Source organism: Myotis daubentonii, chromosome 4 (genome assembly GCF_963259705.1).
Source record: "Myotis daubentonii chromosome 4, mMyoDau2.1, whole genome shotgun sequence".
NCBI lineage: Eukaryota > Metazoa > Chordata > Mammalia > Chiroptera > Vespertilionidae > Myotis > Myotis daubentonii.
Window position 1 is genome coordinate 83,219,219 of NC_081843.1, and position 144,179 is coordinate 83,363,397.

At 39.2% G+C, this 144,179-nt stretch overlaps 1 protein-coding gene and 1 non-coding gene across 7 annotated transcripts; one reads left to right on the forward strand and one right to left on the reverse strand.

Moving 5' to 3' along the window:
* Window positions 1-232: 232 nt before the first annotated feature.
* Window positions 233-92,197, reverse strand: RNF180 (ring finger protein 180). 6 transcript variants are annotated; one of them, XM_059694544.1, is made up of 7 exons: window positions 92,135-92,197; window positions 73,506-73,640; window positions 65,112-65,198; window positions 62,493-63,452; window positions 19,690-19,915; window positions 15,034-15,162; window positions 233-1,235 (listed from the first exon to the last, which is right to left on the reverse strand). In XM_059694544.1, exons 2-7 carry the CDS (start codon window positions 73,638-73,640, stop codon window positions 1,036-1,038), a joined length of 1,737 nt encoding a protein of 578 aa, XP_059550527.1. In that variant the 5' UTR covers window positions 92,135-92,197; the 3' UTR covers window positions 233-1,035. The 6 variants fall into 6 exon arrangements, 5 of the variants coding, with proteins under 5 accessions (XP_059550527.1, XP_059550526.1, XP_059550525.1 ...); XM_059694543.1 differs by lacking the exon at window positions 92,135-92,197 and adding an exon at window positions 91,643-91,834; XM_059694542.1 differs by lacking the exon at window positions 92,135-92,197 and adding an exon at window positions 91,218-91,431.
* On the forward strand, window positions 10,194-10,391 carry LOC132234025 (U2 spliceosomal RNA). Its single transcript, XR_009452851.1, has one exon. It is a non-coding gene; the product is annotated as a U2 spliceosomal RNA (small nuclear RNA).
* Window positions 92,198-144,179: the final 51,982 nt, after the last annotated feature.

The window sequence follows — 144,179 nt, forward strand, 5'->3', positions numbered from 1 at the left end:
CGATAAATAAGCCCACTTCTCTGTGCTCCAGGTTTCACACTCTTAAAATTGGGATACTTGTGCCACTACCTTCCCACATGGGGACAGTAAAGATCTCCTATTTGTTTTTAATAAGGGAAAAACTAATTCCAAGGGTTACTGTAATAGGAAATAAAAATAAATTTCAGGTTTTCTTCTATAAATCTATTTCCACAATTCTTTATTCCAGACATTAAATCACATAACAATAAAATGTAAAAAACACTGTTTATTGCACATTTACTATATATTAGACAACCTTATAGTAAATGAACCATTAAGTTGATTATATTTTGGACATGCATTGCTGTTTTAGACTATTGAAAATCAGTCAAAAATTTTTTTAAATTTCTTGGGGTGAGTAATCTTGTAATTCAAAAAGTGTTAATATATATATCTCCAAGTTTCTATTGGTGTGAATTAGTCTCTTTTAATATTTACTATTCTCTTCTTATAATAATTTAAAATGTTGCACTAAAGCTACTCTTCAGTCTGTAAAAAAGGTATAGTCAGCTTTCTCAGTAATAGAAAGGGACTTTATTTGGGATGACTGGAAACCAAAACGGAATATACCCTGTTAGATTTAGTTCCAGAGACTATGGTTTATTTTCAATGCATATAATATTCCTGGGAATAAGTGGTGAATGACTAAATATTTTTTCTGATATCTATCCACATTATCATTTCATTTTGTATTTTTACTAGTTATAAGTGGAGGAAAACCTCAGTCTTTACAATGAAGATAAGTATAAAAGGGACACTGTAAAATCAGAGCCCACAAATCCTAAATGAAGAACTATTACATTCATAGTTCATTGTTGCTAAGAGCTAGACAGATAAAAGTTTAGTTTGTTACATGAAAAACATTAATAAGTTACTTATTCTCAGACTTTCTATAAACACTCACATTTTATATAATACAACATTATAAAATTTCAAAGCACACTTAAAAAATGTTTAAGTAATTATTGTCTACATCATCTGTGATTGTTCAATTGTGGTAAGATGTGAAAATTCCTAAAACGGAAAGAAAAAATAGCAAAGAAAGCAGAAAACGATGAATCCAATGATCCAATTCACTGAATAAATATAGATGATCACCATATCCATGTCAAACCACCAACCACGGCTATCATCCTCAAAATGCAGGTAATCCATTCTGTGTGCACCATGTGGGAACTGCCTTCTTGTAACTGGAGCTGCACGTCTGTGGAAACCTAGAAGATGTATGGACATGTTAAAGTTCATTAAATTCAGGTATGTGATCGGAAAGGATGCTGCATTATGAACACAGGTACCATGAACTGAGCATACTGAAATTTCACTGAGTGGTTTTCCTATCCCTGACAGTTTTTTTAGTGGTAAGTAACTATGAGAAGTCTCTTATAGTTAAGGGTTTTAAGGGTAGGGACAATAAATTCTGAGCAAAGCTAAATTAGCTAATTAATTAAATAAAATTAGGAAAGCTAAAATAAAATGAACTTTAATTTTTTATGAATTTCTAATTATATATCTACTTATATGATGTGCCCTGACCAGGAATCAAGCCTGCAAACCTTTTTGGTGTATGGGATGATGCTTCAACCAACTGAACCACCTGCCTGGGCAATAAGTAGATATTTTAATATATCATTCCAAGAATAGATTTCTATTGGAGTTAATGGAGGAGCTTCTTTACTAGGAATTCACTTTTACACAGATTTAACTACATCCTACTATCGGTGACAAACTGATAATAATTAGTTTGGTATTGTCATGGTTTAAAGAGTATTCACTATTATTAGTACATTTTAACTATGCTACTTTAAAGTAAATTACACAATAAAGACACATAATTCATACTTTTCTGGCTACATAATAGTGCAGTGAAAATCAAACTCTTCAAGCAATCAGGAAATTTGGATTCTTATGCCAATATTATCCATACTCATCTGGTCAAGTCAAAATGGTGTCTCTGTATCTAATGAGCTGTTCATACGGCTTCCCCCATTTAATCTGTTAATGTGATGAATTCAAATAGGATTTTTTTAAAAAATGTTGAACACATTTTAAAAGATCTATTAAAGTTATGAATACAGTGATAGATTTTCCAACATTTTATCATTTGAGATGCCTGATCTAGGACAGTCTCAGATAATATGCTAATCATTTATTCCTTCATACCTAGGATAAACTCCATGTGCTTGTGATACTGGTTTTTATGCACCAGTGAATTCAGTTTTCTATATTTTTATGACATCTTTATGCCTATTTCTGTAAGGAAGATTAGTCTATAATTTTTTATGCTATTTTTGCCTGGTTTGTATATCATGATTTTATTGGCTTCATAAAACATGTTGGCAGTGAGGTGACAATTCTCCATGCATATCTCCTTATCTTGCAAGCAGAGATACTGACTGCCTTTGTTCTGTATTGTTTTTGAGAATTATTTCTATAATAAATAGTCTTGGGAGATAGTATATCCCTCTGTGAAGGTTTGGTTTATAGCTTTAGAACAGCACAGTTTAAGTGCCTGGTAGAAAATATTTGAGTTTTGTAAGCTTAGCGCTCTCCATGGTAATGCACTCTAACACATGTGTAGACAGAATCTGGCCCTATTGGTAAGACTCTATAAGAGGAGGGGTGCACATCACAAATGCTGCTGCTCTGGCTACTGCTGTGAGTAATAAACCATCCTGTCTCTGACCCAGAAGTCTCGTCTCGGGTCTTCTGCAAGCATCCATGCAACTGGAAGAATTAAAGAACCAGCCTTCCAGAATCTCAAACAAGTACCCCTGCCTCTCCATAAATTTTACTTTGTAAAAATAATTTATTTCACAATTTCTCTCATATCTGAGAGAAAACAAGGCTATGATTTATTTTCCCCAGAGAATATGGTCCAAATTTATATCTGCTATCAAAATCCATAAAATAACCTACATTATTTTGATTTTTTCAAAGACAGACTATCAACAGCTATCTTGAGATATTCATTTTTGCAATTTTAGCAACTTGCACAGAGCTTATAGTGGGTATTCAATATGTGTTTGTTGAAAGGGTACCTGTATATAAAAGGATGTACTTAAGGGAATAATTATCATATTATCTGAGACTGTCAGAAATCAAGCCTCTCGCGTGCATTTTCAGTAGGAACTGAATATTATAAAAATATTTGAGATACTATATGTAATTTAGAGCCCTGACATCAGTATTGAAAAGGAGGTACGTCCTATCCTTCATGCAATGGGACCAAGGTTGAAATACGGTGTTACACTGCTCTGTATTCTTCAATTACATAAGCATTTTGGTGCCAAAAGTTGATTGATATAAGTAGGCCTTAGCAGAGGTGGAGTGATATTTTTGTAATCCCAGGTAAGTATAGAGTTACTTTGTTAATATGCTTGAAAACAATGCAAAATGGATTTTAAATTTCATCTTTATCTCCTGTAACTTTAGGATTGCAGAGTCAAATATATATAAATTCTACAGAATTAAATTTTATATTGACTAAGTTAAATATGTTGCAGATTATTTATAATTCTATAACACTTAATTTTTAATATAGTTTATAAAATTATCAGGCTAAATTATAAAAATTTTAAATGTTTTGTTTCTGTAACCAGGCAGAAAAATCATTATTAAAAAACGTTTTTATTGTAGTAAAATATATATAACAGAATTTACCATTTTAACCATTTTCAGTATACAATTCAGCGGCATTAATTACATTTACAAAGTTGTGCCACAATCATTACTATTTCAAAAATTTTTTTTTCATTACCACAAAGAGAAACTCTCTAGCCATTAAGGGATAATGGCCCAATTCTCTACTCTCTCTAGTCTCTGGTAACCTCTAATCTACTCTCCGTTTCTATGAATTTGACTATTCTAGATATCTCATATAAGTGGGTCATACAATACTCATCCTTTTGTGTCTGGCTTATTTCACTTAATGTTTTCAAGAGTCACTGATATTGCTGCACGTATCAGAACTTCATTCCTTTTTATGGTTGAGTATATTCCATTGTATATATGTACCACATTTGTTTATCCATTACTTTGTTACAGATATTTGGATTGTTTCCATCTTTTGGCTGTGGTGAGTAATGCTGCAAAGAACACTGGCATACAAGTATTTGCCTGAGTCCCAGTTTTCCATTCTTTTGGGCATATCCTCATGAGTATAGCTGTTGATCATATGGTGATTTTATGTTTAGCTTTTTGAGGAAACTACAAACTTTTTTAATAGTGGGATGCATCATTTTACATCCTAACCAGAAATGACAAGGCTTCCATTTATCCATCAATGGACACTTCGGTTGTTTCTAATGCTGCAATGAACATGAAAACACAGATATCTCTTCAAGATAATTTTTGTTCCTTCAGCTACATATGCCCAGAAGTAGAATTGCTTTGGGAACCTCCTTACTGTTCCCCCTAGTGCAGTGATGGCGAACATTTTGAGCTCGGCGTGTCAGCATTTTGAAAAACCCTAACTTAACTCTGGTGCCGTGTCTCATATAGAAATTTTTTGATATTTGCAACCATAGTAAAACAAAGACTTATATTTTTGATATTTATTTTATATGTTTAAATGCCATTTAACAAAGAAAAATCAGCCAAAAAATGAGTTCGTGCGTCACCTCTGACACGCATGTCATAGGTTCGCCGTCACTGCCCTCGTGGGTGTACCAGTTTACATTCCCACCAAAAGTATACACAGGCTTCCTTTTTTCCGCATCCTCACCAGCATTTGTTATCTCTGTATTTTCAGAAAATTTGTTGTTAGTGTATAGAAACACTATGATTTTTGCATGTTCATTTTGTATCTTCCAACTTTGCTATATTGATTAGTTCAAAATTGTTTTTGGTTGATTCTTTAGGATTTTCTACATTAAAAAAAACATGCTTCCGTAAATAGAGACAATTTTACTTTTTCCTTTCCCATTCTGATGCCTTTTATTTTTTTCTCAGACCTCACTCTGGTTAGGACTTCCAATATATGTTGAGTAAGAGTGGCAAGTGATAATGCAATATAGAATTGTTCACAAAACAGTAGTACCTAAAATTTCTCAACAAAACTTGAATTACTACAATACAATTTTAGAGAAGTTAAAACATGAACGTAGAATACAACTTTGCTAATAAAAGCCACTTCATTGCCAGCATCGTTGTGAAGTTTGTTTGAAATATCCTAAACTGTTTTGGTTAATTATAACACAAGTCTGATACTGCTGGTGCAAGTAAATATTTTCATATTATCCTATTAATTTAGTGAGCCGATACTCTAATAACTGTTGGAATTTGTGGTCATACCTCTCACTTAATATTCACCTGTCTTAAGCAATAATAAATAAGTCTACTTCATGTACACTGTAAAAATGAAAGATGCGGGCAAGCTTTGGTATGTAAATTACAGCAGTAGCTCCACCAGTTGCCAAAAAAGACCTGGAACTTTCAAGCATATCCTTAGATTGTGAGTGTACTTGTCATGTCCCCAAGGGAGAGAAGTTGGGACTTCCTCTTCCTGGAACTTCTCTTCCTCTCTCAATACTTCCTTGATAACCCTCATTTAACAGACGATGGATTTAGTGCTTTAGATCGACTATTAAAGTGCTAAACACTTTGTGGTCTCCCAAATCCCATGACATTTTTCTTGGAGAGGTGGTGTTCTCAGCATATTGGCTAAACTCTAATTTGTGCAGATTTCTAATATTTGCACTGCAGTTTCAATTACACTTGTATTTGCTATCTAAACCAAATGGATAACTGCTATGCACTATTAAACCATCACTGTACATTTCAGTGTAACATAAACACCATTCATCTCCTTTACTTATAACACTGTATTCTATCTGATTCATTCATTCTTTGTAGTAATTAAGATAGGTTACTGCCTGGAGTCAGAGAACAAAGAAGAGACCTGTACCTTTACATCCAGAGTCCACACTTCTGTTACTTAGTCAAGTCCCAGCCACTTCTCAATGTATCCTGGTACTTTGCCTGCATAGTGGAATCTCCTGCGGAGCTTTACATCCTGCTCGTATTTGGAGCTCATCTCCTGAGGTTCTGATTTGAGAGGCCTGGGATATGACCAGGGCCTTTGGGATTCATTCGAGGTCATAAATGTGAAACAACAGAAACTAATACCCAGAACAGTTTGGCTTCCCAAACCAAACCAAAACAAAACCTTAGCTCTTCCCTCATGAAAAAAAAATTATCTGTGAACAAAATTGTTCATTTCAGAGGAGGTTTAATGCACTTTCTGCTACAATGCAGCACACCAAGTCTAGGGTACATTTACCAGGTGGACCAGTTAATAATGCAGATTTTGTCATCAAAGAAAACACGATAATTTCAAGAGAAACATCAAAAGTGCTTTATTCAAAGTAATGTCCATTGCTAGCTACACATTTCCTCCATCTTTCAGGTAATTTGTGGATTCCGTCCCAATAGAACTTTTCTTGTTTTGAGGCAAACCATTCAGAGACCCAATTTCCCACGTCTTCGTACGTTTGAAGTGCTGCTCAGAAAGTGCGTGTGCCATCAATCAGAACAAGTGGTAATCTGAAGGAGCAAGGTCTGGTGAATACGGCGGGTGGGTTAATACTTCCCCAGGCAAGATCTTTTAACATGTCTTTAACTGGTTTTGAAGTGTGTGATGGGGCGTTATCATGAAGCAAAATTACTTTGCCATGTCTTCTGGAACATTCTGGTCATTTCATGATCACAGTGTGGTTCAAATTGATTATTTGTTGTCGGTAGTGATCAGTATTCATGGTTTCACCTGGTTTTAGAAGCTCATAATACACCGCACCTTTCTGATCCCACCAAACGCAGAGCATTGTCTTCTTTCTGAAGCGATTTGGCCTTGCAGTCGATGTTGATGGTTGACCTAGATCAACCCATGACTTTGTGCGTTGGGGATTTTCAAAATAAATCCACTTTTCATCACTAGTCACAATTGGATGCAAAAAAGACTTTCTGTCGTGCCATTGAAGCAACATTTTACTGATGACTTCAGTTTTCCATTTGTCTTTCGTTCAGTTGATGTGGCACCCATTTTTCTTCCTTTAAAGTCTTTCCCATTGCTTGTAAACTATCGGAAATTGTTTGCTGAGCAACATTTAATCTTTCTGCAAGTTGTTTTGAGTTTGTCACTCATCTTCATCCAATAATGCTTGTAATTGTTGGTCTTCAAACTTTTTCAGTTGACCTGGACGCTCTTTGTCTTTCACATCAAAATCATCACTTTTAAAGCGTTTAAACCAGCATTCACAAGTATCTTGAGATGGAGCGTGTTCACCATAAGCTTCCCAAAGCATATGATAACTTTTTCTTCAAAATAAAGTAATGAATTAAAACTTCCCACAAATGCTTTTTGGGCACGAAATACGACATTTTTAAGCATAAAAATATCTATGATATTAACACCTTAAGCAAATTTGACACGAAGTTTTGAAGCTTGCTGACAATACAACAAAAGAGCATACATATCAAATTGCATATATATCAACATATGTGTAACTCCACTTTTGAAAAAAATTTGCATTATTAACTGGTACAACTAGTAAAAATCTCACTGACTTACCTCAAACTTTCTGGGAAGACAGATTTCTGGGTTATATTCAATTTCCTTCTGGTTGAGCATGTACTGTTTTGTTTTCTTTTGCATGTGGATATTCCTTCATTTATACTGGGCATGTTTAAACTTGCAGAATCAATCTAACACCTTCAGGCAAATTAATGATGAAATAAAAACAATTCCCTAGGCTTTTGCAAGAAATGGATGGATTTGTCCTAAATATATATATCAGACGCCAGCATTTTAACACGCATGTTTTAGTGCATGGAATATTAAATCATGACCCTCCCCCCATTTCTGTGACTTGAGTCTATTTAGAAAAGAATTCAACAGCATGGAAGTTTTCTTTTTCATGTTTGTTTGTTTTTGGCAAAAAGATCTTAGTAAAATCTGCTAGCTTGTTTGCTTTATATATAATATTTTAATATTATAGGTATATTTATCTTTATATACTTATGTCATTTTTCTTTAGGGAACCAACTAACATGGCTGGAAATACATCAACTTGATACTGGTTACTGAGATGCAATTCCTGGAAATGTTAGACACTTCAGGGGAAAGAACTAAGATTCACAGAGCCATCAGTGCAATTAGTACCTGAGAAGAGATGTAAAGGGCTAGCTCACATTTACCTAGAGTATTTCCATTACTTTTCACATTACCCATTTTATGTAGAAATACATAAATATGTATTTTAAGAAGAAAAAATTTAAAACACATCTGCATACTCATCAATATGAGACACTACTTGGTAGGGTGAGAAGGAATGAGTCCATGTGAGGTGAGCGAGCTCAATAGCTGAATGAATTCAGGAAGAGTTTATATGAGCTTCTTTGGCTAGAAAATCTAAAACAATGTCAAAATGTTTTGTTTTTGTGAAAAGAACACTAATTTTGTAGAGACAAAGGCATCTATGGAGATGTCTATTCTTTCCTATATGCACTACTTCCTTCTACAAACCTTAGAGTACTAAGCTGAACAGAAGCTCTCTTAGGGACACAATTAACATGGCATGGTATGTGGAGTAGTGTGGTATAACTATGAAAATCACAATCCCAGTTTTCAAATATGATCCCAATTTTATATCATTTTTAAAGAAGATGATTCAATCAATATCCAATTAAATATAGTTAATTTCTTATGAAAAATAATTAGAAATAAAGAATAACAAAAATACTACATGTAATGTATAAAATCACTGAGGAAAATATATGGTTTTAAATAATTTTTTAAAAAGTAAAGAGATAAAAATTAATCTAGAATGCCACTTTAATAGGGTATAAAAAGGACAGAATAAATCCAAAGAGAATAGCAGAAAGGATTTAATGAAGAGCAGAAGTTATGAAATAGGAGAAAAAGATACAATTCAGTTAATTTAAAAAATTGGTTATTTAAAAATAATATTGACAAGTATCTAGCAAGATCAGGTAAAAAACAGGGCACGAGTAAATAAAACTACAAAGAGAATATAATTATAAATAAGAGGAGAGGTTAAAATATACATTATAAAAAATTTTAACAAATTTTAAAACAAAAAAATAAATATGAACAAATTCCTAACAAAAAGATAAATTATATAAACTGACTCAAGATGTTGACAAAGCAGAATATGAAAAAAGAGACAATCTTACTAATAAATACAGATGTAAAAGTCTAAAAAATGATTACATTGAGTTTATTCCAGAAATACAACAGCACTGTAACATTAGAAAACTGATTATAACCATGAAATGCTAAAACTATTTCAAAAAATTAAAAAAATTCATTCAACAAAAACTATTACCAAACTGGGAATAAATGGAGCTTTCTTAAAACCTCCAAAACACCAGCAATAGTTCTACTAAATGATAAGTAAAAGCATTCCTTTTCAAGACAGGGATGCTGCCATCACTGTTTTTATGGAAAAATCAAACAAAAGTCCTAGCTTAGAAAGTATAGCAAGAAAAAAGAGGAAAAAGTATGCATATTAGATCGAAATATACTAAAATTGTCTTTATTTACAGATATGATTGTCTTCGTTGAAAGCCCCTTAAACCTTATAGATAACATCACTAATCATCATGCATATCAAAACCACAATTACATACCACCTAACACCAGTCAGAATGGTTATCATAATATGAACAAATAAAATGTGTTGGTGAGGATGTGGAGAAATAGAATCCCTTATGCATTATTGGTCTGACTGAAAACTGGTGTGGCCACTATGGAAAACAGTATGGAGAGTCCTCAAAAAACTAAAGATAGATATAAGATATGACCCAACAATTCCACTTCTGGGCATTTATCAAAAGAAAATGAGAACACTAATTTGAAAAGATATATGCACTTCTATGTTCATTGCAGCATTATTTACAACACCCAAGATATGGAAGCAACCCAGGTGAACATCCATAGATGAAGGGTTAAAGAAGATCAAGAAAGCAGTTACAAAAGAGGCATCCAAAAAGCTGACATGCATTTAAAGGGATTTCAAATTATTAGAGATCAGAAAAAAATGCAAAATAAAATAGTAATGATGTTCTTAATTCCCATTTTCTGCCAAATTTGTCATTTTCCATAGTTCTAATTTTTTCCTGACCTTCACACACTGTTAATTATACTGGTTATAATCGCTTCTCGGCCTTTTGGCTAAGATCAAGTGTAGTATCTGTTCTTATCAGTTTAATTATACTGGTTATTTGGGAGAACTCTTGGCACTATGTAGTGAAATTAATTATATTCATACTAGAGGCCCAGTGCACAAAAATTCGTGCACTCAGGGGGTCCCTCAGCCTGGCCTGTGCCCTCTCACAGTCCGGGACCCCTCGGGGCATGTCCACCTGCCGCCTTAGGCCCACTCCCCAGGGGATCAGGCCTAAGCTGGTATCCTTCTGGCAGCCCAGGAGCCCTTGGGGGATGTCCGACTGACGGCTTAGGCTCCTGGAGGGAGCGGGCCTAAGCCATCAGTCGGACATCTTTAGTGCTGCTGAGGAGGCGGGAGAGGCTTCTGCCACCACCACAGAGCTTGCAGCCCTTAGCCTGGCTTGTGGCTGAGCAGAGCTCCCCCTGTGGGAGCTCACTCACCACCAGGGGGCAGCTCCTGTATTGAGCATCTGGCCCCTCGTGGTCAATACATGTCATAGTGAACGGTATTTCCCGATCGTTCCACTGTTAGGGTCAATTTGCATATTATCCTTTTATTATATAGGATTCTATGACCCAGACATTCTGCTCCTAAGTCTATACACCAAATAAATATTCACACGGTCCACACTACAGTATCATCAGTGTTATTTTAGTGGCAGGGAGTTGGAGGTATTTTGGATTCCAGTCAGTGAATAGAGAGGAAAAATGAGGTAGATACACACCTCAGGAGAGCATTAATTAGAACCCACAGATTAGAGGTACACATAGCCACCTGGATGGATCTAAAAGTCTAGTGCTAAGTGAAAAAGATAAGAAACAGGTTGGGAATCAAACCTTTTAAATCTCCCTTTCATACAAAACCAAAAAGAAAAAAAGAATTTTAAAATATAATAAAATAAAACAATAAAAAGGGAAGAAAATTAAAAACACAAACTTTCACAGCATGACAATTTAATTTGCAAACACAATATAACTATACACTATAATACCAGTGTGGCTCTGTTCTTTAAAAAGGATACAAAGGCAGGCTCAAGCAAAAACAAACCAAACCTCCCATTTCCATAAATTAAAAATATATGCACAAAAACCAATAGTACACATTATATAAGAATACAAACAGACGATAAATAAACCCAACCTCATGGAAAGTAGGACTGGGGGCAGTCTAGTGAGGATGGTATGCCGTAAGTGAAGAAGCAGGACAGGCACAACTCTCCCCCGTACCCAATGTTCAGAAAACGAGGAGAACAACAACACAGCAAGTACATGGGAATATCTCTAACCTAAAAATGTGTATGACATTTGTAAAGAAAATTGTAAGATTTTACTATAAGATGTAAAGATTTAGAGGATCTCAATAAAAGGAGAAAAACCAGTGAGTGGATAGGGAAAGCTATTACTAAAAGGTGTCCATTTTCCCCGCAGTTGACTAATACATTGAATAGATCCTCCCTCACTCAAGCCAACATAGTTTTTCATTGAACCTGACAAGCTGGTTTTAAAACCCAAAAAGAAAAAAGCCAAGGCTCTCTTACAGAAAAACAAGTTTTTAAAAGGTGATGTCAGGACATAAAACTTTAGCAATTAAGACAAAAGGGTATCTCAGAAATAGACCCACACAATGGAAATTTAAAATATGACATATTAGCATTGAGGATCAGTAGGGAAATAAATTTTTTTCAATAAATAGTTAGAAAAAAATTAAACAGAAAAATCCCCCAAGCAGTTGGATCCCCACTTACAACACAGCAGCTCCCCTTCCCCTAATCCCACAAAACACCACCACAAATCAATTCCAAAGACCTTTAAATCTATTTAAGAAACACTTAGGAAATGGATAAAGAATATTTTAAGGAAATAATACACACCAGAAAGATGATGAAGAACTATAATTCATTGGAAGATATCATAAAGTGAAAAGACCACAGCTGCCATTCTTATAATTAACAGAAAAAGGAGTCACCAAAAATATTTTAAAAACTCTCAATAATCAACAAGAAAAACACAATAGGAAAATGGACAAAATTCAGAAATGAATATCACAGCTGAAGAAACTCAATTGCCCAATATACATATAAAAGTATGTTCAATTCCTATTAATAATTAGAGAAATTAAAATGCTGATGAGATCTCATTTTATACCTATCAGACCATCAAAAGCTAAAGGACTGAAAATATCAAATGTGGTAGACAAAGCTGGTGATAAATCAATAGAGTCATTTAGGAAAATGGTTTGGTTTAGGTAATTAAGTTAAAGATTTTTTTTTATGACCCAGCAGTTTTCTACTGGAATATATTCTGAGGAACTCTTATGCTCCAGGAGACAAGAGACAATGTTTAGAGCAGCACTGTTTTTAACAACAAAAACCTGGACAGCTCAGCTGCTCATCAGCAGGAAGAATGGATGCCTAGGAAATGGCGCCATAGCCACAGGAGGAACAACGGTATAGCAGTAAACATAAGTGAATGTGGTTACACTTCCTGAAATGGATGAATCCAAGAAACATAATGCTGAGTGACAACGCGTATGTAGAAGAATATATGCATTAACATTGCAAATGTTCAAAAACAACCAAAATTAAATGAAGTTAAGTATACACATGTATACTTATATAAAGAAATGATAGACACAAAATTCAGGGAACAGAAAGCAAACAAAGAAATACAGAAGGGGCACAGGAACCCTGGTAACTGAGGAGTCCAGTGTGCGATTAAAATCCTGTGTGTGGCAATTACAGAGGCTTTACCTGGCAGGCCTCGCAGGGAGAGGGGCCCTCCCACACCAGTCTTGGTGTACGGCCAGGCCAGGGCTTATCGTCTCTGAAGGAGTTGCAGTCAAGGTCTCAGGCCCCCTTGCCAGTGATGCGTTCACATACTGACATCCTATCCCAGCGCCTCATTCCTACCCAGGTCTTTCACGTGAAGCCGTGGCAGAGGGCTTCTCCAGGCACCTCTGCTGAACTCTCTTTGCGAGAAGGGGGAAACCTTCAAGACATTTTTTCTGACTCTTAGTACCCAGTACTTTTCCACTCCTAGCCCTTCTCATTTGCTACCCCCTCCCCCCCACTAAAAATATCCCCTAAAAACAACAACAAAAAGCCCTTACAAACCTCAAGGTCCATTAAACTGCCGGTGCCTTTTGATCAGAACTCCCTCAGCAGTGAGATGATCCCCACCTCTGTGCTGACCCACCTGACCCTGGACCAGGGTGTGGTTCCAGGGGGAAAATGGAACGGAGGGAGGGGGTTTTTGGGAGGGGGATTTGGCATTTCCTTCGGGTTTAGACTCTTGCTTATAGCATTGCACCAAGTGGTTAAAGGCTTAACTCTTTCAGTTTTGACTGAGCCTGACAGCTGGGCTCTCCCTGAGCCCCTAACAGTAACCTATTGCTTAAGTTAGGTTGTGTAATAAAGCTACTTTGAACTCCTCCATAAAAACTTGAGCTCTGTGTGGAGGACAAATAAGATGAAACCACAAAGAAGTAACTGTTTAAATTATAGCATCAGCACCCACGAATACAAAAAATGAAGGAGATTATGGGGTGATCACAAAGTGCTTCATTCTTTTTAAAATTTGGGTGTATCGTAGAAGGTAGGATACAAAGGAATATTTTAAAACACATAATTCATATTATAAATTCTCTCCTCTTCAGAATAAAATCCCTTAAGTAAGACTGATTTTCTTAGATTTGATTTCATATTTGGGGCAAAATGTGATACATTTTAAATATTTTTACCCCAATTCTTTGGATAATGAGTTTCTACAGATACTAACCACTTTAAAATATATGTGCTTATATAATGGCCTTAAACTACTTTCTTCATTCAAACCACTGTATAAAGTTATATTTGATCCTTAAACTACTTTCTTCAAACCTTAGGGAGTTTGTAAATCAGTTAATTTTTTTACCTCAAGCATGCAGGCTCTGTTTCTTTCTCCTTTTGGTTGATGTCCTTGCTGTGCTATCATCCATCTTCTTTACAAAAGTCCCTCCTGTTCCCTGAAGATCACAGTTCCCCATATCCCACATCTAACCCTTCCCTCCCAGACCCCGTAATATCATCAAGGGCAAGTACTAAAACTGCACAATGGATCATTCTCTGACATACCATGGTTTTATAAAAGGTGAAATTATATTTTAAACTCATATTGTATGATCATTTGTTACTGTATAAACAGTAAGAAATTCTCAAAGGTGGAAAAGGTATTATAGATTGCCTTGCCTGTATTTTGATAATTCCTTCTATGTAGTGCAATTTGTTATAATTTAGGAAGTGCTTTCACATTAGCTCATTTGATCCTTATAACAACTCCATTAATTAGACAGGGCCGATATAATTATTCCCATCTAACAGATCAGAAGACAGAAACAAAAGAAGAGGTTTCGATGATATCCCTGAGGTCAAACAGCTAGTTAGACCTGAACACAGAAGCTGGTCTTCCTAGTCCACTAGACGCCTCTGAGACAAGGCTCTGCCACGAACTACTTGTCCTCATCTTGTGAGACAATTGCAAAATACTAAACCTAAGTAGACAAATCTCTTACTTTTGAGACGCATTTCATTACCTACCCAATTAAACATTACTGACCACAAGGCAAAGTAAATTTAATGAGTTTCTCCCAATTATTGCTTGTATTGCATAGTCTCCATTTTCTTCATGTGTACACATGTAGCTTTCAGCAAAATCCTTACTTAAAATTGATCAATTCAGAAATATGTTTCTGGTAACACTGTTAAGGCAGGAAGGAAACAGCTTTAAAAAGAAAGCTTGTACAAAGCTAGCAGACCTTTATTTTTTTTTTTTTTAATTAGTTTCCTTACCTCCAAAAAGATGGAATGCTTTCTTTCTGCAGCTCGGTAGGGGCCACTTAGCAGAGCTGGATTTCTGAAAGCTTTGTTTTATTTTCAAATATTCTTTAGTGAAGAAAGTTTTTGTGGCATTGTTCAGTTCTAGAATAAAGCAAAAGCAAACTATTTTAAGACATTAATTTGAGTAAAATGGCAAGAACACAAAAAATAATTTTTGTAATATTTTGGTAATATAGTGAGATCTCTTTAAGACAGTGAAGATGAAACTAGAGTCAATTTTCTTTGTAAGTCAAGCCAAATGAAATTCTCCCAAATTCATATTTGAGGCAACTTTGATTATGTCAACATAGGACATGCATCTACTGTGAAGCTTATACGTCAGATACTCTGCCGGACGTGGAGGATGCAACGGTGGATAAGACATATCTCCTGCCCTCAAGAAGACTGCAGACTAAAAGATGGAAATAGAAGGCACATTAAAAAAAAGGGGGGGGGGAATAATAGTGTGTTAGGGATGTAGCAACAGAATAGCTAGAGTAAAATCATGGGAGGCTCAGGAGTGATCATGGTTGGTTGAATCCGCAGATGCAAAACCTGAGGATACCAAGTAGGTGATGACCTTAAAAAATCCTCAGAGCAAATGCAGTATCAGCTTTTCTAATATATCCTCTAGGAGAAATCACATGAAAAATTCCCTTTAAAGTGCCAGAAAAATCTTTGCTCACCTTTAGGAAATGCTATGTTTCTTTTCATGAATCATGAGAATCATTTAATTGTGTACATAGTTTTAATTTTCCCTAGGCAGCCAGATTATTTAAAACCAGGTAGTTCATATCTAATTGTAGTTATAATGTAGGGCCATATGGCTTATTTATCAGCCCATCCATTCTCACCTGGTCTTTATATTCTATTTCAATTAATACATCCCCTTGTGCTGCTACTTCATTAATTATATCTTTAAAGCACCTCAAATTCTTTTGAGGTAGGGTATAAATAATTAAGTAGGAATAGTCCCTTTATTACTGACAGCTTCTATATTATAGTACACAACCAAATACTTATTCCAGTGGAATATGTATTCTCAATATGATTTATGTTAGAAAAAAACTGACTTTGAAAACAAAGGAAATTATATCTTTGTTGTTTTGATAAATGAATCAAAAGAACACTTGAACCATCATTGCTTTAAGATGTTAGGGAAAGCAATTTTAAAATAATTATCAGTGTTAAATTAGATCATGAAAGGCAGGGACAACATCTGTCTAAATCGCTGTGTACATGGTCTAAATGCTTCTTATTGAAACAGGCTTCTAGTAAATGCTTTCTCATACAAATAGCCAGAGATAATATTGAGAAAGGATGTCATTGGTACCTCCACTTTTTTCACTCCAAAGACCCCAAGGGATCTGGTATTAGAAAGAACCGCTTTCCCCACATCAATATAAGCCAGAAATGAGGAGCCTCCAGTGAGCTCCTGCCCTCTCATGGAACTGCTTTCTTCACTGTTTCCATCCTTTACTTGTTCTTCCCAAGGAAAGAAAGAGTAATCTGCCCATTCTGCACAGCAAAAGAAACAATCAACAAAACAACAAGAAAGCCCACTGCATGGGAGAACATATTTGCCAATGTTATCTCCGATAAGGGTTTAATCTCCAAAGTTTATAGGGAATTCAGACATCTTAACAAAAGCAAGATAAACAGTCCAATCAAAAAAATGGGCAAAGGAACTAAACAGACACTTTTCGAAAATGGACATACAAAAGGCCAAGAGAATATGAAAACATGCTCAAAGTCACTAATCTGAGAGATGCAAATCAAAACAGTAATGAGGTACCATCTCACACCTGTCAGAATGGCTATCATTAACAAATGACAAGTGCTGGCGAGGATGTGGAGAAAAAGTAACCCTCATGCATTGCTGGTGGGAATGCAGACTGGTGCAGCCACTGTGGAAGACAGTATGGAGTTTCCTCAAAAAATTAAAAATGGAACTCTCCTTTGACCCAGTGATCCCACTTCTAGGAATATATCACAAGGAATCAGAAACACCAATCAGAAAGGATATATTCACCCCTATGTTCATAGCAGCACAATTTACAATAGCTAAGATTTGGAAACAGCCTAAATGCCCATTAGCAGGTGAGTGGATTAAAAAACAGTAGTACATCTACACAAAGGAATACTATGCTGCTGTAAAAAAGAACTTACCATTTGCAATAGCATGGATGGACATGGAGAGCATTATGTTAAGCGAAATAAGCCAGTTAGAGAAAGATAAATATCACATGATCTCACTCATTTGTGGAATATAATCAACAGCATAAACTGATGAACAAAAATAGATTCAGAGACAGAGAAGCATTGAACAGACCATCAAACCTTAGAGGGAAGATAGGGGAGGCTGGGGGGCTGGTGGGGGGTTGTAAGAGATCAACCAGTGAACTCATATGCACAACCCAAGGACACAGACAATGGGTGTTGAAGGCTTGGGAGCGGGGGAGAAGGCAATGGGGGAAAATGGAGACATATGTAATACTTGAAACAACAAAGAATGAGAGAGAGAGAGAGAGAAAGAGAAAGAGAAATAGATTTGCGTAGTGAGACTGATGACAGCTTAATGTCCCAATCACATTTCTCTACTGGGTAAAGTCACTATGCTTGACATGCCCTTTTGTCTCCTTTCATCCCCAGGTCTGCCCAAGCTCAGTTCAGGGATTTTGTGCTCCAGTCTACATGCACTGGGCAGACCAAAGAGGTGAAGCTTTATTTTCTCTTCATGATTTGATTACTAAGCCTAAAACCAGGTTTGCTAGTTGTCATGCAGCTGGCTGGGTTAGGCCACTCAAAGCTTATCTTCGAAATCTGATTCCCCCTTGCAGGTGAGTCCTTGGATTTTCTTTTCAGGGAGAAAAATGTACCATGTGTTTTCTCCAATTTACTGTACTTACTGTGATCCCCATCAAATCCTCTGTGGTTGAGGCAAGAATGTGGAGATAGACATTCTTTCCTTTAACATTTAGCACACTGCAGTGCAGCACTCAGTAAATATTAGCTCTGCTCACCTCTATCATTCTTCCCTCTTTTCTTGGCAGTTCTCTATGATCCACATTCATTAGCTTTTTCTCTCTTCATTAGTAAGTTTTATTTTATATTATTTATTTATTTATTATTGTTTAAAGTATTACAAATAGTAGTACATATGTCTCCTTTCTCCCCACTGACCTCCCCCTGGCCTCCCCGGCACATGCCCCCACCCCCTTAGTGTCTGTGTCCATTAGTTATGCTTATATGCATGCATCAAATTCTTTGGTTGATCTCTTACCTGCCCCCCCCCACCCTCCCCTGCCTTCCCACTGAAGTTTGACAATCTGTTTAATACTTCTTTGTCTCTGTATCTAAAGTGTGTTTTAAATACTGTTTTATATTCCATCTTTGTATGATAATAAAATAAACAAATCCTTGCTCCAATTTTACTTTCTTCTCATTTAAGAAGAAAGACCTTAAGAACAATAAGAAGGTTGAGATGATCTGGAGTGTGGGGGAAGGCATAATAATTTTTCTCGGACATTTACAGGTATATCCTCTGATACTCCAGAGATAATAACAAGGGCCAAAGAATGAGTAATAGTGGAAGGCAGATATGAGGAATAAACAATCAATAGGGCTGCTTCAAGTTTCGATGGAATATCCTTGACACTGGAGAAGTCCACGTAAAGACTAAAAAATAGCTACTTAGTATGATCTAGAAAAGACCTCAGCATAGAGTAAGGGATTAAAAAGATGAGAAACTATTCTTACCTATGATCCTATGATTCTAACAGAGTTCTATGAGTTGGGCAAACACTGTTTTATAAACTGGAGGGAGAGGAACAAATTATGTTACACTGTATATGATTTTCAATAATTTTCTCATGCTCTATAATAAAAGAATATGCAAATCAACTGAATGACCGAACAGCAGAACGACCATCCAGATGACCTTCCAGATGACTACGCTATGACACCCACTGGCGCCAGGCCTGCCAAGGCGGGTGCAGTGTGATTGGTTGGGGGGCCCCCCAACGCCCCATGATCGCACCACAGAGGGAGGCCCAGGCCACCCGGCCAGTGGCCAAAGAGGGAGGCCCAGGGCACCTGGCTGGTGGTGCTGCGGCGGGTGGGCGGGCCCCCCTCTACAGGGCGATCGATCTGGGGGCCCCACGATCAATCGCTCCACAGAGGGAGGCCCAGGCCACCAGCTAGCGATGCTGTGGTGGGTGTGTGGGGACAGCCAGCAATCATCCCGCAGAGGGAGGCCCGGGACAGCCAAGCGATTACACCCCACACCTATCGCCTGCAGAGGGAGGCGACCGGTGGTGGGGGCGGGGGGGTGGGGGGAGAGCTGCACAGATGGCAAGCAGTGGCAGTAGTGGGGGCAGGGCCAACTGCTGGCAGCAGGGGGAAGGAAAGCCTCGATAGGCCCTGATCGCTGGCCAGGCCTAGGGACCCTACCTGAGGGGTCCCTGATTGTGAGAGGGGTAGGCCGGGCTGAGGGACAACTCCCCCCCCCCCCCGCCCCCCCCCCCACACAAATTTTGTGCACCGGGCCTCTAGTAGTTTATAAAATACATTAAGCTCTGGAACAAAGAGAATACAGAGGCAATCATGTTAATGAAAGGGAACAGTTACCTGTCTGGAAAAAGACTCTGGAAATAATTGTCCGACATAGTGGGCAGGGAGTGCTTGCAGGATTGTCTTTGGCAAGAGTCCGTAAGCAGGGCTCACAGAAGATGTGGTGGCAAGGGTAACACATGTATGGGTTGAAATAAACATCCAGACACACTGCACAGATGTAGCTTTCCTTTTCTTCTACATATTCATTTTCATCATCTGTATTCATGTCATTAGTCAAAGTCTGCAAAACATAAGCAAAACCAATTTTTCTTAGTTCAGCATGAGATTAGTTTCCTTGAAAAAAGAGAGACTGACTTTATATTTTGTTAAAAATGAATGAAAATATTTATAAAAGCATATAACATTTGTTTCTGTGACATTCAAACTGACAGAAATACTACCTTGTAAAGAAGAAACTGAAAACACACGAAAAAACTCAAAATCTCCATTATTCTTTTTATAGAATGCTAAATGCTAACATATACCTAAGCACATTAAGCACACCTGTATCTCTAAGTAATCAGCACTAATTAGTAAGTGTTAGGTATACCAGACCCAGGATTAAAGATTCTCCATTTGTCCTACCCCCACCACCATATGAAATTTTATGGATGCAGTATAGAGAAGTGGTTCAGAATTTGGGCTGTAAAGTCAAACAGACCTGTGGCTTAAATAAGTTATTGTGACCTTAACCTTATTCAATCACTCTGATTCTCAATTTCCTGCTAAGTATAATGATTGTCTTAGTCTGTGTGGGCTGCTGCTCCTGTCAGACAAGGTTCTGTTATTTAGAGCTAAACTCACAATAACCATCTCCACTTGCCTGCTAACTCCCTACTTTTCACAAGCAACCATCCCTGAGACAACAGTGGTTAAGACCTTTCATACCTTATCTTGGCTCACACAAAATATAAAAGCACATGTGCACATAAACACGCTGCTACTTTTTCACTTATCAACATATCATGAATACCTGTATCAGTAGATATTGATCTATCTTTTCCTCTTATTTTTAACCTAGGTACACACGTATTTTACATAAATAAAATTATCTCATCTCATCTTTTCATGTTTCAGCTTCTCTCCCCCTCCCTCCCCACCCCCCCACCTCTCTCTCTCTCTCTCTCTCTCTCTCTCTCTCTCTCTCTCTCTCTCCTTGCTTGCCTTCCCCCTTCCTGTCTTTGTGGACTTGCTCCTCCTCTCAGTCTCCTGATTCCTCTCTGACGCCTGATCACTCTCCTTCTATTACTCTGCCCCCTGTAAAAGTGTTCCACCCCTCTGTTAGGCCCCTACTATTCTTCTGATACCTTCCACAATACTTCTACATCAAGCACGCTTGTTCTACATATGTCCTCCTCTATTACATTTATATGACCCTTGTGGGCATGGATTATGCTTTATTTACTTTTTCTTAACTCCTGGACCTGGAGGGAAGAATAGAAATTGGAATGAAGGGTGAGAGTGGAAAGGAAATTTGAGTTAAGAGGAAAGTATGGGGAAACCATGGAGAGTGAGGATGAGGCACCTGTCAGTCTGACTACACAGGGTTTTTCCAATAAGGAATAGGGAATATTCCTTGGAGAGATAAGGTGGGTCAGTTGCTATTGATCAGGACTGGGCAAGTGATAGACTATGGGCCAAAGACAGGCTGCTGCCTGTTTCTGTAAGTAAAACTTCACTGGAACACAGCCATGCTCCTTTGCCTCTGTACTGTGGATGGCTGCTTTGTGCTACCTGGCAGAACTAAGCAGTGGTGAGAGACTATGATCGGCAAAGCCTACAGTAGAGGCCATTCCTTGCTAGCCTGGGAAGTTTCATTATGTTCCTGAACACAGCACTGCTAATTCCCCCTCAATCAATAAATATTTATTGAGTGAGTTAATAAGCATTATTTCAGGCTTTCTTAGTCTGCTCAGGTTGCAATAACAAAATACCACAGACGGGGTAGCTTAAACAGCAAACATTTATTTTTGTCTTCAAGCTGGGAATCCAAGATCAGGGTGTCAAATACGGTGAGTTCTGAGGAAGGCTCCCTTCCCGGCTTGCAGATGCCACCTTCTCTCTTTGCGCTCACACGGCCTTTCCTCTGTGCATGCAGAGAGATCTTTCTTCCTTTTCTTACAAGGCCAACAATCCTATGTGACCACCCCCTCCACCCCTATGATATGACCACGTTTAATCTTTATTATCTCCTAAAATCCCTATCTTGTTGGGGGTTAGAGCTTCAACAGATGAATTTTGAGAGGACACAACTCAGTACATAGCACCGATACACAAGGCACTAGGAATACTGCAGTGAACGTATCAAGCTAGTAAGGCCTAAGAACTAGTTCTTTAAAAAGAACTACACATATATATATATATGAAAAACCTATATATATATAGAAGAAAAATCTCTCTCTATATAATATGCTAACTGTCCCTCTGACTGTTTGACAAGTCGCTATGATGCTCACTGACCACCAGGGGGCAGATGCTCCAACCGGTAGGTTAGCTTGCTGCTGGGGTCTGGCCGATCAGGACTGGGTGAGACAGGCCAGACATGCCCTGGAGCCCTCCCAGGATCCCTCCCTGGCCCCGATCCTGCACTGGTGGGGTCCCTCGGTCTGGCCTGCGCCCTCTCACAATCCGGGACTCCTTGGGAGATGTGGGAGAGCTCGTTTTAGCCTGATCCCCACAGGCCAGGCGAGTGCACAGGGCCTCTAGTATATTTATAAGAATGTGAGTCTTAAGTGGCAGAAAGAGGCTGTAATTAAGGAATGGGGTACCAAGGACCTGAACCAGAGTGGTTGCCTTGAAAATTTAAGATATTTTGAAACCAAAATCAGCAACAGCTAATTTTCATTTTGGTTAAGGAGGAGGCACTGGTTTTATGATGAAAAATTTGATTTTTGCCCTCTTAAGTCTTAAAATAATCATATCCTTTGAGTTCACATTTTTATTCTTATTTGCATTTCGCAACTTCTTTTGAAGTTTTTAAAAAAGAAGTCAAAGATCCGTGTTTCTGGGCTCCAGGCAGGTGAGAAGTCCCATTGGGCTATGAGCTACCATGGAGAGTGAACACGTCTATAATAAAAGCCATTTTTCAGCCTCCAGTGCCAATCCTTACAGCTGTCAATCAGTTCCAGATCCACTAAATGCAGCTGCTCAAAACCACAGCCTGTCACTCATTACTAGAGAGTAAAGAGTTCTTTCAGTCTTCTTTCTTCTTTACTAAAGCTCTTGGGCCTCTTTTCCTGCCGTATTACTTACTTCTTTATTTTCTGTGTATCTTTGTAGCAAAAAAAGCTCCTCCATTTATATATTAACCAGTGTGTTTTCTGTTCAAGGACCTTGTTATCCATGACCCTTCTTCTCCACTCAGGCAGAAATAGATAATGTTTGATTGCCTCAAGGAATGGATGGCATAACAGTATGTAAATAACAAAGAAATTATTAAATTTTTGGCATTTGATTTTCAAAAGCCAGGATTCTGAGTATAAATGATAGAAAAGAAGTTTTTTTTTTCCCTGCTTCTGCTTTCCCCATCTCCTATGCTCAACATATACTAGATAAAGATTCTTTGGGATTTGGGCAGAAATCTGGAGGATCTCTGAGAGAACACTATGCAACATATTCACCTAAATCGGAGAATAATGGACAGGATAAGAAATTCCATCAGATTTTGGGTTTTGATAGGAAGCCCACAACCTCCAATCTCTAGAATATAGTCTAAGGAGGAAGCAAGGTCTCAGAATTCTCCCATGCTTAGCACAGAAGGAGCAGCAAAAGATAGCACTGACTTAGCACTGAGTGGACAGTTAAAGTACTGTCAATCAATCACTCAATACAAGAAAGAAAGTGAAGTAACCATGCAGACAGCTTAGTAGGTGTCAACCACGCCAAATATTCATTACACCTTTCATTATGCTGACCTAGAAACTGAGGACACATACCTAGGGGGAAAGGAGAGGAAAAAGTTGTGTATTGATTAAGATTTAGTTTCTAGTCTCCAACAGAAAGAGGGCTCAAAAAAATTAAATTTACTCATTTATTCATTCATTCAGCAAATATCCATTACATATTTGTTAAGTACAAATAACATTTAGTTAAAAATACTGAAAATTACATTTCTTGAATACCTGACTTTGTGGACTATGATTCATTCCTAGAACAAATTCTTCCCTCCCTCATCTTTTCATTATATCTTTTAACCTCTTCACATAAACTGATGGTCTGATCAATGTTTCTCTGTCTCTGGATCTGTCTTTGTTCATCAGTTTATGTTGTTCATTATATTCCATAAAAGAGTGAGATCGTGTGATATTTATCTTTCTCTGACTGGCTTATTTCACTTAGCATAATGCTCTCCAGTTCCATCCATGCTGTTGCAAATGATAAGAACTCCTTCTATATTTGATATAAAGTCCATGCTAGTTATGGAAAAAATTTAGCTATTAAAGTTATCAGAAAATAGCAGTAATTAAGGAATGGCACATGAAAGCTACTCTAAATATACAGACATAAATGTTACAGAATTCTTTTCATTTATGATTCTTAAAAAATGTAAATTTTTATGTCATTGTGTCATAAGAATCTGTATTTCTAGTATCAGAATATGACTTCAAATTTGTACAAATGCATATTCCAAATTTGATAGTTTTGCATTTCTAATATATACTAGCTTCTGTAATTAGCTAGTTACTAATAATAGGAAAGGAGCAAAGAGAAAGCCAGATATTATGGATGTCATTTGGGCAGCTTCACCAGGAAGCTGCAACGTTGCACTCCCAGGGAACCACCAGCCCATTCCCTGCAGACCACTGGGGAAAGGGGTCCAACAAAGGGAAATAGATGCATGCACAGTAAAACTGGTACAACATAGGGAGGAAGATGCCTTCAGTCAAAACCTGGAAACAGAGATCATTGCCCAAGGTAGGCAGGGTCACTGCAAACCTGCAAAAATTTGGGAATAGATAATCCCCTAACTAAAGGAATTTGCTTTTCTGCATTTGCCTGTGTTTCCTCTATAGCCATGTGGCCCTGCTGACCCCACACAAAACTGACTGATGGACTGCAGCAAGGAACACAAGCTAAGCTAGCCTGATCTGGACTAGACGGCTCCAACATGGAGAGGAAACTCTGGAAACTGTCTCTGATTCTAGCTCTGCTGAAGCAGAAGCTACACTTCTTCCTTGGCAGGACAAGGGGAAGTGGGACCTTGGAAACGGGGGTGTAATTCAACAGAAATAAAGCTTTCTACAACACCTCATCCACTCGTGTGAGTCTCTGAAAATTCATTTTCTTGGGATATTGTAAGAAGACCACCCCTACAAGCAACTGGTAGAGATGAGGATCTCTCCCCATGGATAACACTTCCATGTCGGTCATCAAAAATACATTTTAGGAAACAATTGGAAGAGTTTTCTATATTCCCCAAAAAACACTTTTGGTCAATATGGGAAAACAGGCTAATGCAATAAGCCTCACTCAAGTGCTAATTAAAAAAATAAAGCTACATAAAGTGTTCAAAAACCTGGCGGAAGGAAAAAATGGTGGCTGAATAGGTAGACATGTACTGAGCCTTATCCCAGAGCAGATAAACGGGGCACCTAAATTGAGTAACATCCATCTGGAATTGGCGAAGTAGACACAGCTGGTGAGACCATTCACAGCCGGGAGGGGCACAGCACACCAGGAGAATGGTAGAATCGGGGATCTGGGCGGGAGAGAGAGACGTGTGTGACCACCGGGACAAGGTCAGAAGGAAGCTGCATGGCACCAAGTCCGCGTCCCTTGGAGACAGGCATAACATCCGACTATGGAAGAGAGGTCCACAGGGTTGCTGGCAGCAGAGGGTTCTAGATCTAAGTCCACAGCTGAAAGAGGCTGAGCCCAGAAAGGAGGCCTGAAGAGTTGCCCGAGCCATGCGATGCAGGGGGGGCGGGCAGGGAGAAACAGTTGTTTTGCCGCTGTTTTGTCTTTGTCTTTATTTTTTTATTTATTTTTATTTTTTTAAAATATATTTTATTGATTTTTTACAGAGAGGAAGGGAGAGGGATAGAGAGTTAGAAACATCGATGAGAGAGAAACATCGATCAGCCGCCTCCTGCACACCCCCTACTGGGGATGTGCCCGCAACCTAGGTACATGCCCTTGACCGGAATCGAACCTGGGACCTTTCAGTCCGCAGGCCGACGCTCTATCCACTGAGCCAAACCGGTTTCGGCTATCTTTGTCTTTATTCGATAAAACCAGTTCATAAGACCTTTCAAATACAAGTACTCACTGTGGTGGAGGTGTGGGTTTGTGGAGTCATGGGAGAGGCTGTGGAGGAGAGTGGATGGGGGAGAGGTGACTGGGAGCCCAGCACTGAGACATCTAAGCAGCTCTTTTACTCCTGAAGAGCCAGCCCCTCCCAGCAGCCTCAAGACAGCCAATACAGCCAGACCCAGACTACAACCTGAGCTGTACAAAGGAAAGACTTGAATAGCCCTAAAGAGCCCTCAGGGACTGAGTTGAAAAGGGGGGCTCAGTCCCCGGAAAAGGAAAGCAATACAGCACCTAAAGCCCTGTTGGAAACAGAAGCTTGAGAGATTAACACTGACAGCAGGCAGATTGGTCCCGCCTGCTTGCATACAAACAGAGGAGCTGTGGATCACTTGGAACTTCAACAAGGTGCTAACTACCTTACAGGAAACAGAAGTGGCAGACAGAACAGAAGAGTGGGGTCTTAAACTAGCCCCCATGGGGCATTAAAACTCAGCTGAAGTGAATGACACTTCACTTCTTTATCTTTTGTTTTAAAAAATAAAATATTTTATTATTTTATCTTATTTTTTCCACCCTTTTCTTCCTCACTTCTTCTTCCATCATATTTTCCACTTTCCTGTCCCCACTTCAGTTTTTCTCTTTCCTTTCTTTTTACCCCTGGTTAAAAACTGATCTTCTTTATCTGATTTACTGATGTATTATTATTATTGTAGTCTCTGTTGGCTTATTCATATATCTAACTTCCTCTCCCCTGTTCCAATTCCATGAATCCTTCTCCTTTCTCTTTCTCTAATAGTCATTTTTAAAAAAATGTATGCTTGCTTTTCCTCTCCTCTCATGCTCTCTTCTTCTCCTAATTGTTTAATTAGTTTCACTCAATAAACTCAAGCCTACCTGCTCTCTCCTCTATTCTCCTTTTCCAAAAATGAATGAATAAATTAAAAAATATACATATATTTTTGTTTTATCTTTTTTTAAAAATATATATTTTATTGATTATTTACAGAGAGGAAAGGAGAGGGATAGAGAGCTAGAAACATCGATGAGAGAGAAACATCAACCAGCTGCCTCCTGCACACCCCCCACTTGGGATGTGCCCGCAACCAAGGTACATGCCCTTGACCGGAATCGAACCTGGGACCCGTCAGTCCCCAGGCCGACGCTCTATCCACTGACCCAAACCTGTTAGGGCTGTTTTATCTTTTTATTATTTATTTTGTAATTAATTTATTTTATTTTTTCCTTTTCTTCTTATCCACTCATTCTCTTTCTACCTCCTCTATACTGAACCGTGGTCCTTCCCCTATTCATTCAATTCCTTAACCTTACTTTCTGTATATAAGCTCTGCCTCTACTGATTCTGTCCTCCCTCCCATCCCTGTTTTGTGGGTGTATGTTGTTTGCATTTTTTGGTTTATCTGTTTGTTTTGTGGTGTTTTCTTATTTTTATTTTCTCTCATACCTTTTATTTTCTCTCCTTGATATCATCTTTGCTCTCTTTTCTCTCTCCTAATTCCCTTTTCTCTGGTGGTCACTTTTATTGGGGTTATTGGTGTCATGAGTACATTCGGGTTTTGTTCCTTTTGTGTTGTGTCTTGTCAAGTTGTATTTTGTGCTGTTTGGTCAAGGTGGTAGAAAGTGAGCCACATAACCAGACACCATGAGAGGAGACTCTATCCACGAACTGGACAGCAACACTCAAGACCCAATTATACCAAAAGAACCCTAATATCCCAAGTAGGGGGCATCCTTAGAATACCCAGCCCAGAAGACCTGAGAGATTGCACTACTGGGTCACACAAAACATGAACTATATAAGACAAACTCAAAAAATCGGGGTGGCATAGCAGTATGATCTAATACATAGAAACAATCACAAAGGAACAGCAAAAATGGGGAAACAAAGAAACAACCCCCATATGAAAGAAAAGGAGGAAGCACCAGAAAAGGAAATAAATGAAATGGAGGCAAGCAATTTATCAGAGAAAGAGCACTGGTTACAAGGATGCTGAAAAGGATGGAAGACAAATTCAACAACATGTAAGAATCAACAGGAAATAAAGAAGGATCAATAATAGGGGTACCAGTAGGAGAGGAAGCTGAGCAAGGAACAGAAAACCTGTTTGAAGAAATAATGACAGAACACTTCCCTGATTTGGGGAAGAAAAAACGCACACAAGTACAAGAAGCACACAGAGTTCCAAACAAGATGAACCCAAAAAGGCCCACACCAAGACAGATGATAATTAAATTGGCAAACATCAATGACAAAGTAAGAATCTCAAAGGCTGTCAGAGAGAGACATAAAGTTACCTATAAGGGATCTAATTAGACTAACAACTGATTTCTCAATAGAAACACATCAGGCCAGAAGGGAATGGAATGAAATATACAGAGCAAAGCAAGGACTGAATCCAAGAATACTATACCCAGCAAGGTTATCATTCAAAACTGAAGGTGAAATAAGGAGCTTCACAGACAAAAAAAAAAGGCTAAGGGAGTTCATTACCACCAATCCAGCAATGCAAGAAATGCTAAAGGGACTGGTGTAAAAGAAGAAATAGAAAGGGAAGAAGGAACACAGGAATAAAGAATAAAAATGACAACAAATAGTACCTATCAATAACAACCTTAAATATAAATGGGTTAAATGCTCTAATCAAAAGACATAGGGTAGCTGAATGGATAAGAAAACATGACCCATATACTTGCTGTCTACAAGAGACCCACCTCAAAACAAAGGACTCACAAAGACTGATAGTGAAGGGATGGAAAAATTTTTTTTCAGGCAAATGGAAATGAAAAGAAAAAAAAGCTGGGGTAGCAATACTTATATCTGACAAATTAGACCTCAAAGTGAAGGCCAGAACAAGAGATAAGGAGGGCCACTTCATAATACTAAAGGGAGCAATTCAACAAGAGGATATAACTCTGGTAAACATATATTCACCCAATACAGGAGCACCCAAATACATTAAAAAACTTCTGGAAGATATCAAGGGAGAGATTGCCAGCAATACCATCATAGTAGGGGTCTTTAATACCCCATTGACACCACTGGATAAATCCTCTAAACAAAAAATCATCAAAGAAACAGCAATCCTAGATGACTCACTATATCAGATGGAACTAATCGACATCTTCAGAACACTGCACCCCAAAGCTACAGAATACACATTCTTCTCAAGTGCACATGGGACATTTTCAAAGATAGACCACATATTAGGACATAAGCAATCTCTTCAAATTCAAGAAGATGGAAATCATATCAAGCATCTTCTCAGATCACAATGGAATAAAATTAGAAATCAACTACAATAAAAAAAGCAAACATTTTGAGGCTAAATAGCAGACTACTAAACAATGATTGGATAATCAAAGAGATCAAAGAAGAAATAAAAATCATCCTGGAAACAAATGATAACAAAAACACAACAATCCAAAATCTATGGGACACAGCGAAAGCAGTCCTGAGAAGGAAATTCATAGTTCTACAGGCCTATCTCAAAAAACAAGGAAAACTATTAATAAAGTATCTAACACTACAACTCAAAGAATTAGAAAAAGAGCAACAAGAAAAAGCCTGCAGTAAGCAGAAAGAAGGAAATAATAAAAATCAGAGCAGAAATAAATGACATAGAGACCAAAAAAAAATAATAATAATAATACAAAAGATCAATAAAACCAAGAGCTGGTTCTTTGAAAGGATAAACAAGATTGATGAACCTCTAGCCAGGCTCACTAGGAAACAGAGAGGACCCAAATAAACAAAATCAGAAATGAAAGACGTAAAGTAACAACCAACCCCATAGACATACAGAGAATTGTAAAAACACTACAAACAACTCTACTTCAACAAACTGAACAACCTAGATGAAATGGACATATTCTTAGAAAAATACAAGCTTCCAAACCTCAATCAGGAACATGAATAGGCTAATAACTACCAATGAAATTGAATCAATAATTAAAAAAAAACAAAAAACTTCCAGCAAACAAAAGCCCTGGTCTGGAAAGCTTCACAGGGGAGTCTTACCAAATATTCAAAGAAGAACTAAAATCTATCCTCCCCAGACTATTCCAAAAAATTAAAGAGAAAGGCACACTTCCAAGCTCTTTCTATGAAGCCAGCATTACCCTAATCCCAAAACTAATAAAGACACCACAAAGAAAGAGAATTAGGCCAATATCCCTGATGAAAATAGATGCTAAAATCCTCAACAAAATTATAGCAAATCAGATCCAGCATTACATTAGAAAGATCATACACCATGACCAAGTGGAATTTATCCAGGGATGGAAGGCTGGTACAATGTCTGTAAATCAATAAACGGGATGCATCACATAAACAAATTGAGAGACAAAGTAATTATATCAACTGATGCAGATAAAGCTTTTGAAGAAATCCAACACCCATTCCTGATAAAAACTCTCAGCAAAGTGGGAATAGAGGGATCATACCTCAACATAATAAAAGCCTTATATGACAAACCTACAGCCAACATCATACTCAATGGGCAAAAACTAAAACCATTTCCCTTAAGAACAGGAACAAGACAGAGATGTCCACTTTCACCACTCCTTTTTGACATAGTGCAGGAAGTGCTAGCCATAGCAATCAAACAAGAAGAAGAAATAAAAGGAAAAGAAGTAAAACTGTCATTATTTGCAGATGACATGATATTGTACATAGAAAATCCTAACGACTCCATAAAAAAAAACTAGACTTAATAAATGAATTTGGCAATGTAGCAAGATACAAAATTAACACCCAGAAATCTATACCTTTTTTATACACTAATAACTCACAGAAAGAGAAACTAAAAAACAATCCCATTTACCATTGCACCAAAAAAATTAAGATACCTAGGAATAAACTTAACTAAGGAGGTAAAAGACTTGTACTCGGAAAACTACAGGACATTGAAAAAAGAGATAGAGGAAGACATAAACAAATGGAAGAATATACTGTGTCCATGGACTGGTAGAATCAACATCATTAAAATGTCCATACTACCCAAAGCAATCTATAGATTCAATGCAATCCCCATTAAAATGCCAATGGCATATTTCACAGATCTTGAATAAACTCTCAAAAATTCATCTGGACTAAAAAAAGACCCAGAATAGCCTCAAAAATACTGAGAAAGAAGAACAACATTGGAGGGATCACATTACCAGATATCAAGCTATATTACCAAGCCACTGTTTTCAAAACTCCCTGGTACTGGCACAAAAATAGACATATAGACCAATGGAACAGAACAGAGAACCCAGAAATCGGCCCAAGCCAATATACTTAATTAATAGTTGACAAAGGAGGCAAGAGCATACAATGGAGTCAGGACAGTCTCTTTAATAAATGGTGTTGGGAAAATTGCACAGATACATGCAAAAAAAATGAAACTATACCACCAACTTACAACGTACACAAAAATAAATTCAAAATGGATAAAAGACTTAAACGTAAAAATCTTAGAAGAATCCATAGGCAGCAAAATATCAGACATATGTCATGGCAATATCTTTACCCACATAGCTCTTAGGGCAGTGATGGCGAACCTTTTGAACTTGGCGTGCCAGCATTTTGAAAAACCCTAATTTAACTCTGGTGCCGTGTCACATGTAGAAATTTTTTGATATTTTCAACCATAGCAAAACAAAGATTTATATTTTTGATATTTATTTTATATATTTAAATGCCATTTAACAAAGAAAAATCAACCAAAAAAATGAGTTCACGTGTCACCTCTGACACGCGTGTCATAGGTTCGCCATCACTGTCCTAGGGCAGTGGAAACTGAGGAGAAAATAAACAAATGGGAATACATCAAAATAAAAAGCTTTTGCACAGCAAAAGAAACCATCAACAAAACAACAAGAAAGCCCACTGCATGGGAGAACATATCTGCCAATGTTATATCTGACAAGGGTTTAATCTCCAAAATTTGTAGCGAACTCATACAACTTGACAAAAGGAAGATAAACAATCCAATCAAAAAATGGGTAAAGGGTCTAAATAGATACTTTTCGAAAGAGGACATACAGAAGGCCGAGACACATATGAAAACATCTCAAAGTCACTAATCGTCTAAGAGATGCAAATCAAAACAACAATGAGGTACCATCTCACACCTGTCAGAATGGCTATCATTATCAAATCAACAAAGGACAAGTGCTGGCGAGGATGTGGAGAAAAAGGAATCGTCCTTCACTGCTGGTGGGAATGCAGACTGGTGCAGCCACTATGGAAGACAGTATGGAGTTTTCTCAAAAAATTAAAAATGGAACTCCCATTTGACCCAGTAATCCCCCTTCTAGGGAATCAGAAACACCAATCAGAAAGGATATATGCACCCCTATGTTCATAGCAGCACAATTTACAATAGTTAAGATTTGGAAACAGCCTAAATGCCGATTAGCAGATGAGTGGATTAAAAAACAGTGGTACATCTACACAATGGAATACTACACTGCTGTAAAAATAGAAGGAATTCTTACATTTGCAACAGCATAGATGGACCTGGAGAACATTATGTTAAGCGACACAAGCCAGTCAGAGAAAGATAAATATCACATGATCTCACTCATTTGTGGAATATAATGAATAACATAAGCTGATGAACAAAAATAGAGCCAGAAGCATTGAACACACCTCCCAACCTAAAACGGAAGGCAGGGGCTGGGGGTCGGGGGGTAAGAGATCAACCAAAGGATGTGTATGCATGCATATGAGCATAACCAATGGACACGGACAGTAGAGGGGTGAGGGCATGTGCTGGGAGGGTGGGAGCAGTCAGAGAGAGGTCAATGGGGATGGGAAAGGAGACTTGTGTAATACTTTAAAAAATAAAGAATTTAAATTAAAAAAAGTGTTCAAAAACCTAACATATACATTGAAAATATAGATTAGGATATCTAGGCTCTATGTATAGCTGCAAACTAGAAAAGCTGTTTGGTCTGAGGAATATGGTACAGAGCAAGCTACTCTAGACAGAGTCAGCAGAGAGAATACCAGCATGTCAGATCTGCACTACTTGTGGGTGTGAGGTCTGAATTAGTACTTCCCAAGAAGCTGGGAAACGGTGCATAGAAAAAAATAACATTAAATCTTAAACTAGTGGAAGCCATAAGACCACAGCAAAGTCAAACACAAAACTGGTCCCAATTTCCCAAAATTCAGGGCCCCTGAGATTCACACAGAAACAACTTCTACTGAAGGTAAGCTTATAGTAAAAAATTACAAAGTATGCCAGAAAACAAACTGCCAATAAAAAGTATAAGTAGATGTATGAAAGGAAAAATTCACCTTTGAAGAATTACATGTAACTGAAAAATGTATAAAAATTTTAAAATAATATGTTAAAAGAGAATTTAAAAGAGGAATACAGTCAATAAGGCAAAACAAGATATAATAAAAATATAATGTAATAAAAATAATAAAAAATATAATAAAACAAAAAGTGAATTTGAAAGAGAACCCAAATGGAAATTGTAAATGTAAAAGAGCCAGGATAAAAAAGATAGATTCAGTTAACTGGAAAACATTGCTAAAGGAAACAATCTTTAAGATTCTTAGCTTATCTTAGAGAGACAAGGTAGAGACTTCCTTGAATCCTTCTAAGCACATAATAGGAATATAAGAAAATTTAGAAAATCATCTAATTCAGCACTAAAACCAAGGCTTCTCTAAAAATATCTTTTAAATAAAACTCTAAATGTTTCTCTAATCATTAAATTGTATTATACTCTTCTCTTCTCGGTAGGCTCTTCCCAATTCCAGTGTCAAACCTGTGGGGAGAATTCTGGTCTTTTTGACTAAGCCACTGGCTCTCTGATATGACTCTACTGAAACCTCCACCAGTCACCATTCCTTTCAAATTCTCCATGCATGTAGGCCTTCTCTCTCTCCAATGGCTTCTCGCGTCACACACACACACACACACACACACACACACACACACACACACACACACACACAGAATTCTTAGTCTTGCACTTTGTTCTAGCTACCACCTTCCTTCTCTCTCCTTCTGTCAGAGCCTAACTTCTCAAACTGTCTCTACTTGCTTTCTAAATTTTTTCACTTTGGCAAATATTCTTCAATTTATTTTTAGCTGTTACTAGATCTAATAGATATTTTTAAGTTTTCATCTTTCTTGATCTCTTGGTTGCATTTGACACTGTTGATCATTATCTTCTTAATATTTAAAAATGTCTTTAAATATATGTCACTTCTCTTGATTTTTATGATAAAATATTTTTTCTTCCTCTTTGGTGCATCATTCTTTTATCTCCTATGAAGTTGGATTTCTTTAAAGGCTTACTTCTAAACTGCCTCCTCATTTTTCCTTTCCAATCTATATAATTTCCCTAGGCAAAGGACCCACAGCTTCTGCCACTACCTGTATATAAATGACTTTTAGATTTATAACGCTAGCCCTGGCCTCTTTTTGAACTCCAAAACTATAAAGATATAATTTCAGGAATACCTTTTCTGACTCCTTAATCTAAAATAGGTCCCCAGTCCCTGGCCGGTTTGGCTCAGTGGATAGAGCGTCGGCCTGGAGACTGAAGGGTCCCAGGTTCGATTCCGGTCAAGGGCACCATCCAATAAAGGTCTTTGCAGAACTATCAAAAATATAAATAAATAAACAAACAAACAAACAAACAAACAAAAATAAAATAGGTCCCCAGTTATGTGCTCTCATAGCAACATGCATTTCTCCATTACAACATTTATTGTAGTTTGAATTTTACATATTTGTGTATGAGAGCTTGATTAATGTGTGCCACTGCCATGAGACTGTACGCTCTGTGATGGATACATTGCCTGCTATGTAGTATGCACTCAGTATCAATTGAATGAAGGAGATATTTTAATATGCTTAATAAATTAGCAATGTTTACAATCAATTTAGTTTCTAAATTCCTTATTTCTAATCTATTCTCTTTTCTTATCCTCATACTCTAAATCTATATGCATTTTAATTTTCTTTCTTGATTGGGGAGGGAAGGGGAACGGTTATAGATGGGGAGTAGGAGAGTATGTGTAAATCTGGAGATGTTCCTGAGATGTGGATGAAGTTCTCTTTCATTTGTGTCATTGTGAGGTGAAGAAAAAAGACAGCTGAGATTGCCAACTTATTATTTTTAAATAAAACAAAGTTCTAAGAAGATAGGAATAATTGAGACACATTATGCCTCTTTAGGCTAGTCAGAAACATGTGACTAAAAAAAGTTACATCTTATTCACTCTATTGTATCTACGGTGTGGTGGCCTAGTTTTAACCTCCCCTATGGGAATAAGCAATCTTTTTTGATAAGTAACATAACAGGCAGAAAGTAGAACAATCTAGTTCACTAAAATAGTGGTTTAGTTTATAACTATCTTTATACTGGTTAAGCAAAAAAAGAAAATATTAGGCACATACTTTATTCTAGTTCCATGGACATCAATAAAAACTCAGTTCACATACAATATTTACTTAAGCCTTTAAAGCATAATGCTGTGTATAATAGTCTAAATTAAAATTTTAAATGTTGCCCAATTTGTGGAAATTACCTGTATGTTATGGACTAAATGTGTCCCCCAAACTCATATGTTGAAATCCTTACCCCTGATCTGATGATATTTGGAGGTGGGGCCTTTGGGAGATGCTTAAGCCATGAGGGTTAACTCAGAAACGGGGTTAGTGCCTCTGTACAGGAGGGCCCCGAGAGCTCCCCTGCCCCTTCTAACACGTGAGGGCGCAGGGGATGGCCCTCTAGGAGCCGAGAAGCAAGCTCTCACCAGACAATGAGTGTGCCGGCACCTTGATCTTGGACTTCCCACGCTCCAGACTGTGAGACACAAATACTTGTTTAATCCACCTACGTTATTTTTGTTATAAATACCAAAGCAAACTAAGACACTGTATCTTCCACTTAAATGACTGAATATGATATAGAGGACGTTATCGTTCTAATTAAAAAATAATAAATGCAAGAAAAATATGAAGGAAATAAAACTCCAAGTCACACTTTATCATGGATAACCACGATAGCTGTTGTTAGTATTTTATGTGATTTCAATTTTGTTTTTGATGTGTGTGCATGACTTTTTTTTCCTACAAAAATAAGATTATGGTATACTTATCTCCCCACTGTGAACATTCTGCAAACCTGTATTCTTTTCTATCCTTCACAAAGGATGCAAAATAGTCTAGCAGCGGTTCTCAACCTGTGGGTCGCCAACAATGAAAATACATCCTGCATATCAGATATTTATATTACTATTCATAACAGTAGCAAAATTACAGTTATGAAGTAGCAATGAAAATAATTTTATGGTTGGGGGTCACCGCAACATGAGGAACTGTATTAAAGGGTTGCGGCATTAGAAAGGTTGAGAACCACTGGAGAGCAATGGTTCTTAATTGGGATGATTTTGCCCAAAGGGGACATTGGGCAATAACTGGAAACATTTTACTGCCATGACTGAATGACTGGGAATGTGAGTGCTATTAGTGCCTGTGCACCTAATGTATGGAGATCAGGAATGCTGTTAAACTTCTAATAAGGCACAGGCAGCACCCCACCCCCAACCAAACTGTCCCGTCCAAAGTGTCGAAAGTGACAAGATTAAGAAAATACTGCCATTTGGGACAGCATGGATGGATCTTCAGAATATTATGCTAAGTGAAGTAAGTCTGACAGAAAAAGTCAAGAACCATGATTTCACTCATATGTGGGATATAAAACTGAAAGCAATAGCCCTGGCCATGTGGTTCAGTTGGTTGGAGCATCGTCCTATACACCAAAAGGCTATATGTTTGATTCCTGGTCAGGGCACATACCTAGGTTGTGGGTTCAATCCCCATTTGGGGCATGTACAGGAAGCAATCGATTGTTGTCTCTCTCTCACACCTATGTTTTCTTTCTCTCTCCCTTTCTCTCTCTCTAAAATCAATGTAAAAAAAAAATATCCTTGGGTGAGGATTAAAAAATACATACAAAACTGACAGCAACAAATGAACAAACAAGAAAACAAACAACTCATAGACACATGCAAACAGTACAGTGGTTTCCAGAGGGAAACAGGTAGGACAGTTGTAAAGGGTAAAGGGGGTAAAATATATGGTGACAGAAGAAGATTAAATTTTAGGTGGTGGGCACATAATATTCAGATGATGTATCATAGAATTGTACACTCGAAACCTGTATAATTTTATTGACCAATGTCACCCCAATCAAATTAATGAAAAAAATAAAAGAATATGGCAGGGAAATATATTGTGAATAAATGGGTATTAAAAAAAACAAACACCTTGCTTCAGTGCACAATGTATTTTAAATGCTGCAATCAATCAATGGAAGATGAAATAAAATTTTATACTACACAGTCATTAATTGCTGAAGACACATTACTAAATCTCCACTGTACCTTTTCAATGGAGATGCATAAAGCCCCTTTTAATATTCCTAAACTTCTTTGTGATGTATTACCATTGGGTGGCTTTTGAAAAGCAAAGAAAAATCCTGGCATGGGAATGTGGTCCTATTTTTGTATAGGTACATAAAATATTCATCTGCTCTATCCCTATCCCAAGTTACATCTATTTTCCTCCCCTAGTTTTGATTTCATAGCTTTTCTACTCTGCATTTTTTAAATTTTGTTAGTAGCAAGATTTTCTTAAAAGTTTGTACAGTTTAGTTAAACTTGTAGCAGAAAGCCATCTTATACCTTTGCAACAATTCAGGGAAAGCAAGTGGTACAACTTTGATAACAGGTAATTGTCTGAGGGCACAGCATCCCTTTTAGTGAGGACTCTGATGTTTCTAGCTGCTGGTTGCCTATAATTTTCTGGGTTCATTCCCTCAGCAAAAAATTACCCCTTCAATCATATGTCACACACATTGTAAATAGTAATAACTTTATGGAGGAGGAGGAGCCTATATACTAGTATAATAACACTAGAGGCCCGGTGCACGGATTCATGTACTGGTGGAGTCCCTCGGCCTGGCTGCAGGGATCGGGCTGAAACCAGCTCTCTGACGTCCCCCAAGGAGTCCTGGATTGCGAGAGGGCAGTTCTAGAATGACGCACCCCCGAATCAGCCTCCCTGCTCTCTGGTCCTGGGTGCATCACCAGAGAACCGCAGCTGTCAAGTCATCGCAGCTCTGCAGCTCCTGCATTAAGCGTCTGCCCCCTGATGGTCAGTGTACATCATAGCTACTGGTTAAAGCGTCTGCACCCTGGTGGTCATTGTGCATCACAGCTACCAGTTGGACGGTTGAACAGTTGCTTAGGCATTTGTATCTATACTAGAGGCTCAATGCATGAAATTCGTGCAAGAGTAGGCCTTCTTTCCCCCAGCTGCTGGCACCGGCTTCCCTCTGGCATCCAGAACCCGGGCTTCCCTCCAGCCGCCAGCAGGTACCCAGGACTCAGGCTTGAATTTGATTGTTTTTATTGATATTCTTAAGTCCCCGTCTGACACTGGCCTCCCATTTAAATTAATTAAAAGACAGTTTCCCGTGATGCCAGCATTTGCAATGACTACTAATAAATCACAAGGACAAACTCTAAAAAAGTAGGAATATTACTACCTGAACCTGTTTTCAGATGGGCAGTTATATGTTGCTTTCTCTTAAGTTTGAAGACCATGTGACATTAAAGTTGTAAATACTTAATCACAAGGGAAATTAGTCAAGCACTCTGAAAGTGTTTTTACTCTTAATGTGGTATACAGGGAGATATTAGAATAAGTTTAATCAATTTATCAGTCACTGTTTTTATCAATGTTTTTTTTAAAATATATTTTATTGATTTTTTAAAGAGAGGAAGGGAGAGAGATAGGGAGTTAGAAACATCGATGAGAGAGAAACATCGATCAGCTGCCTCCCACACATCTCCTACTGGGGATGTGCCCGCAACCCAGGTACATGCCCTTGACCGGAATCGAACCTGGGACCTTTCAGTCCACAGACCGACGCTCTATCCACTGAGCCAAACCGGTTTCGGCTTTATCAATGTTTTTATATCATGTTTTTATTGTTTATATATCATGTCTTTGTTGTTGTTATATCATGTTGTTATTGTTTATTAATAAATGTATATATTATTTTCATATACATTTTACTAATTTTCTTTCATCTCTGACACTTCAATTATAGAGAAAGTGCAAATAGCAATATTAAAATATTTCTTTCAATTAATTTCCTTTCATTGTGCACAAATCTGTGCACCAGGCCACTAGTATATAGATAATATCCCTTAGAGCAATTTGAAGTTGAAATGTGTATCTCTAAAAAATGTGTTCAAATCTATTTCGTTCCTGAGTTTAGAGAGTGAAGGATACCTTTATGTTCTGATGGATGAGCAGCACTTTAGCAGTTTTGTGTAACATTTGAAAAGGCAACATCTAAAAATATATTTTGTTATTTCAGCAAACAACTGTAATCTCAAAAAAAAACATTTATCATGTTTCTCATTTTAAATGCACATTTGAGCTCTTTGAAACAATGAATTTGCAAAGTAAGCATATTCAGATAAACATAATGCTTGTTTTTAGGATGATAGTTACTTATTTATAGCTATTATAAAAAATTCATTAGCACTAGCATATCTGTAAGAGAAGGCTAACCGCTTCATGAGAGGGCACTAGGTTTCACAAGATCTTTGATTTTAAAATGTTTCTGTCTGTAAAACGAAGCCAAATTAATAATTCAGCTAGCTCTAAAATGCCAAAATCAATACAACAGCTTCTAACTCAACTATGGAATGATACTTGTTTTGAGCTAGACACATAAAAAATAGCAAGTTTTTTCAAAGAAAGGCCAGTGTTTACTAGCACACAGCAAAGTGCAACGTATAGCAAAAGCAATTACTACCAGGAGCAAAGTGAGCTGTGTATAAATGACAAATAAGAGCTGGGAACAGAATAGCCTAAAGCAATGATTCTCAAATAGTAAAGAGCACATGAATCACCTGGGAATTTACTAAAATGCAGATTCTGATTCAGAAGGCAGAGTGGGGCTGGGACGGTGTATATGCAATAAGTTCTTTGGTGATGCTGATGGTACTTGTCAATGAACCTGGCTTTGAGTAGCAAGACCTAAAGTATATTATTTACAAAGTTCCTACACCTGGGATGCTCTTGGGAGACCTTAACTCCATGAGTAAAAATAATACTCAAATCCTTTCTTTAAAAAATATTGTTATGTTTTACCGGTAGAGGAAGCAATAATAAGTACTCTGAAACCAAAATTAAACAAACAAAACACTCAGAAAACACCAATAACCATATAATCCTTCAAATCATAAAAATTTTGGCTGATATGAGTTTGGGGGAAAAAAAAACTAATCTGAATATTAAGAACATGGAGGACTCTTACAGAGAAGATGTTAAACTTCCTGGCTAAAACTGGGATGTCCACCTAAAAGATATCAATCAAGGAGATAATGATAGGGTAGCAACTGGACAGGAGCAAGGATGCAATGTTAAGCAACACATACCTACCAATTGTCATTTCGAGGAATTCATCCTGAGGAAATTACAAGACTGAAGATGTTTGCACAGAATAAGTTACATCAGCCAACAACTATGTGTTTGTTATCAAAGTGACCAAAGAAGGGGACCAGTTAAATGATGGTATATCTACAAACCATATAATCCATTTTATTTCATCCATAATGAATACTACATGGCCAATAAAATGTTGATATAGATCTGTATTTATTGACATGGGAAATTGTTTAGAGAACAGTGTCATTAAAAACAGCTACGGTATGCGCAAAATTATTCTACTTAAATATATGCAAACATAGAGATAGTAGATTCTGAGTAATTTGGAAGGCTTTTTGTACCTAAAATAAATAAATGTTATTTAGCTCAATAAAAGCAAATGAATAAATTAATACATCTTTCCTGGGCATAAATACATTGGTTTTAGTCCCCCGAATTCAGATCTTGAATAAACTACTGAATCTCTTTGTGAATCAGTTTCCTCACCTATAAAAGGGCATACTAACAGTATAACCTTTACAAGGGCTGTGGCAAGGATTAATATGTGCTAATAGAGGTAAAGTGCTTACCTGTCATATAGTAAGCATGATATAAGAGTTAGCAATTTCTGCCTTTTAAAAAAATGATTAAACTGGTCTCTTGCTGATACCCGTCTGAGATGATATCATTATGCTAGTAATTCTGCTTTGGCACCTTAGCCTACATATTAGCTCTAGGAACTGTAGAGATAACTAGCAGATGTAAAAGTCCAAATCCAAGCAACAATACCCTGAAGTGGTCTAACAGTAAGCAAGGCAGAACTCTGTACAGGGCTACCAAGCATTTTTAAATATGCAGTGAATGAATATTCATAAATTGCTGGTAAGAAGATAAAATGGTTCAATCTTTCTAGGCTACAGTTTGGTACTATGAACGTAACCAAGATCTGAACAATTCCATTCCTAGGAATTTAGATTAAGAAAAGTAGCTGTGATATTCAGAACACAAAGATTTAGATTCAAGGATGCCAGTATATATTAAAATTTGGAAACAACCTAAGTTTTCAACAAGGAGATATGGATGAGAAATATTTAATATAGTCACATAATTTTTGAGAATATTTGATGTTCTAGAATGTTAAAAAGTTGAGTACAGAATTGGAAATAAAACAGGAACTCAATGTTGTTTTAAACATTTTGAATGTAAGATGTATAGAAGAGTTTACCAGAAGTTAATATTTTAAATGATAAAAATATAATATTTAAAAGAGAATTTACACAGACACAGACAACAGTGTAGTGATACTCAGAGGAAAAGGAGGGTGGAGGTAGGTGGAGATGGGCAAAGTGGGGATAAATGGGGACAGAAAGAGACTGCTTTGGGCAATGAGTGCATGATACAATCTACAGATTCAATGCAATCCCTATCAAAATATGAATGGCATTTTTTTAACAGAACTAGAACACCAAATATTCCTAAAACTTATATGGAACCACAACAGACTCGGAATTGCCAAAGCAATCTTGAAAAAGAAGAACAAAGCTGGAGGTACTATGCTACCTGATATCTAACGATACTAAAAGGCCATAGAAATCTTTGGTACTGGCATAAAAACAGATCTGTAGATGAAAGAAACAGAATAGAGCACCCAGAAATAATCTCACACCTGTATATGGTCAGTTAATCTATGACAAAGGAGACAAGAATATGCAATGGGGTAAAGACAGTCACTTCAATAAATGGTGCTGGGAAAACTGGACAGATACATGCAAAAAAATGAAACAAGACAACCTTATCACATATAAGAATAAAATAAAAATGGATAAAATACTTAAATGTGAGACCTGAAACCATAAAAGTCTTGGAAGAAAATTAGGCAGTAAACTCTTTGAAATCACTCTTAATAACAATTTCTTGGATGTGTTTCCTCAGGCAAGGGAAAACAAAGAAAAAAATAAACCAATGGGACTACATCAAACTAAAGAGCTATTGCACAGTGAGGAAAACCATTAACAAAACTAAAAGACAAAATTACTAAATGGGAGAATATATTTGCCAATGATATATTTGATAAAGGGTTAATATCCAAAATATATAAAGAATTCATACAACTTAACACCAAAAAAATAATTAAATTGAAAAATAGGCAGAGGGCCTGAATAGACTTTTCTCCAAAGAGAATATACAGATAGCCAGTAGACATGAAAATATGCTCAGCATCACTAAAGGGAAATGCAAATTAAACCACAATGAATGAAGCCTATCAATAAATCAACAAACAGGGGTTAGCAAGATTGTGGAGAAAAAGAAAACCTCAAACACTGTTGGTGAGTTATAAAATGGTGCAACCACTGTGAAAACAATATGGAGGTTCCTTCAAAAGTTTTAAACAGAACTACCATATAACTCAGTAATTCCACTTCTGAGTATTTACCCAAGAAAATCCAAAACACTAAATCAAGAAGATATATACACTCCTATGTTCTTCAGTGCAGCATTAATAGTACATATGAAGATATAGAAGAAACCTAAGCGTCCATCGATAAACAAATGGATAAAGAAGTGCTACATATGTGCAATGGAATATTACTCAGCCATAAAAAAAGAGAAATCTTGGCATCTGCAACAACATGGATGGACCTAGAGGGTAATATGCTGAGTGAAATAAGTCAGACAAAGACAAATACCATATGATTTCACTTATATGTAGAATCTAAAAAAAATATACAAAAGAGCAACAAACTTATAGATACAAAGAAGAAACCAATTGATGGTTGCCAGATGGGAGGGTGGATGGCAGAATGGGTGAAAAAGTTCAAGGGATTAAGATGTACAAATTGCCAGTTATAAAAACAGTCATGGGGATGTAAAAGGTACAGAATAAGGAATATCATAATAACTATGTATGGTGTCAGACTGCTGCTATACTTACTGAGGGATCACTTTGTAAGCTATATAAATGCCTAATCACTAAGTTGCACATCTGAAACAAATATAATATTGTATGTCAACTGTAATTAAAAATTTAACAAAATTTTTAAAAAGATATAAATAAAGTTGAATATATTTATTTGGGTCTTTATTCAGACAGTTCACTCTGCAGCTGTAAAAATACATCTAAAAATCAAGTTATTAGGCTTCCTTACAGTAATGCATAGTGTACTATTTCTTATCTCTTAAAAGCACAATGTAGTTTAATTTTCTCAAAAGTAGTATTTTAATGCCTTTCAAGTATTTTTCTCCTTCACTAGATCTGCTTAATAAAAATTTACTGAGCTCCAAATAGGGGACAGGTAAATATATGAGTGAAAAATATCACTGCCTTCAAGGAATTCTAGTGAAAGATGCCACCAAATAATAAATGGCCTCTTGCTATGATGGCTCAGACAAGGTGTTTATACATGGACAAGGAAGAAAATGCTAAGTGACACTTGTGGGTTTTTTTTTTATGAAACAAAAACAGAACTTTGTATGTACACTACACAATGACACAAAGTTAAGTTTACTTTCTACATTTAAACTTGAAAGCATGCAGAGCAAATATATATTAAATAATTTACATTTGACCAGTGGACTTCATTACCTTTAATAAATAACTCCTCTAAATCATTTGATTTTTTAATTCTCCCCTTTGGTCTAGTAAAATCATTGTGTTTCCAAAATCTTCAATGTCACTGGAGATGATAAAATTCAGAATCAATGTGTCCAGATGGAAAGTTTGGAATAGTAATTTATGCTGTTCCGTGTTACTTGGGTGAGGGAAGGGTAACAAGTGAAATAAAAGAAAACCGATATCATATTGTCTTTCAACCTCATTTCCCAGTATTCTATACCTTTCTCACCTCCCAAGGGCTTACTAAATTTCTTATTTTACTTTCCTTTCAACAGCAGCCGTCACAATTGAAGCTTCTAATGCATGAGGCATGTGTCACTTAATCACTTAAACATCACTGCCAGGAAGGCACCCTGCACTTTTCTCTGGAGAGACACAGACCTTGAATTTGGGCAGTTGTTAATCTGTTTACCGTATATCCCATTTGTTTCATATACTAAAGAAGAGTAAATGCAGAAACTATAAAATTAGAAATATTACTTCTAGAATAAGCACTAAATAAGCCTACACCACACACACTTTTTTATACTTCAAAGAATTCTACTGATTTCCCTAATGCTATTTTAATAATTTTTTTATTATTTAACCTATTTAATTTTACTTTCTAATATTATCTTATAATGTCATTGTTTCACTAAGTGAGAAGTCTTAAAATGTTTTTTAATAGTCCACAGTATATACAGATATTTATACAGCATATGATAATTTTTTCACAAGGCAATTTAGCAATAAGTTATCAACAGCCTTAAATTCTGCATATCCTTTGATGGATCACTTTATTTCCAGAATTTATTCTAAGAAAATAATCCTGGATACACATAATAACATTAAGTATAAGGATGCCATTTAAACATGCTCAATCACTGCCTAACAAATATATTCAATAAAGACTTAAAATATATGCGTATATTTTAATATATTTTGATAATTCATTTAAAGACTATTCAATTATTTAAAACATTGCAGGAGTTTATGTACTACCATGAGAAGATATTATATAATTACTGGGAGAAAAGCAGTTTTTAAGATACAATTTGGCTTCATTTTGTAAAAAGGAATGACAAAATATAAAAAATATAGATGATAGAAAATTTATAAAGAGGTTGATAGAAATTATTACTAGTGGGATCAGAGTTTATTTTCCATTTGTCTCTTTGCTTTCTGTATTTTTTTTACAATAAGCCTGCATTTTTCCTGTATTATAGTAAAGACTAAACAGTTAAAAGTTTATCAGTATAAATCTAGTTATAGAGAATATATAAATGAATAGATATTCTACATGGACAGAAAGAGAGAAATGTTATGAGTAGTTCTTCAGGTACATGGCAAGAGATATAAACATTCAGGCTGTAAGCACAGGAAGGAATGGAAGAGTGCCCTCAGGAGAAAAGCAGAAACTCTTGCAGAAAGTGTGATGAGGTAAGCACTACCTAACTGACCATTGGTGACGCCTCAGGCGGCCTGTTCCCGGTTTGTCGTCGTTTATATAAGCCAGTCTATATGTCCTTTAAACAGTTATGCTTTTAGAGTCGTGGAAAACAAATCACACCATTCTTACATCAGGATAGCTTTAATTTTCTGTAAGTTTATAAGGACATATAGTGACTATATCCCAAGAATAAATTAAGACCCTGAAAAGTACCTTAAGAGATGAGATTACTCAATCAAAGGTTACCATTGTTATTTACCATGTTTTAAGATAATCTAAATTATTTATTGTACTAAGGCACAACCTACAGCTTGGTTACTGGTAAAGCCCATGGACTTGTCCTTAATTGGTGACTAGAATATCAGCAAGATAATATAACCTTGAACTCCCTGTGGTACTCGGCTTGGAATATTTTTTCTCCACGGGTTAACCCTGCTTCCTTCAGTACAACATCACTTCTTCAGGGACTATGTCTGGGACTCCTAAACTCCATTGCCGTATGTATTCAATCACCCCACGTCTCCCTTACTATAACATTCTTTACATTGTACAGGGGGGCCTTGACTTACGAGTTTAATTCGTTCCGTGACGGAGCTCGTAACTCCAATTATTCGTATGTCAAATCAAAAAGTGAACGAGTGAGACACGTGATGCTGGGCTGATGTTGTGGCGTTCACTGTGAGTTCGCTGCACCGACTAGCGGTGGGGTATCTGAAGCTGGCTCGTAACCCGAATTTTAGCTCGCAACTCAAAGCAGAAAATCGGCCAAGAGACGGCTCGTATCTTGAAAAACTCGTTAGTCAGGACACTCGTAAGTCAAGGCCCCACTGTATAGTATTTACCTGTTTGATATCTTCACTGATAGACTGAGCTCCATCAAGGGCAGGGGCCATGCCTGTTTTGCTCTCTGTTGTATCCCCAGTGTTTGGCACACAACATGACATAACTCAAACACTCCCTGGATGAATGGATGAGAGCTATGAATATATTTATTTGGGTCTTTATTCAGACAGTTCCCTCAGCAACTGTAAAAATACATCTAAAAATCAAGTTGTTAGGCTTCCTTACAGTAATGCATAGTGTACTATTTCTTATCTCTTAAAAGCACAATGTAGTTTAATTTTCTCAAAAGTAGTATTTTAATGCCTTTCAAGTATTTTTCTCCTTCACTAGATCTGCTTAATAAAAATTTACTGAGCTCCAAATAGGGGACAGGTAAATATATGAGTGAAAAATATCACTGCCTTCAAGGAGTTCTAGTGAAAGATGCCACCAAATAATAAACACTTTGATGACACTTTGGTTCCTTGCAGATCTGGCATGAAGATGTGGCCTTTACATAAAAGTTCATTATAGAAACAACTCTCCAAAATTTATTTTCCCACTTACCACAAGAAAAGCTACTGAGAATATGGTTCTCTACTTCAAATGTCCTTTTTATGAGAGGCTTAGGGGAGATGACTTCTCAGCAATACTAAAAATACTGGTTTCCAAAGCAACTAGTTTTTACTTCATAAATTGTGTATCTAAGTCATTTCCCTCACTGTACTGGCTGTGTAAATTTTGTGTACTAATTTCACCCATAGCTTCATCTTATTTTAGCTATTCTTGCTTATCCTCCATATTTCCTTACTTAAAAATATAACTATATATGCATTTTTGAATTCCTCCTCAAATCTTTCTAGGGACAAATCAGAAGATATAACCATATTATCCTACATAATAAAAGGCTAATGTGCAAATTGACTGAACAGAACGACCGGTCGCTATGATGCACACTGACCTCCAGGGGGCAGACACAAAAGGCAGAAGCTGCCCCCTGGAGGTCAGTGCGCTCCCCCAGGGGGAGTGCAGCTGACCCAAAAGCCGGGCTCACAGCTGGCGAGCGCAGCAGCGGTGTTGGGAGCCTCTCCAGCCTCCTCGGCAGCGCCAAGAATGACCGACTGACGACTTAGGCCCGCTCCCCATGGGCCTCTAGTTAATTAATAATATCAAACTCAGCTGAAATTATAGTAATCTTTGGCTGAGACAATTCTCCTAGTGATATGGTACTTTAACGGATAATTGAGGATGATCAATTTTCAGTTCCTACCATAAACAATTAGTATACCTCTGGTTAATTCAGCTTTGAAGTAAACATTTTAATACTGAAGGATATTTCTTAAATTGCATTTCTCTTATGCTTCTCTCCATTCCTAAATATGCTCTCTTGTTTAAAGTCCTGCCAGATTATTTGCTAGTCTACGTTCTGATCTCCTGGTTTCCAGGCAACTATCTCAGGCTCCACAGTATGCTCAGAAGAGTAATCTCTCTAAAATGTAAACCTGTTGTCAGGGCCTCTCTGTTGCCAGAAGGTCTCCTTAGCATGGACTACACGTCTGTCATTGAGTCCCCCTCCATGAGGTTACTAGTCTTTGTCTAGTCCTACTGAATTATTTGAGGTTCAAAGAAAGAACCAGGCTAATTCATGCCTCTGTACTTTTCTTCACATTGCTCTCACTACCTTGTCTAGCCAGCAAAAACCTTTCATCTTCCAAGGTAACATCTCATTTACCAGACTCAGCTCAGGCATTATGGCCCCTGTGAAACATGTTGTATATTTCTATGATTTACCATTTTTTATTATTTTACAATGTACCTCAAGTACTTATGATTAAGGTCATTATATTCTTTGGGCTCATGACCTAATTGTGTGTTTCTTTTTTCTATTCCAGTTTACACTCAATATCATTCTGTATTAGTTTCAAATATATGGCAAAGTGGCCAGACAATCCTTACCCCACAGAGTGGTCCCCCTGATATTTCCAGTGCCCACATGGCCTCTTACATAGCATTAAAATATTATTAACTATATTCCCCAGGCTGTAATTTACATCCCCATGACTATTCTGTAACCACCAACTTGCACTTCTCAATCCCTGTGAAACATTTTCTATCTTTCTCAGGTAGAACTGATCACTTCCTCTTTTGTACCCCCACTGCACCCTCTTCAGATTCCCATCATTATACTTTATTTCCACTTTTCTTGCTTTAGTATCCTACATTCTCCAAGAAAAAGATAATGTTTATACATTCCTGTACACCAGTGCCTAGCAGAATGCCTGACACATGGCAGGGTCTTACACAGCAAACCCATATTGAACTGAATTCCTCACTTGAACTACTTGTTTATTTTTTTCTGCCTAGTGCTAGGCGATTAGTCTCCTAAGAAGTATTGTGCAATATTGAGGAAAAGCAGCAACAGCAACAGGCAGGCAAATCAAATGACTTTATTTATATTCTTATTGATTTCAGAGAGGAAGGGAGAGGGAGAGAGAGATAGAAACATCAATAATGAGAGAGAATCATTGATCGGCTGCCTCCTGCATACCCTCAACTGGGGATCAAGCCCGCAACCCGGGCATGTGCCCTTGACGGGAATCGAACAGGGGACCTTTCAGTCCGCAGGCTGACTCTCTATCCACTGAGACAAACTGGCTAGGGCTCCAATGACTTTTAACACTTGTAAACTGACTTGTTCTGAGCGGCAGCATGGGATTCGGGTTCCAAGATAAAGAAGCACAGTCATGCCCTAGGGATTTGGCTCAGTGGAGAGAGCGTTGGCCCTGGAATCACGGGTTTGATTCCAGTCAGGGGCACATACCTGGGCTGCAGGCTCGATCCCCAGCCCTAGTCAGGGCCTGTGTGGGAGGCCACCAATCGATGTCTGTCTGTCTGTCTGTCTCTCTCTCTCTCTCTCTCTCTTCACTCTCTCTAAAAAAAGTCAATGGAAAAAATAGCCTTGGCTGAGGATTAACAAAAAAAACCCAAAAAACAACATTATCACAATTTGTCCATAACCTTCAAAGTAGTGTTTCTCAAACTGCAGGTTTTCACCCACTACTGAGTCAAGAAACAAAGTTAGATCTATTTAGTCCAGAAATCAATCTTTCAGGTTAAAGGAGTTCAAAGAACACTGAAAAAAGAAATTCTGACAATCATCATGTAGCCTCACGGCATAAAAAAACTATTTCTTTTTATTTTAGCCATTCTTATACATGCAGAATGTGAGAATACCTTCAAGCTTCAGGGTCAGAGCAATACTGATTCATCACTATAGTAAAAAATCAATTAAATCAATATAATTGATGGAGAAAATAAGGTATTTTGGGGGCTAGTAATCTGAATCTGTGCCAGTAACCTAATGTATATTCTTAATGGCCTATAATTAAGTCACTGCCCCTTTCTCCACAATCTGGTCTAGCAAGACCTGTTTTCCTAATTACTCCCAATTTACAGAGGGGTCATACACAAAGAATGTAACAGCTTAGCTCCAGGGGAGGTCACTGACACCACCCAGACCAGGCATTTAGATACAGTCTAAGTTCCCCATCTAACTGAGTCAGGAGCGGCTGTGGAAGCCCACCACAAAAGCCTGGTAGTTAGGAAACAGAAAACAAACAAACCGAAGGGTATAAAGGGAAAAGCCTCCTCCATATTCACTCACTCAGGATTTGGAGAAGTGACCCTGAGTCACTGTACTAGTTCATGTGAAACATCTGAAAATAAATGGGTTTATCTTGCACCTCCAAGTACTTCTGTGTATTTTTCGGTCACCTGGTAAATTCTGTATCAATTAAATTAATCTACCTTTACACGTACTCCAATTGTAACAGGGGCCGTGACCTCTGCCCCTCCCACTGCCACCTGGCCAGGTTCCCTACTGTGCTCCTCAGGCGTATTAGATCCTGCCTTGTTCACCCCAATCTTCTTGGGAAAGGGAGTCCGAGGGCAGAGAGCTGAGTCCCTCATCTGGGTCTTGGGTCCCTCCCTGACCCTAACCTGAATGGCCTCTGTGTCACTAGGCTCTTCCCCCACCTCTTACGGCCACCCCTAGTAACTATTTTCTTCTTTTCTGGACACTTTCATGCTTACTACACGCCGGCATGGCTTACCGCTGGCCTTCAACCCAGTCTCACCCGTTGAAGTGACTGTCTAAATAGCCTGGCACTCATGTGGATTCTGCCAAGCCCTGGTTACAGTGGTATGATCCCCAGGTCTGCCAACCTCCTCATTGGGTGCACCTATCTTCAGGCATGTTCTAACCCTATTAAATTCCACAAATGTAAAGGATAAAGGTATGTATTAATTTAGGCCCTCAAGGAACTATCAAAAGATCTGCAACTATTTCAAATACTATAATTTAGCTGCAGTATAGAATAAAGCTCTACTTTAAAACCTATGATCTTGATTTCCTTTACTTATGGGAAATGTTACTGAAAGGGCAAGTCATCGCGGCGCCTACGTGGGCCGGCCGCGGGCCCCATGAGGCACAGCCTGACCACACAGCTGGCGGCCTCAGGCACCGACTCCCCAGCCCAGGGCGGGAGCCCTGCGCAGGCCGCCACCCGCCCGCCGCCCCTGACCGGACCCATGCGGCGGCGGGGAGGGGCGTGTGCCCTCGCCCAAGGAGATGGAGGAGGAGGCGATCGCCAGCACCCCGGGGACAAGACGGAGGATGTGGACTTCCTGTCTGGGCTGGGACTGGTCGATCTGCTGGACCGCCGGCAACCGGACTGGCCCCTGGAGCCCGGGCTTAGCTCGCCCTTGGGGGGCGAGGACTGTGCTCTCCATCTTGCCCTGGGTCCTCCATTTTTGGGGCGGCCGCCATGTGCTCAGGAGAGTGCCTTCTTCCCAGAAGCCCAGGCCCCTGCTGGCCACGCCCAGGATTTCTCTGGACTAGCCAATGATAATCAAGGGAAGTGCACGCCATCAATATGACCACATCCTGTGTAACAAGACCCGACTCGCGCCTGGCCAATTGGCGGGGCCCACAGTCCCCTCCCCTGCCCTTACTATAAAACCCACAATCCCATCAGGCCTCTCTCTCTCGGCCACTGGGCTACCGTTGCATCGGTGAGTGTGGTCGGGGAGCCGAACTAGTTCGAAATGAAGGACTCTTTGCTTTTGCATCGGACTGACGGGCTCCCTGGGGGTCCTGGGAACCTTGAAATCTGGGCACAACAGTTACTAATTGTTATTTGCATAAAAAAGTATTTTTACACAGACATATATACATGCACATATATATTTATATGTTTTTGATTTCACAAAGATTAACTGGCCTTTAAGAGTACTTCTAAGATTTATTTCTGAACAATTAATTTTATGCAAATTTCATCTTTCTCTGATTCCTGTTTTATAGATTGCTGAATATTTTTTTTTATCTTATCTGAGCATATGTTGTATTGAGTTTAGAAGGAGAGGAAGGGAGAGAGAAAGAAACATCAATAGGTTGCCTGCCATACACGCCCTGAAAGTATCGAACCCACAACTTAGGTATGTACCCTGACCGGGAATCAAACCCACAAACTTTTTGGTGTACTGGATGACGCTCCAACCAACTGAGCCACCCGGCTGGGGCTACATTGCTGAATATGTTTATTTTAATGAGCTGAAGCATTCACTGATCCGCAATTAAACAACAACAAGTTTACATCATTCAGTTATCCAAATTTTACCTTTCAAATCAAAAGTCACCTTAGTTTTACAACTTTTTAGATACTTTTCAGAAAGAAAAAAAAACTCAGGTCTGATAAAACTATAAAATATGAAAACAAGCCTAATATAGGCACATATCCTAATAAATGCTAAAAATATGATAAAACAAGTTTTATTTGAAAGTAAAATTTGAAAAGGTACTTATTCTTAACATGCTTTGCTTCTTTAACAGCAAGAATAAACATATGTGATGAGAAATGAACAAAGTAAATCATTATTTACACAATACATAAAAAACCCCAAAGTAAATATTTTATAAAATTAGAACATGAGAAACATGTGGGCAGACAGGAACTCTTATATATACCAGTATATGCTAATTGATACATAAAGAAATGCAAATGCAGGAAAGTAGCCTTAAAAAGAAAAACTTACATCAACATCTCTAAATATCAGCAACTCAAAGGAAGACACTCAGGAGCAGTCAGCAGAGGAGTGACATCCTGTTAAATGAGGCTGCCTGGCACCAGCCCAGCAGAATCACGTTGCTAAGTGCCAGTCTGTGTGTGTGTTAGGGTGGGGGGAGTGGTGGTTGGATTAAAAAAAGAAATGGATAATAAATCTATAGACAAAATAATCTCTTATAGACTATTATTTAGAAATTGTTTTGATGTCAATAACAATAATATTCCTTTCAATATGTCACAGTTGAACTATTATTCAATTACAACATATTGTTAAAGTATACATTTCATTTTTGTGATTATTTTAAAACATTAACAAAAGTGTTCTTGCCAATGCTACCACTTACTTGCTAAATGACTCACATTAAAATAATTTACCTCTCTAAGCCTCAGTCTCCTTGTCTATAAAATAAGCATACCTATATGAAAGGGTTGTTGTACAAATTAGAAATAATATGTCAAAAGTACCTAGTAGTCTTCTTTTTAATCACACAGCTAATAAACAGCAGTTTCAGAATTTAGGGTTTTGAAAGTAATAAAAAACAAAATTATTATCATTACTTCAAGTACCATTCTCTTAGTACTGGCTTTGAAAGACAGAACTTTATTTTTGGAATTTCCTTTATAATAAAACTGAGTAAATATTCCATTTGAGAAGGCCCTCCCTCCCACTTCAACATGCATGCACTCAACTATACTTGTTCTTAGTTATGTTATTTTTCATGATTAGAGCACTTAAGATCCATGAGTGATCTTCAACAAACTATTCCAATTCAGTCATGAAAGAAAAGGAGGAGGAGGAAATTAGAAATCACTTTATATCACATTCAACAAACAATTACTAACTGCCTACCTGATAGCTGGACTTGTGAAGTATTAGGATGAAAGACACACAGGCCCTGCCTTGTAGAGGCCCACAGTCTAGCCAGGGCATGCACACCAATCTTACAGTGTGTTACATGTTACAATCAGCTGGCTTATGGTGGGGTGCAGAGCAGATTTTTGTGGATGACCTGCTGCTCTCCCATACTGCCGACATTATTGGCATAAAGTTCATATATGATTCAACCTTGCCTCTGCTTAACTGGCTCAAGTAGTGACAGGCAGCCTGGACCCCTTGGTTGTCAGGTTACAGTTTGAGGAAGAAGATTTACTGGCTTATATCATTTCACTCCCCTCTGCCAGCACCCCACTCCACCCTGTAGCACAAGATTTGCTGTTGATTTTATTCTAAATTTAGAGGATATGCCTATTTCCAGAAAATTGTACATGCCACCTGAAAGGGAAAACCAGAACAGATGGAGTATCTATAGCTCCTTCAAAGTCATTTATCGCAGGCAGCGATACCTCTAACAAACAGAATAAATATCCCTGAAAGGCAGCTTAGTAAAAGCACTAGCAGAGTCTTAGCTGATCACAGCAAGAGAAAGCCTTACTATGATTTGTAAGCTCTTTTTCACAAAGCACATCTCACTCTTTTTAATCTCTCAAGAGACTAAAAATATGCTCTTCCATATTCTACCCAGTACATGAAATTCTTTAGTGGAAAAAAATGATTTTGACTGTTTTGCTACAAGAGAAAATTTGGTGCCCTCTGGTGTTGGAAAACAAGATGATCCATGTCACCTTTACAAACTAGCACTCCATAGAGTCTCTTAAAAGACATGTATTCTGCCCTGGCTAGTGTGGTTCAGTTGGTTTGAATGTTGTCCTGTACACTGAAAGGTCATGGGTTAGATTCCCAGTCAGAGCACATACTGAGGTTGTGGGTTCAAATCACGATCCCCAACCGATCTCTCTCTCTTTTTGTCTGTCTGTCTCTCTCTCCTCCCCCCCCCCCGCCCCCCTCTTCCTTTCCCTCTCTCCAAAAATCAATGAACATGTCCTCTGGTGAGGATTTTAAAAGTGTAGAATTTTGGAGCAGGATAGCACATTCCAGAGCAGCACAGATATATATATATATATATATATATATATATATATATATATATATACTGGAAAGTTTTGCTCATGGATTATTACTCAATTTTATTTTGATGAAGTTTTATAAAAGCACTAGAGGCCCAGTGCACTGGGGGGGGGGGGTCCCTCAGCCTGGCCTGCACTCTCTCACAGTCCAGGACCTCTTGGGAGATGTCCGACTGCTGGCTTAGGCCTGCTCATCCCTGAGGGGACCTTAGCGCTGCAGGAGACGCTCCTGCCACTGCCTCTGCGCTTGTCAGCTGTGAGCCCTGCTTCTGGCTGAGCGGCGCTCCCCCTGTGGGAGCGCACTGACCACCAGGGCACAGCTCCTACATTGAGCGTCTGCCCCCTGGTGGTCAGTGTGCGTCAGAGAGACCGGTCATTCTGCTGTTTGGTCAATTTGCATTTTAGGGTTTTATTATATAGGGCGACTGTTAAAAAATGGAGCCTTTTAGGTAAAAGAATACCTGCTATACCATCTATTGATGCTTGCCACTTCACAACCAGAATAACAAAGATGAATGATCTAAGATTTTGTAGCAAAAGTAATGAATAAAAAGGGAATGACATTATTGGGGTAGTATGATTTATAATTGACTCTTCAATGTATTATAAGATATTGGAGACAATATGAAATGAAATAAAACAGAAGGGAACAGCTGTGATAATACTATCCACCTGAAGAACTAAAATATAACCAATAGAGTTGGAGCCCCCAACACAGTACCCCAGTTCATATTCTCCCTCCCCATCTTGGGTAACCACTCAATTGATCTGTAATGGTATTTCTCAGCTTTCTATACTTTCTCTAGCACTGTTATATTGCTTCTAAAACTGAATATTAACTCTAAAATATTACTTTATAAAAGAAAGCTCAAGTGACAGCAATTACAATTGGTCATGCAGAGTGAGGGCGAGGATTCCAACTACACCTTCCCAGTTGGGGGGCACATGGAAGCTGATATTGTGAGGTTCCCATGTGTGAGAAGAGTAAACAAGAATAACATCTCAGCATCAGTTTTAAGGAGGTTTGAACAGGACATGAAGGCACTGCCAGCAAGTGACTGTGATTTTTAAACCCTGTAAGGGCTGAAATGGGGCAATGAGGGAGACAACAGGTGGGCAGTGACTACCTTGGTTAATGAGGTCCATGAAGCCAAATGGGAAGGTTTAGAATGCAAATCAGGCACAGTCCTTCCAGAGCACACAAGGCTGAGAGAGCTGAAGGCACAGCCTAGTGCTAACTGTCACACCCAGGGGCACTAAGCCCCGTCCTAGGTGATCAGCTCCAGTTCTCTGTCTCTCTGGGTCTAGCTTACTGATGACTGTTTTTCCCTTCCCCAAACAAGTTGACCTTACACTAAATTTGGGAAAGGATAGCATGCATCTCGGCAGTTCTCCTACTTCCCAGCTGCCTTCTGCCCCAGTGCCTTCCTTCTCCTCTCCAGCTGCTCAAACCTTGTCGTCATCAGAGCTTTCCCATGCTCCAGCAACCTAACAGCTCATGAAAATCAATACAAGTAAACCACCCTTTACTGTACCTAGCATAGAGTAAAGCCCAATAAATGTTAACAGCTGCTATCTTCACTTTCACCACCACCACCTCTCCATCCCATTCCCACCCTCCCCCTTGCTCCTAGTCAAACTTTCATTTTCTTAATACCAGGCTAAGACAAGCTATCTGAACATATGTATTTGGGCATGGATACTTATAATGTATTTTACTACAAGCAAGGATCTATACAAGGTTGTTGGAAAATATAAGGTCAAAATATCTTGTCTTCCCCAGTTTGGTACTTCTCCTGATTCCTTTTCTGTCTGCTTCCTAGTTACAGCTGTCTTTCCCCTGTTACAGCCACCAGGTTAATTCTCTTTGCTCTTGTTAACAAATCATTTGTCAAGGACTCTATCAACTCAGTTCTAAATCACTAATTCCTTTTTGTTGATCTTCTTCTTTCCAATAATTCTCAACCCTGACTACACATTGGAATCACTTGAAAGAGTATATTTATTTAATGTACAAAAATACACATAGTGATGCGCCATCTAGACCAAGCAAAGCATAATCTGACAGAGTTCAAGCATGGCATTTTTAAGAGCTCCCGAAAGGATTTCACCTTGCAGCCACGCAGGGTTAAGAAGCACTGTTAGCCTCTACCCTTAAATCATTTACCAGCCTGAAACATTAAATACATCATTTATTTGTTCAGTTCACCGACTCGGCAACCATTTACTGAGCTCCTACTGCAGGCCCCGCCTGGAGCTACTCAGAACTCTCCAGCAGCTCACATATCCAATACTAGATCCAAAAGATATAAAGCACTTTTACAAGTCAACACAAAGAACACAACCCAAATGAAAAATTACCAAAAGATTTCAACAGGTGCATCACTAAAGAATATATACAAATAAAAAAATAAGCACATAAAAATGTTCAACAGCATTAGAGAAATGCAATTAAAATCACAATGTGATATTACTCAAGTATCTGTTGAAGGACATAATAAAAAATATTGAGAATACCAGGTGTTTGCAAGGATGCACAGCACTGGAACTCTCATACATTGCTGCTTTGAATGCAAAATGGAATAGCCATTCTGGAAAACAATTTGACAGTTTCTTACAAAGTTAAATACACACTTACCACATGATTCAGCAATCCCACTCCTGAGTACCCTAGATAAATGAAAACTATACATGAATATTACAACAGCTCTTTTCATTATTGCCAAAACCTGGAACAACCCACCTATCCTTCAACAGCTGAATGGGTAAGCTGTGATAATTCATACAATGGAATACTATTGGGCAATATAAAACAGGTATGGATATATGCAACAATTTGTATGAATCTCACAGGCATTTGTGCTGAGTAAAAGAAGCCAGTCTCAAAACATTATATACTATGTGATTCTAATTTTATAACACTATATTATTATTTTATAACATTAACAAAAAGGCAAAAATGAAGTAATGGAGAATAGAACAGTGGTTTTCAGGGATTAGGAATGGGACAAGAGTACGATAAATGAAGATATAATCAAGGCACAATTATAAAGGCACAACAGAGATTTTGGGGGTGATGAAACTGTCTGTATCCCCCTCCTGGTGGTTATTATATGAATCTATACATGTGTTTAAATCATAGAACTGCATTCTAAGAATAAATCAATTTTATTTCATGATGATAATTTAAAAAAACACAACCAAAAAGACTATGCTGAATTAAAAAAGGCTTGTTGGCTGAATGTAGCTCAGTACTGTCTTTCCCCAAAATTGATGCTTAATTAACATTTGCTGAACAAAACCACTGAAAACTGGTTGTATTTTCTGCTTCAATATCAATCTCATTTATATTCCTAAGCTTCAAAAATTTCAACAACTTTTTGTGCGGTCATTAACATTTTCTATAATGGTATGTGCCACAGAAGTATATCTAGTTTGCACAAGAATAATTTAAAATGTCAAATGAAAGTCAAAAATCTAGATTTTCCAGCCAATTATTTAAACTTCAAAAAAGTTATCATTAATAAAAACTTTTTAAAAATATTGTATGCTTACCTTCTACATTAAAAAAAAGGACAGGATCTGTACTAAAATATACAAAAGCATGGTATACCAAACAAACAGTTAATAAATGCTTATAGAATTAACTAATCTTTATTAAATATGGGATGAGCTGAATAGCTAAGCCATTAATTCATCTCAAATATTAACTCTTTCTAGAATTTACCTTTTTGTTTGAATTAGCAAAACTATTAAATTTTATCTTTATTCTTTCTGGCTCAAACCATGATGTGCACTCATATCCCCAACTCATGCCATTTCTATTTTAAATTTTTTTTGCTAAGGAGACATTGGGCATTTGCCTGTAGCTCCTGTGCAACCAACGAAACCTACTAGGATACTAGCATATCAATGAACTGTCACAGGTCTAAGACTCATTTATTAGCTAAGCAGATGGGCTAAATCACATGCGTGTGAGTGAATAAAAGTAAACATCAAGGGGGAAAAAACCATTAACTGTAGTCTTGCTTTGCTCTAAACCAGGGGTGGGCAAACCTTTTGACTCGAGGGCCACAATGGGTTCTTAAACTGGACCGGAGGGCCGGAACAAAAGCATGGGTGGAGTGTTTGTGTGAACTAATATAAATTCAAAGTAAACATCATTACATAAAAGGGTACGGTCTTTTTTTTTTTTTTTAGTTTTATTCATTTCAAACGGGCCGTAGTTTGCCCACGGCTGATCTAAACTCTATAAAACAGTGTTCCTAGCTGGAAAATGATTACTAAGATAGCTGAGGTTTTTAGAAGTACCCAACCCAAGAATTAAACACATTTTTAAATTTGCAAATATGTAATCTGTATATACTTACAATACAGCGTAAGTATAATTTTAATATTTCTTTTAAATTTCTATTTGTTAGAGAATTATTTTAGAGCCTTCCACATTTAAAAAAATATGTTTTATTGATTTTAGAGAGAAGGGAAGGAAGAAGGATAGAGAGATAGAAACATCAATGAGAAACACTGATTGGCTGACTCCTACACACCCCCTACTGGGGATCCAGCCCGCCTGCAATCCCAGGCACATGCCCTGACCGGGAATAGAACCTGTGACCTCCTGGTTCATGGGTCCATGCTCAACCACTGAGCTACACCTGCTGGGCTCCACATAGCTTTTAAGATATTCTTTCTGGATATTCACTGAACATGTGACTATCTCCAATGTATCTAGGTTTAGGTCAAATTTTCAATATTTTTTTTTAAATTTTACAGCTTCAATAAATTAAACTATAAAGTATTTTATAATGGTGCTAAATATAGTCATTGATACATTCTACAATATATGCTTTGATGTCCCATTACACCATCACTTGCAAATAAACCAAACTGGAATATTCTTGTCAGTTAACCAGTCAAAAATATAATAAACTGTTACCTATTATTATAATTGTACTATCTAATTGAAAGATGAAAAATACCTAACCTAATTAAAGCACTTAAAGCAGTAACTTTACTTTGTTCAGTCTATAACTAGATCATAAGCAATAATGAGTTTGCTTAACTGTTTTTAAAAGAATGAACTATTATGTAAAGTTGCAGCTTTCTACATTTTAGCTTTGGTGACATTGTTAACACATTGCAGATGGATCATGAGAATTCTCCCTTCATATTACACAGTGTTTTACAAAGTACCATACTTTAAAAAGATATTAGCTTGTAAGAATATGTAATAAGTAATTTCAAAATGCAATGGGTATTTAATTTTAAAGCGTGTCTTTAACATTTATGTAAAACGTTTTTTGAACTGTTCAATAGAAAATTATCTGGCCACTGGGTAAAGCTAGCAATAAGACTACTGGTCTGCAATATGTTAATATTCAACATACTGATGAATAAGGATTACTATCTATATCAGTGGTTCTCAACCTTCTGGCCCTTTAAATACAGTTCCTCATGCTGTGACCCAACCATAAAATTATTTTCATTGCTATTTCATAACTGTAATGTTGCTGTTATGAATCGTAATGTAAATATCTGATATGCAGGATGGTCTTAGGTGACCCTTGTGAAAGGGTCATTCGACCGCCAAAGGGGTCACGGCCCACAGGTTGAGAACCGCTGATCTATATAATAAAAGCCTAATATGCAAATCGATGGAACAGCGGAACGATTGGTGGAACGACTGGTTGCTATGACGTGCACTGACCACCAGGAGCAGACACTCAACACAGGAGCTTCCCCCAGCCTCCAGGCCCCAGGTCAGCCAAGGCGGGTGCCAGTTGGGGGGACCCCCAATCACCCCACCAGTCGCTCCACAGATCAGCCCTGATCTCTGGGCAGGCCTAGGGACCCTACCTGTGTACAAATTTTGTGCATTGGGCCTCTAATCCTATCTAATAATAGACAAATAGGGTAATTAACCGTACCTCCACTATGCTTCCCATTGGCTAATCAGGGCGATATGCAAATTAACTGCCAACCAAGATGGCGGCTGGCAGCCACGCAGCTGAAGTGAACATGAGGCTTGCTTGCTCCAGTGATGGAGGAAGCCAAGGTTCCCCACCTGCCGCAGCCCGGCTCTGAGCTCCTGAAGCAACAGCTCCAAAAGCAACAATGTTTCAATTATAGAAGCTAAACAAACCCCGATACCTGCTTTCAGCCAGCCTCGGCCTCAGAGCTGGAGCTGGCTCTCAGCTTCAGTGACGGCTATAGAAGGTAAATAAATCCCAGAATAAAAATGAAAAGAAAAAAAGGAGAGGCTGGGAGCTTCAGTCACCTGCCAGCCTGAAAACGGCCCTCAGCCACTCACCCAGATTGGCCAGGCACCCCAGTGGGGACCCCCACCTTGAAGGCGGTGTGACCAGCCTGCAAACACCCATCAGGCCCTCACCCAGGCTGGCCAGGCACCCAAGCAGGACCCCCACCCTGATCCGAATCACCCTTCAGGGCAAACCAGCCGGCCCCCAACCATGCACCAGGCCTCTATCCTATATAGTAAAAGGGTAACATGCAAACTGACCCTAACAGCAGAAAGATGGGGAATGACTGGTCACTATGACACACACTGACCACCAGGGGGCAGACGCTCAATGCAGGAGCTGCCCTCTGGTGGTCAGTGTGCTCTCACAGGGGGGAGCTCTGCTCAGCCACAAGCCAGGCTGGCGGCTGCCAGCACAGTGGTGGTGGAGGGAGCCTCTCCTGCCTCCTCAGCAGCGCTAAGGATGTCCAACTACAGCTTAGGTCTGCTCCCTGCTGGCAAATGGACATCCCCGGAGGCCTCCGGGCTGCCAGAGGGATGTCTGATTGCCATCTTAGGCCCAATCCCCCAGGGAGCAGGCCTAAGCCAGCAAGTGGTCATCCCCCGAGGGGTCCCAGACTGCGAGAGGGCACAGGCTGGGCTGAGGGACCTCCCCCCGGGACCTCCCCACCCCCCAGTCCTGAGTGCACAAATTTTTGTGCACCGGGCCTCTAGTCTATATCTATAAAAGCCTAAGTGACCATTATGACCAGATGACTGGCCTGTAGCTGTGACACACACTGACCACCAGGGGGCAGACGCTCAATGTAGGAGCTGCCCCCAGTGGTCAGTGCACTCCCACAACCAGCCTCCCTCAGCCGGCCAACCTCCCGCAGTCCCTCTCCCCTCGCAGGCCGGCCCTGATCACTGGCCAGGCCGAGGGATCCTACCCATGCACCAAGCCTCTAGTCTATTATGAACATGAAAATAATAAAGGCAATTTGCAAAAATAAAGTTGATGTAGAAATATACTAGTCCTCAAACTTCCAAATTTTCATCCATTGACTTTAATTGCTTTCCTCAGCACCTAACATTTATTCCTTAGTCCCTTCACACACCCCACCCTTGAACATCTGTACCATCCTGGGTACAGATGCGGAAATCAAAGAGAAGCATGCTCTCACATAAAACTATAGTAATGGTCAATTGTCCTTTAGATAAGGGGTGGGGAACCTTTTCTCTGCCAAGGGCCATGTGAACATTTGTAACATCTTGCACAGGCCATACAAAATTCTCAACTTGAAAATTAGCCTGCTATATTCGGTCCAACATTTAATTAACTCACCTTAATGCTTTTGATTTTGCGGGCCTTATAGGGCCCGTGGGCCGGACCTCCCCCACCCGGCTTTGGATTACACTCACAGCATCACAGTTAACCATACCTGGATCATGTGGGCACTTAAATAAGGTCCTGGAAAATACCCATTAAAGCTAAACATGATGAAAGGGAATGAATGTCACTAGATTAGATTTTCTTAGAGCAACTATTTTGCTTCAACTTAACTTGAAATAAAATCCTAACTTGAATTTAAAATGTATATGACAATCTAGTCTCAATATCATGGAGATTACTGTTCCTCTAAAATATTAACAGTACTGGGAAAAACTTCACAAAAGACTATTTTCTAAACATGTGTGAGCATTGAGATAAACATGTCCATTACAAGACAGCTGTATAATTAATTAAGTTCACCCAGAGAGAAATATCATTTCAAAAATGATCAAAACCAATTTTTTATATAAGGTATTCAAAGTTAGCTCCTCCCCAAGCGTCAACATTTATAATGTAGAACTTAACTTTTAGTAAATTCTTTTAAAAAATTACCTGCTTCTGCAACCATCTTTCATGCCTTCGTTGCTTCCTCCTCAGATTCTTCAACTTGCTCCTTTCTCTCTTGCTGAGCCTCTGATGAATGGCACCCAATGGAAAACTGCCCGAGCGCAGAAAGTCCAGGGGCGAGAGGCGCTCCTCCTGGTCCGACGCCTCCAGCGTACGCCTGCCAGCGGCGGGCAGGTCCATCAGGAAGGCCAGACCGTTAGAACTGGCATGGTCAGGGCACACTGCAGAAGCTCCCAGACCACTCTGAAATCCTCCTCCTCTTTGTGTCTGGGTCTCACGGGGAGCCACTGAAAACCTCTGCAGCAGCATATTCGGATCAAAACTGGACGCTATGTGAAAGGAACAGCTATTTTCACTAGATTCCAAAGGCAGGTCCAAAAGGTCCTCAGGCTGGGTTTCATTTAGTTGGGCACAGGCGGTAGTCTTACTATGTATTTCATAAAATGTGGGTAACAAAGTCAGCTTCTCACTGATGCTCAGATCCAAGCTCTGTGATTTTCTGTGGGAAGCTCTTCTGGTGCCTCTGCCAGTCACAAGCTGCGGGACAAAAAGCTGGTATTTTGAATCGGATGCTTTGAAGAGCAGTTTTTCCTTCTTCATCTGAACACACGTTGACCGCACCTCCAGGCACAGTGCTTCTGTTAATCTCCCAGAGCCATTATTCTTTTGGGCCATGCTTAAAAGCCCGCGATGTCTGTTTCTGAAGGCACCGCCCGTCAGCAGAGCTTCGCTGTCACCACCTGACGGAGCTCTGGGATGTGACAAGTATTTCGGCGATGGTCTCCTTAGTCGGCCCGCCTGTGCTGGCTGGTAATCGGTCCGGCTCTTGGAGAGGTGTACAGCTGCACGCTGGCCACAGGAACATTTTGGAGTGCTGACAAAATTAAAGCCCCCTAAACGGGCCCCACAAAAAGGACAATTCAGTTTTCCCACTGTCCACCGGGCCTGCAGGTAATAAAGGCAGATAAAGACAATGCATTCACTGTAAAGTGATAAAAAAAGAGAGAGTGTGTGTGTGTGTGTGTGTGCATGCGTGTTTTTAAAGCCAACCACATGAAAGTTTTCTATGCCACAGAAAAGGCTGGCTTTCTGTTTTCTGATTAGTAGACAGAATAGTCAATGGAAACAAGCTTTCTAATGGAGATGAGCAGCTCCAAAGTTCTAGAATGATAACATATTGGACTTCGTGTCCATTGAAACAATACTCCTAAGAATTTTAAATGAATCTCTTAAACAATAGGTTGAATATGGATACAGTGTGAGCTAATGAAAAGAAAAATACACTACGGAACCAAGAAGCACATCAGTCTATAGAGCTTAATTTGCAAGTAAAATCTCACAGAAAAGTGTCTGTTTTGATACACGTCTTGCATACCAAGCACTGTGGGAGGGAATTTCCCCCAACCATCAGAATGAAGCTCTTCCTGCCGTTTACACACAACCAAAAGATATTGGCTGCACACTCCGAGGGAGCATTTTCTATACTCAGATTTGAAATTAACGATGGGCTGGCTTAAAATCCTCTTTTCAACAGAGGCAGTGAAACATCTGCTGTGTCCTAATACAGTCTGTGAAGCTCAGGACACATACAAGCACCACACTGGCATTTCCCCAATGAATCATTACAATGTGAGAATGGATTCAAGGAATAGCTAGCTATCAAATGTTATCGTTTAACAACAGCAACAAAAACGTTAAGGTAGTGGAGAAAGACAACTATATTTTTCTAAAACTCATATTAATTATAGTTTTCTAAGACTTGTGTCTTGAATTGTGAGAAATAATGATACTATACTATTAACAAGGTGAGTTCTTATTCTTATATGTCATTAAAGATCCTTAAAAGTGTGGTATTTTGATTTTTACTGTGTTAAGTCATTAATTATCCAGTTTATTTTATTATGCATACATGAATACTATATACAGGAGATTTCATTCACTCAACAGACACTGTTCTATGTGCTGGGATACAGTAATAAACAAAATATAAAGAGCCTTGACTTCATGGAGTCTACATTCTAGTTCTAGTAGTAGAGCTGGGCAATTGACAAGCGTGCATATATATGCATTATATACATTAAATTTAAACTGTGTATAATAATTCATGTAATTATATTTATAAGATGTACTTATGCATATTTAAAGTATTACTTATAGTTTGTGTCTGTGTTTGTGTAACTTATAGATAGGTAGGTAGAGCAGAGACGGAAGAAAGGAGTGTGAATAGTGGTAACAGCAAGGATAGTTGATAGAGAGGTCAGGTGATGCCTCCTTGAGAGGAAAGGAAGGAAGAGGTGAGTATCTGTGGGAAGAGCTTTCAAGCCAGGGGAAGTACCAAATGCAAAGTTGAAGTAGACAAGTGCTGAAGCACTCCAGTAATAATAAAGAAGCCATAAGTGTAATTAAGAGTTACACAGCTTCTGTATTTTGTACTGTGTGTTCACCACCCCAAGTCAAGTCTCCTTTGAAAAATAATTTTTAAAAAGAAAATAATTACATAGCTTTCCATGTCTTTTGAAATAATGCATCTAAGAAAAATAGCTCTAAAATAAGGACATCTGAAGGCAGTACATCCCTAATTTCACTCTGACTCCGGGAACTTACTTTTTGTAGTAGACGGTCTATCCATTCTGGAAGAGCTTCTATATTCATGTGCCACACACGACAGGTATTTTGATCATCAGCTGAGTCCTGTTATATCAAAATGCACGGTATTAGCTATTACCAGTTCAGAATTCATTTCACAAATTCGTATTTGAATAAAACACAAAAATATAAGTTCAATTTTAGCAAGGAAGGAAGAGACAGTGCCTTCCTCTCCTCATTTCCATTTCCAAAAACAAACCCACAAAGACAAAAAAGAAAAAGAAAAGAAGTATTTTCAGGAAATAACTGCCCATGAATTAAAAAAACAAAACAAAACAAAAGCCCTCCAGTTCACTGAGTTCATCTATTAAAGTGTCGGCCAAACCTACAGAAGTTATTTTATCACAGATCCTCGTAAGATGATAACAGGGACATTTCAGGCAGAGAGGGATTTAATTCTTGGTTTCAAACTGGCAACGTAAGTTCGTATTCCAGTCTATTCTCCCTGTTAAGCCACAAAACCTATACAAGATATTTAAATTTTTTTTTAATTAATAGCTACACTAGAAAATACAGATGGGGAGATTTCAATGAACCAGAAATTGAGAGGAACCTCTGAAAGATTAATGAGGGAAACAGTAACATACTGTATCCAAGTACATAGTAGATAAGAACCACACAGAGAATGGTCCATGCCAAAGTGGTGGAAACTAGAAGCAGGAAGGGCTCTGGGAAACTATTAGAAGTGAAGATGAAGTCTGTGTGTCTCCAGCCAATAGTATTTGGGGCAGAGAGAAATAGCACAACATCGCAGGGTGGCTGGAAAGGCCTGGAAAAAATGAAAAGCATCCACAGTAAGTGCAGAAGATGAGCTAGGGAGGACCAACTTCTATTCTCACTGAAAATAGTACCATGACTTATAACGAGTGTGATGTAGATTTGTTTGCACTAATAATATGTATCTCTAATACATATTGTTTGGTTTTCTTTGAAAAAGCAAGTGAAAGAGAAATACATACAATTCTGTATTATGATATTAAAAGCATATACAGCTTAAAGACAGTATTACACTTTTCTATGGAAACATATATATGTAAATTTTTTAAAAAGTACCTAAAAGGGAACTAACTTTTCCATGATTGTTTTAATGGGATAATATATTATACTTTGTAAAATTTAAATGTTACTTAGAAATTGATTCAAATAAAAATAAAATATTGGTTCTAGAAATGCTAGAGTAAGAAGTATCAGACATGTTCTCACCATTAAAATTGATACAAGTCGGCAAGATGAAAAACATTGATAACATGAGACAAAGATAGACACTTTATAATGATAAAGGGGACAATTAATCATTTGTCAATATATATGTGCCCAACCTAGGAGCACCAAATATATAAAGCAACTATCAACAGACATAAAGGGAAAAACTGAAAAAATGTAATTAAGTAGGGGACCTGAATACCCTGTTGACAGCAATGGATAGCTCATCCAATCATAAAGCCAATAAGGAAATATCAGCCTTAAATGATATATCAGAAAAAATGAACTTACTATTTTTAGACTTTTCCATCCCAAAACCACAGAATACACATTGTTTTCAAGTGCACATGGAACATTCTCAAGGATGGATCATATTTTGGGGTACAAAACTAGTCTCAATGAACTTGAGAAGACTGAAATCATATCAAGCATTTTTTCCAACTATAGAAGAAACTGGAAATAAACTACAAGAAATCTGGAAAACCACAGATATGTGGAGATTAAACAACATGCTATTGAACAACTATTGGGTCAAAGAAGAAATAAGAGTTTTTAAAAATACATAGAGACAGATGAAAAAGAAAATACAAAATACCAAAATTTGGGGGGCTGCAACAAAAGAGGTACTAAGTGGGAAGCTAATAGCAGTACAGGCCTACTTCAAAAAACTAGAAAAATTTCAAATAATCTAACATCACACATTCAGGAACTAGAGAAAGAAGAACAAACAAAGCCCAAAGGAAGTAAAATAAAAAAAAAAATGAGCAGAAATAAATGAAATAGAGAACAAAAAGACAAAAGAAAAAAAATAATCAAGAGTTGGTTCTTTGAAAAGATAAATAAGACTGGCAAAAATAATTCAATATAATTCAACATATTAACAGAATATGGAAGAAAAAGATGAAGAACATTTGAATACATGTGGAAAAAATCATTTGATAAAATTCAACACTCATTCATGATAAAAACTATCAGAAGACTAAGATAGCAAGGGCATCTACTATAAATTTTACAGATGCTATATGAATATTCCTACGAGAATAAACATTGGAGTTGTATTTCTAGGTAAGTGGGAGAAGTTTTATAATGTACTTATTCTTATTCTTACTAGGTTAAGAAAAAGTTTTTACTATGACCAGGCATTGTTTAAGGGTTTTACTATTTTACAAATAAGGAGAAACAAGAGAAATACAGCAACTGCTATGTAACTTGTCCAAGGTCACAGATAAGCAGCAAAGCAAAGATGTCCATCCAGGCAGTCTGGCTTCAATACTCGTGTCCTCGGTCACTAAGCTTCCTATACCAAATAAATCATTAATTTTATCGTTCTGAGGGCAATGAACCTCCTTACATCATTAGTCCAAGTGTGTTTTAAGACACAATGCTACTATTCTTCCCTAAGCTTACAAAACAAAACAAACAAACAAAAACCTGGGGCATAATTTATTTTTAAATTAACCAAGAATATACACAAACTTACACAGAAGAAAGGCAGGTTTAGAAAACATTCCACAGTTGATTGATATGTGAACCCCAACCCAATCTCCTTCATTTGAGAACAATTAATATAAAATAAGCATCTATTTTTCTCTAAATAGTTAAAAGTTAAAGCATACTTTTATGCCAACAACAGCAGACTAAAACCAGTTACAGCAACCGATATAGGTGAGAGGACTAGAAAGGCTGGGTTAAGCGTGTATAGCATTCTGCTCCCTTTCCTGGAAGCTTAGAAATGGCAGAGGCAACCAGGGTAAACACAGAAGCTTCGATTATAAATGAGACTGACAACTACTTCACTCGTATTTACGAACACAAAGTCTTAGAAAAATAATGTGTATGACGTTCATGTTATTTACTTCCAATATAATTTTACAGGTAAAATGGGACATAGCAACTATTAAGGTTTGTAAGTCTATAGTCACTTAATTTAAAAAAATCACACAAACGTATGATAAAACAAGTTCTAATGAGTGTATGTTAAGATGATTGATTAAACTGGAAGCAACCTGATTTGAACAAAGCCTTTATAGTAGGGGACTAACAGGTTATCTCCTTGGGGAAAAATTAAACTGAAAATTAGAAAAACTTTATTATGAGGATTTTATAAATTCTACTAGACAAATTTTCATGTCTGAAAATTATCACATTGGGTGAAGAGAGGAAGGAAAGAGAAAGTAACTAACAATTTCACACAATGCTGTCAGAAAAATGTTGATAAAATATTTTGAAAATGAAATTTTTTGTTCGAACAGCAGGTGGGGCTAATGCACTGTTATTTCTATTTTTGTGTTAAGGGTGGAGACTTTTTAATGGCTGCGTAGGAGAACCTAATTTTAAAATTACAAATTTTATGCATTATCATCTTTATCATGTAATGATATTTAAGATTTTTAATTAAGCAGAACATGTTAAATGTAAAATATTGATGTGAAGAATTTACTATTATTATATAATGTTTTGAAAGATGTTTAACACGATATTTCTCATGTTAGCAATAACATTCCCTTACTAGTTCATTAAAAGTGAGCCAAATATATTATTTAACTACTGCAGTCATAAATACTACAGAAAAAGATCAGGTAACAAAAATGTCCATTTAATTAACATTACTAATTAAATGCTTAAAGTATTACAAATGTAAAGAAACCACATTCTGCTGGACTGCCTGGTTTTTCTATTTATACTTTAAGAAGGTACTTCAAGGTGAAAGGGAATGAATGAAAAAAAAAATGAAAGCCTCACTTAAGGGCAGTCTCCCCGAATCCATTCTTGCTACCTTTCTAATTCACTCATCACACAATAGCCAAAATTATCTTTTTTAAAATTTAATGGTTATGTCATTCCTTTTCAGTGTCTTCCCAGCTCTTAAAGATCAAAGTCCTTAATTTAGTATACAAAAACCATAAATGATCTAACCAATACTCATCTTTCTAGCTTCAAATCTTGCCAAACTCCCTCTGGATCTCTCAGCTCCAATCATGGGAATCTTCTAGTTCCAAGGATACACCACATTCTCTCCAACCCAGGGCCTTTGCACATGCTGATCCCAAAGCTTGGAATGTTCTCCCTCTGGACTGCCCTTGCTACTCATCCACCTTATCTCCACACAAGTCACTTCCTCAGAAAAGTTTCCCTGACACAAGTAGGTCCAACCCTCTGTCTATATCAGTGATGGCGAACCTTTTGAGCTCGGCATGTCAGCATTTTGAAAAACCCTAACTTAGCTGGTGCCGTGTCACATATAGAAATTTTTTGATATTTGCAACCATAGTAAAACAAAGACTTATATTTTTGATATTTATTTTATATATTTAAATGCCATTTAACAAAGAAAAATCAATCAAAAAATGAGTTCGCGTGTCACCTCTGACACGCGTGTCATAGGTTCGCCATCACTGGTCTATATCCTATTCTTAAGGCTCTCTATACTTTCATTTTTGCCACCTAAACAGCTAAAATTTAATATGTATGATTGATCCCTATCCTGAAAGCTTCACAAGGACAGAATATCTCCCTTCTGTTCTTTGACGTCCCAGTGCCTATCACAGGACCTGTCATGTCTTAGTCTGCTTGGTTTGCCCTACAAAATACCATATACTGGGTGGCTTAAGCAATAGACATACATTCCTCACATTTCTGGAGGCCAGAAGTCAGAGATCAAAGTGCCAGCATGTTCAGGTTCTGGTGAAAGCTCTCTTCTCAGACTGCAGAGTGTGTCCTCACGTGGGAGGAATAGAGTAATGGAGAAAGAGTGAGAAAGAGAGTGGTGAGAAGGGGAGAATAGAGAAAGTTCGAGAGACACAGAGACATTTGATAAGAGGCCATAGCCTCTTTTCAAATTGGGGTCCCATTCTTATTACCTATTAGCCTTAATTACCTCCCAAAGACATATCTTCAGAATCAGTCATATTGGGGGTTAGGACTTCCATACATGAACTTGGGGGCGGGAGGGAGGACACAATTTAGTTCCTAGCAGGTAATAAGGCTACATATGGAATAAATATATGCTAACACTAAGAAAAGGGCACATAAAATATTTAAAATATAATAAGCAATACAAATAGAATTTATTTCAGTATTATAGCTATTGAAGAAAAGATACCAGCAGGATAATAAAGCCAGAAAGAAAATGAGCAAAAATATCCAGCCAAAAAGGTGGAGGAGGAACTATATAACCTATGATCAATTCAATATTCATCGATCATATTTATGGCCATCACTGTATTGGTAACATAAGAATGAAACACTTCATAGCCTGGTTATGGAAAAAGTCATAACCCAAATGATTATAATGCTTCATAGTAAGTGTTGGACCATTCCCCAGTTTCCATTTTCCTCCACTCTCTGGAATTTGGTATCTGCCCCTACAACTCTCACACTACAATGAACGTTGAGCAATGATCTCCTCTTTGCTACAACTATTGCACACTTTTAGTTCTCATTCAGGGTCTCTGCACAAATCTGGGGCACCTTTCACTGACTAGCATCCTCTAGAACTGTGTAGTGCACAGCATGCTCACTGAAGGCACTGTCTGATCTTCTATATCTCCCCACAACATGCAATATGACTAACCAATACCTACTTCTGGAAGACATCTGCCTCTGGATTTTCATAACACTGTATCCTACTTCCTAGTCTTGTCTTTCTTGCTATTCCCACCTCCCTATTTTGTGAACTTCTTTTTTCTGTCCACTCTTTAAATATTCCTAAGAACTCTTCTTTCTCACTTCATTCACTCTATATGGTGTTCTCATCTACTCTTGAAGCTTCACTCACCTCTTATATGTGAGGACTCCCATAGAGTTCAGATCCATTTTAAATTCCATACCCATAGAACCAGCAGAAACCCCCAAATCTCTATTTGAATGTTTTGTAGGTTGCATAAACTTGACATGTCCTAAAGTACATTGAAACTGCTTAAAAAACTAAAATTGAGGACACCATTCTCCTCATGGCCCTGGACATCACTTCTGTTATTTTATATTTATACTAGAGGCCCGGTGCATGAAATTCGTGCACAGGTGGGGTCCCTAGGTTCGGCCAGTGATCAGGGCTCATCGGGGCTGTCTTGCCCAGTCCCAATTGGGGCCTGCCGGCTGCCGGGGCCTGCCAGACAGGGGAATTATGGGGAGGGACCACAGGAGGTTGGCTGGCTGTGGGAGTGCACTGACCACCAGGGGGCAGATCCTGCATTGAGGGTCTGCCTTCTGGTAATCAGTACACATCATAGCAACTGGTCGACCGGTCATTCCGGTTGTTCGGCTGTAATGGTCGCTTAGGCTTTTATATAGAGAGATTTTTAGAACTTTTATTGTTACTTTGCTTTTGGTTTGGTTCTTGCTACATTTCATGCATCTCAGACTTGAAGGTGTGGGAGGAGTCCCCCTTTCTCCCTGTAGACATAGATTGTTTGAAATTCCATTCTAAATTCCCTTACTACATGCAAGTGGCTGGAAAACTAAAGCTCAAATGTCCTAGATTTCCTTTCAGCTCAATTTCCACACATGGCCTAGCTTCCACCAAGCGGATGCACTTGCTCAATACTATAGAAGCAGAAGTGATGACTATCTGTGCTGACTTCAGGCAAACTTGTTTTTGGAAGCACTTGGTTATTGTGCAGCAAAAGTTTCAGTAACTCCAGTGCCCAGTTCCTAGCTTTGTGGGGGCTGACAGGCAGAGTGTGAGACTCCCATTTCCTGGCACGGGGCCAGGATAAAGGAATAAGGTCCTGGAGACAAAAACTATGGATGCTGTTTCCCAGCTTTCTAATCCTCAATGCTGTCCTGAGAGCCATTTCATGTCTGACAGGGTATGGAACATATGAAGAAGAAGTCCAGGGTTAGCTCAGGGTAGGGAGACCCAAAGGGGGAATCCCTACATAAAGCTGGGTTGTAATGTCAGCATCAGGGTAAAAGAAACATAAACCTGTTGCTTAGGACAGCACAGCCGGAAACCTGCCTATCTCAAATTTGGTATTCAGTAGATGGAAACGAAAAAAATCTTTCCCTCTGGGTACAGAAGGATTTCTTAACAAAAAGTAAAAAACATAAAGGACATGATTAATAAATTCATCTATATTATGTTATGAACTATTCATCAAAAAGACCATAAAGAGAGAAATATAAGTTATAAAAACTGGCAAAAGCTATTTGCCAATACAATAAACAACAAGGGATTAGTATTTAGAATAAAGAACTTCCAAAAATAAAAATAAAACTACCTAATAGGAAAGCAGGCAAGAAAAAAGACATTTTACAGAAAACACAAATAGCCTCAGACAATGAGACAATGTTAGAGTGAAAAGGAAATAACCATGATCAAATGTGGCTGAGGCAAAACACACAAAACCTGAGTGTCTCTCAAAGAAGAGAAAGAAAACAATGATAGGTGACCACAGCCACTCTCTCTGTTGAAGTGAGAATTCCCTGTAAGATCCATGGATTGCTGTCTATTTTACACCTCTTAGATATTGCTCTTAGGGAAGTTTAGGGATTTTACTTTTGTTGAATTAAAAAACATTTATTTTTAGCCCTGGCCAGTGTGGCTGCATTGTCCTATACACCAAAAAAGTTGCAGGTCCGATTCCTGGTTAGGGCACATACCCAGTTTTGCAGGTTTGATCTCTGGTTGGGGTGCATACAGGAGGCAACCAATTGATATATCTCTCTCTCAAAATCAACTAAAAAAACCATATAGAAACATTTATTTTTATCAGGGCAACCAGGTAACACTTTTTGAATATTATTCAGGTGTTCCTATTGACTTTTTGATTATACGTGAACTTTCTCTTCTAGGCTCATAATGAATCCTCAAAAAATAAAATACAATAGGTTTTCCATTTCTTAATAGGATCTTGAATTTAATTGTTTGGTGATGAATAAGATTCACTCCTGGTAGGGATAAAAATATGGACTATTATTACCTTAACTTATGTCTATGATATTACACTTGAAACTTTAAGGTCATGTTAATGTGAGCAGCTAAAGGTAAAATTAAGTAACTGGGGAAGGTGGGACGCCTTTTGAATAGCACTTTGAAATGTTTTTAGTAGGTAAAGCTAAGTTGGGTGTGGAGGGAAATGTGTGCCCGTGTGGGTGGCCACACCATTCCTAAACTAGGAAACTAAAACTAGAGTTAGCGGTACTGACCTTAGTCACTTGATTCTCAAGATAGTTCATGAAACAACCAGAACGTGCTACACATTTTCTACATTTCCAACACCGAAGAACATTTATTTCTTCTTGATTATGATTTTCAGTTATCACTTCTTTACTTCTTTTCATCTGAGGGTAAATAAATTAATGTTAGAATGCTAAACTGTCACATTAAACTTGATTTTCTAAACCCTTTGTACAGCATTAGCTACATATTCTTTAAAATATTTAAGAATAGATGTGTCTCTATGGAAAAACATATTTATAACAAATTGGCTGAATTTTCTATAAAGCCACCTACTGGAATTATAACCTCCATGAAGAGTTTTCATTCCTTCATTTACCTTTTGCTATTTACCACTTTTTCTGATAAAATATCAGAGGTCTAATTCCATACTCCTGGGTCTCCAATTTTGCTTACATCTTCGTTGTAATTCACGGATATAAATAAAATATAATGGACAAAATTATAAACTATTAAAATTAATCTAAAATTAGAAAACAAAAATAAACCAAAAAACTTAAAATTTAAAATAGAATTGAAATATTTTCTTCAAAACCCATGAAAAATAAAGAGAGGCCCAGGCAAAATTTATATAATTGGAAAATTTTACCTATCCTTTAAGAAATGAATAGTCTTTGTAACTTATATAATTGTGGCCCGGAACATATAATAAGAAGACTAACTCCACAAATATAACCTTGTGTATTGATTAGACAAGGAGATACAAAATTAGGCAAGGACAGTATAAAAAATTACATACCAATATATTCATGAACATAGATAATAAAATCCTAAGTAAAATATTAGCTAATAGAATTGATCAGAAAATTAAAAGAATAACACATTTTGGCCATATAAATTCATTTCCAGAAATTCAAGGGTGTTTTGTTCAAACACACACACACACACAAACCAAAATTATTAAAAGAAAAAACACATGACCACCTTAAAAGATGCAAAACAAAACTTTTGATGAAACTCAGTACTTACTGTAAAAACTTGCAGGAATGTTAGAGTTAGCCTTTTGTGTGTGTCTGTGCCCCACGCCCCTCATCTGTGCCCCATGTCCATGCCCGCCTCTGTGTGAAAACAGTGGATAAAGAATGCTCAACATGGAGCAATGCCTACAGGGACAACTTTCATCATCTGGTCCTGGACACAAGGTCAGTTTGTCATGATAGGTGGAAGTCAAGGAACTGCAATGGGACAAGAAATCAGAGCTGTGTGTTCCTCTTCCTACAGGGGATTACTTATCACCAAGGAAACATTGGAGAATGGAGATATAGGAATGTGTTCCTGCTGCTCTCTGACTATGAAAGTGACATAAATCAAATATCAGTTTATATGTGGATAAGCAGTCCCAGCCCATTCACCACCAAAGAAATGGTTAAATGTGAATGAAGAATTTTGGAATACAAATCCTGAACAGTTGGGAATAGGCCAAGGCAGAAAAATTTAACATAAAGTAAACCTCGGGACTGTAAACAAAAATCTGGAGATACCTTTTTAAAGAGAGTATATTTAGGTAACAATTTGAAAACAGGGAAATGAAGTCCTTGATATTCTCAGTATGAACTGAGAATATGTTCCAAAATGGAGGGGGCATCTCAGAGTTTATAAAGGCAAAAGTTGCTAGGAGCTGTTGATCAAAGAGATGGGTTGCTAGGGGCAACAAGACCATAAACTCCATTTCTCATTGGCGGGGACATTTTGACTCTCAATAGTTGGCTGACCCAGTGAACAAGCAAGTTGGGTTGTAAGGTGAGTACAATCTATATATATAAAAGCCTAAGCGACCGTTATAATTGGACAACCGGATGACCAGACAGTAGCTATGATGCGCACTGACCACCAGGGTGCAGACGCTCAATGCAGGAGCTGCCCCCTGCTGGTCAGTGCACTCTCACAGCCAACCTCCCATGGCTGTCAACCTCCCGCAGTCCATCCCCCCAGCTGGCCTACCAGCCAACCTCCTATAGTCCCTTCCCCGGCCGGCCACCCCGATCGCTGGCCAGGCCGAGGGACCCTTCCCATGCACAAATTCGTGCACTCGGCCTCTAGAAAATATATAATAAATGAATTCAGTCTCATGCTTATCTTGGCAAGTCCTAGTTTCAGCTCAGGCCCATAGAACAAAAAGGCTGTCTTTGATCACACCATCATAGTACAGGGAGTATTACTTAACAATGACACAAGGAGTACGATTTATCAAACAGTACAATCAGCCCGGGGGAGGCTGCTGGCCTTTCTGGAGCCCAAAAGGGCAAAGTTATGCTCTGCAAGCAGCTTCACACCTCAAGCTGCAAAAATTCAAGTTTTGGATCACAAGTTACGATATTAAAGTTCTTATAAGTCATCAGGACAACAGATTTGTAATTTTGTATTTCACAGAACTTTGAATGTGAATATTGTAACTTTTCTAATAAAGAAAAACAATTTTAAATTAGTATTTTCCAACAATTTCATCATCTTTATATATGAACATCTAATTATTTGGGTAGAGAGACAGGGAGGGACAATAGGTTGAACATAGGAGGATTTTAGTTTATGTTACTATAGTGGAGAATTAATGACATTATACATTTGCTAGAAGTTCTAGAACTATACAACACAAAGACTGAGCCCTAATGTAAACTAAGAACTTTAGATTAAAATAATACATCAATATAAGGTGAGTACCTGAAACAGTTTATTTTTGTATTATTTATTAATTATTCTATTATTTTCCATACAAACTGTAAACCTATGTTTGCCCCAGCCTGTATTAATTCATCAACTGTAAAAAATGTATCACACTAACACAAGATGTTAATAGGAAAAACTGTGTATGAGGGATTATATGGGAGATTTCTGATCAATGTTTTTTATTTGTTTTTAAAGTATATTTTTATTGATTTCAGAGAGGAAGGGAGAGGAAGAGAAAGATAGAAACATCAATGATGAGAGGGAATCATTGATTGGCTGCCTCCTGCATGTTGGACTAAGCCCACAACCCAGGCATGTGCCCTTGACCAGAATCGAACCTGGGACACTTCTGTCAACAGGCCGACGCTCTATCTACTGAGCCAAACTGACCAGGGCTCTGATCAATGTCTTAAAGCTAAAACTGCTCTAAAAATAAATTCTGTTGATTAAAAATAGTTATTTTTGATGTCTAATACTAACATATGCTCAAAGTTATTAATATTTGTTAACTGAAAAGGGCAAGTTTGCGTTTGTCTTGGCTATTGAGATAATTAAAAATAGCTTTTCCTTTGAAATTTGACAACATTGGTTTCCTTAAAGAAAAATTTCTATCTTGTCAGTATGACACCTGTATTAGTTTACTTGGCCTGCTGTAACAGAATACCACAGACAGGGTGGCTTAAAGAACAGAAACTTGTTTTCTCACAGCTCTGGAAGCTGGAAATCTGAGATCAAGGGGCCAAAAGTTTGGGGTTCTAGTGAGGGCTCTCTTCCTAGTTTGTAGTCAGCTGCTTATCTCTGAGTCTTCACATGGCCTTTCCTCTGTGCATGTGCACTTCTGCCCTCTTCCTCTTCTTATAATGACAACTGTCCTATTAGATTGGCATCCCACCCTTATGACTTCATTTTAACTTAATTACTCCCCTTAGGAGCCTATCTCCAAATATCAGCATATGGGGGTTAGGGCTTCAACATATGGATTTGGTGGTGAGGGGGGTGGGGCACAACACAACTCACTCCATAATAGCACCGAAAGAACCTAAGCTTCTCAATTTTGACATTATTAAAATGCTGTTTTATTGTGTATCTTTTCTGTTACAGAAGGCATAGAATAAAAGCTCTGGTATTAAAGAGAAAAATACTGAGTTGATAATTTCTTAAAAGGTAAAAGTCATGCCCGACCAGTGTGGCTCTGTAGTTGAGCGTTGACCTATGAACCAGGAGGTCATCGTTCGATTCCTGGTCAGAGCATATGCCTGGGTTGCAGGCTCAATCTTCAGTGGGGAGGCATGCAGGAGGCAGCCAATCAATGATTCTCTCTCATCATTTACTTTTCTATCTCTCTTTCCCTTTCTCTCTGAAATCAATAAAAATGTATATTTTTTAAAAAAGGTAAAAGTCATTTATAAATGAACAAGAAAGAAAAATCAGAAAATAAAATGGCCAAAAAGTTTGAAGTTCCCTTATCAATTATCTGTACATTTCTTTAAAAATTGGAAGGTAAATACAAGATAAAAAGCCAAGGTGGGGGGACTCTTTCCCCCTCCCCACGTGGAAGTACATTCTGTGGGACTCTTTCCCTCTCCCCATGTGAGAGCCTGTACTTGTTCTTCAATAAATCTCCACCTTTGCTATACCAAAAAAAAAAAAAAAAAAAAAAAAAAGCCAAGGGAGGTAAAATTGGTGAAAATGTGAAAGGAAAAATGCATATTTAATTAGAATATTAAACACTACACTGATTTAGCCAGTTCAAACCATCTCAGAGCAAATAATATTTCTAAATTTTGGTCTTTTTTTTTCTTTTTTAAAGAAAAAACTAATGAAACTGCACTACAGATAGAGGATAATGTCATCCTTGACTCTCAATGCCATGTTACTACACCTAAATGATGCAACATCTGGAGCCCTTAAGTCTGCTGAGGATTAGTGTGAAAGCAGGAGGTCTATGAATAAACATCACTGGGAACACATTTAATGCTGGTGAGATGAGTTTCCTATTTAATGTACAACCAAACCAGTCATTAGCTCTTATAAAGGAATGATGCTGTAGAGAAAAATACAGACTGTCAGCAGCCTTACTGTTGCAATGATGATAGTAGTAAAAATAAAATGGACAGAACTATCTAAGGAACTTTGAATATTTTAAAAAATATATACACCTTTCTTGTATTTGTAAGGTTAAATAAATCTACTGGTTTCTGGCAGGATTCGGGGTAGGGGGAAGACTACTAAAATCAGAGAGAAAATGGCCTGCAGAAATGCTACCCATACTGCTGGAGGCTAATTCCAGCATGTCATAAATGCAAGAAGTTTCATCAAAAGGTTGAGGGAACTTGGGGCTACAGCAGGGCTGAAGATACATATTATTGCCTGCTGGAATAGCTGAAAGCATTTCCCCAAACCTAAAGATTTGCATATATTATTACCTGCTGCCTGACAGCCAAGGCAGTTCCCAAACCTGACAATGCCTACTGTATACCAAACCTTACCTTTTTTAAAAATATATATATATTTTATTAATTTTCTACAGAGAGGAAGGGAGAGAGGCAGAGAGTCAGAAACATCGATGAGAGTGAAACATCGATCAGCTGCCTTCTGCACACTCCCTACCGGGAATGTGCCCGCAACCAAGGTACATGCCCTTGACCGGAATCAAACCCGGGACCCTTGAGTCTGCAGGCCGACGCTCTATCCACTGAGCCAAACCGGCTAGGGCCAAACCTTACCTTTTGATATGTATATCTGCTTTGTTTTAGGGCAATTTGTATTAATAAAAACCTAGGTGTCCAGAGATTCAGAGAACTTGGTTACTGAAGCTAGGTCTCCTCTGGCTCCCCAAAATGCCTTCCAAATTTATATTTCATGTCTAGTCTCTTTATTAATTTAAACACAGCCCCTTCTCCAGATTCCTGAACCCTTCTAGATGCTGAGAAACACCCCGGCACCATACGCTACGGGTATTTAAATTTAAAATGTGTATATACCTTGTTTTTTTTGTTTTGTGGGTGCGTGAGTGCGTGTGTGCGTGTGTGTGTGTGTGCGTGTGTGTGTGTGTGTGTGTGTGTGTGTGTGTGTGTGTTTAGCATAAAAGCACCATTCTGTATTTGTGGCCATTAGACTGGTGCATAATCAATCACCTCAGTACATTATGTTTCCATGAAATGAGAAGGAATACTCCTTTTGTAATATAAAGAGACAGCATATTGTTAAAGTAAGAAAAATCTGACTGTTCTGAGGGACACAGCAACCTCAGAAGTAATCCACAGCTGTTTTGCAGAAGTGGGCTTTAGGATCAGTGATTGTTCACATGGACAGAACATCATATGTAATGACTGCTGGGAATAGCTGAACAAATATTGATTATTCTGTAGAACTAATACCATGTCAGCTCCCCCTGCTGATGCTGGATATTTTTTATTTAAATGTGTTATAAACACAGAAGACCTGGAGTAAAACATGCCCAAATCCAAGCAGACCACAGGAAGGAAGTACTAATAACACTGCAATCAATAGTTTGTGGAATACTGCAAAAATACAAATGACTGAGTTTTCATAGCAAGAGAAAGTCACCACATTTCTTTGTGAACTATATAACAACACATTAGGACCAAAAAAGTAACTTCATATTAAGCAGAAATTAAAACAGGCTTTTAGAGATATTATTAGGTTCCTGTATAATTTAAATGCCTTATGTAGTTCAATAGATATTTCTAGAACATGTATTATTTAGTAAAAGGTGGCTTGTAATGCAGGATCCCTCTCACATTAGCTTTCAGTCTTTGTCAAGGGTATTAGATACTTTATATGTACAATGAGGAGACTGGATCAGGTGATTAAGCTGTCAATTCTGTAAGTCTAGACTTGGTAGCTGCAGTAACTAAAATGGCAATTGAGGCCTCCAATTTATTAACTCTAGAACTGTCTAAATCATGGGTTACACAGAGAGACCTCCATCTTCTTCAATAATCGCCAATGCACACTTTGGGGTTTGAACATGGTGAAGTCAACTTCAACAGCTTTTTAATTGTTAAATGATTTTGCATAGTACCCTTTGGTATTCATATCCAGATACATCTTTCTTGGGAAGCACCCAACTTTTGTTGGTAAGAAAGTATTCAATGGTTTAAACTACCTTATCATCATCTAATCAGCTCTCATCTACCTTCCTTCTACCTCCCCTGGGCTTGCTGACCTCTTAGACATGCATATTTAACCTTAAGGAGAAAAGGTAATATAATTTGATGCTATTGTAGCTGCCAGGTACTTCCTACCCTCTCCTACATCTTCTTAATCTACACAATTGAATACCATCTCTTTATTCCTTAAAATTTTTTCCTTTTCCCCTTTTTCTCTCTCATAAACATCTTCAGACACATGGTCTTGAATGCTCACTGCAGTCTTTCAATCCAAGTGATATCTTTAAGAATTGTAAAATAAAATAATCATAATTGAAGAAATGCAGGCATTTTGTAACTTCTGTATTTTGATTTAGTTTGCCCATTTTAACTGCCACTATTCTTTGGTAAAAAAAAAAAAGGGGGGGGGGAATACATTCTAAAGATAAATAAAAGTAATAGTGTGAGAACCCATTCATTTTACATACTACTTGTCATATACTACTTTCTTAGGGAGGAAATATAAGCAAAAGATACTTCATACAGAATGGTTGTGAGCAAAGATGAAATATACTTTTCTAAAAGGTGTGTGTATATTTGTATTTACATGTAAATCTTAGAAAGCACCATATAATGATTCTACAAGTTTTGTTCCAAAGGACACATTTAGCCATTCTGGGATATTTTTGAGCAACCTAAAGATATATACAAACACATTTTAAATAAAAGTGCCAATAAATTTTTACTGGACCAAGAAGAGACAATAGCAAGAAGAAAATGAAATCAAGTGATTTTTAAAAAATCAATTTTAAGTTGTATTTTGAGGCTACAGATATTCTTCATTCAGTAAGTATTTGCACCTACTACTAGTAATAGTAACTAGTAATAGCACCTACTATTTTGTCAATAAACACAAAGAATAACAAATACCTGTATTATGAAAGTATATGAGGGGGAGAGAGGTGGGTAGGAGAGAGTAGGCAAAATTCTCAGGGCTTTCAGAGGGAAACATCTAAGAATTGACCCTGAGGTCAGACAGAGCCTTCTTTCCCCAAATGCCTATCAGGCTGATTTCTCAGAAGGGTATATAAGAGCTAAAATATTTTCCTTTATGTGGAATACATTAATATGATATAAAGCATGGTCTTAACTGAAAGTTAATAATAAGTAGTTGTCTAACTTGCCATAATCTTATTGGATAGTTATATTCTTTTTGATGGGTCAAGTAGCAATAATAAAGAAAAGATCCAATGAGAAAGTGGCAGCAAAGATAAACATTCTGGCCTGATTTCAAACTCGTTTTTTCTTCTGGGAAAAAGAGTAGTTACACAGAGAGGCTTTTGTCGGGTAGAGGCAGCTATACTAGGTTACTGCAAAAGATTGCTAGATAATGGAGACAACAAAGAGGTAGGTATCTCCTCGCAGAACAAGCACCAATCTGGAAGCTAAGAGACTTGGGCTTATTTACTTTACTTATTTATCCCATCATTGTTCACCCTCCCCCTCAAAAAGGACTTAAAGCTCCTAGTAATTGTATTATTTTCTCTTTCCTGAAAAAAACTTTCCTTTGGATAGTTCATCTGTTACCTAAGCCTCTGTTTAGTCCTCATGTCACTGTGCCACCATAGTACTACACGAAAGTGTACATCTGTTTCTTCCTCTAAATTGTAAGCTCCAGAGAATGTGCCTTAGCAGGCACATGTCCTGCTGCCTCTCTCTCTCCCTTCTCTCGCTCTCTCTCTCTCTCTCTCTCTCTCTCTCTCTCTCTCTCTCTTTTTTAGCAGTGTCTCAAGTCTATATAATCCTTCACAACATCACCAAATACCCTGCATTTCTATAAATATAAAAAGCTAAGTGTCCATCTGATCAGTAGCTATGATGCACACTGACCACCAGGGGGCAGACGCTCAACACAGGAACTGCCATGATGTGCACTGGCCATTTAAAAATAAATGGCGCCCTAACCAGTTTGGCTCAGTGAGCGTTGGCCTAGGGACTAAAGGGTCCCAGGTTCGATTCTGGTCAAGGGTATGTACCTTGGTTGCAGAAACATCCCCAAAAGGGAGTGTGCAGGAGGCAGCTGAATCGATGTTTCTCTCTCATCGATGTTTCTAACTCTCTATCCCTCTCCCTTCCTCTCTGTAAAAAAATCAATAAAATATATTTTTTTAAAAATAAAAAATAAAAAAATAAATGGCACCACGGACCTGGTGCCAACAAACCAACACTCGGCTTTCCCCAAGTGGAACACAGATCCCGTCACCACCCTGTGAGCAACACCCCACCAAAACGCAGCCACCACTGCCAAGACACCACGGCGCAAAATGTGAATCAAAATGCTTGTCCTGGTATACCATGTGCTTCCACAAATTCTGCCCCCTCCCTAGTAAACTCTTACTTACTCGTAATTAAAGTTAGAAAAGAAAAATGAGAAAAGGTAGCACCTTTTCAATGGCTTAGTAGCTTTAGTTTTAATTAAAATTCTCTGAGTATAAAGCAGAAGTATGATTATGAAAACTATCAGTTAACACTTCTACCAGACAAACTCCATTTTAATGGGAAAATATTGCTGCAGGAATCCAGCCAAAAGATAAGGCTCAGGTCAGGTGATGGCAGTGGCGGTGGTAAATAATGGTCAAGTTCTGGACATATACTGAAGGATTTCCAGATGAATTGAATATGGGGTCCAAGATAAAGAACAATCAAAGATGGCTCTAAAATTTTTGACATAAGCAACTGTAAGGATGGAGTTGGCATCAACTGATATGTGGAAAGATTCAAGTGACATAGGAGGGGCAAATCAGGATTCCAGTTTCGGATATAAATTTGAGATGCATGTTCAACTTTTTATATATATTTTTTTTATTGATTTTAGAGAGGAAGGAAGAGGGAGAGAGTTAGAAACATCAATGATGGGAGAGATTCACTGATTGGCTGCCTCCTGCAAACCCCCCACTGGGGATCGAGCCCGCAACCCGGGCATGTGCCCTTGACCGGAATCGAACCTGGGACCTTTCAGTCTGCAGGCTGACACTCTAACCATCGAGCCAAACCGGCTAGGGCACATGTCCAACTTTCAAGTAGAACTAACACAGCTGGATTCAAGAATCTGGAGTTCTGAAGACTGTTGAAACAAGATATTTAAATGTGGGATTGGTCTCTAAAGCCACGAAAATGGAGAAATCTGTGAGTGTGGATAAAGAAGGGAATCCAAGACTAACCCCTGGTTTGACTTAAATTTTCTGGGGGTCTAAATTTCCTCTCAATCATGTCTATTAATTCGCACTCACTTCCCCCCGAGTTTTGTAATTTTGGAATATGAACTCATCTTTGCCTTGAGACAAGATGGGACCCAGTCTGAAGACCTGTCCCTCCGGGAAGAACAGTTTCATATTGTATCTGCCAGGTGCTCAAGGAACATCACCAGCACAGGAATACCTTTCAGGTAAGTTTCTCAGTTTAAGGGTCCTTCGCTCACTCTGGTGATATAAATTCAATTCCTAAAGTTTCAAGTTAAGAATTCTCAGGTGATCTGGATATGTCAGAATCTGAAAATGGATAAATAGGGGGGGAAATCAAATCGAGCACCTATTTTACCTTTGCTATACAGACTATTTCAGGGTAACCAAATAGTTGGTGAGAAAATACTTTTTAGTATAGATTCACCATGCTAATAAAATAGAATGATTAATATAATCACCATTTTCAACCCCTAATTTCTGGGGGAAAACACTGATATTAAAATCATTAGAATAAAAGAAAGGAGCATTTTATAATGAATACTAGGGGCCCAGTGCATGAATTCATGCACCTTGAAAGGAACTGTAGGCCACGAGGCTGCGGTGGGCACAGGGGCAAGTCTCGGCCCATCCTCTGTGCCCCTGCCTGGCCCCTACTGCCGCAGCCCCCAGAACCCTCTCTGCCAGCAGCCCCGCTCCTGCTGCTGCAACCCAGACTGATGGCACCGGTCCTGCTTGCATCCACTGACAGTGCAGAACAATTGGGGCCGGCACCAGCAGTGGGTGCAAGTGGCAGCCGCTGCCCGATCACCCCACAGGAGCAGGGGGAGGTGGAGAAGCCCTCAGGGGCGATCAGGGCTGGCAGCCACTGCTTGCACCCACTGACAGCACCAAGTAATCAGGGCCGACGCCGGGCACCAGCAGCAGGTACAAGCGCCGGGCAGGACCGCGGCACACGGGAGCAAAGAATTTTCAGTGACCACCAGAGGCTCACCCCTATGACAGCAACTGGCACCCCGCCTTGGTCTGGTGCCCCACTCACCTGCTCTACCATCCCACTAGGGCCTACACCCACCATGTTCTGCATTCTGCCGCCTGCTGCCGACGCCCACCATGTTCCCATGCACGTCCCCTGGTGGTCAGCGCATGTCATAGCGACCGGTTGTTCGGTTGTTGTGCCATTTGGTCTATTTGCATATTAGGGTTTTATATGTAGAGATATAAAGCAGCTATCACCTGCATTCAAAGATCAATCCTAATGTCATAACTAAATAATCATAATTAAAAATAGGACAACTGTATTAGTTTGCTAGCTAGGGTTACAATAACAAAGTACCACAGACTGGGTGGCTTCAACAACAGAAATTCATTTTCTCACAGTTCTGGAGGCTAAAAAGCTGAGATCAAGGGGCCTTCTGGGTTGATTTCTTCTAGGTTTTAGATGGCTGCCTTCTCATGGGTCCTCACATGAACTTTCCTCTCTAGGCATGCATCCTGATGTCTTTCTTTTTTTAAAACCCTCACCTGAGGATATACTTTAGAGAGAGGAGGAGGACAGAGAGAGGAGGAGGGGGAGGGAAGGAAGTAGAGAGAGAGAAAACACGTCATGTGAGAGAGAAACATTGATTGGCTGCCTTCCATATGTGTCTGACCTGGGACTGAACCCACAACCTAGGTAAGTGCCCTGACCTGGACTCAAACCCAAAACCTTTTGGTGTATGGGATAATACTACAAGCAAGTCCAAATTTCCTCTACTTATAAGGATAGCAATCCGATTGGATTAGGGCCCACCCAAACAGCCTCATTCTAACTTAATCACCTCTTTAAAGGACCTATCTCCAAATACAGTCACATTCGGAAGAAGTGGGAATTAACTCTTCAACAAATAAATTTGGAGGATACAATTAGCCCACAACAACCACCAAACATCATGTGCCTCCTGATGTAATTGGAAGTGCTCAGCACCCTCTATATCCTTAAGAAAATTTACCAAACTGAATCAAGCATTAAATCCAAGAACCACTTTATGAAGACTAGAGAAACGTGTCAAATGATACTGTGAGGATACAACTAGCTAAACACAGAATGTGGGGAATTTTACATGACAAATGACTTTTTGTCAACAAAAATAAGCTTTTAAAAGAGGGAGGAGAAACATGAGAGATTTGAGATATCAATGTGTAGACCTTATTTGTATCTCGATTCAAACAAATAGATACAAAAATATATATTTTTGAGACAATTGGGGAAAATTACACACAAACTAGTTTGCTGATACACAAAGCACTCACTCCAGTTTTCTGTCTCTAGCAGCCTTCACAGCCTGGTTCTCCGTTCTGCACCCTGTTCTCCAGAGGGGGCATCCTGCACCACCGTTTACTGCCTATCTGTTTCCCTGGAAGAAATGCCATGACCCAGGAGAACAACTGTAACCACATGCTGCTATTTATCATCACCAGGGTTCTGTGCCTCTCTTCTCTAAATGCCCACCACAAACCCCGACATTCTGCCTTGTGGCTTCCTGAAATTTGCTGGGAACAGAAAGTGAAAATTTAAATACAGCAGTTCCTGCCTTACGGAGCAGTGAGAGAGGCAGAGAGGGGTGTCTTCCCAGTTTGCTAGTTGGTAGAGGACCTACGTATCTGAGGGAATTGACTGTATTGGGCAGAAAGAAAGAAGCCTTTTGGCCTGTATCAGACAATCTGTATCAAGAGGGTGGAGCAGGGATACGCAGGTGCTGAAGTAGAGAAATTCCTCTCAATAGAGGACAATCTAGTTTTTAATGTCACTTTCTCCTGGTTCGTAGGAGTGTTTTGCTTTTTGGTTTCGTGGTGAGTTTTCATTTTATTTTACATCTTCATAGTACACTAATGAAAAATGAGAAAAAGGCTACCCTGGAGTCTGCTATTTAGATGCCATTTTGAACTAGGAGACTTTTACATAATTTGTTAAAGATGAATAATTGTATGTATAGTATTTCAGTGATAAATTGTGTGGCATATTTCATTTATTTATCACCTACCTGAGAAAGAATTTATGAAAGGTAGAAAGCTGCAAACATCACCAAGGTTGTAACTACATGTTGAGTCATAAAACTGTTCCAAAAAACAATTATACTAATAAATTTAAAATATTGATATCTTTTTAAATTTCAGTATAAGAAAATACAAACAAAATTAAGAGACAACTCAGACACAGGAAGAAGAGATCAACAAATATTATAAGCAAATGGTTAATATCTACAATTAATTCTACAACACAAAATTTTAGTAAGACAAATATCTAACAAAGACTTTGAAAGCACAATTCCCAAAAGAGGTAACCAAAATGGCCAACAATCATAAGAAACGTGTTCAACTTCACCAGAAATCAGGAAAATAAAAATGAAAAGAAGTATTCCACACTAATCACATTGGGGAAAATGCAGAAGTCTAACAATACCAAGTGGGAAAACGACAGTCCATCTGGGTCTTAAACGATAGAGAGGATTTAGATAACATCGAAAGTGGAAAGCTATTTGGCAAGATTTGGTAAAAATGAAACATGAATCTACTGATTTGCAGTCCTACTTTTAGGTTTGTTTGTGCCTTATGTTATATCACATAGAAATGTTCATTTTAGCAACCTTTTATGGTAGTAGGGAAAAATTGGAAACAACCCAAGTGTTCATCAATAGATTTGACAAATGCTTTTTTGTTCACTGACAATGTAATACTATACAGCAATATAACTAAAGCTATAATATATAAATTTCAAAGTATGTTAAGGAAAAGCCTGCAGAAATATACACACAATAGCGAATAACACAGCATAGTTAAGTTACAAAATTTTTTTAAAGTAAGTGCAATAATGTTATAGTTTGTTTACTATGCATGCATATATAGCCAAAATATAAAAACATGAATGGAAATTAGAGACACCAAGTTTAGGAAAACGGTAACCTCCATTCCATCTGGGTTTTAAAGGACACAGAGGATTTAGCATCGAAAGTGGAGAGCAATGGGCATCTTGAGCAAGGAAAATAACAGAAGCTACACAGCAAGTTGGGAAAGGGTATGGTGTTTGGTGAGCAAAATGTGTAATGTCTGACGAAAGCAGGGAAAACTTTATTTAGGACTCTACAGCCTTAGCTAGTTCTAAGTCAAACAGATATAGCTATATTAGTATTTATTATACAACTTACTAATATATATATACCAGAGACAAATGGCCTGGAAAAGAATAGGCTATACCTTAAAACCAAAAATCTGATCTGAATATGGCAAAAGAATTACCTTAGTTTTAATTTCTTTGCCTATGAAATAAAATTTAAGTAGACAGTCCCCGACTGACATATCATTGGCCCACAAGTTTCTACTACTCACTGCATGCTGAATAAATTGGTGTCCATAATTCAATTCTGGCTCCCTGGATAAATTTTTTCAACAAGTTTTTAAATAGGCCTGGCAATTCTCATTCACAATAAGACTCATGCTTATCTCAGCAATTTTAAAAGAATGTTTTGACCGAGGCAGTCTGACCACATGGTGTCAGAGAGATAGCTGGCCTCGCCAACACCTGTCTGGAGGCCTCACAGGCATGGACGCTGCTCTGCGCCCAGAGGAGCTCAGCAAATCCTGCGCAGCTGCCCCCTGGGACCAGGCAGGGGCTCTGCCCTCCTGATGGCCTCCTGACTGGGGAGCAGGGGGCTGCAGGGGGCTGGAGACCCCACTGGAGGCCTATCACAGCAGACACGCCCAGCCCGAGGCCAGCACCTCCAGGTAGTGAGGGGTGAGTCCCCAGACGACTCCCTGACTGAACTGCTGTTCTCCAGCGCCGGCTGGGCCTGTGAAGGACTTCTCCCCAGCAGCCACCTGGACCAAAACGGCCCCAAAACAGGAAGAAACCAAGGGAGCCTCCTGGGGGGCAGGTGCAAGCTGGGCTGGCACTCAGCTGGAAGGGTTCCAAGACACCCGGTTTGAGGAAGAAGACTGGGCTTGGCTGGGCCCCGCTCCCTCGCCTCTATGAGTACAGGGCCTGGGTGGTGTCTGGGTTGAGGAAAGGTCAGGTGAAGCTGGACCCTTAGTGGAGGTGGACAGGGTGTTTGTGATCTCTGGCCCATTACTGTGACCCTTGTCAATTACAAACTAAAACAGCTTTGTAACCACCTCCAGTAGGTGTACCCCCCACTCATCCACCCCCCGAAAGGCCACTTTGACCAGGACTGTGGGAGGGAGCCTTCAAAGGCACCTTTGACAGTTCCTGGGATGCCCTGGGCAGCAGTGAGCACTCTGGGAGCCTGAGAGGGGGCGGGGGGAGGAGAGGTGGGGGTGTGCCTGGCGGGGCCTCACCTGGTCAAGGTGCTATTCAAGCTGCCAACTCGAAGCAGGTGCAGTAGTGTAACACACAGCCATCTACACACACACACTTGTTTTCCGTATTCTCAGTGCTTTTTCTGATCTGTTTCTGATATTAGAACCACAGGCCCATGATGGATGTGGAACACTTCTCAATCGCTCTTTAAATTGTCACTTTCAAAATCGTATTTAATGACAAATACATTAAAAGTGTTTTATTCCTACAAAAAAAATTTTTTGAAGTTGCTTCTAAGGTTTTCAGGCTACTAAACCATCAGTGAACTAATAAGATAAAGACATTGCAGAACTTGAGGACACTTCTATTATTAGAATAATCTCCTATATTTCTCTTGGCTACAGAGAAAAGTAGCAAGATAAAAATAACAAAAATGTAACCACGCCAATATTCTCAGCTAGCTTTGTAAGAGACTTACCACTCAGGTCATTTCCCAAATATTTCCTAAAATCTAAGACAGCAACAAAGCACCTTGTTAACCACGTATACTCAGTTTTCATCAATATGATTCTTTTTTTCTACACTTTATTGTATACAAGGCTAAATAAAGATATTTTAATGTGGGCATTACTGGGGCTTTGATAAAGGGACATTTTGACTAGACCTTAAATATAAACTAGTACATTTCCAAATTGAGTGGGAAAATTTATGTTTTATATGAAACAGATATCCTCATAGCTTCTCTGAGCCTTCTTTCCTTCCTGAGAGAACTTTCCTCTGACCAAAGACAGCAATCAAAGATGCAGGAAGATCAGGGACTAGAGTGAGGGTCAGAGGCAAGGTACAGTTAATTCACAGATGGGATGAGATGGGCATGGACCATTATCTGGACACAAACTAAGTACATAAGGAGGAGAAACATTTTTACTTTCTCATCTTCGAAAGGTCTATTCTAGGGGAAACTTCTATTTGTCAACTGATAATTTACTTCACTTCAATAGTCTGTATCTCAAAATCTGATTTTTCTCAAAGTTACCATTCGTAAAAGGGATCTGGCTGCTAAATATCAAAAGGCGAGTACCCCCTCTCTTTATATGCTCCTGATTATGCATTTATTATGCAGTGGAATGTAGAATATTTGTAGCCACAGTAGTACCCCTGTTCTCAAGCTACAGACTGCACAGAAAATTACCTACTTCTAACTGCTCCCTCAGAAAAGGATTTCATGGTTATCATAAACCTCCTTGCTGATTTTAGGGGACCAGGTCAATATCTTCTTAACTGCTTGTTATAACAGACTGACACAATATATGACATGCAATACACATGTAATACAGTTATAACATTTCCAAACAACCCAGAAATGAAAAAGATGAATGCATCCGGTAATTGGTGTCATCAGGGAAATCTGTTGCACACACAACTTGATAACATCTTTTTTGAAAATAGCAATTCTGTGTTTTGATGAGGCCATTTTGACCCAGCTGTGTTGCAGGCAAAACATATATACTGTGGAGGCAAATTTTACGGTTCTAAATTATTATAAAGGTTTACACTCACATTTACAGGAAGTTCAAACTTTTATATTAAATACACCCCAACTCGGTACTGTCTCAGTATTACCGGTGATCTACTTACTGTATTCCCTCTAAAATATGCACGATTACAAGGTAACTTTCATTAAAAGTACTAAAGTGACTATTCTCCTGAACTTAGAAAACTACCTGCTCAATAGTTAGGGATATCTAGCAACTCGCCTCCTTCATTCTACTTATTCATTAAACAAACATTTGGGGTCTCTGCTATCTTTGGGTCTCAGTGGAAAACGTATTTAGGTAGGAGATTAAAGACTTACCAGCTGAAAGACGTAATAAATTTAGTCCCTACTGCGACCCGACCCTAGTCAACAACTGAAATGATTCTGGCCTTTTAAGTATCACCTTTCGGGGTACTATGTCAGGGGTCTGGAAGGACCCAGCTCCATGTTTTAAGGAAGGTTTTTAGAAATTAAGGGATAAAGAAACGTGGGACAGGCACTCTGAGCGCGACCTCCGGTTGGAGGTTGATGACTGGGCTGAGGACCGCTGTCAGCCGGACGAGTTCTCACGACAAGTCCCGCGCTCGGGTGGGTTATAATCACCTTTCCTGGTGCCTCCGCGGTCCCGTCTATAAAATGGGACAACTTAATAGTCACCTACCTGCTCAGCGCTCCTTTGAAGGTAACTAATGAACGCTCTCCGGGTGCACTTAAAACGATCAGATGCTACAAAATCATGGAGTGGGATCTCTAAAAGGAGATGGCGATGTAAGCCGCCAGGGCTGATTAAGGCACGGCAGCCCCCACCCCACCCCACCCGGCCCTCTCCCCACCTGCGCCCGCCGCATCTCGGCGCCCAGGACCGCGTCGTCGGGTCTGCACTCCCGGACCCGGGGCGGCCGCCCTCGCAGCCGCGGCGCCCGCGCCGACCGGACCAGACAAAAGGAAGGGGGTCTGCGGAGCCCACCTGCCCCGGCTCCCCGGAGAAGGCACGGGACGGGCAGCTCCGACCCGCAGCGCCGCCCCGAGCCCGCCGCCCGGCTCGCGTTTCCGCGCCGTGTAATTCCACCCTCGCCCGGGGCGCGCCCCGCCGCCGCCGCGGAGCCGCAGGTGCCCAAGTTGCCCGGCCGCCGCCCCTCCCCGGCGGCCGCGCAGCCAGCCTTGCCCTCCGCGTCCTCCGGGCAGCGCCGCCGGGCCGGGCCGAGCCGGTGCCCGCGAGGAGCCCTCCGCCCGCCGCTCCCGGAGCCGCCGGCCTCACCTGCGTCCCGAGCCCGAGCCGCTGTTCCGCGCCCCTCCCGGCGCCCGCGGCCCGGCCCCGGCGAGGAGCGCGGTGCTCCCGCGGCGGCGATGCCGGTTCCGCGGGACGGGAAGCGACAGGAGCCAAACCCCGCGCAACGCGCTCGAGCGGCGCCGGCGGACGGGCCCGCGGCCTGGTGTCGAGCCGGTCCCTCCCGCGTCTGCGCTTCGACCTGAGCCCGCGTGGGCGGCGCCGCCCTGACCCCGCGCAGACCCGCGAGCAGCGCGGCCGCGCCCGGCGGGCGGGCCCGTGGGAAAGTTCGCTCCCGTCTTCCCAGCCTCGGGCGGCAGAAGTGGCCCTTGGCGTCGCGGTGGCCTCCCAGCCCACCTGCTCGGTCTATTCCACAATCTACCTCCACGATCCACCTGCACGGCCCACCTGCACGCCGCCTAAGGCTCTTCCCATGCCCGGGGGCTGAGTCTTCCCTTCGGACACCACCCCTAAGTCGCTTACCTCCTGGTGCCGAAGGGCCCACCTGTGCGCAGCCAGTTGCACCGCTGTAGTGTTCTTGCCTCCACTCTTGGCAGGTGGCAGTGAGTAAGAGCTGGAGGCTGGAGGTCAACCCAAGTACTTATTCAGGGAGCCAGGAGGCCGCCCGAAGTAAATGATGACACGTTAGCGGCAATAAACTCTGGACTCAGAGCAATGAAAATACACGATCGAAAGATATTTTTAGACATGCTAAGTTTTAAATGTTCTTTCCATGCATCCTTTCTCAGAAAAACAACCAGAGAATGTGCTCCAGCGCAACAGGAGTGATGAGGGGCTGATAGCAGGGGAGGTGACACCCAAGACCACTGTGGTAGGTACAGGGCCCCGAAAGGTCCACACCCCACTCCCCGCAGCCCGGGAGTATGTGACAGTACACGGCGAAGGGGACTCTGCTGATGCGATTGGTTATGGACCCGAATGGGAAGAGTATGCTGGGTTGTCCAGGTGGACGATTCTAATCGCACAATCCTTTAGAACAGTGGTTCTCAACCTTGGCTGCACATTAGAATCACCTGGGAATCTTTTTAAAACCCTGATTTCTGGGCCTCCTCTTCCGGAAATTCTGTTTCTTTGTTACCAATGTTGTGGCCCCACCCCATAACAAAGAAACAGAATTTCCAGAGGATGAGGCCCAGAAATCAGGAATTTAAAAAGATTCCCAGGTGATTCTAATGTGCAGCCAAGGTTGAGAACCACTGCTTTAGAAGCAGATACTTTTTCCCAGCTGGAGTCAGAAAAGTGAAGTGGAAGACATCAGAATGATTTAAAGTCCAAGAGAGCTTTCATCTTCCTTTGCTTGAAGGGAAAGAAACATGGAAAACATGAGAAAAAAAAAATGCTGGCAGCTTGTGAAAGCCAAGAACTGGCTGGACTTACAGTGCTTCTAATGGTTAATAAATGAGTTTTTTTAAGTATAAGGTGTATTACAACCAGGCCTGAAAGAAGACAAGACAAAAAGTCTTAATGCTTTCTACTAATTAAGGGATGTGAATTAGCCTCCTGTTTCCTATGAAGTCAGAGAAATGATAGGGCTGACGAATTTGGCAAATAAGAACACAGCAGACTCAGTTCAAAGAGAATTTTGAATAAAATTTTAGCACAGAAATACTCATACTATAAAATGTTTTGTTGTTAGAAATTTAAAATTGACTGGTATTTGTCATTTATATAGCAACCTAAAGTGAGCCCTCAGACCAATGGTTCTCAACCTTGGCAGCACACTGGAAACTTCTGAAGAGCTTGTGAAAACACTCATGCCCCATTGTCTTCCTGTAGAACCGCATCGGAATTTCTTTCAGTGGGGCCTCAGGTGACCCCAATGCATGGTCAAGGGTGAGAACCATGGTCCTTAAGAGGAGTGAATTTGCACGAGTCTGGTGAACTAAAACTAGCCCAGCTGCTGTGGCGTGGCTCAGTGGTTGAGCATCGACCTGTGAACCAGGAGGTCATGGTTAGATTCCCGGTCAGGGCACATGCTCAGGTTGTGAGCTTGATCCCCAGAAGGGGCGTAGGTAGGAGGCAGCAAATCCATGATTCTCTCTCATCATTGATGTTTCTCTCTCTCCTTCTCCCTTCCTCTCTGAAATCAATAAAAAATATATTCAAAACAAAACAAATCTACCAATAGTTCAAAAATTTTGATCTGTTATATGGAGTGCTAGCTACTGTTTTTATTTTGAGCCCTCTGAAATTTGGTAATATGCTTTCCATGTATTTAACCATGCTAAATTCCAGTCAAGACCATGGTTTGGAAACCTTGCATCATAAGTAGATACTGTCTGTCTTTTAAAACAGCACTTTCCAAGCCTTGACTGTTCTCTGGGTTATTAGCATGTAATTTACATTTTGGGCCACCCTTCGTGTGCCTTCTTCTGATTTTTCTTCTTGTTATATGTGTCCCATACTATTTCTTCAGTGTACTTTTGGTGATAGACCTGGAAGATAGAACTGGGTAGTTGAAAAGATAGGGGGGGAAAAATGAAGAAATAAAATTTGAAGGTACCAAATACTTTAAATGTTTACTTGCAAAATGACTAAGGGAACACTGTTCTGCACCCATCATATGTGCTTATGACTCTGGCAAATCTAGGCAACTCCTGCTATTGATTCATGGTGCGTCTGCTTTGGCACCTACTTTGAAGGTACAGAAATAGCCAGCTGCCGTATGGCTGGTGTGTATGGAACGGGGCTCCATCTCCTCCACTGTCCTATACAATGTTCCAAATCTCAGCGCCTCATACTCAGAGCTGGATTCTAAGGCATCAGATGCATCTTTAACCCAGAGGTCAGCTGTTCCTGTTCTTCTCAGTCTGCTCTTTTCTCTATTTCCTCAAGAAACCCAACCACACCAAGGATATCGCCATCGTTGTAGTTTTGTGGATCACCTCACACAATATATCCTTCAAAATATCACCGTGCTGGCCCTTCCTGGGTGTCTGCTCCTGGCTGCACAATCACTGGGCTCCTCTTTTTGCCCTTCCCACCCCGCAGGTTTCAGCTCAGCACGCCCACCCTGGTTTTGGCATTCCCAGCCCTTTCTTTCTCAGCTGTTTCAATCTCTCCTATCTCTCTTTTTTCCTTCTACAGAGAAATTTAGGGGTTTTCTAGTTTCTACTTCTAAACTTTTATACCTCACAGAGCTCACCAACCAAGGACCTTCCAGGCACTAGGGCCCATTCCCCGAGGGCAGCGGGAGATAGTAAATTTAAAATGAATATACAGTGAAATTTCTAACAAATATTTTTACTGTGAAATATTTATATTTTCCCATTCCTACCTCCTAGAAAAAAAATCAGGCTATTTATTTCCTAAGTGTCTAAATGAAACCACAGGGCATAGAATAGTGTTGAACTGAACATAAAATTGGGTTTAACATAGAAGTCATTTCCTAAAACACTCACAAGTCAGGATGGGGTGGTGGGGATAAGAAAACTGGGAAATTAAGAAGGGTGAAGGGGATACATTAGTTGGAAAGATTTGGGGAAGGTAGACATTGTCTACCCTGAAAATGCTTCATGATATAATAACCTATGTGTTATTTGAAAAGAGTTTATGAAGGGCAATCCAGTAATAGGACTATGAAACTGCAAGTAGAGAAATAGTGTGATAAATGTCCCTACTCTAGAACATTTGGTTAATGGCTGAAATAATTAATAAGGAATTCATACCATAGAGGTGTTTAGCTAGTATTTAAAAAGATAACCAGAATGACCAGATTTATCACTGATCCATATCAAAAGATTTGTGTTTTTTAAATTTTTTTAAAAAAATTATTATTGATGTCAGAGAGGGAGAGAGAGATAGAAACATCAATGATAAGAGAATCATTGATCAGCTGCCTCCTGCACTCCCCCTACTGGGATTGAGCCTGCGACCCTGACTGGGAATCGAACCGAGACCTCCTGGTTTATAGATTAACACTCAACCACTGAGCTACACCAGCCGGCCATATATCAAAAGGTTTAATAATTAGTATAGGATGATATAAATGATTCTTCATTCATGTTATTGGCGGGGTTCAAAATAGACAGACTGGCAAGTACTTCATAGTTAACTCCACATTTGCATGAACAGGAAATAAGAATCCAACAATCCCAGGAGGCTATGCTGTTGAGAATGGCTTGACCCTAAACCTAAGGACTCCGTTGAGTTACATGTCTAGACATTTTTGGAGGAGTCTGCTGTCTGATCTGATCAGAAGGTTGGCAGAATCTTACAACTAGAATATTGGTGGATCAGCCTGGAGTGAATCTTTCCTACAGAGTTCTGGAAAGGACTAAGGAGAGGACATCACTGAATTCACAGAGTAGGTTAATGACCTTTTTCTCCCCCAATATTTTTGTATGGTGGTGAGACACACATGGAATTTACCACTCCAAGCACTTTTAAGTGCGCAGTTCGGGGGTATTAAATACACTGATAATGTTGTGCTACCATCACCACCAAACATCTCCAGAACCCTTTTCACCTTACAGCACTGAAACTATGCATCCACTAAACCATCTTCCTATGATTCACTCCCTTCAGCCCTTGCAATCACCATTCTACTTTCTGTCTCTGTGATTTGGACTACTTAAAGCACCTCATTTAAGTGGAATCATGCATATTTGTCTTAACTTATTTCACTTAGCATGAGATCCTCCAGTGCATCCATTTGCAGCATGTGTAGGAATTTCCTTCCTTTCTCAGACTGACTAACATTCCACTGTCACATTTTCTTTTGCCTACGTGTTTTCTAGTGTTTGTAGCGCTGGCAAATTTTGGCCTGAGATTTGCTTTCATTGTAACATTCTTGCTGGTAGCCAGACTTTGGGGGAGGAGAAGTTTAGTCCTTACATATCTCTTTGAACCAGGTTACCAACAAGTACCTAATAATTAGGAATGATCAAATTGGTTTAGGTAATTTCTCAACATGTTGTTTATCATCTTTATCATCAACATCTTTACATGCTTAGTTACTAAATCTAAAGTTCACAAATTTTCAGAAAACATATAGCCATATTTAGTGAAAAGTTGTTTTATGTTAAAGTAGGCAAATTTTCAGCATTAAAAAAACCCTTATTGAGTTACCTGATTATTGGTTTAATTCATTTATTTGTAGGATTTTTTATTTAATTTTTTTTGCCAAATAAAGTAATTTTAAATAATCTCCAGAGCTTGAACTTTGATTTTTAAATGGAGGCAGAGTTTGGATTCTGTCTTTTAGGAAAATGACGGAAAAATATTTTGGGGGGGCTAATATTAATTTTTTGCAGGTGTTCTCGTAGCTTAAGGCAGGGGTTACAAAGGAGAAATTCCCTTATAAATGCTATGAGTATTGCTAGTACACACACCTTTCATTGGTGCATTATTGTTGCAGTTGAGAAAGAGCCCACGGAGGAGATAAGGGGATCAAGGAGATGGACTTAAAAGAGAAAAGAGGAAAGATAAAATAACACGGAGTGCATTTATTGAACATTACCATGTGAGAGGCCCTTTCAACTAACTCTACTGTTCAGCTCCTTATTAAGGAAGCGAGCATGATTCTGCACACAGCGTCATCATAATGGAACAGTAGTATGAATGGTGGACAGATAAAATGGGCAGATGTGGAGGATGAACCTTTTCTTAAGTAAGAAAGGATACAGAAAAAAAGTAAGAAATAGCATAGCATCCCTCCAGATGGGGCCACAGCTTCCAACAATACCAGAGTTTCCCACAGACAGTTTAGCTGTGGATGATGTCCCTGGTGCAAAGTAAGGATTCCTCTAGCAAGAAGACTTGCCTTTATTTCAGTGTACTGTGCCTGTCGGCCCACCAGGTAGAAATAATTGGTAGAAAACAACCCAAACACAATCCTAAGTACTTGTTGCAAAACAAGGTAATGTTGAATGTCAGTCTCCCAAGAGCATCCATCAGCAGGACACACTTGTGTTTGTGGTAATTTCTGTAATGCACTAGAAAAAATAAAGTCCCCACAGTGTTACACACTTGGGCATCCTCAATGGCAAACTTGAAGAAGCAGAGGACAGGCCTGATGTATGTAAGGCTATAGAAAATAGAGTTAAGTGTGTCATTTGCATGTACATATGCTATGTAAGTATGTGTGCATATTATATTTAGATAGGAAAAGCTTATCATTTTCAATTCCAGAATTAGAGCCATTCCTCCTGGGTCTCAAATCTTCATTCTGAAATCACCATCACCATCACCATCACCACCACCACCAACCCCCCCCCCCCCCTCCAATCCATACTATCTTTTAAAAACAGGTAATTATTTACTTTGAGGTCAAACATCAAACTAGAAATATTAAGATCCTGAAGGATTCAAACTATCAGTGAAATTAGCCATTTTAAAAAAGAGCCTGGCTGGTGTGGCTCAGTGGTTGAGCATCCACTCAAGAATCAGGAAGGAGGTCACAGTTCAATTCCTGGTCAGGGAACATGCCCGGGTTGTGGGCTTGATTCCCAGTAGGGGGTGTGCAGGAGGCAATTGATCAATGATTCTCTTTCATCATTGATGTTTCTATCTCTCCCTCTCCCTTTCTCTCTGAAATCAATAAAGATATATTTGAAGACTGACATTGGGTGGCTCTTGCTAAGTGCCATTAATTTGTTGAAGAGAGATGACAAAGCTCTATCTATTACACAACAATATAAAGCAGAGTGAGGATCAGGGGGCCTCCTTGGCAGCATCTTCTGCAGCCAGAGGACTTCTCTGAAGGGAAGGCTCAGGACCTAATTGTAAGAGTAGCAGGACGTCAGAGAAGAATTCCCATTCAAGGCTGGTACACCCTCCAATCACAGCTTCTCTCATCCATAGAACACTTCAGATAAAAGGGACCAACTAGTATGGAGGCCATGCCTTGACCCCCAGCTTCTGCCAATGACTGACTAGCCTGAAAGTACAAGAAGGACCACCGTTGCTTTAAAGTGGGAGCAATACTTTGGTGCAATTTGGGCTCCAGGACATCCCTGTAGGATCAGAGTAAAGCTGGTCTCAAGGGAGACTATATCCTTGCTTAGTTTTGGCCCCCCTACCCCCTCACCCCCCCCCCCACTCTGTTATGCTTTCTTCCCTCATCTTTTTCTGAGATGCTTCCTGAATAAATCACTTGAATACAAAACTCCGTCTCACACTCTGCTCCCAGGGCAGTGAACCTATGATAGTCATTGTCTGATTCTAGCATTCTTTGAGTATGATTATAGTACGCAGAGTGACAGAGTCGGGGTAGCATATAGGTACCTGAAGAGCAGGGAAGGCCTGGGGAGACGGGGCAGCAACTTTTTTAGACCAATGCTGTTTGGCAGATTGCTTGGTCAGGACAGTACACCCAGCCATTGGAGGGGAATGACAGGTGTGTAATGAGAAGCTACAAATTTGTTTTAAAATTACACACTGTTGATGGAACAGCTTCTGTATGCCAGAGATCAGAGGAAAAGTGGGTGGCTGGTGATTAGTGGTTGCCATCTTGATCATTGCATCTCAAGCTTTAATGGGTAAACAAATTGCTCAGGGATTTTTTAAAAAACGCAGGTTCGCCCTAGCTGGTTTGGCTCAGTGGATAGAGCATCGGCCTGTGGACTGAAGGGTCCTGGGTTTGATTCCAGCCGAGGGCATGTGCCTGGCTTGTGGGCTCGACCTCCAGTGGGCGGGCATGCAGGAGGCAGCCAATCAATGGTTCTTTCTCATCACTGATGTTTCTATCTCTCTTTTCCTCTCCCTTCCTCTCTGAAATCAATAAAAAATATTTTTAAAAAAATAAAAAAAATGCAGGTTCTGATTCTACCTTTCTAAGACATTCTAGTAACACCTTTATTGCTGATGCATAGAGAATAGTTTGAGTAGTAAGGCTCTAGCCAGTGATGGTGAACCTATGACACATGTGTCAGAGGTGACACGCGAACTCATTTTTTTGGTTGATTTTTCTTTGTTAAATGGCATTTAAATATATAAAATAAATATCAAAAATATAAGTCTTTGTTTTACTATGGTTGCATATATCAAAAAATTTCTATATGTGACATGGCACCAGAGTTAAGTTAGGGTTTTTTAAAATGCTGACACGCCGAGCTCAAAAGGTTCACCATCACTGCTCTAGACCAAAATGTTCAATAGAAATATGAAGATAGGTATATGTGTAATTCAAATCTTTTCTAGCAGCCACAATAAAAAAGTAAGAAAAACCTGGCTGGCATGGCTCAGTGGTTGAGTGTTTACCTATGAACCAGGAGGTCACGGTTCGATTCCAGGTCAGGACATATGCCCAGGTTTCTGGCTGGATTCCCTAGCGTGCAGAAGGCAGCCAATCAATGATTATCTCTCATCATTGATGTTTCTATCTCTCTCTCTTTCCTTTCCTCTCTGAAATCAATAAAAATATGTATATTTTTAAAAGTAAAAAAAAGATGAAGTTAATTTTTTTATGTATTTTAATTGACCGAATATTTCCAACATAGCATTTCAACATGCAATCAATATAAAAATTATTAAAATATTTTATATGTTCTTTGAACTAAGTCTTCAAAATCCACTGTGTATTTTATACTTGTAAACTATCTAAATTCAGATGCTAAATTTAATTGAAAATTTGTATTTCATAACATTTTCATTTGCAAGTAGACTCATACTCAGTAATGGAATCAAGTATGAGCTTTTAAATGTAAATTAATCGAAGCTGAATAACATTTTAAGTTTAGTTCCTTAGTTGTATTAGCCACATTTCAAGTCCTCAGGAGCCATCCACATATGGCCAGAGTAGCTCTGAGTCATGTAAGGAAGACAAGAAGAATGTGTTGCGTGAAACATGAGGAAAAAGGAACTAGGTACAAAGCTTGAGGAGACTAAAAACAGAAGGTTGAAAGGACTGTGATATATATATATATATATATATATATATATATTTAAAATCTAAGGAATGATGATTTCTTAGTAAGTCCAAGTGAATAATGGAAAAAGCCCATCTTTTTACTGACCATTTGTGACCAATTTTAACTTGTTTTGATCATTTAAAGGCCCTGATATCTGGTTTTATTTTGTAATAACCTGAACTTAAGTACTTGCCATCTTTGTTTATACTTAATAAAGTATTAGAAGTCAGAGAAGGGGTACCATACCTGTCCTCTTAAATCTAGGTGAATTTTGACTCCAGACTCTGGCTACAAAGATAAATAGGCTTGTGTTTGAGAGGGGTACCTCACTGTGGCCACTACCAACAGTTTTGCCTGACTTTGCTGGGATAATTTGCCTAATTCTGTACCACCAAATTCTGATCTATTCCTTTCACGGAGCCCCAGTGAGGATCTCATTCTGCTGGACAAACCTTGTCTTCTCTCTTCCTGCCTCTCTCCCTGCTTCTTGGCGAGGACACAGTCCTAACCAGAAACCTGGCTTCCCTCTCAGCTCATACTCTGGGGCTTTTGGTCAGCCTGTTTCCCTTACTTGTCCCTCTGAATTGCTGGCTCAGAGTGGTGGTTGGTTGCTGAGCTGGTGAAGCTTTGCTGCCCCCTTCTGGTTTCAATGCTGAACAAATATTTGTTTAATGAATCCTAGAAATGTATTATAATTGCATGTAGTGTGTGATGAAAAGCTACATAACTTTTTTTAAAAATTAAATACTATTTATTGAGCAGATTCTGTGTGCCAGCAATAGCAGGCACTGGAGATACAGCAATGAAAAAAAGATACAAAGATCTGCCCTCCTGGAACAGGGAAAGGGAGACAGAAAAGAAATATATAAACAAACAAAATATGTGGTAAGTCAGGACTTATATAAAAAGAAATAAAGCTGTGAAGGGACGGAGAAGGTGTGGCATTTACATTTTAGGTAAGGTCAGGAAGGACTTTCTGAGACCTAAAGGACACCATAGCAAAGAGGACAATAAACACTGAAGCACATGGCTGGTTGATATGTTTGAAGAATATCAAGGAAGCCAGTGTGGCTGAAGCATTGGAGCCGAGTGACTAAGAGAGAATATTAGACATAGTAATGTGTGGCAGGGCAGGTGGGAACACTTAACAGGGCCTGGTAGGCAATTTTATATATGTATATATACACTAGAGGCCCGGTGTGTGAAAATTCATGCACTGGAGGTGGGGGGGTCCCTCAGCCTGGCCTGTCCCCTCTCAAGTCCGGGAGCCCTCAGGGGCAGGAGGCGACCCGGCGATCAGGGGAAGGCAATGTCCCCATCACACCTCTGCTGCTACGGCTGCCGGCAGCGCAAGCCTCAGCCGGCCCTGGTTACCTGCGCCTTGGCCGGCCCTGGGCGGCTGGGCAGCTGCCATCCAAGGCTTGCCTGCGCCTCCGCCGGCCCTGCTTGCCTGAGCATCAGTCAGTGCGGGGTGCAGGAGGACCCGAGGCCCCAGGCAGGGCTGAGGGGACCTGCGCAGAGCAGCCAGCCCCGCCCACACTGTGGGCGCCACCATCTTGTGAGGGCATGATGGCCAATTTGCATATTAGCTCTTTATTATATAGGATAGGCACACATGTACACGTATATGTGTGTGTATATTACTCTGAATCAGATTGGAAGCTAATGGAGAATACTGTATAACATGGCACCATGACATTGCAGTTTTTTATTTTATTTTTTAATATATTTCTATTGATTTTAGAGAGAAAGGGAGACGGAGAGAGAGATAGTAACATCCATGATGAGAGAGAATCATTGATCAGCTACTTCCTGCACGCCCCCTACTGGGGATCAAGCTTGCAACCTGGGCATGGGCCCCTGACCTGGTTCGAACCCAGGGACCCTTCAGTCCACAGGCCTTCGCTCTATCCACTGAGCAAAACTGGCCAGGGCAACATGGCATATTTAAATAGTTCACTGAGAATTATATGATACATAAACTGTAGGAGTGGGAAAGGATAAGGAGGCAGACAAGTGACTTGGACCAGCATGATATAATGGATGAAGCGAGATATGGGCAAGATCTGCGTCTATTTTGAAGGTAGAGAATTTGCTGATGGATTGAATGAGGGTGTGAAAGAAGAAGACTGGATGACTGAGCAAACAGACGACTGGTGTTGCCATTTACTGAGATGAAGTTTGGGGGAAGGGCAAGTTGGAGGGATGAAGGTAGAGAGGAGAACAAGAGTTGTTATTTGGAAATGCTTAGTTTGAGATGCCTATTGGCCATATAACAAATTGGAGATCAGAGGACAAATCTAGGGCAGTGATTTTTTTTTTTTTTGAGATATAGCTTACAGTGGTATTAAGAGCCAAAAGAATAGATGAGAGCAAATGAAGAACATGAATTCAACATGGCAGAAGTTGTTGCTAAAACTGAATTATCACTCGCAATATGAACACCATCTGGACATCAATGATGCAGCTTCATTTGCGATATAATTGCCCATTTGCCTTGTGATATATGATGCCTGTATTCTTTTCTTACTTTTATCTATTGAACTATTGTGAAACTATAGTTCATTTAGCCCACTAGGAAGTTATATGATCTTTGACGGCATGACTGTATCCTGTATGAATTACTTCTGCCTCTGACTTTTTCTCCTTAATTCATAACAATTAAAATATCTGCTAGCAGCCTTGATTGGTGTGGCTCAGTTGGTTGGAGCGTCACCCCATACACCAAAAGGTTATGGATTTGATTCCAGGTAAGGGCACAAAGCCAGGTTGAGGGTTCCATCCCCAGTCGGGATGCATGTGGGAGGCAACTGATCCATGTTTCTCTCTCATCTCTCTCCTCTCTCTCTCTCTCTCTCTCTCTCTCTCTCTCTCTCTCTCTCTCAAAATCAATTTAAAAATATCTGCTAGCAGTAACAGGATTGTATCGTAGAGTACCTGCCAATCCATGACTATTCCCACATTCCCTGTGCTACTGCAGAATGTCTACATATTTTTAAAGACTCAGTTTATATGTCATCCCCTCAGGGAAGCTCTTCTTGATGCCTATAGCTCCCTATTCTGTGTTTTCATTGTGCCTCCTTTTACCTCTCTATAGCCCTGAGATGTAATAATCATTGGCTTCCATGTCCTTTCTGCTATGCGATTATAATTTCCCAAAGGGCACGAACTGTACTCATTTTTGTATGCTTGGTGACAGTTACTGTTATATAGTAAGTGCTCAATAAATATTAAAGGAGTACTAAACAAAGTGGATGGGCTTTTCATTTTGACCACTTTTATATTGAATAAATTAAAATCATATCATTTCAAAAGCTATTTAATAACCAGTGCCTTCAAGTAAAACAGAAAAAAGAGCTCTTTCTTCTCTCCAAGCTGTTTAAATAGCTGCTTCAGTATTTTTGTTGTTGGACATTAATTCTGTTGGCAAGAACGGATTCTGTCTGGCTCCATGTACTAGTTGGGAACGAGGATCCATTTGGAACATTAACTGTGCGGTTCTTAGTGTTGGCTGAATCTTGTCACCTAGAATAATTGCAGTGGTTTTCTCTGGTTTACTCTACACTTGTTCCTAGGCAAACATTGGCCCAGAAGTTTTGTTCCTTTATGTGTTTTGTTCTAATCCCAGTTAAAGTTTTATTACCATTATCTAGTTAATTTGCAAGTCTTTATGAAAAAAAAATTCTATGCACACTCTTCAAAAACATTGAAGAGAAAGTGACATTCTCAGCCATTCTATGAGGACAGCCTTTCTTGACACCAATATCAGACAAGAAAATAAATCCACAGATCAGTATCTCTCATGAACATAGGTGAAAAATTCTAAATGAAATTTTAGCAATTTAAATTCAACAATATATAAATCCCAAGTAGGGTTTATTCCAGGAATACAAGTTCAGTTTAACATTCTAAAGTCAATGTAATTCACCATATTAACAAACTGAAAGGAAAAAAAAGGGGTCATCTCAATAAATAAAGACATTTGACAAAATTCCAGGGCTGTGACAACGTAAATATCATTTGTTTAGAATCTAGCTGAAAATTTAATGTGAATGACACAGATGATTATATAGAGGCATTAAGTGGACAGAAAAATCAATATCCACAAAGAAAACACTGGATACTATTTAATTCCTAATACAAAATCAGTAAGGAATAAAAATGTAACAAAGAAACAATCTGGTCATCTTTAAGAACAATTTTAAAAAGTGAAACTTAAAAAAAAAATTGGAATCATGTAAAATCTTATTAAAACATTTTTTTGATGCTGATTTTGGAACAAAAACAACCCACTCATGAATATTACATAGACTCTGGACATTGCTTACTATTTGTGTGGTGCTTTAAAATTTGTCTCACCATAGGGATCTTAGCTAATAAGATGGCATTTCTGGCAAAGAAGGATAGTTTGAGATGGTTGGTAAAGGGAAAAAATCATTTAGATTTTGTTTCAGATAAAGACAATCATTTAGGAGGATGCCTAAAAAGATGAGTTGTTATATGTTTCTAAGTTCAGGAATTTGAGGAAATTACAACTTTTGTCTTTTAATTTTATTCATGACCATCCTTCATAGGTTTGTGTATTAGGCATGATGGTCAGGCTCTTCCTTTAATTATGAATAGGATTCCTCTCTCAACTCTTACCCACTTCCCAGGACTCTCCTAGACTGTTCTCCTCTCCTTATTTGCACCCAAATGTATACTTACAGAGTAAAAAGTAATTTAATAAAAACCTTAGCAAACTATAATTAAGAAGCTAAATTGTAGGATTGTAGAAGTTTAGAACTGGAGTTCAATGACCTTATTTCACAGGTAAGGAAAATGAGGTGCAAGGAGATTGATTAATTTGTGTCTGCAAGTTATGTTTCCTGCTAAAAAAATAAATGTTCCAAAAGTAATTATAAATGATGCTTAGGTTATCTAATTTTTTTTGCCTCAGGTTTTCTTCCTTATTCTTTTAAGAGCCAAATTTCTTTGAATGACTCTCCATTTATTGAGTGAGATGGTCTAGTGCAGCGATTATTAAAGTGTGGTCCTTGGACCAGTGGCACCTGGAAACAATAGAAATACAAGTTCTTGGGCCCATTCAAGGGTCTGGTGAATCAGAAACTCCAGTGGTGGGCCCAGCAATCTGTGCTTTAACAGGCCCTTAGATTATTCTGATGTGTTAGGCTTGTAGAATGACATTTGGTCTGAGTGTCAGAAAACTGAGGACTTTGTCCAGATTCCATAACTAACTGGTGACTGTGAACAATTCACTGAACTCTAAATCTATTATTTTTTTCCCCTAACACTCTCTAATGCACTCTCTCAGGCTACAGGATGGCCTTTAATACTCTTAGCCCTATATAAACCGATCCCCTCGACTTCTACAACTTCATCTCCCTTCAACTGCTCCCTCCACTTCTGGCTCTAACAGTATCAATCTCTCTGTTCCACTGCCCCTATGTTTCCTTGCCATGAATGCTCTCTCTGCCCCCTTCACCTGCCCCAGCACCTTTATGAATCAGACTAAAGGCCCAAGATTTAGGAAATCTTCCTTGTCTTTCTCCCAGGACAGGTTTTGCCTCTTCTATTGTTTTCATAATAGTTGAAGGAGGACACAAGAGCTTCCCAGGACAAGAGAATGATTCATGGAAAGGTCCTGAGCTGGGAGTGAGCCTGGCACACACAAAGGGCTGAAAGAGGGCCAGTGTGGCTGGAATGTTCCGAATGAAAGGGAGCAGAGAAGTGCAAAATGAGGCTGGAAAGGTGGATAGGGACCAAGTCATGCATAGCATTGCAGGCAACAATAGGGAGGTTTGTTTTTATAAGACCAATAGGAAAACTTGGTACTGTTTCTAGAAGGGAGTTAAGGTAGTAAGATTTGTATTTTAAGAGGATTGCTTTGGCTACTGTTTGAGGATAGTAAGAGCAGATGTTAGATGGCCACTTAGGTATCCATTGCAGTAGTACAAAGAAGAGATGATGGTAGCTGGGAACTTTGTGTTGGTAGTGCAGACAGAAAGAAAGGGGTTTGTGAGATTTTTAGGATTTGGTGATTGCTGAATAAGAAGGGTGAGGAATAAGGATGGGTCAAGGATGACTCCAAGGATTTTGATTTGCATAACTAGTGCATTTAATTGTTTATTTGGGGAATACCGGAAAAAGACCAGATTTGTGGGAAAAGGTTACAGACATCAGGAATTTGAGGCAATGTCAAGGTCAGTAGTCAAACTCAGAGGAAAGTCTAAGATGAATATAAAAATTTGGTGTCATCTGTTCAAAAGTATAGGTTTATTAGAAAGGTTTTATTGGATTAGTGGGGGGACGGCAGACTTTAATAAGTTGAGTAATGAGCTGCAATAGGTTGAGTAATGAGCTGAAAGTGAAGTTTTAAAAAATGACTTGAGAAGAGAGAATGTGCAAAAAGGAGAATTACAGGGAAGTTGCTGAAATGGGGAATATAGACAAATTAGGGTTTTAAATGTATTAGAGACTTGAAGTTATCTAAGAATTGATGAGAAAGACTCAGTCGAGGGAGAGAAGATGACTATGTACAGAAGAAAAGTGATTATTGTTTGCAAGTTTCTGGAGAGAGCAGAAAGTGACGGTGTTCTTCTAAAATTCATATATTGAAGCCCTAACCCCCAATGTGTCAGTATTTGGGGATAGTATTAGGGTGGAGCCCTAATCCAATAGGACTGGTGGTCTTATAAGAAGAAAAACAGAAACCTGGGATGTGTATACACAGAGGAAATGCCATGTGAGGACACAGTGAGAGAATAGTCTGCAAGCCAAGGAGAAAGGCCATCAGGAAAAAGAAACCTGGCCAGCACCTTGATTTTGGACTTCCAGCCCATAACAACTATGAAAAAATAAATTTCCATCATTTCAGGCACTTAGTCTGTGGTATTTTATTATGGCAGTGCTGGCAAACTAATATAAAGGGGTTTCCAATTCAGAGGGATCCTAAGAACACTTCTTGTCGAGATTCGAAATGACTGTAAGAAGGTGAGACTGACATCTCACTCCCTGGCATTTGTGGGTGTACATACAATTAGAGACAGAGTGTGAAGTTGGTGTTGATGTTTTTAATACCTAAAGTTGAACTATCCTCATTAAAATGAGACTATATCTGAGATGTTGTTAGGGAGCATGGAAGGTAGATCTCATAGATAACTTATGAAACAAGGAGTTGGTTAAAAATAAAACTGTTTCTTGTTCAGATTGTTCAACAGACTGGCTACACATGCAAAACTGGGACCCTCTCCATTACAAATATTGACATGTGTCACTAACCTCATTGAATATGCTCTGTGATAGTGATGGTTTAATTTTATGGCTTTAATGTTTTTTAAAAAATGCTTAGCTTTTGACTCAGGAAATAATTCCCAATAATCAGACTTATGTACTAGGAAAGGAACATAGTATAACAAATGTTGTCTATATTTCTATTTGGCTTTTCTTCTCTAAGACTAGAGAGGGCAAGATTTTTTATATTCTGACATTTCTTATTTTCTGTCTTAATTTTTTTTGGCAGATCAAATCACAGCCATTGTCTGTCTGTCTGTCTGTCTCTCTCCCCCTCTGTATATGTATGTGTGTATGTTTAAATATCCTATCTAATAGCAGACAAACATGGTAATTAACCATACCTCCACAACGCTTCCCATTGGCTAATCAGGGTGATATGCAAATTAACTGCCAACCAAGATGGTGGCCGGCAGCCACGCAGCTGAAGCGAACATGAGGCTTGCTTGCTCCAGTGACAGAGGAAGCCAAGGTTCCCTGCCTGCGGCGGCTGGGCTCTAAGCTGCACTCTAAGCAACAATGTTGCAATTATAGAAGCTAAACAAAACCCAGATACCTGCTTTCAGCTGGCCAGCCTCAGAGTTGGAGCCACAACAAAGTTTCAATTACAGAGGGTAAATAAATCCCAGAATAACAGAAAAAAGAAAAAAAGGAGAGACTGGGAGCTTCAGTTGCAGGCTTGGCTTGCCTGAAAACAGCCCTCAACCCCTCACCCAAATGGCCAGGCACCCCAGTGGGGACCCCCACCCTGAAAACAGCCCTCAGCCCCTCACCCAGGCTGGCCAGGCACCCCAGTGGGGACCCCCACCCTGAAGGGGGTGCAGGCAGCCTAAAAGCAGCCATCAGCCCCTCATCAAGGCTGGCCAGGCACCCCAGTGGGGACCCCTACCCTGAAGGGGGTGCGGGCAGCCTGAGAACAGCCATCAGCCCCTCACCCAGGTAGGCCAGGCACCCCAGTGGGGACCCCCACCCTGATCCGGGACACCATTCAGGGCAAACCAACCGGCCTCCACCTGTGCACCAGGCCTCTATCCTATATAGTAAAAGGGTAATATGCAAACTGACCCTAACAGCAGAAAGACTGGGAATGACTGGTCACTATGACACACACTGACCACTAGGGGGCAGACGCTCAATGCAGGAGCTGCCCTCTGGTGGTCAGTGCGCTCCCACATGGAGGAACTCTGCTCTGCCACAAGTCAGGCTGATGGCTTCCAGTACAGCGGTGGTGGTGGGAGCCTCTCCTGCCTCTGCAGCAGCGCTAAGGATGTCCGACTGCAGCTTAGGTCTGCTCCCCTCTGGCAAGTGGATATCCCCCGATGGCTGCCGGGCTGCCAGAGGGTTGTCTGATTGCCAGCTTAGGCCCAATCCCCTAGGGAGCAGGCCTCAGCCAGCAGATGGTCATCCCCCGAGGGGTCCCAGACTGTGAGAGGGCACAGGCCGGGCTGAGGGACCTTTCTGTACCTCCCCCCCCCCCCCCGAGTACACAAATTTTTGTGCACCAGGCCACTAGTCAGAATTATAAGAGAAAGAGAGAAGAGAGAGAGAGAGAGAGAGAGAGAGAGAGAGAGAGAGAAAGAGAGAGAGAATGATAATTCTCTATATTTCAAAATCAGCTTATTTTGACTAGTGCAAGTATTTAATGGATATGTGTGGCTAGGAAGAGGAAGTTAACTATCTATTTATTCTTGGCTCAGATATAGCACGATTTCAGTCAGTAGTGATTGAATTTACATCATAAACATCTAATAACACAACTGCCAACATTAACTGACTTAGGTATTTCAGTGCATTTGTCAGCAGATATCATATCACCTGACAATACTATTGGAATATTTAGTTGGACCTTACTTAATTAGTTCTTATTATTCTTAGTGAGAGAATAAAAGCTATGAGTTTTACTTATGAGTTCTTCTCTTTTAGAGACAGTAGGGTGAGTAAGAAGCTTAGATTGTTTGAAGTACCAGGATAATGATAAAATACTACAAAGAAAAAAAATCAGAAATAAATTTAGGATAATTATATGAAGGAGATGATCTAAAGACATAGCATGGCTAAATACCAACTAATATGTGGTCAAGGTAGGCAATTCGCCATGGGAATTCCAAAGTGTGTAACAAAAAGTCATCCTTTTTTGTCTGGCAACATTAACCTTGTCAGTATCTATGTAATACTTAATTGAGCTTGATTTCAATACATTTACAAATACTTATTTAGTCTAGATTTATCTCACACTAATATATGTAGTCAGTGATCATAACAACTGAACAGAAGGCAAATACAGATAGCATCCCACACTTGGTCAGCAAAGAACTCACACTGCAGTATAAACTACCATCTGTTTTTTAAGTGTTATGCAATGAACTGATTCACTGGCTTGATAATTATAAACTTTATTTACCTACCCTCTAACCTTAGGGTGATATAGACTTCCTTCCCGTACCAATTGTTAGGCCAGACAATGCACCACCCCCAAAAATATTCATGCCAAATCCTTGGAACTTAAGAATGTTACCTTACTTGATAAAGGGTCTTTGCAGATATATTTAAGTTAAGAATCTTGAGATGAGGAGATGATCTTGAATATTCTGGGTAGAAGGAAACAGACAGGCATACAGAGAAGACAGGCGTACAGAGAAGGTAACAGGAAGATAGCGGCAGAGACCAGAGTGATGTACTCACAAGCCAAGGAACATCAAGCACCACCTGAAGTTGGAAGAGACATGGAAGGATTCTCCTGGTCCACCTCAGTCCAACAATATTAAATGGAAAATTCCAGAAATAAACACTCATAAGTTTTAAATTGACAGAGAGAGAGAGAGAGAGAGAGAGAGAGAGAGAGAGAGAGAGAAGAAGAAGAAGAAGAAGAAGAAGAAGAAGAAGAAGAAGAAGAAGAAGAAGAAGAAGAAGAAGAAGAAGAAGAAAGAGGAAGAAGAAGAAGAAGAAGAAGAAGAAGAAGAAGAAGAAGAAGAAGAAGAAGAAGAAGAAGAAGAAGAAGAAGAGGAAGACACTTTAGAGGGAGCATGCCTATATTAACAGATACCTTGATTTCAGACTCTGGCCTCCAGAACTATGAGAGAATAAATTTCTGTTGTTTTAAGCCACCAGTGGTGGCTTTGTTAAAGCAGCCCCAGAGAACTAATAGTCCAACCAACACACACACACACACACACACACACACACACACACACACACACACATCTACACACTATTTCGACCAATACTATTAATATTAGTTCAATTTACTCTTAATCTCAAAGACATTTTGGCATACTGTATGTTTTCCAAAAAGTTATCATTGAAAAGCTCAAGATCAGTTTGAGGAGACTAAAAAAGATGATGATTTATACGATTTGGTTCCATTTAGCAGTGTTCTGGCTATTTCTTATTGCTTAACAAATCATCCCAAACTTTAGCAGCTTAAAACAGGGATATTATTTTCTACCCTGATTCTGTGGATGGCTGAGCTCAACTGGGTGATTCTTTGGGGCTCTCATATTAATTCATCATATGACTCCTGGGGCATGAGTGATCCGAAAGTTCAATTGGGCTAGATATTTTAGATGACTCACTCTCATGGTGACAATTGATTCTAGCTGTCCCCTGAGAGTTCAGCTGGGGTTGTTGCCCTAGGGCATCTAACATAGCCTCTCTTCGTAGCTTGAGCTTCTCATAGGATGGCACCCCAAGAGAAAGTTTCATAAGAAACAAAAAGTAAAAGTGCCAAGTTAAGACTATGCCTTAATGGTGTCACTCTGCTATATTTTATTGGTTAAGAAGTGTAAGTCTTACCCAGGTTCAAGGGGATAGAGAAATTGACGCTACTGCTTGATGAGGGAATATCAAGGACACAATGCAGAAGAGCATGTGAGATATTTTTGTGGCTATTTTTGGAAAATACAATCTGCTATGCATAGTAATCAAGTTCATGAATAATACCAAGTTCAGAAAAATGATTTGTGCTTGAGTAAAAAGGATTAAAATTCAAAGGCACTTTGAGAGATAAGCTCCTACAGGAATGACTCCTCATTTAATATGGCAATTGTCTGGCAGCCTCAATTATAGCATTTCTCCATCTCTCCCAACTTTCCACTAAAAGAAAAAGGGTAACCTCACATCACCTCCAAAAACTGAGACAGGTGGGCAATATGATATTAAGAGTTCTGCTCCTTTTTATGGCATATCTGGGCTCTGATTCATGAAATACAACACACTTTGAAGAGAAACCATACTGCCATTACTATTGTCTAGTCCTAGCCCCAGAGCCCCAGGATCTGAATCACTCAGAAAAGTAGGCAGGTGTCTCTCTACCCCAAAGGTGCTGAATTGCCTGCCTCCTTGCCCCACCGTCAACCTTCAAATGTTATTCTTCCCTATTAAGTTACCACACCCATCCAAGATATTTCCATCACAAAATAACTGGGCAAGAACTGGGGGAAGGGAAGTAGTTCAGAGCTAGAGGTGCAGCATAGGCTTTGGGCAGAGTAATACTAACAAGAAAAGTGGTTTGGGAGCTATGACAGAGGGGCTCGTTCTGGAGTTGGGGTTCAGAGTAACACACTTGCAAGCAATGGTGCTGCTTCAGGAGAGCAGAGGTAAAGCCCTGCACATCGGTGCACATTATCCTGCCCTCCAGCTACAAATCTGAGGCAGGAAATGAATGAAACATCCCCGAGTAGTCAGAGAGCAGGTCACATCAAAGGTCTATGCACAACTTTACTTCAGAGCCTGTCTTGATCAAACAGAACAACAGGGTCCTAAGAATCACCACTGAAAGGATCTGTGACGAAGTAGAAAAGACATTGCAAGAAGTTGTGTGATATTTTCATCAGAGTGCAAAAATTCCACAACATGGGAGTAGGAAGAGGAAGAAAAGATATTCAAGGAGACATGGACAAGATGAAAAAATTATGGCAAGAACACTTTTCTTGTACCCTCCCTAAAATGTCTAGGTTACACGAAAAAGTTAAGTATACATTCCTCAGGGACAAACCAATGTTTTATATTTAAGAGAAAATACAGATAGAATACTAAGCTACAAGATGAAAATAATTGCTAGGACTAATAATGGTAAAAAAGAACCAATGGCCTTGGATAATTTTAAGTAGCTTAGTGTTTTATTTCCAAATCAAGTTATGTCAGCAATGGTATAGACCCGTGGCCGGCAAACTGTGGCTCTTTGGCCCCTTGAGTGTGGCTCTTCCTAAGCCTTAGGAGTACCCTAATTAAGTTAATAACAATGTACCTACCTATATAGTTTAAGTTTAAAAAATTTGGCTCTCAAAAGAAATTTCAATCGTTGTACTGTTGATATTTGGCTCTGTTGATTAATGAGTTTGCCAACCACTGGTATAGACTTAAGGACAGGAAAACATACCCTGCCATATGTTTTTTATAGCTCAGGCTAAGATAATTTAATGTTTAACATTTTAGGATGGATATTTTGGTAAAAGTAGAAAAAAGAATAATAAAAGATGAAGCTAGGTGTAAATAGTCCAGAGGATGCAATGAAATATTACTCAGTCACAGAAAAAATGAAATCTTACCATTTATAACAACATGAATGAACCTAGAGGGTATGATATAAAGTGAAGTAAGGAGGAGAAAGACAAATACCATATGATTTAACTTATGTGTGAATATAAAATATAAAATAAGCAAAACAGAAATAAACTCATAGATTCAGGGAACAAAGTGGTGTTTGCCAGATGGGAGAGGGTTTGGGGACTGGGTGACAAAGAGGTGAAAGGGATTAAGAAGAAGCACAAATTGCCAGTTATAAAAATAGCCACAGGGATGCAAAGCATAGGGAATATACCCACCAGATTTTTTAAAGGCTCTATGACCCACTAAAAGCACTTAGTGATCCCTGTGACAGGATTAGCTTCAGAAATGGATATCTTGAATCCTATGCTAACTCCAATATGCCTGTGAAACAAATGAGAAAAGGAAAAATATAATGATGTCGAAGAGAAAGGAGTAGGTTATTACAGGAAGTCTGCACACCTTCCAGCTGTCACGGACAAATGAGAACAGCCTTTCCTCTTAGACTCAGAGGACAATAGGAGCCACCTCAGTATTTAAAAGTTTCAAAGCAGATTTCTGAACTAAGTAAAAGAACACATAAGATGAAAGTAATTGTATTTTCATTACACAAATTAATAAAAATCATGTAGGATATATATCCCTGATTTAATATTTTTTCTATAAGTTTATTCAGCCCAGAGATTTAAGAAGAGCAGGTGGATGCACTGCTATTAAAGACTGGATTATCTATAATACCAGAAATCAGAAACCATAAAAATAAAAAAAAAACCCACCTTACAGACTGAAAAGTTTTAGACTTCCTATCCCAGTATTTATCGACAGTTGTTTCATCTTCCTTCCTCTTGTTTAGGTGAGTGTTTGTATTTGAAATTCTGTCATGCTTTTTGGTTGCATATCCCATCCCGACTTTTCTTCTCCAAATGATGGGTCAGCTAGACTGCTCTTCTGGCATTGTTTGCTACATACTATCAAATCCTCATTCCTAGCGATTGCTATTTAAGAGCTCTCCAATCACGAGCCAATTCTTTTTGCAATGTCCCTTTGTCTAGTTACCATAACAACAGAAGAGTTGGTCAAAAATTCATCATCTGATCTTCCCAAAAGCCAGACAGAGGCCTTCCAGAAATGCCAGTACAGCTTGAATCGGTTTTTAAAGGAACAATAACAGATAATTTTCAGCCCCAATGTTTATAGAATATATTACAGACTTAGAGTTGGAAAGGGCCTTAGATTTTATTTACACCTCCTTCCTACAAATTCAGGAAATCCCTTGGATCACACCAGTTGCAGGTGGCCATCTAACCGAAACCTGGAAACTGCCAGCCATAGGGCACCTTCCCTGTTTGGTGCAGGCTATTCATTGTTGACAGCTTTAATGATTCTAAAGTTCTCTCTTATGTTGATTATAAATATGTCTCCCAGTAACTTCTATACATTAAATTTTATTTCAAGTGGGACTTCACAAAATAAATTGAATCTATTTTTGATTTGTCAGACATTTAAATATTTTAAGACAGGTATTCTTTAAGAGGTCATCTAGTTTTGCCTGCCCAGAATCCAATTATGTTTCTTTCTCAGCATAATCAATTTTTCAATGGGAAATTATCTTCATCCTATTCTCCACTGATGTGGTTTATCATGGGGTGAAATCTTTCTTTTCTCCACCCCCTAGGAGTTGGCCAAAAATTGAGACCCTCTCATTCAGCATATTCCATTCATCTGGCCACAGTGATTATTTCAGTCCTAGGCTAGTGATCCAAACTAGTACAATGCATTCTATACCAGGACTTCTATGGAAAATGCTAGAGAAGAGAAGCTCTCCATATTTTGGAGCTGCTAGAATATGAACTTAGAGCTTGAGGGGAGAGCCTGCCTGAAAATGAGGTTAACCCAAAAAAAGCAGAGCCTTGAGATAGAAAGAAACAGATCCGTGACCATGTTGCTAAATCACCATGTGCTGTCCTTAAGCTATATTATTTCTTTTAGATACTTTTAGACATATGAACCAAAAATTATGCATAAGCCAGTTTGAGATGAGTGTCTATTAATTGCCCCTAAAGAGTCTTGAATAATACAAAAATATGTTTGTGAGTCTTTTCTTGGCTATAAAAATTTATGGTTTTATTCTCAGACCTTTTCATCTTGGAATCACATTATACTACATGTACTCTCAATTATTAATGTCCCCATGAAAACTAGAGTACCCAGATTTGAACATAGTACTCTGGATGAGAATAGAATACACTAGTGTGAATACAGTCAAACATTTTCCTTCCTTGTTTATGCCCCCTTGTCCTAGACTTTCACTGGCAGAGACCTAGATTACCTTAAACTTCTCTCTCTCTCTCTTTTTATAGCTTGCTATACTAGCACTGTTGGCTTATACAACATCTGAATTTCTTAGGCCTTTCATCCAAACTTATGTTAAGTAACGCCTCACCTCTATCTCTTCTCTTTTACTTCCAGACCTTTCCTAAGCTACACAGATGTATAACCACATGTCTGGTCTATGAAATAGTTTTGAATTATGAGCTTGAGAAAGTAACTCAGTCTCTCAGAGCTTCAGTTTGCTTTGCTGTAAAATTGTGTGGTATTGCTTAGGATGCTTTTGATTGCAGATATGAGAAACTCCACAATAAAACGGCTAATCAATAAGAATATATTATCCAACACAAGAAATCTAGAGATAAGAGAGTTTTACTTTGGCAAATTTGGTGGCTAAATGACATCATTGAGGCTCTTTCCACTTTCCCATTCTGCTGCATTCGGTGTATCCTCCTCAGGCTAATTCCCTTCGCAGCTTCCACATGGCTGCCACAGCTCCATGCATCGCAGGGAGGCATGAAAACGTCCACCAGCAAAGGAGGGCTCCTCTTCCCCAAAAGTTCCTTTTAATAAAGAAGAAAAAGTTTCCTAAAAGCCCCTCAGATTTCCCCTCACATCTCACCGACCAGTGTTCTATCATAAGACTGTTTGAATCTGTCCCTGACAGGGGGTATGAGATGATCAGATTGGCTTGGTTAGCCCAGTGGTCTCAGACTAGCTATGTGTCAGAATTACCTGGAAGGCTTGTTAAAACACAGCTTTCGTGGCTCCACCCCCTAGAGTTTCTGATTCAATAGGTCTGATGTGGGACCCAGCAATGCCCTTTTCTAACAAATTCCCAGATGATACTGATGTTGTTGGTAGAGACCGCATCCAGATAGCCACTAGCTTAGACAAACATTATGTACCCCTGGGACAGAAGTTGAGGTTGGGACTCATATGGGATAGGTGGTTTCCCTCAAGGTGCTGTTATTGAGGAAGGAAAGGTAGATAATCACAAATGTCCAGCTATGGGAGCGAATGATAACAATCTCAAAGGATCACCCTGCCAGTTACAGATATTGCATATAAATAGCCCACAACAGTACTGAATATAGATGTAACTCTTAATTAGTGTTATTGTTGTTATTGATTCTGTTATACATAGACATTGTATTCATGGACTCGTTCAACTTTACCTGAAAATTTGATAAGTATGTATGCTTTTCCATCTTTATTCAGGTCATTAATAACATATTAAACAAATAGGGATAGATAGAGAATTCTGAAAATTGCAGTAGAGGTTTCCATGATCACTGATATCATCATTGATAGCACTAATCAAAATGCTATTACTTGGTTCTTGTGATTTCACTTCATTGAACTGTCATTTAGTCTTATTTTTCCACCTTCTCCAAAGGATATCTCAAGAGACTATAAAATAATTGGCTTCAAATTTGCCTATCCATTTCTTTAGAAAAAAATAGAGAGTAAATTATATGTCCTGGCATTTAATTAATAATATTATCTAACATTTTTAAATAGTGCTTATCTTGTGTCAGATACTGTTCAAACTGTTTTACGTGGGTGGGCACTACTATTATCCCCATTTCACAGAAGAGGAAACTGAGGCACAAAGTAGTTAAATGACTTGCTCAGGGCTTTGTAACTGGTAAATGGTGGTAATGAGATTTCAATGTTCTCTGATCTAATTCATTACACATGAACAGTACAATCACAGGAAATGGTCATGATGATAATCCAGCAATACAGCTAGCACTTAAAATGCTCTCTCATACACACATACTAGTACACATACACATCTGGCTTCTTCATTATAGCTTTTAAATGCTATACATTTTAGTACATTTTGTTCCTTGAAAATTGTTCAATAAGCCAAGGTACACAGGCAAGCTTTATCAATGTTTAGTGATCCACTGTACTAAATAGAATCATCATGCATAACAGAGCTATTATATATAGAAAAGTACATTTTAATATTGTATTATCTGTTATTTTACTAAACATTTAAGAGTAGAAATATCTGCAAATGTTTGCAACAACTTTTGCAGAGTTTCTAAATGGATTGGAATTGGAACAAGATGGCAATGATAGCAACTGTGAGAATAGGAATTGGCATTGAACTAATTAAATTCAATACCTAAACATTGTCCTATTTTGTCCTATTTGTTATAAACAAGTAAGTTTTGATGGTTAATATTTAAGGGACTAAAAATATCAGATACATAAAATGCTCATTATTTGATGTTAGGGAGAGTCTTCAATGTATTTTGAGTCCCTTGGCTCTTTTTTGATGATTTTTTTGTGTTTGGCTGCTAATTGAACTTATTTTATGTCCTGATCACTAGTTTGTTCTTTGAAACTTGGCTGAGAGCCTTGCATCCTCAGGGAAGAAACTAATCAGCCCTCTGTGAACTCCCCAGATCTACCTAGCCATGAATCTTAGCAAATCTAGGGCAGGTTGGCAGAGGGGATAGGCATGGCTATCCTTTCTGTTTCTCTGTCACAATGTGTTAGGTCTGTTGCACCAGCAGGTGTCATACTGTGCTGTACTTTCCCACAGAAACACATCAGGTAAAAATTCAGAATCATTTTCTGTCCTATAAACTCTGAAAATAGAACACTAGCCTCAAGCATTCTACCATATAGAAGCAGTAAGTTGTGCTATCCTAATTAGGAATACATCAAATATGAAGGCCTTTTGCCCCTCCCGGACCTCTCATGGAAAGCGCACACAGTATCAGGGTTGTTCATCTAGACAGCTAGTCTGACTTTTCAAAGGAGTCAAAGGACATAGATATTTAATGTCTTCCTTTGTGGTGCTAAGCAGAGGTTGCCTTCTCAAGTTAAACTGTACATTTAACTCCGTGGTTGTCAGTCTTGAGCGAGAGTCAGAATCACCGGGAGGGCTGGTCCCCACCTTCAGGGTTTCTGAATTTGCATTTCTGACAAGTTCCCGGCTAATGAGCCACTGCTTTAACTTAAGAATTTGTTTTTACTTGGCAGACTTACCTAGCTAGATGTATTAGATTTGCCCTGTTTCCTCCGTCTCCATTTGCAACAGGCCAGCACTTGCAGCTTTGGGGAGTAGCTCACATTGATACGCCTTCTTAAAAACAGGTACTAACTGACTGGATAGAGATAGTCACTAACTGAATGGCCACGCTTGACTCAAGGTGGGACATCTCTGTGGTGTTGTTTACAGCCTAAAGCTGTGCCATCCAATACAGTTATAGCCACATGTAGCTACTGAGCCCCTGAAACATGACTGGTTGGAATTGAGATGTGCCGGAAGTATAAAATGCACACTGATTTTAAAGACTTACTGAGAAAAAATGTAAAATGTCTCATTAATTATCTTTTAAAATACTGATTACATGTTGAAAAGACAATATTGTATATATTTGGGGTGAAACAAATATATTAAAACTAGTTGCCCCGTGCATGAAATTCATGCGGGGGGGTGGGGGGGGGGGTGTTCCCTCAGCCCAGCCTGCTGGCTCCTAACCATTCACCTGCCTGCCTGCCTGCCTGATTGTCCCTAACTGCTTTCCCCTGCTGGCTTGATCTCGCCCCCAACTGCCTCTGCCTGGCTGATCACCCCTAACTGCTTTCCCCTGACGGCCTGGTTGCCCCCAACTGCCCTCCCCTGCCAGCCTGATCTCACCCAGTCTCTCTCTCTTTGTTTTTCTCAGCAGTCCTCCAGGCCTTCCTGCCTCCTTGTCTCCCTCTTCCTCTTTCCTGGCTGGGAGGGGGCGGGGCCAATGGGGGCCACTCCACCCTCTGCCCACCCTCCCTTCCATCCAGGCCTCTTCAGGCCCAGTCTGTTTTGTTTCCTCATTCTGAGGGAGGCTCCGAGAGCGAGCTGCGAGCTGCGAGGGAGGGAAAGGGAGAAAAGGCTGTGAGCTGGTGGGTGCTATGTGTGTCTGTGCATGTGTGCGGTTGTGAGTGAGTGTGAGTGCTGGCCCCGCCTCCCCCGTCCCTGTCTTTGCTGCCACAAGTCCCCACCCACCAGAACCTGCTGTGCATGCAGCCTGGGTGTTAGGTTGTTGTGGATGTGACGGACCCAGGGTTTTTATATTTAAGGATAATTTCATCTGTTTCTTTTTACACCTGTGGCTCACAGTATATTTCTTTGGACTACACTGGTCTAAAGCTTCCACAGCTGCATGGATAGGGCCAAGGTTAGATTGAGACCACATATATCTCTAGAAGCAATCAAGATTGGATGAGCAGAAGGCTGAAGTCACAAATCAATGAAAAGTCATTATCCCTTAGCAGTCTCTGTCTCTGAATTAGTTCTTGCACCCAGGATCTATCAACTAAAGGGGAGGCTGGGTCTGCATGAGGAAACATCCTACAACAGTAAGGCAAAAGCATACAGTAATGTGTATATAATGTATATATTGGATTCTAGCTGTCCTTTCCCCAAATACCCTTGCAGCCACATGCTAGGATAAAAAAATAAACTATGAAAAAGAGACTACCCACAATTTTTAAAGTTGACACTGACACCAAGAAACTCAAGCACCATCCCTGACCTCCTGTTAGAATAGGGACACATCAGGGTCCAAGATAAATGGAGCTCTAACCTACATCCATCACACAGAGTCTGTTAGGTCTATGGACCCACCTGGTGGTAATGTCTCCAGTCCCTAAAATGTATTCGTAATGGAACTCACACTTGTTCTTTGACCCATTGAATCCAAGCTATTTTATCAGGAAAGGCCAAAGAGAAGCCCTTGAAGATGTCCCTGCCCTCCCCCTGCCACTATAGTAAGTCAAATAATAATCCATCCCAGGGAAGATTACAGAGATTATCACAATACTCAAAGACTTAAAAAATGTGAAGGTGGTGATCTCAGTCATATCTCCGTTTAATAGACAAGTCTGACATTTGCAAAAATTGGATGCATCATGGCATATGTCAGTAGGCTTCTGTTACAGCCAAAGGTGATCCTGAGTGGGGGGGTGAAGGATTGAGAAAAGACAGACAAGAGAATGAAACTTGGGTCTCAGTGGGACGCTGCTCCCTGATGAGGAGACAGTGCCAGCGCCCACAAGCTGTGTCTTTATTTTATAGCAGATGCCACGAGGCAAAGTAGGGGCGTGATCAAGTTGTTTACAGCATTCTCGTGAGTTCCAACCCTACTCAACTACATGTACCTGAACTCTATCACAAGGCACGTGGGGCCACATGTTCGGACCATAGGGTCAAGCTTACAACCACAGCTGTTGGCTATGATTGTGCTGGGAGGGCCCTGCCCTCCAGCTGGGACTTGCACATGGCAATGAGAGGACCCTGTCCTTTCATTAGTCCGAGGCTTGAACCTGGCCAAAACACTGTAGCCTCGCCCCATAGGTTTCCACATATCCAACCAGGTAGTAGCCCCAGTCAAAGTCTCTAGTGTAGAGTTTGTAGCTATTGATCTTGTGAATGCATTCTTTCCATCGCTATAAGGAAGAAGAAGTGATTCATCTTTACACTGACTAGTTATCTCACAGTCTGTCTCCAGATCAGTATTAACTCTTCCACATGCTGTACAATATACTCAGAAGGGAACTGGGCAGTCTGGACATTCCTTTCAACCAATATGTAGATGGCAATATTTTAAAAAGGTCTGATGAGCAAAAAGCTCAAAGTGCTTTGGTAGAACACATGGACACAGAGGTTGGGAGATAAGTCTCACAATACTCAGGAGTCTGCCACATGGTGAAGATGTTATGGATCCATTGAAGAAATTGCAGAAGATACAAATAACATGAAGCATATACCAAGTTTATAGATAGAAATAATTAACATCATTAAAATGTCCATACTACCCAAAGCAATCCTAGTAATGCAATGCAATTACTATTAAAATACCAATGGCATATACCACAGATCTAGAATAAATATTCCAAAAATGTATATAAAACCCCAAAAGACCCCGAATAGCCTTAGCAATCTTTAGAAAGGAGAACAAAGTTGGAAGTATCACAGTACTGGAGATCAAGCTATACTACAATGCCATTGTAATTAAAACAGCCTGGTACTAGCATACAAATACACACATAGATCAATGGAACAGAACGGAGAACCTAGAAATTGAACCATGCTCTAGGGCCAATTAATATTTGACAAAGGAAGCAAGAGTCTGCATTGGGCTTCCCTGGCCTTTATCTCCTCATCTGCCAAGTAGGGATAATCCGTATTCCTTTCCTACCAAGGACAAAATGAGATGCTACATAGGAAAGGACTTGGAAACTTTAAAATGCTTGCAAACAATAGATAATATTAGATTTAGAACAAGTTGATGTAGTAGTCTCAGAGGATGTCTTATTGAAAATATCCAGTTACAATGATTGTTTTTAATGCTTGCAAATGCAATGAGGTAGAGGAAATAAATGATTTCAAATTCTGTTCTGGTATATTAACATTTGAGGACATCTAAGCCTAATGAGATCAAGAAAGTCAACATAGAAAGCTCTGTTAGTGAAGATTATACACATGTCCTGACAGGAATAGGAGACAGAAGAACAGAACCATTGACATTTTAATATAATTCTTGTTCGGACAGAATGAAAAGCTAATTAACATGTGCTACCTGAAAATAAACAGCGGATTCCATCTCCATTTTAGTTTATTGAGTTTGATTTGACATCAAACTTCGTAGCTACTTGGTATCAGTCTCTTGGCCCTGATTTCTTAGGCAGCTAAGTAATGAAACGTAGCTGCTCATCTATTGCACATGGTTAATTATGGCTCATTTTTCTTTTGGAATGAGAACACAGAATTTACCTAGGTAAGTGGATGGGCCACCTCTTTCCTTTTTGGGATAATCACTTCCAGAAAAACTTTTGAAATTTAGGTGTTTATTCTAATTTATTTTAAGGATAATTAGGCCCAGGTGGTTGAGCAGCTTAGTCAGGAATATTTATTGCAAGAAAGCTATTCAAGCTAGTTCCAGTGAAGGGAAGTCAATTGTAAGGATTCCACAGGCAGCCTCAAGGGTGTATGTATGGTAAGTGGGAACATGGACCCCTTCCCATGTTCCAACTCTCCCTCCCACCCTGTGGGGATCATAGTAAAGGGCATCTGTGAGCCTAGATGTGAGCCTGGATTGTAAACAGCTAGTGTTTTGATCTCAAACAGCTTGCACAGGGGCCTATCCCCCTCCTGCTACATGCCCTGTTTTTCTGTTTTCTGTACTCCATAAACCTTGCATTAGGAAAGTGGTGGCAAAACAACAGCACCAGCTTGTTACCCCCGGTGCAGCCTATCTCCCCAGTGGCAGGCAGAACGGTGGTAAACTTCACCAGTCAGCAGCCACTGGTGCACACGTAATCCTAATAAAACCATGTCTTTCACCGCCAGTCCTCTGGGTTATTTTTTTTTGGAACCCATGAACAATACCCTGAGGTTTTCTGGGACCTCAGCACTTTGCATAACAGTATAAAAAAACTGAGCTACAGATAGGCTTGTGAAAACAGGAATCAAGAAACAAGAAACCAGGGCTTCTTCACCCACCTTTTAAGGAGCTTTTGGTCTTTTGACTCTGCTTGTGTTTAAATGCTGCTCCACTTCCTGCAAATATATTTTCTCTGCTTAGTTATCATCATTCAGATAGCTAAAAATGACTATCTCAAAAGGGAACCCTTGTGCACTGTTGGTCGTAATGATGCCAAGTGGTGCAGCCATTATGGAAAACAGTGTGTAGAGTCCTCAAAAAATTAGATTCCACTTCTGGGTTCATATCTGGAGAAATACAAAATACTAATTTGAAAGAATATATGAACCCCTATGTTCATTGTAGCATTATTTACAACTAGAGGACCGGTGCATGAAATTCATGCACTGGAGAGGGGGGGTCACTCAGCCTGGCCTGAGCCCTCTTGCAGACCGGGAACCCTCAGGGAATGTCTGACTGCTGGCTTCGGCCCCCGGGGAGCGGGCCTAAGCCAGCAGTCAGACATCCTTAGCACTGCCACAGTGGTTGGAGAAGCTGTGCCACTGTTGCTGCATTCACCAGCTGTGAGCCGGGCTTCTGGCTGAGCAGTGCTCCCCCTGTGGGAACGCACTGACCACCAGGGGGCAGCTTCTGCATTGAGCGCCTGCCCCCTGGTGGTCAGTGAGCATCATAGCAACTGGTCATTCTGCTGTTTGGTTGATTTGCATATTTGCCTCTTATTATATAGGATAGTCAAGTATGAAAGCAATCCAAGTGTCCATCAATAGATGAGTGGATAAAAATACATTTACCAAATGGAATATTACTCAGCCATAAAAAATGAAATTTTACCATTTGTGACAGTATACATAGATGGACCTAGAGCAGCCGTGGGCAAACTATGGCCCGCTGGCCGGATCCGGCCCGTTTGAAATGAATAAAACTATTGAAAAAAAAAGACCGTACCCTTTTATGTAATGATGTTTACTTTGAATATATATTAGTTCACACAAACATTCCATCCATGCTTTTGTTCTGACCCTCCGGTCCAGTTTAAGAACCCATTGTGGCCCTCGAGTCAAAAAGTTTGCCCACCCCTGACCTAGAGGGCAGTATGCTAAGTGAAATAAATCAGTCAGAGAAAAACAAATACCGTATTTAGAATCTAAAGAACATAATAAATGAACAAACAAAATTGAAACAGATTTATAGAGATAGAGAATAGACTAATGAGAGGGGGGTTAGGGTACTGGGTGAAAAAGGTGAACGGATTAAGAAGCACAAACTGGTAGTTACAAAATAGTCCCAGGAATGTAAAGTACAGCATAATCAATAATCAATAATATTGTAATAATTGTATGGTGCCATGTGGGTACTGGAAATATTGGGGAAACACAGTGTAAAGTATATGGTTGTCTAACAACTCTGCTGTACACCTGAAACTAACCCAAAATAATACTGAATGTAAACTGCAACTTAAACACTCTGGGTTTGGGTAAAAATAAAAAGACTGTCTCAAGGCAGCCTATAATTCAATTGCACATATCACTTTTCTCCACACAGCACCTCTTAATTTAAATTAAATCAGCATAGAGAATATGACTGATCACTGGCTGGTTAGAGAATTGGATACTTTAAGTCAAGGATGGGGAACCTTCAGCCCATGGGCCTTATAAGGCTCACAAAATCATTTAGTCTGGCCCTGCCAAGGCAGTAGGTGTGAGTTGATGAAATGTTTGACCAAATATAGCAGGCTAATTGTTAAGTTGATAATTCTGTGTGGCCCATAAATGATGTTATAAATATCCAAATGGCCCTTGGCCGAGAAAGGTTCCCCACCCCTGCGAGTTTAAGTCTTGTGCATATCCCTCGTTCAGTGAGCTGTCGTGTTGAAGTCACAAGGTACACATTTGAATGCAGTGGTCTACAGCTTCTAACAGGCAGCTCCCAGAGAAGAGGGCTATGGGGAGGTACATATCTCAACACAAGCCTCTTACCGTTTTAGTTTCCTGTACCTGAAGAATGAGTTAATTTCCTATCAGGTTTATGCCCTTGACCAAGGTTTTTCACTACAGACATACTTCTTTTTATTGCACTTTGTTTTACTGCACTTCACGTTTTTTACATATTAAAGGCAAGGCCCTCCATCAGCTAAAATATTACAACTCGCTTTATTGCAGTGTATAACATCATGTTCTACTTCCTTGCCACTAGGCATATAGTACACCTACCCAGGTCTAGAAGTGAATCCCCAATATCACGGAGGCAGGCCCATATTTAATTTATTGCCTCCTTTCATGTAGAGCTAATAAAAAAGTAAGTGAAAACAATATCATATCTCCAAGAGATACATTATAAATATGGTTGAAAGTAACAACATTTTTACCTTTTAAGAGTTTATAATAATAATCTTTCTAGTTATTCCACTAAAGCTAGGAATATGTATTCATAGTTGGAATTATGCCAAGATTGTTTTTAATGTTGTCCTGAGAAAAGGCTGTGGAAGTACTTTTCTGCTTTCTGAAGGAAGCTTCTGGAACACATAAAATCTCCTTCAAATACATATTGATTCATTACTAGTAAATCAAGGGAAGGACTTGTGATTTAGCAATAAAAATCTGGGTTCACAGAGCCTACAAATACAATGCCAAAGCAAAACTCTAAATTCCCCATTATGGGAGAAACTTCCTTCTCTTTTGCTTTCAGTGTTTCATGAAAAGGAACATAGATGTTATTGTGAGCAGTCCAACTAGAAATTTTTATTGAGCCTGGTGATATTGTGGGAAGTACCTATAAGGCTGTTTAAGTTACAGAATTCTAATTAATTTGTAATTTATGGAGAAATTGATTACAAAAGGACTTAGTGATATAATTTTTGAGCCTGGATGTATTAGACAAGACCATTAAAGACTGGTTTAGGATAAAAGACTGACAAAAATGGCTTGCCAGAAGTTGCTTTCACTGTGGTTTATTTCTGGATCATTGGTCGCTGTTTGACTCTCACTTACAAGTACCACAGTTTGGAAAGTGTCCCCAAACAGAAAGCTGGGGTGAAATACCTTATGTATTTTCCTTCACTCAAGGATCAGCATTCACAGTATCATAGTAGCTCACTGTGAAAAGATCTGTCTAATACCCTTTATTAGGTCATATTTGGAATCATAAGTCCCTTTTTCAATTTTAAAGTTGAATAAACTGAGAGGTTAAGTAAGTTGCCAAAACTCCTACAGCTTGGCACAGCCAGAAGCTGAATTAATTCTTTCTGGCTCCAGAGTGTGTGGTCTAACGGAGAGCCTGGCAATGGTGTTTTGGGATTGTTGGTGGGTTTTTCTATTTTTATTTTCATGACCTCAATTTACTGAAGTTAAAATGAAAAAAAAAAAAGTAAAGTGTAATGTAATAGGCCCTGAGTAGGTGTACTATATGCCTAGTGGCAAAGAAATAGAACATGATGTTATACAACCATGGTGTCAGCAAGCAATAACTTATTATAGTCCTTTCCCCAGCCAAAAAAAAAAAAAAGGGGGGGGTGGGTGGCAATAATATATAGTTTCTTTCCTTTCTGACCTGTGGATTGCTCAGTCCACGCAGTCTACTATGAGAACCAAACATTAGAGTCATCTCTATGAAGAACTCGAGATGCTGTGAGGAGCTGCAACAACTCAAGCATTTACATCCTTGATATGGGCATAATGTAGATAGGGAATTTCATCAGAAACATGGAAACTATACACTAAACTCAATGGACATTATTGAAAGAAAAACGCAATTATCTGAAATGCAAAATTTCCTGAATGTACTTTCAATGGTATCTTAGATAATGCAGAAGAAAGGATTAGGAAACATGCAGACAGGTTAAAAGAACCCATTCAAACTGAAGCATAGAACAAAACAAAAAGAAATAAAAAAGACTCAGTGGCCTGTGGGCAAAGAACATAGACAAAGAACAACACACACTTAACATTAGGTGGTATCACACACACGAAATCCGAGTCCTAAAAAGAGAGGGAAGAGAATGACACTGAGGCTGAAAGAAATATTTGAAAAAATCACGACCCAACTTCTACAAATGTGATGAAAATTATCAACCCACAGATCCAAGACACTTAATGAATCCGAAGCTGGTTAAACGTAAAAACAAAACAAAACAAAACAAAAAAAACAAACCCACACCTGGCACAGCATAATCAAATTGCTGAAAATTACATATAACAGGGAAGTCTTTAAAGAAACTAGAAAAAGAAGATATAACATATAGGAGACCAACAATAAAAATGATCTCTACTTCCCATCAGAAATAATACAAGTCAGAAAACAATGGTACTACGTTGTTAACGTTCTGAAAGAAAAATAAGAGTTATTGTAAAATAAAGATAGAAATATAGATCAATGGAAGAGAATAGAAAATCTTGAAATGACCCATATTATAGTTAAAGTATCAGTTAGTTTTTGACAAAGGCATGAAAGCAATTCAATGGAGGAAGGAAACATCTTTTCTCCCTCCTGCTAAATGATGGTAGAATAACTGAGTCATTATTTGGAATCTTTATATTTTCCTGATGAATGGTGATGTGAGTGTATTTTCATTTGTTTACTGACCATTTGTATTCTTTCATTGTGAAACATTTTTTTGTTAAAGTCCTTTGCCTATATTTACTTGATGCTCTTTGTATTATTGTTATTGTATGGTAATACCTGACACCATACTTAAAAAGGAAAAGAAAAACCAAGTTGAGATGAACCATAAACCAAAATATAAAAGTTAAAACAATAAAGCTTCTAGAATAAAACATAAGATAGTATTTTCATTACGTTGGTGTAGGGAACATCTTATACAGAAGACCACAAACATTCATCCTAAAAGCAAAACAAAAAAAAAAGAAAAAAGTGAAATTGGGCTTCATCAAAATTTAAAACAGATACTCATTAAAATACTCCATTGAGATAATGAAGATAATGAGTAGCTAATACAAGTCCAACAAAGGACTTGTATCCACAATATACAAATAACTCTTACCATTCAATAATAATCATATAAACAGCCTCAAGTAAACATAGGTAAAGAACAACAGATCCTTTACAATGGAAGAATACAAATGGTCAATAAGCAAATAAAAGTATACTCAACATCAGTATTTGTAGGAAAATATAAATTAAAAACAAAATAAAATACCATTTCACCCCCATAAGCATGAATACATCTTAAGAGGGTGACAACATCAAATGTTGGTGAGGATATAGAACAACTGGAATTTTCATGCATTGTTGGTGGGACTGTTAAATGACACAACATACACTTAATTTATAGTCCAGTCCTAGTGCTAATCCTAGTTCTAATCCTAGTCCAAGAGAAGTGCAATAAAAAAAATGATAAAAATGTGCACAAGAGTGTTGACAGCAGCTCTATTCATAATAGCTCAACTGAAAATAACACAAATATCAGTCAATAGAAAAACTGGAAAACAAATTGTGGAATATTCACACCATGGCTTACTATCGACACATGTAACAAATGGACACATATCAGAAACATTAAGCTGAGCAAAAGAAGCCAGACACAGAAGAACATAGAGTGTAGGTATGATTCCATTTATATGTAGCTCTAAAGATAGTAGCTCAGAAGAAAGATCACAAGAGACTAAAAGACCAAATTAATTCATTAAATTAGCAAAAATAAAGCCACATTTTAACTCTTAACTTGCTTTAGTATAATAATTCTGCTTCCTTTAAAAATTAGAAGTAATAAAATGTCCACCAGTTGGCCGGCAGTAGCCTCATTAACCCAAATCTACCTAATTACTATGTTTGATCAAGCAAAGCTGAACAACAGCCGGTCCAGATATTAGTCTGTGTTCCCATTTTAGATAAGGAAGTTTGCAGGAGGCACAATTTTTCCCCTCCACTGCCAGGAACATGGGCACTCTGTACTTTATTTATGGTAAAAAAAAAAAAAAAAAAAAAAGCAAAGAACTTTTGAAGTTACATACCACATCAGATATGCCATCATGCGAGGAAAGAATTTATCAAGAGAAGATTAGTGAGGGTTTCCACAACTGCGCTTCTTAAATAAGAGATTTAGTTTAAAAAACATACTTTTTTTTACATTGGATTCCAATGGCTACATGAAATCTTCTGTCTTATAACTTTCCCTGGAACTCTACTTTTCATGGTAAAAGTATATAAGAAGACCTGAGGTCTATACGATGATAAAGATCCAGTTTTCAAGAAGACTAGGCTTAGAAATATTAAACCAGTGGTTCTCAACCTTGGCGGCATTAGAATCACCTGGGGATCTTTTTAAAATCCTGATTTCTGGGCCTCACCCTCCGGAAATTCTGTTTCTTTGTTATGGGGTGAGGCCACAACATTAGTAACAAAGAAACAGAATTTCCGGAGGATGAGGCCCAGAAATCAGGATTTTAAAAAGATTCCCAGGTGATTCTAAGTGCAGCCAAGGTTGAGAACCACTGCTCCAGAGGTTCTTCCTTCAAACTGTTACACAACGTGGCTCATGTAAAGTATCCCTGTAAACCCAGAAGCTGATATCAGGAAAAATAACCCTACCAACCCCCAAACACCCACCCACCCACCCACCCACCCAACCCTACTATATTCATAACATCAGCCTTTCAGACTGTCACAAGGCCAACTGCAGCTCTGCCTAACACTAGATTGCATAAGAACGATTTAGGCAAACCAACCAACCAACAAATAACAAAAACAAAACTAAATAGAGAATAAAATCCCTCTTAAATTAATATCCTGTAGTATGAAATGCCTGGCATTTAAGCTTTTAATTGCCAAGACATCCATCTCAAATAAACATATTGCTGGCTGTACGACACAGTTCCTAGTGGCACAACTGGATAAGAAATCAGGCTACCCACCCATGAAGTTCCTCTTTTAGAAAGCCCTGGGAAACCTAGGTAGCTGAACTCTCAAGTGACCCCACTTTCCATACCCTTATTCCTGCTTTAATGTTTTAAATTCACCAATGAAGAACCCACAAAACCCTAGGCACCCCAACCTTGTACCCCAATTAAGGCAGAGCCCCAGGTCTCCACGCTCCCTTCTCCTCTCTAACCTGGACCTTACTCGTCGTGAGAACCTTGAGCATGCTGTGTATCCTCCAGTACCTGTGAGTAGTAAATCTTTTCAAAAGTTCCTGGTTGTTTCTGAGTCGAGTGTTGAGCCACTAGGTTCTGGTCAGGGAAGTGTCCTTGGGGGCAGCCTCAAGGCATTGGGCCCAGGGGAGGCCCTCAGGCAGTCCTAGCTGATAGCATCACTATGGATCGGCTGACAGAGGAAACACATCCCTGAAGAAATTTGTTCCTATTGTGTTGGGGTTTTTTTAATCAAATGAAAAAATAAAGTTTTTAAAAAGTGCAACTATTTTTTTTTTTTAACAAAAAATGCAACACAAAACAAAACTGCTTTGGGTATGGAAATGGGTTTTCAGTATTCCAGAAACTGTCATAGAGAAGCCTCTTCATTGTTTGCCAAATATGAATTAAGTATCAACAAATTTATAAATGCCAGATATCTACTAGGATAAACACATCTCACCACCACGGATTAGAAACACCAACATGACCAGAATTTACTTTAAAAGTTTCAGTTAATCCTTAGAAATAGCCTGTGTTTGGGGGGTGGAGGGGTGGAGGGGGGCTCACTGCATTTCCCCCTTTAAAAATGTATGTATTCATTATTAAATATAAAAACAGTATAACCACATTTTAAAATTTTGGGATGAGGAGGAAAAAAATCAAAACATATTCATAATTACTTAGTTCAACGCAATCACTGCATCTTATTTTTCTAAAAACAAGAAAAAGAAAAAAAAAAGGAAACCTTTGTGATGGACACTACTTTTGTAATATTATCCCCACCTGGTGGCACTTGGGGAAATTTTCCCACAAAGCTTCTGAAGGCAGGAAGCACCATGTTGTTTCACAACAACTAGTTTATATTGTTGTAGACTATCCCTACCTGATTCCAGGTACCACACTCACACCGGACGTTGTTGACAACTGATAGTCTTCAGTCTTCATTTTCTATATGTTTTGTATCTTATAATCTTCCCTGCAGGAAGTTTGTGAACCTGCTTCTTTCACTGTGACTATTCAATATGCTGCTTTCTCTCATTTCTTAGAATTGAAACTCCTGGAAAGAAAAGTAGGCACATTTTGTACTTAATAAATAACCTTGACTAACTCCCTTTCCTAAATATCTTAAACAACATAAAGGGAACACTAATATTTCAATGCAAATTAATAACTCACATGATTCTGAATATTCCCTATCACCTCTCTGTGACTTGGTTTCCTCATATATAAAGAGGGAGCCATCAGCTGCATCTACCAGAAAAACTATAAACTTACAATCAACACCTGGCCACTTTCCTCCTTGGTTTCCCTCTTTCACTCGTCCTCTCACAGCAACCGGATCGCCATCCCCCCTATCCCATGAGATCTGCTCTTGCTGGGGTGACTAGCCAACCCCTCCTGCTGAATCCAGTAAGTGCTATTCAATCCTAATTTCATGTGACCTCTTGGAAACGTTCAGTATTGTAGACTCTTCCTTCCTTCCTGGAACACTTCATTTCTGGTTATCAGGGTGCAGTGCTCCCCTGTTTTTTTCTGACCTCCCTGGCACTCCCTTCTTGATGTCTTCTAAGTCTCCTTCCCTGCCAGATGTTCCTGAGGGTTATTTCCTACGTTTTCTGACCTCACACACCCATCCCAGCACTTCATACTTTTTTCCTGGGAAATATCATTTACTACCAGGCCTTTGTAGCATGATGATTTCCACATCTGAATCTTTAGCCCAGTTTGCCTTTGGAGTTATAGACATTTTCACTTATATGTCTCATAGACAAATAAAATTCACCTCACCTGCCATGGCCAGTATGGCTCAGTTTGTTGGGCGTCATCCAAACCATTGCTGGTTCAATACCAGGTCAGTGTACATGCCTGGGTTAGGGGTTTTGATCCCCAGTAGGGGGCGTGCAGGAGGCAGCCAATCAATGTTTTGCTCTCACATGATGTTTCTCTTCCTCTCCCTGCCTCTCTCTCTCAAAATCAATATATATATATATATCACCACACCCAGATGGAATATATTATCTCCTCTCCAAACTGTTCTGTATTGCCTTTTTCAGCGAATGGTTTCACTTTCCATGCTCAAGCCAGAAACCTGACCTTTATCTCTCCCTTTGCCATACTCTTCCATTCAATCCATTATCAAATCAATTCTCTTTTCCAATCTTATTTCCAGTTCACCCAGTATTTTCTGTCCTACGAGTATTTCCTGTTTCCAGCAGCATCCTCTTTTTGCCTGGGTTACTGCTCACAGTCTTGCTCTCTCTAATCCATCCCAACATTGTTGACAGGTTCATTTTCTAAAGTAAAATATGACTATATCACTGCCATATTTAAGATCCCTTGAAGTTTTATGCTGCCCTCAGGGTCAAGTCTAAAATCTTTAATAACACAGTCTACAAAGTCCTGCTGACTCTCTAGCCTTAACTCACCCTTTCTACTGGCACACTCTGTGTTCCCACAACATTGTGCACAGCTGTGCCTGCCAACGGCTATGCTCTGTAACCTCTAGTTGCATGTGGCCCCACCCACTTGCTTATCTAGTACTCTAATTTTGAGTTCCAGGCTAGATGTTACTATCCTCAGGGGAGACCTTCCCTGGAGATGCCATTTCCACTCTCTAACATGACTGTTCTCCAATCTCTTACTATTTTTATCTCTGCCGCAGCCCTGGCTCTGCTTTCCACTAGACTGTAAGCTCCTGAAGGGCAGGGACTGGGTCTTGTTTAACTGTTATATCCTAAGCCCCAAGCACAGTGCCTGACATAGAGGGGGGTACATATTCAATAGTTGTATCCAGTTGAGCTAAACCATAAAATAACCTTTATGATGCTTTTTTAGTGATAATATTCTATGATGCCGCATAGTAAAAGCCATGTTTTGGGAATGATTTTCTTGAAGATTTTGTGTAATCTTGTATAAACTTAAAAATAAAGGTTTACCAAGGCATGTCTCATGTGGAGTTTCTAGTAAGACCTTTCAAAGCAAGCCACCAAGAATCTTTGTTTCTGGAAATAACTTATTTTTCTTGACTATAAACAAGGAAAACAATTGATCAGACCTCTCATATGCATTCAAATAAGCTGTAATTACCACTGTGTTAGTTTACCAGGGCTGCCAATAACAAAGTACCACAAGTTAGGTGGCTGAAAACAACAGAATGTTATGCTTTCACGGATCTGGAGGCTGGAAGTTTGAAATCATGGTGTCCGCAGGATTCGTTCCTTCTGAGGGCTCTGAGGGAGAACCGGTTTCATGCCTTTTCCTAGCTTCTGATGATGGCTGGCTGTCCTTGGTACTCCCTGCCTGGTAGTTGCATAATTCCAATCTCTGTCACATTTTAATCTCTGTCCATCTTCACACGGCATCTTCTCATAGAGAAAACAGTCATATAGATCAGGGGCCCACCCTACTCCAGTATGACCTCATGTTAACTTAATTGTATCTGCAGGGACCCCATTTCCATGAAAGCCACATTCTGAGATTCTGGGGGATCAGGACCTCAACATACAATTTTAGTGGGATAATTCAATCCATAATACCCAATTTAGGGTCCCAGTGCATGGTGAAGAAATCTGTTTAGCTCTTCTTTAAGTGAAATTAAAATTATCTGACAAAGCGTCATTGCATTGGTAACATGAACAGTCATATCAAAATTAATTTTTTAATCTCAAAAGTAATTTATGTTCATTGAGGGAAGTAAAAACAATTTAAAGATGTTTAAACATGGATGGACCTGGAAACTATTATACTAAGCGAAATAAGCCAGTTAGAGAAAAACAAAAATCACATGATCTCACTTATATGTGGAATCTAATGAACAAAATAAATTGATGAACAAAATAGATCCAAAGGCATGGATGCATGGAACAGAATAACAGATATCAGTGGAGTAGGGGACAGAAGAAACAGGAAGAGATTAACCAAAGGACATCCATATATGCAATAGTGTGGGGAAGGCATGGTGTGGGTGGGGCATGGATGGAGAGAGGCAAAAATGGAGAAAATGGGGAATGTCTGTCAATAATTTTTAAAAAGTCAATTTTTATGCTAGTATCCCATCTCTAGCTACACTTCTTTAAAGTCTTTGCTGTAAACATCATGATTTGTGTCCCCAAATACATATACAATATATGGGGTGGTTTTTCTTCTTCTTTTTTTAATGAGGAAAGCCTATATATTTTACTATGAACCCAACTTTTTAAAAAATATTTTATTGATTTTTTTATAGAGAGGAAAGGAGAGAGATAGTCAGAAACATTGATGAGAGAGAAACATCGATCAGCTGCCTCCTGCACATCTCCCACTGGGGATATGCCCGCAACCCAGGTACATGCCCTTGACCGGAATCGAACCCGGGACCCTTCAGTCCACAGGCCAACGCTCTATCCACTGAGCCAAACCGGTTTCGGCCCAACTTTTTTTTATAATCTAATACATGTTTTAGCTGTTGCATGATATTGTATAATATGAAGGTCCTGAAATATATTTTTTTCTGCCTTGTTTTCCAGAATGCAAATGCAGTCTTATTAATAAATGTCCTCTTATTTATGTATTTACCAGTTGAAAAATCTTAATTTTAATTTTTTGAATAATTTTGTGTTCTAAACTGTTTTCTTGAGTGTTTTTTTTTTTTTTTTTTTTTTTTAATGAAAGCTCTCTTATGTCCTTTCTCTCAGCTCTTCAGTGGGATGCACATCTTCTAGATGTTGAGCTTGCTTGGTCTTTGTGTTAGTTTGTTGGGGCTTCTTTAACAAAATACCTCAGAGGAGGTAGCTTATAAACAACAGGAATGTATTTCACAGTTCTGCAGGCTGGAAGTTTGAGATCAAGGCCCCAGCATGACTGCATTCCATTGAGGGCCCTCTTCCTGGTTCAAAGCCAGAGCCTCTCACTGTGCCCTGTGGGGAAGGGGTGAGGGAGCTCTGTGAGTCTCTTGTATGAGAACACTGATCTCATTCATGAACACTCCACTCTGGTGACCTAAGCACTTCCAAAGCCTCACTTCCTAATGCCATCACTTTTGAGGGTTTGTATTGAACATATGAATTTGGAGAAGGGGACACAAACATTCACACCATAGCAGTTTCTATCAGATTTATTTTCCTTCAGTGAGTTTGAATTTTCATTGCCTGTCCATGGTGTTCTGAAAGTAGCTTTGGCCCAGAGGGTCTCTAGAGCCTGGAAAATGACCTCCGAATGAGGGCCCCTCTTCACAAACCTGAACCTGAGAGCATTTTCACCCACCTTTGCAGGTATCCATCATGCCCACCGGGTTTAGCTTCCTAGAGCAATACACAAGCAGCCATAGACAGACATGCAGTTTCTATCTGTTGGGACTCACAGGCTTCTACCATGAGTGGCCCAAAGGAGGCACGAAATCCTTTTGTCCTTCACCGCTTTCCTCTTCTGCTCCTCCTCTCTCACCAATCCCACACCTGGTCTCCCCTAGAGATTATGGCTGACAACCTTTGGCCCCACGTGACCTCTTTATGCCCCACCAGATTTATATTCTGGGTTTTGTATTATGCTATAGAGGGGGTTGAGGAGAAGAGAGTCAAGGGTTTGCACCAAAGACTCCATCTTCCCAGAAAGCTCCATAGTTGAATTCTCATTTCTTTACCCACAACTGAAAACCATTAAATATCCTGTGGATTTTGTTGGCACTGATTTAAAGTTAAAAACCTTGGTTTATTTCATTTTCCAAGAATTATCTTGCCTCAGTTCCTTTCTTGGTTTGTGTCAGTGTCCTATTAAGAAATAATAAGGTGTTAATCCTTAAATGTTTGCATTCCAATATCTGATTAGATCATTTAAAACACAAGTAAGGGCATACTTATTTTTTATTTTCACATGTACAGGTTTCTTACATTGTTTTGCTTCATGTCGTGCCTTAGGACAATTTAAAATGAGACAAGTTTCTGAAAAATGGTTTCCTAAAAATCCCAGACCAATTCTTATAAATCTGACAATTTCCTATTTAAAATAAGAGTGATTACAGAACAACTGGTAATATTTTCTCTGATAGGAGCTGGGAAGCCAAAGTTTTACTTTATGGAAGAGACACTGAGGCCAGGGAAGGGCAAACAACTTGTTTGGTTGTACCGTTACACAGTGGTAGGGCTGGACCCATTCTTTACACCACCAAGTGGGAGCAGTGAAATGATTTAGGAACAGTGATGGTCTTAGATAATAGAGCAGCGGTTCTCAACCTGTGGGTCGCAACCCCTTTGGGGGTCGAATGACCCTTTCACAGGGGTCGCCTAAGACCATCGGAAATCACATATATAATTACATATTGTTTTTGTGATTAATCACTACGCTTTAGTTATGTTTAATTTGTAACAATGCAAATACATCCTGCATATCCGATATTTACATTACGATTCATAACAGTAGCAAAATTACAGTTATGAAGTAGCAACGAAAATAATTTTATGGTTGGGGGTCACCACAACATGAGGAACTGTATTGAAGGGTCGCAGCATTAGGAAGGTTGAGAACCACTGTAATAGAGGAAGAAACAAAAAAAGACGTGAGAGAATATGTGAGCCACTTTCCATTTTAGTAAGTGTTTTAGATGGCTCAATCCTTCACTCTGCTGATGGGTGTTTTGAAGAACAAGGTTCTTATGTGTGGCCATCTTGTTTGTACATCTTTTCAGGAAATGGAATCTTAAGAGCTAGCATAAAGTATGCATAGCTGAAGGGATGTCTGAAAAGGCCAGTTTATCACTTCAGAAACAGTCTACTCATCACACAGGAACTAAAGAGTTTTAATACACATAGACCAAAGAATGTGCACATAATTGATTTAATTACAATAAAAATAAGTGAAATTACTAAAGTTTATCTTTAGCCTCCCATGTCTCCTCTTTAGTGTTTAAAATAACATCCCCTTAAATTTGTAATTATGCTTTATAAAGTACATTCATTATCTTGTTTGATTTTCCTCCTGTCTCTTATCCTTTTATCAATTCACTTCTATCAGTAGCCAGTATCATGCATCTGGAATGTTCACAGTGGGCGATTTTATTCTTCAACTTCGTTTGGCAACAGAACCATCTGTATTCTTATTTTTCTAACAATAACAACAGCATTAACAACAACAATCACAGGACATTAAAGGAGAGTGAAAGTAAGAACAATGAACAACTCTCTATAATCTCTTTACTGTCAAAACATGTTCTAAAGAAAGGAGTGGATACTAGACATTACTTTTCGAATTCAAGTTAATGTATTACCCTTTTCAGGATACTTGCTGAGAAACTTTACACTTAGTAATGGAAGAAAGAATTGGCCTCCTTATTATTGAAATGTATGCTCGATAGGTGTCTTTAGAATTCAATAAGCGGAGCAGTTATTTTGGGAAACACCTACTAGGTTGATTATATTCTGCCCTACTTACACTCACCCAGAGGTAAGGTACCTGATGGCTGGAAATATTGCATTTGTAAGATCCTTGTAACCTCATGCTATGATTCTTAAACTAGCTAAAGGGGAAGCCACAGCCCTCAATGGACAATGACTATGGAATAACATCACCTTTTTATTAGCTATCTGAGTCAATTCTAAAATCATGCATATTTGTGTTTTCCATTGATGTGTTTGTTCTTAACAGTGTAAATCAAATGTGTATGAGAACGGCTGTCATTCTTGAGGAAAGGCTGTGTTCATGATAATTGCATAGTCTTATTTCCCTGGAAGGTGTCATAACTACTTTTGCTGGTGGTTGTGTTTTATGGCCAATTTAATGCTTCACTGCAAACATGCTTCTTCTACCTGAAATTGCTCATAAAGAACACCAACCCTGGATCTGAAGCTCACTGGGATCTTACGAGGTTGAACCAGTTGGGTCGTTTGTATTTCATGCCCGCCATAATTCAAGGGCTCTGTGGTAGAGTTTTACTTTGAACTGGTTGGGCAAAATATTCTTGTTCTCATATAGATATTCTTCCTAATAATGGTATTATTAGTGCAAATTGGACATAAACATATTGACATCCAAGGTTAGTTTTAAAAAAATTGCCTCCTGGTATGTTTGAAGAATGGTGAGGAAGCCAGGAGTCCTTCTTGAAGGAGGTGCTCAGAGTTCTGGAAACCATTATTTCCAGATGGTTTCACACTAAGCTGGAAGGGCTTCCATTGAGGCCTCTCCAGCTTTAGCAGGCTATGGTATTTCAGTCAACAAATATTGACTGAGAGTATGCTATGTGCCAAAGTCTATTCTGGCTCCTGAGGATACAGCAGTAAACAAAACAGCCGACTCCCTGCCATTCTGGAGCTTATTTGTAGCAGGGATATAGATTATAAAAGAGATAAATAGCATATTAGTTACTGATTAAGTGAAAGGAGAAAAATAAAGCTGGATTGCAATTTGTAATGGGACGAAGGAGGCTTCAGATGAGTTTTGCACAAAGACCTGATGCAAGTGAGAAATAAGCCATACGGATATTTAGGGGATGATTATTCCTGGCAGGGGGAACAGTAAGTGGAAAAGACCTGAGGCAGGCCCTGACCGGTTTGGCTCAGTGGATAGAGTGTCGGCCTGCGGACTGAAAGATCCCAGGTTTGATTCCAGTCAAGGGCATGTACCTTGGTTGCGGGCACATCCCCATTAGGAGGTGTGCAGGAGGCAGCTGATCAATGTTTCTCTCTCATCGATGTTTCTAACTCTCTATCCCTCTCCCTTCCTCTCTGTAAAAAATCAATAAAATATATTATAAAAAAAAAAAGGCCTGAGCAGGAGCATGAACTTGGGAATGGTGAGGATGAAGCTAGGGGTGCTAAAACTAAGTAAACAAGGAGAATGAGAGAAGTTGAGGTAATGATGGGCTAAGGGAACATATTAAGTAGGGTCTTATAGGCAGTAGTTCTGCCTCTGTTTTCAATTCAAGAGAAACACTCTCTAGGGCAACTGTGGAATTTAATTTCTACTTTCAAAAGATAGTACTATTGATGCTAGGGATAGTTCCTGCGTACCAGGAGCCAAAGCATACTTCTTCCTATTAGCACTGTAACATACCTTGCTTTGCTTTTCTTAAGGAAAGCATAGATTAATGTGTGCTTGGTGTCATATCTAAATTTCCAAATAGAGATTAATTCTTGAGTGGTTGTAATTTACTTGGTTTTTTTGCTGATTCTTTCAAGTCCACAAAGCAGAAAGCCTTCCCCGCTGACTCCTTGGAGCTACTATATAAGAAGTTGTTATTACTATGCCTATGTTATGTTATCTCATTTGACATGGCATTGAAATGTCAAATAATTGCTGGGATTCAAGAATTATGGCTCTGAATAGTTTCATCGCAGATCCATATTTGAGATTTCTTGCATAGTAAGCACTCAATACATTATGTGACCTTGAAAGGAATTAATTCAATTTGGGGTATAGATCAGTGATGGTGAACCTATGACACTCGTGTCAGAGGTGACACGCGAACTCATTTTTTTAGTTGATTTTTCTGTTAAATGGAATTTAAATATATAAAATAAATATCAAAAATATAAGTCTTTGTTTTACTATGGTTGCCAATATCAAAAAATTTCTATATGTGACAAGGCACCAGAGTTAAGTTGGGGTTTTTCAAAATGCTGATACGCCGAGCTCAAAAGATTCGCCATCACTGGTATAGATGACCTGATTCTCCTCAACCTGGTCCTTCATTTAACTTGAAGAACAAATGGATGGTGGTTTTTCAAGCATCCAGTGAGGAGGATGTTTCTGAAATGAAAAGCTGGAGGTAGGGGAAGTAGATCCTACCTGCTAAAGCTCTTCCTCCTAAGACGACCAACTGCTCCCTCTGACACCTGCCCACTATCATTTAATTACAGTGTCTCCTACGGATATGGCTTTTCTACTAAAACATATGTGCCACAAATAAAGGAATCATGACTGCTTTACAATCACTCTATCCCTAATGCTTAATGTTGTACCAGGGTAATACCCTTTGTAATACTTTAAGCAATAAAAAAAAAAAAATGTTGTACCAGGCCCATTTTAGGCACTCAAAATACTTATGGAATAAATTATTTCCTGAATTTAAATATAATATACTCCCTTTGTATTCTTCTGATCTCCTTCCAAACTTCTCACCCTGGGAATCCAATTCAAGATGCTCTTCTTCTTGAGGAAATTATGTAAGCATTTAAAAACGATAAGCCTGGAGTAAGCCCGAAATTAGCAAGCAGTAAAGCCTTCAACATACAAACTTCGGGTGTGGTTTCTTGAGAAATCCTTTGGAGGGAGTTGATTCAGACGTGTGACCCAGACTAATCTCCTGCCATGTGGCTTGGGGAAGAAACAAAAACAGAAGTTAATAGCAACAATGAAAAAAAAAAAAAAAAAACTAGTAAGGACCTTGTGACTTAGACTATTAATGTATTTTTAATGCCTCAATCTCTCTTTCCAACTATTTTTCTCACATCAGAAGGCCCATTTTGCCCATTCCTCCTTCACTGCTTAATACAGACAAATGTGATAGAAACAGCAGGAATTGGTGTCTAGTAAACCTGGATATGAATTCCTGATTCACCAACTAAGTCACAGTTTATTCACCTATAGAAGGAGATTAAGAGTCCCCAACTCATAGGCTTGTTAAGAGTAAGTGAAATAAAATATGTCAAGTACCAACTTAGAGCTGGTATGTAGGAATCCCTTGAAAATGCTGCTTCCCTGTCCCTTCAGATGGTGGCCCAGAGGTTATTAGGGATCTTTGTTCCTTTCTTCCTTCTTTGGGTACCGATTGGATGTTTAGGGCTACAAGGCTCAGAGTTATATATAGAAGTAAAGTGCGACATGGGGGTGGGGAGGAAATGAAGGCAAAGAGATTGAGGGATGGAGAGGCAGAGTCCAGAATCAAGACAGAAATGACAGAATTCTTAGGTAAGCCATGGTTCCGGTAAGATAGGATGATTCAAATAACTTCCTAATATTTATCCTTTCCTCTACTATTTTAGCTTTCTCGTTTAATCCTCACACTGCAACCAGTTATTTTCTTCATTGACTCATACTATTTCCTAAGTCCTTACCACTATCCCAACTCACATTTACATCCCTTTCACAAGCCCTATGCTCTCTAACTTCCCCACACAGCTTACCATTCCCTCAAGATACCATGAACTTTTCTGCCTTTATTAGCTTGAGAATGTCCTTGCCTTGTTCAAATCCTACTCAATCTTTCAGTCTTAGCTCAAGATATAGGCTTCTTCAGGAAGCAGGCTCAATTCATCCAGATAGACTAAACTGCTCTTTCTTAAAATATATATATTATTGATTTTAAAGAGAGGAAGGGAGAAGAATAGAGAGATAGAAACATCAGTGAGAGAGAATCATTGATTGGTTGCCTCCTGCACACCCCCGACTGGGGATGGAGCCCACAACCCAGCCATGTGCCTCGATTGGGCATTGAACTGTAACCTCCTGGTTCACAGGTCGACACTCACCACTGAGCCACACCAGACAGTCACAACTGCTCTTTCTTGATTACTCCTATAGAACTTGGTGTAAACTGTGCCTGTTATATTTATTTTTTCTGCTTTATATTAATACAGAAAGCATCATTATTAATCATCTTAATCTCTGAAGTTATGAGTCTGTATGAAAAAACAAAAATAATAAAACATTAAAATGGTCACTAATTAGCTGACCGTTTGTATATGAATTTCAACTTTTCTAACACTGCTTGCTCCTCACTGATCATGAGTAATAACTATCCATCATCATAGCATCTTTCCTTCTTTTCTGGTTCATCAATGCTGTAAAGATCCCATAAACAATATAAATACAATATAAATAGATTGCTCTAAAATTTCAAGAACTGCAAAGAAAATACAGGAAATCATGAAGTCCAGGTAAATGCTAAAATCACTCACAAACTATTAAGAAGAAAAAAAATCAGAAACTCATATAAAATTGTTAAGAATGATGACAAGAGTATCAAATGGAATAATTTGCATACCCAGGCATTAGGAGAATTCATGAAGGTGGCTAATATTTTTTCAAATGTCCTCTTTATGATAGTGTTATAAAAATTTAAATGGGAGAAACTAAGATGGCGGCATAGATAAACACCGGGAAATTGCTGCCTCCCACAACAATTGAAAAATACAGCAAAAACACAAAACGGACATCATCCAGAACTACAGGAAGGCGGCTGAGTGTAAATTCTACAACTAGAAGGAAAGAAAAGCACACTGAGAGCCAGAGGAGCTGCGGAAGTAAAGTGCAGAGGTACGGGGGCTCGAGCGCGAGGGGCTGGCACCTGAGGATGCGGCTGTCTTTTTGAATCGGGAGGGAGTCACAAGCTCCCGACGGCTCTGAACTCCAGTTCCGGGAAGTCTCTGGGGACCCAGGACTCATACGGGGAGAAACTGGACTATCTGGCAGCGGGCGAACTTGAGGGCAGCTTTCCCTCAGAGGTGCTTGCAGCCGTTACCGGGACACTGAGACGCACGACTCCTTAGGGCAGGGCTGAGGATCCGTCATAGCTGCTTGCTCCGCCCTTTGATTCCTTGAGACCCTGCCCCACCCAGGCTGCAGCAGAGGCTTTTGCATATGAATGCCCCAGCCCTTTGCAACCTGATAATTACCTAACTGCAGCCGGGCCAGACAGACCCAGAACTTCCAAGAGAAGGCCCAAGGCCCCACAGCGGCTTGCATTGCTTCACAGCTGAGCCTCATCAGGGCACCTCCAAACTCCAAAAAAGGAAGGGGAATCTGCAGTCCTCTTTGTAGCTCCTGCTGTGTAACCTCAGGCAGAGGCTAAATTAGCACCTCCTTAGATCCAAGAGCCACTGTACCCAGTGGTCAGAGGGGGACCATCCAGATCATAACTCCTCAGATCCATAAGGGACACACTCAGGGTGCAGTCTCAGTGAGCACCAAAGCCCCACTGAAGCAAGTCTTGCCCCAGAAGGGTGTCTCCAGCACAGACGTTCTCCCACTGCAGACACAGCTGATTCTCACTGCCAATTGGCCTGGAGGTCAATTCCTCCCAGTGATCCTACAACAACCAAGGCATAACTACAACAAGACTGTGCACAAAGCCCACAAGGGGGTGCACCAAGAGTGTCCACCTCAGGTAACTGGGGAGGCTGAGCCACTGGGCCCTATAGGACACCTAGCACACAAAGCCACTCTATCAACACAGGAAGCAGCCAAAATGCGGAGACAAAGAAACAGGTCACAAATGGCAGAAATGGAGGAAAGCAAACAACTGGATATAGAGTTCAAGGCCACGTTTATAAGGTTTTTCAAGAATTTTATGGAAACCACCGATAAATTTAGTGAGTCCCTCAATAAGTATAGTGAGACCCTGGAGGACATGAAAAAGGACCAACTAGAAATTAAGCATACACTGACTGAAATAAAGAATAATTTACAGAGATCCAACAGCAGACAAGAGGATCCCAAGAATCAAGTCAAAGATTTGAAATACAAAGAAACAAAAAATACCCAACCAAAAAAGAAAAAAGAAAAGAAATTCCAAAAATATGAAGATAGTGTAAGGATCCTCTGGGACAACTTCAAGCGTACCAACATCAGAATTATAGGGGTACCAGAAGAAGAGAGAGGGCAAGATATTGAAAACCTATTTGAAGAAATAATGACAGGAAACTTCCCCTACCTGGTGAAAGAAATAGACTTACAAGTCCAGGAAGCGCAGAGAACCCCAAACAAAAGGAATCCAAAGAGGACCACACCAAGACACATCATAATTAAAATGCCAAGAGCAAAAGACAAAGAGAGAATCTTAAAAGCAGCAAGAGAAAGACAGTCAGTTACCTACAAGGGAGTACCCATACGACTGTCAGCTGATTTCTCAACAGAAACCATGCAGGCCAGAAGAGAGTGGCAAGAAATATTCAAAGTGATGAATACCAAGAACCTACAACCAAGATTACTTTATCCAGCAAAGCTATCATTCAGAATTGAAGGTCAGATAAAGAGCTTCACGGATAAG

Coding starts and splice junctions, on each gene's coding strand:
- RNF180 (XM_059694542.1), bottom strand. Junction 63,453..65,111: donor TAGACCGTCTACTACAAAAA/GTAAGTTCCCGG, acceptor TATTACCTGCAG/GCCCGGTGGACAGTGGGAAA. Junction 1,236..15,033: donor AGCATTCCATCTTTTTGGAG/GTAAGGAAACTA, acceptor TACATCTTCTAG/GTTTCCACAGACGTGCAGCT.